Raw genomic sequence first — 144,179 nt, 5'->3', positions numbered from 1 at the left:
GTATTTATTTGCAACATTTTGCAGACTAGCCATTTTATGAGTCTCAGTTACAGCAAATGCCACTTTTTCCAAATAGGATATGAATACTACAAATAACTGGCAGTATCTTGGTGTTAATTTGCATGTGAATGACGTTAAGACAAATGAAGTTATTCCCTAAAGGCACATCTTTAAACTCTATCCACTTGTAGCATCAGGTTCTTGGTCTACAGGTCAATCGATTAATGTGTTTCTGAGACTTTGAAGCTGCTTGTAAATGTATGTTTTCATTCTGACACTCATTGCTCTGGGTTCCTGCTCTCATGATACAAAAACACTGGGGGGTGCTAATTAGAAGCATATAGTTCCTTGTTAATTAGCTTTTATTAATTATTCTACATAAACCTATTCTATAACACATTAGCTAATAAATAACCAAATTATTGCATATAACTGTAATCAGAAGATAATTTTGTGCATACTCTTTAGGCATCACCTTTTCAAGAAAATGTGTGTTTTTTTTCCATCTTTCTTTTGTTTTGTTATTCTTTTTAATTTACTCAAAAAGGCCCTGTATTAGTGAGTCAAGTTTATTTTGATAGATGGTCTTTGTTTTTTCCCTTATGTGCATGTTCAAAAGCACCTCTGAGTGATGGGGAATTCCTCAAAAATTTCCCCATAAACCTCAAACATGAACAATTGGCTACTCCTCCAGGTATAGGCAGTCAAATCACAAATCGGGCCCACTGCTCTTGACAGATCGCTCCAGTGGTATTGAAGGATGAATGGGTCAAATGCAGAAAAAATTTCCTATGGAGACGAAACACCTACCTAATGAATAAAAAGCGTTGCACTGGGAGGACATCCAACAAAACACAAATAACAGCGCTTATGTAGGCTGTCAAAGGGAAGGAAAATGCAATCAGCTATTCAGTTTTGCAAATACAACAAATAATAAATACAATCTTACACATTTGCAGTTACATTTCTGTGTTAAGGTCAGTTACCAAGGACTAGTTGTATTGAACAAGGAAGTCGGACCAGACCAAATTCCTTCTCCTGTTCCTCTACTGATGCTTGGAGAAGCAGTAATGATCCATGTATAATGCAAGGCTAATGCTGGTGTCTTTCACAGTGATTTTAGCCTGTTTCTGCTTAAAGGCCATCACTGCGGGCCATCAGCACAGCTCTGGCTCAATGTAAATGTCAGCAGTCTTTCACAGGGAGACAGTACATCCTCATATGTGTGTGTGTATACGTGCGTGTGCGTGTATGTGTGTGTGTCTGCTAGGGCCATAGGAAACAACTGTAGAACCATCACAGTTCAATGTTTGGACTGTAAATATTTATGTAAGCTTAGACCACTAAGATTGATTCCTTCTATCTCTGACTTCAATTTGCAGAGATCACTTACAGGCTCTGCCCCTTTTAGCAGAACCAACTATTAATTATTCATGTTTTAAGAGGCATCGCTGTAGATTTAACAGTTTTTAAATATTAATATGATGCGCTATTGTCTGAGTGTGTGACAATAAGAACATCACAGATAAATATGATGAATCTGAAACTGTGCAAGTTATGTTAAAAGCTTGACACCAACAAGAAATGCATACAAAGGTGGGACAAGACACAATTTCCACAAGACAAGAGGAGACACAAGATTAAGTCTATGAGAATGGGATAAGTAGAGATTTTGACATTATTTGTAAAAAAAATAAATAAATAAATAAATAGTGCAGTTTAGTTCGCAATTTTGGCGTAATTATTTTTTCTTAATTTTGTAACACAGATTTTTAGAACTACAGCCTCTCAAGAAATGTACGGTAGCTCGCCAGTATGTAACCTTTTTGTCCAATCCAACTGTAAACACACAAAACAAGAAATCTCACAAGATCATTTTTGAAATCCCACAAGATCATTTTTCTCATGTGTGACAATCTTGTGGCAATCTTGTCTCATTAGATCTTGTGGCATGAGATCTTGTCCCATCCCTAAATGTAGAGTCAGACAGTTTATTCATATTGTGATTTTTTTTATTTTATTTTATTTTATTTTTTTTATTTTTTTTATGTAAGACAAAATTGTGAGAGCTTGACCTGTTAAAGGTGGTTTCAGGGGTTTGCCAAGTTCATGTTTACATAAAAACGACACTCATATTAGAATCTTAAAATACATAGTTAAAATAGTACTCTAATGACAATATAGTTACATGATTTTTTGTGTAGTATTTGTGGAAAGTGCTCATTTCTTTGGGAAACATGGACTTGAGTTGATATTTCCAGCAGATACTAAAGCCATCCATCATTCATCACAGAGTGTTGGCACGTGTCATGAACCTTGAACATACAAATCAAATATTTACAAGTGTGTATGGCTCCAGTTTTGATTTTTCTACAAGGTCCTCTTACAAAATCCTCTCGCTGGCCTGCTCTCGGGAGCCTGTATATTTTATTTAAAACTTTATTCAGCAGTATACTCACGTATTAAATGCCGTATTTTCTGTCTAGCCCAGTGTTTTTTCATATGCATACTAATGTAGCATACTAGTGTAACTCTCATTCTATTCAGTATATGTAAAAATTACAATGTGCAATACATTATTCAAATGTGTAGAGACAAAACAAGCTTCCTGTTTCTTCCAGTTCCTGCTGTACTGACTATAAAAATCTGCCACTCCAAAGATATTCTTTTGCCACAGTGATCCACCTACTTCTCTATCCCCACTGATTTTAGTTGATGGTTTTGGGGATGAGATACTTTTGATTGGGCCTGAGAATTACTGGATACTGGTGCTGTGCATATAATATGAATAATAGTTGTATTTAGTTTGACACAGCATTTGTTCAGCTATAGAGCTAGGTTGAGGTTGTTTTAAAACATTTGGAAACTGCTTTTCCTATCCTGGGAGTGCATAGCATACATATATGGAGCCTGATGCAGTGTGTGGCATGCTGGGTAATTCCGCCTGACAATGGCTGTCTCTGGGCCTATAGAGGGTGAATAGGAATTAGAGTCTATTCAGCACCACGCCCAAAGGTCTGACCCCAGAGAGTGTCACGTTCCTCTGAGGCGGTTTTGTCCTGACTTCAATCACATTCTTCTGTTTGAGGCTCATATTATCTGTCTGTGAGCTGCTAAAGGAACACTGCAGCTCGCCTATCCGGCCCTCAAGACGTTTTAGGCTATTGTGTGGGGTTTTGTCTTTGGTTTTATTTCAATAAAACTAAATCTGAGATGTAGTAAGTAGTCAGTCAGATTTATTCATAAATTTCAAGTGAATACTGTATAGTTAAAGTTAAAACATTATTCCTTGAAAAACAACAACAATAACAAAAATACAAACAATTTTTATAATTATCAAAATCATTGATAATAAGAACAAGAAAGCATGCAACGTTCCGTGTACCACACATCCATACAGCCTTTTCAGACTCTGAGGAAGTTCCTCAAACATAAATGGGCTCATGTCTTTGGAGAGTTGAAGAAACAAAACAAGCCCAGCTATATCTTGTCCCCAGAGGAACAGTCAGCCCTAGAAGACATGGACCTAGACAAGAGTCCAACAATCGTGTGCAATATCAGGAAAGGTATGGAGGTAGATGGTATTCATGGCTAAACTGGCAAGCAGAGGCAGGTGCCAAAAACCTCAATGCCAACTGACCCAGTAATCCAAACAAAAGAACATACCAAGCCCAATGGAACAGGGTCCCAAATGAAAGAATGGACAGACATAGAAAAGCCACAGAAAAACGCCCTTCTGTGGACAAATGGTCCAAAGAGGCAACTAACAACCACTATCATAAGAATAACCTGCAAGGGACGTACCAACCTACCAATATTCATGAATCTCCAGTTTCTCCAGGCACAAAAACCTAGGCCTGAACCAATGGAAAACACACGGAAACCAAGACGTAATCTAACAAGAGCAGGTGACCGCTTTTGGTCTGAAATGCCAGATGACAAAACAGAGGACAAAAACTGGACTATTCCTCATTGGACCAGAACTCAACAAAAAATGCTAAAGACAGACTTTATTAAAATCATTACTAACATCCAATCCTGAGCCAGAGAAGGGGAGAGGACCTTTAGTGCAACCAACAAGGAAAGCAATGCATAAATCTGCAAAGACAGGAGTTTACTTTTGCTTTGAGATACTAAAGGAACCAGAATTTGAAATCCTCTTTGGAGATGTCACACGTCAAGTCTTTAAACAAGTCTTCAAAAGGCAAAACAAACAGTGACACAAATTCAACGTCAGACAAGAGAGTTTCTCAAGTTCACCATGAGTCAAACAATGTTCAGTTGCTTTTGAGCAAACTACTAACTCTACGCCAATGGACATGCGTAGACCTTTCTTGAAATAAAAAACAAGGAGACCAAAGGGTAAATCTACAAAGACAGGGGTCCACTTTTGCTTTGAGATGCCAGACAAACCAGAAATGGAGATATTTTTCACAAGTTTTCAGACACCTCTTAATTAGCAAGACCCAAATGGAAAACAAGAGGAGTCAAGTTTGTGCGCAGGTTCCTCCAGCAACCCAGGAACCAACCAAGAGAGCGTCAGCCAGAGGAGGAACCCCAAACTCCTAAAAGAAAAAATGCAGAAGAAAAAGGCAAGGTTTAAGATTGCAGCCCCAACTAATCCAGCTACAGTCACAGAGCATAAAACCAGACATGACAAAAGATGAAGTACCTCCAAAGTCTTTTGAATGGAGACCTGAACCAGAGGACATCAAAATAATGCTGTCAGTCTGGTGATTTTACTGCGATATTCCTGATGAACCAGAAAAGGCAGTCCTCACAAGACTGAAACATCAGTCTGAGAGTTCAAACCCAGCGGAGGCAAGTATATAAGGAGAGAAAAAGAGAGGAGCAACAAAAGCCACAGACCAATTTTGGTTTGAAATGCCTAATGATGAGACACATGAAGAAATCTACTTTGGACAAGTAATCTAGACTCCAGGACTCATGGCAACAAGATAGAGAGGGAACCTCAAGCCTACAAGCACTTTTTTTTTTTCTAATGAGAGAATTATCTTTCATCACTAGACTGACAGCATAAAGAATAATAATCAATTTTAATAAAGCTGTATATGTATTTTTGTTGTTGTAATTGAATAACTATGCAACTGTGAATAGCCCAATTGACAATAATTTGAACCATATGGAAAATGTTAAACCTATGTTTAGTCATAGATCATCATGTCTCCTACAACTCCAAGCTCTACATGAACTAAATGTTTAAAGGGTAAAATTAGACATAAACAGCTAAAATAGCTACCCTTGATGACCTCAAATAACATCTCAACCATTTTAAAAGCCCTGCTTGTGGAAAAGTACTAAGATGTGTATTGTGTTTTGGCACAGTCTAGGTAATTGATTGGGAAAATTACTGACATTTGTGCCAAAAGATTTAGATGGATGATTTTGACCCCTGCTTCAACTAAACACATGTTCAGTCAATGCCTCAAGCATCACAGCCCTTCTACCAAAACTAAGCTCATAGAACCCACCGAATATTAGATTGCAAAGCTACAAGATCTTTGCATTTTGGTCAATGTGATGTGATGATTTGCAGGTGCTGGATTGCTGATCATATAGTTTCAATGTTTGACCACAAGTGTTGAGAAAAATCATCAGCTTCCAAGGATTTCTGCAATGTAAATAAAACATAAAACACAAGCAGATAACTTAATCCTCTAGCTGGATAAATAACAGATCATGTAAAAAGATCTGGAGAAGGTTCCTCTCACCTGGGTCTCACAACATGTGGTTGGTTAAGGTGCCCCAGTGGCAGATACTAAATTCTCCAGAGTGAAAATATAATAATTAAATATGAATTTAATATACAAACTGTGGCAAACCCTCCATTATGCACAGTAAGTGTCAAAGTCCTATCCCACATATATAAACACTTACAAAGGTGGGACGATGCCAATTTGCTGCACCATGGTCCCCTCTCAGGAGACTGCAGAGGCGAGCAGCCGCGCCAACGCTGGCAGCCGGCCCACAAACATGCACTCACGGCACAGTGTTGTAGGCAATGGACCATCGCAGTAATGTGGTCTGAGCTGAACTTTATTAATCACTGAAGACAAGAAGAACCACAAGAAGAACTGTGACATACAAAAGCACTGCCTCCATGTCTGAGGTTTCAAGCGTGGAACCATTTTGACCATTGATTTAGGGGCTTGTGTTCCAGTGGCTGTCATTATGTAGATCAAAACGTCTTTGATAACTGTCAAAAATGTGACTGCACTGCAATATGAATGAGTTTATTGTATGATTAATAACACATTTGAAGGTACTTATAAACATATACTGTGTGAGTGAGGGCTCTCAGTGTGTTGAACTATATTCGGTCCTCATATCACCTGTTGTCTGTTCACCATAGATCAGTAAGACAGTTTTGACTAGCAACTGCTTGACAAGTAATGGGCATAAAAACACAACAACACAGGACGACAGACAAGACAAGACTGCACAGTCACTCCACATCCACATATAACATCAATCCAATAGTAGCAGTTACCATTGATACAATACAAATTTCTCAACCAATTCATCAATATTTTCCAGTCTGAGGAGCAATTTTTTTCCCATGACTGGGCACAATTTCGGAAAGAATCACAAAGCAAGACGCCTGGTCACAATGTTGTTAGGGTATGTTGTATATATTTTATCTGTACCCCATAAAATTGCTTTTTTTTTCTGTAGGGATGACAACTTGGCTTCATTGTCTAATCAGCACAGATACTTGGGGATCATTGTTGCCAGAACACAGCTGGTGGCTAACCTCTATGTTCAACTTGGGACATTTTCAACCTGCAGAATTAAATCTGCTGATCCAACAAGGTTTCTCAAAATTTAAAACAAAAAATGTGTGTATTTTCAGCCCAAGAATGTGCCACTGCTGTTCTTTGTATGGGCCTGTAATGTCATTGTCACTGTCTCTGGTCCAATTAGTCAGTTGTATTGTCTGACTGGATGGCATATTGTTTCGGTGCAGTGTGTCTGAATGTGTAGGTATTGTGTAACTTATTATGTGGGTGATGAGTATCAGTGTGGTGAAGGGGAGCACAGATTAAATGATACAGAGAGGGACTCCTGTCTTTGTGGCTTTCAGGGGCACAGTGTAGCTCTAATCAGCTCCACACAAGGCTGACTGCACTCATTTACTCTCTCATTAGTCAGCAGCAGTCAAGGCCACCAGAGCTATGCTGCCATTCAAATCCCAATCTTTGTCTTTGCATTGGTTTGTCGCCTGCTAGACATGCAGCTTTACAGTTTAACACTCAACACAATGCTAGTTCTCATTCATAAATGTACCACAATCATAGACACAACTGCCAAAATTAGGCAGCAATGTACATACATGCTGAATACATGCTTATTTATTCAGGCATGGGACTGGAACTGTAAGCATTTCATTCATGAAGGTAAGTTTATAGCCTTTAAGTTGGTCTATAAATATCATTTACATATGTGTTAACCTTGACTGCTGTGGTTGATTATTACATTTCCTTTGTTCCATGTCTAATATTATAGATCAGCATCAAACTATTCAAAACAATATTTCCAGACATGGCTTAAAGCAGAATGATTAACTCAGACAAAATCAATGCTGAAGGCTGTAAGGGAGCTGTATCACCCAACACTGCAGAGAATATTTATTGGATAAACAAACAAAAGACTATACATTTTAAGTTGGTCTGTATGGCAGGTGGGTTTTACTAGATGAATGTACTTGTACATGTTGTAAGTTTAAATATCTGTTTATTTTATTTGTTAGAGCAACATTAAAGGAGGTGTGCTTTTAACTACCTTATGGTTTCCCCTCATCATTATCTACTCAAAGTTGTATTTTAATTGATTAATGAACATTTTGCATTCAAGGGCTCAGTGCTCAGAAAAATCTTGTTTTTACCTAGACCCCTTTATCCACCCACATCCAGCTGTGATTATTTGAATTTAATTAAGGCTCCAAGTCGGGTTTGTAATTCCATGTAGTTTAGATCTATATTGTAGTTTACAATGAACAAAATGTAAGGGAGAAAAAGAGAAGGGAAAACCATTATAACATGATTAAAATCTCTCAAAAGGTGATTTTGCATAATATGTCTCTTTTAAAAAAAACACATCAGTTTACATTGAAAAAATGATTTGCATCTGTTGGAGTTGAGTTTTGTTAAAAAGCCCCTGTCCAAGCAAATTGAAATACCAGAACAACAGCATCTAATGATTAGCTGTCAGCATGTGCTTTTTTTGGCTTTCTCTCCATCTGCGTCTCTCTCGTGACTTTACCTGCGCAGCCTCAGCTCTCGGCTGTCAGACAGGTGCTCCCTAGTCTCTGCATGTGTGTGTGTGTTAATGAAACTGACAAATCCTCGCACACTGCTCCACCCACTCACCAACAAGTCCCGAAAAACAAATCAAATATGCATGCTCAGCAATTTGTTTCTTTTCGCCACTGGCCTTGTGCAAAAGATTTTTTTTTTTTTTTTTTTTAAATAAAGGAGTGGATTTTAGGCAAACAACTCCACCATCTTGTTTATTTAATCATTGTTCATAAAATAATTTTTATCTACAACTGCGATACCACTTGAAATACCAAAATATTGTCATGTTAGGTCAGGATTTCTGCCAATTAAAATGCAGATTTCTCTCTTATTAGTTCTCCAGGGAATAAAAATGCATAACCCTTTTGCTAATGACTACATCCCTGCACATCTCACACAGATGTTGATTTTTAGAAAATTCTTTCCTACTCTATTATTGCTGCCTTAAAAATGTATTTGTGCATTAATAAACAGAATTCCACTGGTAGTTTTGTAATTTAGGTCACATGCCTCCATGCACTTTATTTTGTATCAGACTTATCAAAGATTAATTAATATCCAAATCGATGACATTGTGAGTGCACGTATACATAGTGTGTGCAGCCCTATTGTGTCCAACTCCCTGGATACAAGTGTCAAATACCTGTGTGTGTTATACTGTAAGAGCGAGCTGCGGGTCGTGTGCAACCCCTGGGCACTTCATTAAAATTAAAATGCGTGTGTTTTGGGGCAAGTATGTGTGTGTTTGTTCCCACTGTTCATATAACTGTTTACATAATTGATGAATATGATAATGATGCAAGCTGGCACTGCGTTCATATGGCAGCCTGTTTGAGCGCCGGAGTGTGCAGGCTTTATGTTGAGGGCATTTTAACTCCTTGTCCTGTGTGACCATTGACTTTGTTGTGACAGACAGAAAGACATCCACGCTGACAACATATGGTAGTGGACTGAAGACCTGTGGACCCATGTGTGATTTAAAAAAAACATCTCCACCTCCTCCCCTCTCCCCCTTGCTGTTGGCATATGCTGTGTATGGTTGGCAGCACGCCACTTGCCGATCGGACGCCCTGGGCAGTGCAGGGCACGGTGCCACCTGTGCCACTGTCCCAGCCGCAGTTCCCTGAGCTCTCTCTGCACCTGTGTCCACAGGAGGCACTCAAATACACAAACACATTATTATTGTTATGTGTCATGGCCTACAAGACTAGACTAGGCACAAATGTTCTAATCAAGACTTGCAAATACCTTCTTTTCCTATTGTTTCCTAAATTTGATTATTAACAATATGCAATATTCAATATACATATAGCCTATCTAAAAAATGAGAAACAGATGGAGCTGGTGACACAGATGATATATATTTATTTATATTTATTAGATATACATGTTTAATCTATATCCTTGAATCCATTCATATTAGCAATATTGTATTCATCTGCTCAATATTTATTTATTTTGCGGCTATTTTACATTGCCAGTGGTAGTTTAAAAGAGAGATAACTAACAAAAAAGCAGTGCACTGCACTGTTGTATGTTTTGCGTGCGAAGTGGGCAGCGACACAGAGGAACAAACAGTGTTATCTCTATGGCTGTGGTCTGTCAGATCCACATGCACAGAGTGTCTGCAGGCTACAGCTTTGTTCACTGTGTATGAACAGAATATGCAGGGCCCTCATGTGGAGTCACGCAGCAGCCATCAACTCGCTCTATATGTGCCACAGAACATAGCAAACACATGGTCAAATGCTGCAGACTTGTCCAAACTAGTTAGATTTGTAAACTCTCTTTGTCTTTACTTTCTGGCAAAAAACTCTATAGAATGGGTATTAATCGTTCTATGGAGATTGTTCTATGGAGATCATTCTATGGAGATTTGTAGGAATGGTTTTGTGTCCCTGGCAATAGTTATACTGTAATGAATTACATTTTTTATACATATTTTCTTGCATTATCTTAGATCAGGATCAGAATGACCTTTGTGTATTTAACTGATAATTGGTAAGTTTTTTATTTAGTTTAATTTAATTGGAATGCATTTATTTGTCTTTGCTCAAATCCAGTTGTTTCTAAATGTGTTGAATACATCTGAATTCAACACATTTAAACTTTTTTTTTTAAATTGCCATTAAAATGCTAGACTACAGTTGTACCAAAACATTGATACTGTGAGTTTGTTGCTTTTGTGTTGTATAAGTGAGTCCTTAATTGCACACTGGTCAATCCCATCTGACCCCCACAGAAACATATGACACACCTGACTCCAAACCCTCCAAAGGTTGGTTCATTATGTGCACCTGACCTTCCTCATAAACAACATGTTCAATGAGGCGAATGCAAAAACTTAAACATAAACCCTCACCATACAATCTCGCCCTCACTACCATCAATCACTCTGAATAGATTGACATTATCTTATGTGGTCATTTGTCTCAAGCTCCTGCTTGTAGTCAACATTTTGAGGACATTTCAACATTCAGAAGATATATTTATTTTTTAACTGCTAATTGCTATGGCAACAGTGCAAATTTTCCATTACTCTGAAACCCATGGATAACTTCTAGTGAACCGTAAAAATGTAAAAACTATTACAGATACAGTGCTATCATAATATTCTAACATTGAGCAGAGCACTGTCAGCTGTTAATCTATAGATTTGCAGTACATAGTGAAATTATTTGGAAATATAAGTCAGTTTTGCCCATGGCTATATAATTTACACAGTCACAGCCTAAACACAAAGGTTAGTCCTGCACACCTGACACAGTGGACTCAGTTGGCTGCAGTTGTCTGTGGAGGCTCGGGATCAGCTGCAGGAGACCATGAGATGGATAAAAGCCAAATAAAGCGAGACATACACAGCAAAACAAATGAAAAAGTTCATTAACACTTTCAGGTGTGCCATCATGTATATAATATATATTAGTATAATGAAAGCAGATTCACCATTGGTGAAATAGTCTATTGAATTCATTTAATTTTAACACAAGTAACATTACCTCATCAGTAATGTAGTGTGACGTTTTAAAATTTTTTTCAATCGCTTTGACACTAAAGTCTAAATATGAGAGCCTTAACTCTCATATCAAAAACACTTTTTGCACAACCTAAAACACAATGGTCAACTACATAAACAGAGATTACAATTGTAAAGCTCTGTCTGCACATGATAGAGTACCGTAGCTAAATACTGCAGACTTAGCAAAGTCCTTAGACCATACACAATGTATTTCCACTTATTCTTTTCTTATGATGCCATCAATTTTATGAAGTGCACCAATCCCTCCTGCAGCAAAACAACCCCACAAGATGATGCTGCCACCCCCATATTTCACAGTTGGGGTGGTGTTCTCAGGCTTCCAAGCTTCCCCCTTTTTTCCTCCAAACGTAAAGATGCTCATTGTGGCCAGTTACATTTTTGTTTCATCAGACCGCAGGACATGTCTCCAAAAATTAAGGTCCTTGTTCTTGTGTGCATTTGCAAACTGTAATCTGTCTTTCTTTATGTTTCTTTTGTAGTAATGGTTTCTTCCTGGCAGAGTGGCCTTTCAGCCCACGTCGGTGCAATACTCGTTTCACTGTGGATATTGACACACTCTTACCAGCTTCAGCCAGCATCTTCACAAGGTCTTTTGCTTTTGTTCTTGGGTCGATATGCACATTTCGGACCAAAGCACGCTCATCTCTGGGACACAGAACCCGTCTCCTTCCTGAGCGGTGTGATGGCTGGACATTTCCATGGTGTTTATATTTGCGTATAATAGTTTGAACAGAAGAACGCGGCACCTTCAGGCAACTGGAAATTGCACCCAAGGATGAACCAGACTTGTGCAAGTCCACAATTTTCTTCCTGATATCTTGGCTGATTTCTTTTGACTTTCCCATGATGTTACACAAAGAAGCAGTGGCTCGTTCCGAATCCGTCACATTGGCCGCACCGCTCCGAGCTCAAGACAAACCCGGATGTGCGTCGCCGTGTGCCATGATGAGGACTGTCCGAATAGTCCGCTGAGTTAGGAAGGAGTTAGGAAAAGGAGCCTGTATGCCTCCTTTCATAGCTCCTTTAGCATAGGAACCTCGGGAGCTTCCTAACCAGCGGTAAGGAGCTATGTGGCATCCCACAATACAGTGCGCATTTTCACCGAAAGTTTCCGAACACGGCCGATCTCTGCACGAAGAGTTTGTAATGCAGTAAAAGTTTCATTGTCACAGACCTTATACAAAACAACTATCTGGGTAAACCCAACAGTATATAAGAATTAAATTAAAGGTTTTCGGCTCTTCACAGCTTCATGCGCTCTCTCTGTAGACTATGTAATGGCATAAGGGAAGATCTGTGCACATTGTTTACGTTTATATAAACGAAACTTCAAGCCACATGGCTCATTTACATAAACTCCGCTGATGGAGCTCTGAGCCCGGTGCACCGTCCATGCTCAGCCGCACACGGAGTAAAGGACACGACTCGGTAGAATATTTGCTGTGAGCAGGGCCGGGCCAAGCTTTCAGGGGGCCCTAAACTGAATTAGTCTCTGGAGCCCCCGTAGTGGATATACCCTGGCTCAGCTTAGCTTTAGATAAATTTAAGATCACAAACTTTTAATCTAACTGCTGACTCAGGCAGCAGGAGATATTTTGCTACTATAGATAAAAAAATAAATAATAATAAATTAAAAAGTAATCGTTTGAGAGGGATATTTAGGCGGGTATAAACACACAAGCTCTGTTTCCAATAAAACTATACATATTATTTTTATTTTCAATATAAATAATGGTCCCTGCTGCCTTAAGCAACTGCTTAGTCTGCTTTTAGACCAGCCCTGGCAACGGCAGCAGCACTGTAATGTTGAAATTTTCATTAAAATCAGTAGAGGAGTCTGAGGAGCGTTTATTGTAGTCTGTTTTGTGGGTGTTGTAGTTTTTTATTAAACAGCAGTAGGGTCACGTGACTTCTCGCTGCTCCCTGGTTAGGGCAATCGAATTCTCCCAACATAGTTGAAGCTTCTTCTCCTATCTGCCTACAACTCTTATGGCTGACCCTGTGACATAGCTCCAAAGGTAAAGGAGGGGCTTGGACTAGGAGCTAGGAGCTATGATCTGAACAATTCAATTCAGGTGTGCCTTCAAATACATCCACAGATGGGTCTCTGATTAATCAAATGTTGTCAATGAACCTATCAGATGTTTCCAAAGACATTACATCATTATCTGGGGTTTAAAGACATAGTAATCTTGCTGTATATAAACTTTGACTGACTGGAGAAACAAAAAAATCCTTCTCTCATTACTCTTGCATTTAGCAAATCTAAATAATTTTGGTAATCCTAATTGACCTAAAACAGGAAAAGGTTAGTCTGATTTCATGTCAGATAGTGATATTAAATCAGTCTTTTTATATATTGTGTATAAACTTCTGGTTGTATCTCAACAGGGGCACAGATGGTCAAATCATTTGGAACATTGCTCATCAGTTTACAGTTCTCAGGGTCTTTCTCAGGGCAAAACACACAGCTCTCATTCACAAACAAACATGATCTTTGAATTCATCTTGTTTTTTTCAATACTACAGGTCTACTTTCATATGGTTAAGGATGTTGGTCCAAATTCTGTGACTTTCAATATAGAGACTCAAACATAACAATAAAAAAAAGAAAAATTACAATTGGTGAGCACCTGAAATCTACCAACAAAGGATTTCACACTCAAACGGGGAGAAGAGCCTCAGGAGAGAGTACAGACTGTATGAATAGGCATATTTATAGAGACATCCTACAGTATACATCCAGTGAAATGTAAATGTCAAGTCTAATTGTACGTAAAGAGAACATGCATTACAAGAGGTACTGATGTATTTTATAATTTTTCCATTTTCTTTCTAATTTTTTCATCAAATACTGCAAAATGTATTCTGAAATGAGTAATGTGTGCATTTATTTACATTATATGTAAAATACTGTTTTAGACAAAAAAGAAAAAGCATCACATTTATATGTGTAAAGTGTGAAACCCAATGTCAGACTGCATTAAACCAGTGATTCTCTGTGGTCACTGAGAGCAGCTGCACTAAACCAGTGATTCTCTGTGGTCACTGAGAGCCGCATCTGAGCTGCCCTGTCAAAAGAATGAAAGGGCACAGAAAAACACATGAGCAAATTTGAGTTTTGGTGGTAACATTTGATTTTGGGAGATGATTTATCAGTTTTGAATGGAAAAACTGCCTTTTGCTCAGATCAAATTTTGTTTAGGAATGGTTTTGCAAATGTAAGTTTTTAATAGAGAAATGTGTCAAAATGAACGAAAAAACAAACAAACTGTAACTCTCAAAAGCATTTCATTTTTAACACATGATCTACATGTAGAAACCTGTCCTTTTGCATATGTGTTTTTATTGTACCTGTTTTCTTTATCCACCAATGCTGGACAGTATTATCGACCCTTCTCCGTTCACTGGTGCAAACTCAAATAAAGGTGGCCACGCATCAGCTAACACAGAGTTAAAAGACACTGTTCGAATCCAGTGAACCAGCAGCCAATTAAATCCTCCGACTCAGCGCCTGTGATTTATCAGACAATTATAAAAGTGGACAGGAAAAACATTACAGCCATAAATAAGCAGTGCACCACTATTACACTTAGTCAATATTAAAAAATGAAATTGTGACATTCATACACTGTAAAGGAAATTTATGGAAGAGGTTGAGAGACTGCAGCAGTGAGGAAAATCTAGCACTTTAGCTAGTATATTTTACAGAGGGTAAGAAGGACGCAGTACTTAAAATATCTGTGTAATCCCTCAGTGGTCCAGATCAAATCCATAGTAAAGGCCAAAGTTAAATTTGTCAGCTGGACAAAATGTTGTAGGAGTGAAGATGTTTTGCTGCTCATCCAAGTCGCTTCTTCAGTTCTGGTCAGATTGCTGGTGGACACTGCCTTATATCTATCTGAAGGGAGGAGCTAAGTACACTGAAACTGTAAACAGCTATTGTCTCCAGTTTCCGCCTTAATGGCCCTATTCAACCTTTAATGGCCCTACTGGTTTGCTCTGTTGTTCTTTGTTTCCTTTGTTTGCTTTGGGTCTGAAGATGGAGTTATATATTGGTGAGAGATTATGTCTCAGGCTCCCATTCCTGTTTAAGGAAGGATTTTCTTTCCTAAAAAAATAGCTTCTTTAATTTCCTCTCAAACCTTTTCTTTTCTCTGGCTGATTTGTACCTCACTATCTTCAAAGGAGTGGCAATGGCTTTGAAATGCAGATGTACGGCAGACTGGGATCCCAAGGAGCTCTTGCGACGATGTTGGCACATTCTCTTATGGAGTGTCTGTTTAGTTTCTCCAATGTAACGCTCACTGCACTCTTCACTACACTGAATGGAGTAGACCACATTACTTTGTTTATGGCTCGCTGTTTTGTCCTTTAGGTGAACCAGTTTCTGTCAGTGTTTGTAGGTTTGAAATAGACCGGAATCTCAAACTGTTTTTCAGACACAGATCTTGAATTTGGATTTTAGTCCAGTTGTCCTCCATTTATCGATACCAATGTGTGGGTTACTAACTACTTAAAATATGTATAAAAGTGCTATTGCAAGTCAGGTGTAAAATCTATCCATTACTGCCACAAGTACTTACTACGATTACATGTTTTGTAAGTATTACAACTGCAATTACTTTGATAACCTCAGTACTACTGTAGTAGCCACTTACTGTGCTTTACAGAATTACATTTTTGTTTGCTATGGAACATACCTGGAAGACTGAGGGATTACACAGCTACTTACTGAGCAGCTTTTACAAAAATTGTTACTATGAATGCTAAATATGTATTTGTACAGTGACTGGGTGAAAAGCACTCTAGTCTCATAGCAAGAAAGTCCCAATTATCATGACAGGTCAGGTCTTTCTCTGGGGAGTAGTTTACCTGCAGGTACCTCCTTTTCCTCTTTTCCTCCATCAACAGAAAACATGACCAATTTGGGCTAAACCTCCAGCTACTTCTGACCAATCTTTGTAACATGAAAAATAGTTGTGTACAGGTATCTTCTACAATAGCCATCTTTTAGTATTATCAACAAACACAACCGGAAATCTATATTATAAATGATGTTGCCATGTTTTGGTGGCTGTACATTTATTCTAAAAATGATACTACAACTTCAAACACTATGAGACACAAATAGCAGCCACATCAGCTCAGCACACAGCCAACATTTATTTAGAGAAGATATTATTTGTTCAATAGACAGTTTGTACAGAGCAGAGGACAAGGGAAGGCCCCAGAGGAGAGACGAGATTGATGACCTGGAGAAGCAATCAGGAGCAAAGAGCCACGAAAGAAATGTTTTTATGTTGTGTAGAGACACCAAGAACTGTGTGCGCTTCTGTTTGGTAAAACTGCTGAATCATTCAAAACACAGGGATCTGAGCTGAGCGATGACAGTCACCTCAGGAAGTGTGTGAGTACAAAAGAATATAAATAACTGCAGGCCCCAGAAGGATTTTAAACATTACCTGAAACATCCACATCCAAGTATTTTTTACATTTTTTCCACATTGTTCCTTAAACAATATGTAAAAAGCAGGTGTATGTGTAACAAATTTAAGACCTGGAGGACTAAATGATTTTTAAAAAGCATTTAGAGGAATACAAGAGGAATTGTTGCAAATGTAAATATTAAAATAATAGTAAATGCTAAAACATGTAAATTAACCTTCTCACTGTGTCACAAGCATGCACCAAATTATACTGTCTGAACCAGATTGCTATATCATACTTAGACTCTAAAGGTTTGTCAGCTCCCACACAATGAGTCTACCTACTGTATTTAAGGGTTTCAGTTTTCTGTTATGGTGCCATTTTGACTCATGGCATTTTGCTCTATCTATCTTACTTCGTTGGGTGGGAACATCACTGAGGTTTATGCACAACCCAACACATAAACACTGCCTGTCTGAGGGGAGCATTTGCAGGTGTCAAAGATAGTTAAAAAGTCAAAACTGGCTTTTGTTTTCAAACAATAGCATCATGCATACAGTGGTGTGAGTCTGTTGTGTTCTAGCTATGGAAAGATTATCTTTAATGTAGACTTTATAGTAACTTAATGCAATCATTATTGGCAAATTATTGACAAAAGGAATGTTGAATCGAACATTTTCTCCAGTAACCTCAGCACAATGGTTGGGAGATGCTTGAGCAATGTGCATTTATATATTATTGTTATATATTAATAGTGACCTCCATAAAGAGAAGAATATTTACATTACTGAAAAATAATATTATGTCTTCCAGTGCTCCTCAACATAAAGAGGAGCACTGGAAGACAGTGCTCCTCTTTAAAGAAGAAAGCGTCTCCACAGCCGATATGGCCCTCACATGTGAGTGTGAGGAGGGAGACGGCTCACTTTAGAGTTGAACATCAAAAACATAATTAATCATTTAATGAAATATATCTAGTAAATGAATTTGTTTTTAACATATAGTACAATATTTTAAAATATAACAAATTTTATTGTTTACTGAATAAATTTCAATTGCATTTATTACATTTTAAATAAATACAAATCTGAAATTTCATGTATGCTCTTTCTACAGAACTGGAAAGTAACATTCTTGCACCTCTAAATTGGAGCAGCTGGGTTAATGCATTAGACCAAGCACTTTTGATGTGATGTGAACTCTATTTTATGACAAGACACTGCTGTCACTCATGAACAGCACAGAGTGAGAAGGAGATTCAAACAGATGATTCTCTTTAACCTTGGTCTCAATGTCACTCAGCCCTCTCGCTCGTCCCTGGCCCCTCCCTCGTGGTGTGTTTGAGTGCCTCACCAGGGGGTTGCTGCCGTCGTGGGGGTGGTGTCTCTCAGTATGTTTTGTATATGTGGAAAGTGCTAATGTGATAATTGAGTGTTCCAAGTCCAACTGTGCCACCAAAAACAACTCAGCCCCTGCATTTCTCACTCCCTGATGACTATTATTAACAGCACAACACAGAAGGTTTGATGATGGTGGCAGCATAATATCAGGCTGTTGACTTTGACTGTTGACTACGCTGGATTTTTTTTCTTTCAAATATTTCAATTTTGAGTAAATTTAAGTTGACAGTGCACATTTTACCCAGCTGTATTCATGGTTTTCAGCTCCCTATTACTGATGTTATTTTGAGCAGTTTTCACCATTCAAAACATATGATAGTTTATGTTTAAATGTAAATTACCAAGCCAATGGTGCTAAGGATTTTAATCACTCTTAACATCTGAGAAAAGAGTGAATAGATAGACTAATAAATTATGCATTTCAGAACATGCAGAAGTTTTAACATGGTTAGCAGATTTTATGCAAAACATGCAGACAATTAATTAGATAGAGGACATCATTAGCTGTCAGCCTGTGCAATATGCTTATTGCTTTAATAAAAATAATAAAACAAACTTTAATACTATTGTGATTATTTTTGCAATGTATGACAAACATGTATTTTTTATTATTAGTTGGAATAGAGTTGTTGAAGTAGTTTTTTTTTTCTTTTATATCTTTCCATCTTGGAAAAAATATGGAAAGCCCATTGAGGAACATTTGATATTTGACTGAATCTGGGCTCAAACTGTGCATGTGCCATGTGCTCTACCAGCTGAGCTTCTCCTCTGAAGCTCTGCATTGAAAGATCCAGTGGGTCATAGCTGTCTTCAGGCGCGCTCTTCACACATACAGGCCGTCTCGCTCTGGCTTTTTCAATATTGATCAGTCTTAGCACATTCACAAAGACACGCATCAGATGGAGAAAAATCAATGCGTGCGTTTACTGCCAGCCATGTCAGCAGTTTGTATATTTGTGAGAGTTGAAAAGTTGAACCCAAAGTTTTTTACCAAACAACAATGGTGGGTGTGGCGAGGGCGTTGACGGAGGAAGGACACATGCGAGATTAGGGCAGTCCGATCATCATTGATACAACAGTGGCATTTGCCTAATCCGCTGGTAATGGGCGCTTATACACCCCAAGCCCCCGCCCCCTCAACACACCCACCCACAAGCGCCCCCCTCCTTGGTCCCTCTGCCTCTTCTCTTCTGGCCCTGTCATTTACATAACATTAGAAACATTAAGGCGGATCCAACAAGGCCCTATTATGTTGCGTGTTGGTTTTGAGTCCCAGTGCGTCAGACCTCTTAGTTTTGGAGGACATCAGTAAGACTTGTCCACTGTTTTGTCCACGAGAGACGTCTAAAGGACTGTGTGAATAGCAGTAGAGTGAATGGAGAGCTAGTGATCTGATACAGGCTTATAAAGTGACTGTTTGTTTATCTGAGAATGATGAAGTCTACGTATCACAGAGAGGAGCGTAGCATTGATACTTCATACATGCTTCACACCGCTAATATTGTTTTTATACACTTCAAGCATCAACGTGAAAGATACAGATTGGACTATGACAAACATAGATAATCTCCCGTGCAGGATTTTCAAAGATGCAACTTACACAATGTTCAATAAATAGCACTACAGAGCAAAATTATTGTTGAGGTATACAATTTGATTATTATTCAATTTTATATTCTGATCCACTGTTTATGACCAGAAAAGTTATAGGTCCTTTAAACTGACAATTTGTGTTCTTTCATTGTGTCATTTTTTTGTCTATCGTATGCTATAAAGATTTAGTAAAATTTAGTAAATTTATTTAACAAAACTTAAGTCAACCTTAACTTTTCAGATGTGTTGTTACTCTTAAATAATAAGCTATGTTTTTCCTCACATATTTAATATGTTTCAGTTGTGCACAAACATACCAACCATAACCATATCCTTGACATATACAGTATATTATACTATAACAAATGTCAATCAATCAAATAACTTTATTGATCCCCTAGGGGCAATTTAAAAATGCATATCACTTCAACCATGTAAAACATAAAATATATAGGCCACAGTAATGAAGCCAGAACTGAAAAATCACATTAGCTGCCTTGTGTATGTGCAGAAACATGCAAACCATAGACTGTATACAGTGTATGAGACAAACTTAAGAAGCAGAAGAAAATGTGCATGTATTCAAATGCCTCTCTTCTCTTTTCATAAGTTTCTTCTTTTTCATTTCTCAGGGAGTAAATCCGAGTTTTCAGGCGTGTTCAAAGCGCAGAGCCGGTCTCGGTTGGGGGCCTCAAAGCCTCAGTCTGTCGGCAGGTTTAGGCTCATACACAAAGATCCTTGTTCTTTAAGGATTTGGCAGAGCCCGGGCAGGGCAGCACCACACTCTGGGACAGGAGCAGGTTCATGCATTTTGGGCATCTTTTTATGGGACACTTCACCATCATGAGCGGTGAGTATCTTCTCATTACGTTTCTGGTATGGCTTGTTTTTGGTTTTGTGCTGCCTGCTATCCATGTCCTCGAAAGAGTGCCTGAAAAACCAATAAATGTATTTAAATTGTTGCCCAAATGTTAAACTTTATAAAAAATGCAGGAAATGGGGTGTCTCTGCTTTAGTGTTTATCTGGGCATGATTTAAAGGTAATTTTCAAATACATTCTCAATTTTTGTTGCAACTGCCCGTATGGACATGGTGCGTACGTAAAGGCCGAGCATCTCACTTTTAACTTGACAAATATTTTGTAATAAATCTATAATATGATTTCAGTTTGTGTATGCAATGTAAGTGTTTATATCGACATGCACGTAAATGGCAGCATGATGTTGTCTTTAATTATAACATGAAACTTACAACTTGTGTGTACAACTTGACATTATTCTAAAACCTTCCTATTACACCACATGTGTTTGTTATTCTATTTTATTGAACATTTTAAGTTTTTTATTACATGATTGTATCATTTAAATTTAGACAAAATAAACATGTAACACATTTTTAAAAAATGTATAATGGGGCCTTGTGCCTTTACTTATGTGGTATAGAAATGAGCTTTTAACACTAAAAATATGTTCCAAAGGAAAATCATGCAAAAATTGTTTTTCCTTTTTTGCTATATCATTATTTTCCCAAACAAAAATATGAGGCTTATATAATGACCATGCAAACCACAATTTGCTTTATATTGATAAAATGCAACCTGAAAGTCACTTGTAGTGCAATTCATGCACAGTATATAAATATCTTAAAATTGGACAATGGAATCATTGAAGGTAAATGTCATATCTTAAAAATATCAAATATCAAAACAAGGCTTTTCTCTAGATCCATATAAACAATGTATGTACAGCATACATACACATAAGCTAGTTGACCTTGAGCTGCTGTAACACTGACTATTTTATATAATAAAATAACCTTATCTTTTCTTCACTGACCAGTGCTGTATACTGGTATTGTGGAGATCAAGGTATTTCCACCACTCTAAAGATCAGAGGATTTTAACACTAGACTTTTTTTTGCCTCTGCTCTCATTGTTGCTCTCGGGGAGTCAGCTAAGCGCCCAGATTGTGATAGTAAATGTTGTCCGGCCCACATGTTAGCTCAGTAGTCAGGGCTTTCTTAAGAAACTGCAGCATGGATGAGATTCAAAGCGGCAGCCATTATAATCACTCATTCAGGCCTTTTCCATTGCGCTGGGCTTGTTCTAAATTTAAAGGGACCCTCTGTGACCTGCCGCCTTTCAGACCAGGCCTCAAAAACCACTTGAATTGCCTCTCCTCCCTCCTCCTCCGTCCCAGGACCTCTGTCTTATGTTGCATTCACTTCTTCAGTCTCAGCTCCTGTTCTCATCACATCTGCCTTTGTAAAACTGTCATTGTACAAAGTTAAATGTTATATATATGACGTTATGCCTGGTTGTTGCATCAGATATTTGGTATTGAGTGTTTCATAGTTGTTTTCAGAGAATATAAGAAATGCATTTTGGTTACTGTGTTCAAAATATGTCACTACATCTGTGGAGATAAACCAGTGATGTCTGATAATGCTTTTTTTTCTTTGGTAAACGTGACCCTGGTGCGGTGTGACACTCATTTGGCCTTATAGGTTACCCAAATTGGTTTATTTTATCTGTTATTACATCTCTAAACAGATTCTGTCATTTGGATAGAAACTTCAAGAATCAGAACATTGTAATATTTAATACAAGTAGATTACTGTTACATTAGGGCTCCAAACTGGGCAGAACAGGCCAATGCTACATCCCAGAAACACACACTCCCACTCAGGTACATCTTAGCTCCACGGCCCCTATAACCTGTGCACAGTGGTGCCTTTTAGTGTAAAACTAGGAGAGTGCTAACACGGCTAACGAGAAATGCTAACCGCAGGGCTGCTTTGCTCACCTGCCTATTACCGCCTTTTCTGTTTCGATGCACGCACAGTCGGGAATAAGGGCTTTGTGTGACTTCTCCTGGTAACCATCACTGTGTGCGATCTGCTAATCATATTTCCCATGGCAGCGCAAACAGAGAACAGGGAAGTGCAGGAATGCGGAGCCAGAGAGGATCATGGGAAGTAATTAGTTGTGTTATGAACAGACAGCATGTGGATAGATACCTGGGTGTCTCTGTGCCTTTAAATAATGCAGGGAGCGGGATGATTCGTACATGGAGATAGGTGTCAGAGCAACACAGTTATGGAAACATCAGCAGAGCCTCTGTCATCTCCAGGCCGCCAATATGAAGTAGATAATTAGAGGGTTTACACTGTCAGCGTATAGCATTAAGAGCTGGACACATAAAAACTGAGCTAATGCCTGGATTTACACACAAACACAGCTGCTGCCAAATTAATACGGGAATGACACAAAACAATAATACACCATTCACTAATGACTGCGTAAAATACTGATGACTGCCGGTTATTACTGCAGATTATGAATGTCCATCATACAATTATTTTTTGCTCACAATAATGGCAATTAGGTTGAATCTATTCTAAAATTAAGGGTTAAAATATTACCTTTACAATCAAACATTACAATTGCTTTTGCGGTTTTATCTTGATTAATATTGAATTAAGCTTTGTCTTCCAGCTTTTCTCTTGATGTTAATGCAGTCATTGGACGTCTATATAGTGCAGTAATCTGGGGTATATTCCAAGCCTGATGAACTTCCTGGAGTCTGAGAGAGGTGCAAAATGGAAAAAAATAAGAATACTTTCATGTTGGCCTATAGGCTTTAGGTTTACCCTAAAATTAAGGTTCTGGCATTTATTGTTTAAAAATGCTTCGAAAAAAAAAAATACATATGGGAGACACGTTATGAATTAGTTTCACAAATTTAGACAAATGCCAAAATGTGTCTGCAGAAGGCCATATTGTGCCCCATGTTCTCGGAGCCTTTCTGGGCCCTGCTGTTTTACTTCTTTTCCACGAAGCTGCTTTTGTCTCCATCCACATTTTGCCTGTCTGTCAACACCTGCTCTGGTGCTCCTTCTGTAATCTCTATGTTAGTATTCGGCAAATAGCTAATAATAGATCTGCTGTCGAAAGGTGGCGAGAAGCTATTGCCACACTATGGGATGGCTTTGACAGTCTCAAAAAGCTTTAATTTAAGGTTTAGTTTGCTGCTATGTGAAAAATGAATGTATATTGCTCCAGTTTGACCCCAGCACATTATGAATTATATAAACTCATTGAAATGTAATTATTTCCATTGTCGAGGTTACACACTTCTTGCTAATGCTCGCATGCTCTCATTAAGGTTGTGAATATAGCGTTTCATCATTTATGCTAATTCCTATAACACACTCACAATACACAATTATGTCCTTAATTAAATTTGTCAATAGTGTAATTTTGTGGCCATTGAGCGGAGCACACCTAACCAATCTCCATTTTGTACGAGACAATGCGGCGCACAATGAAGATGATTATAATATTAATACTAAAGCCATATATTTCATAGCCAGGGAGAGTATAGCCCTCAATTCTTTGTAGAACATTGAGGCAGGGCTGAGTCTATGCATAATTCATATTTCCATATCATCTCGGTGATCGCATGTTTGCTCCCTCAGCGGGGAGCGGGCTGGTGGCATGGTGAAGGGTGGGCCACAGAAAGTGTCAGAAGACAGAGAGGGAGGGAGGGGGAGAGGGAGCGAGAGAGCGCAGAGGAGAGAGAGTGACAGGTAAAACACTGGCGTTAATTATCATCTGTCTCAAAGCGGCCCATTTGCAGATTTCTCCACCTGCAGTTATTTTTACACAGCGGGATGGGGGACAGGCTGCAGCATAAATAGCAGAGAGACCAGCAAATAGTTTCTTTTTTCTGCCATGACATTTACTCATGAGAAGCAAATCAGCTTTTCAGGTAATAAGGGAAACGTAATTATAAAGAAATATAATTGAGAGTAGCTTTGAACAATATTACTTAGCCTGAGGACAGTAGATGCAGTTGTGATGCTTGGGCCTTGGTCCAATATGTAAAGATCTGTGCCACACAAGGCAACAAATGTCTAAGGTTATCAAAAGTGTCAAAAATATATTGAAACTTATTTAGATTATTTGAGCAAGTATCAATACTGGGGGGGAAAAAAATCCCATAATCGGAACAAACTTGGACCTTTCTTGACCAGTTTTAGATCTAGTATAAGATAAGATATAAGATAAGATATGCCTTTATTAGTCCCACAGTGGGGAAATTCCAGTATTGCAGTGCACAGTTCAAGAACAGCAGGAAAATGGTAACATGCAATAAAACAAGATAATAGATAATAGCTTAAAATTATTTAAAAATAGACTTAAAACATAAACTAAAAATAAACTCTAATGTAACACACTGTTTCGATGAGAACGCCTAGTATAATAAATAAGTACCATTATTTTATGTTGAAAATGAAAATGACAATTGTCTAAAATAAATCCTTTTTGTGGTATTAACATCAGAATTGAGTATCAAGCCTATTCCTTAGTATTGAATTTTTTGTATCATGACAACACTAATTGGTACACATCATGGACAACTATATAAACAACCTCACATGTAGGAGCTGCAACCATGTGACTCTTCTTACAAATATCACCAATATCCAATACCTCAGAATAGCCTTTGCGTAGTAGTAAGAGTGAATATTAGATGCTTCTTGTTGTTTTCACCTCTTCGCCCCTCTCCAGCTCTGTCCTGTGTGAACTTTAATCAATTCAGTTGAGTCAACTTGAGAGAGCCTCAACCACACACGCGCACACACACACACCCACACCCACACACACACACACACACACACAGCAGAGGCATCCACCGTCCCCCCATAGACACAAACAAGCAATACTTTCAATCTTGATATAGCCTTTTCTCCTCCCAGTGGACAAGATGGACGAGAATTAATTAGCCCCGCCCACCCATGGACACAACATAAAGCAAACAGCGAAAACATACACCCACCATATGTGTGAGTGTGCTTGGTTAATATTCCCCTGTCGTCCAAGGCAGAGATAGCGAGCTGTTTGTGGAGATTGGGCGCAGTATTGATTAAACCCAGCAGGGGGCCGGGCTGTGAGCGCGGCAGATAGCTCTTACCTGCCACACACCAGCTCTGCAGCCCCCAACATCAAACCGTCCACTGGAGTCATTAGAAAAGACCAGGCCTGGCTTCCGATATGATGGAGGAAACCAATCACGAATTTTAATTTGACTTTGAAGAGCTGCATAATGAGTTTTTATTTTAATAGTAAAAAAAAAAGAGTTAGTAGTGGCAGGCGTCCTTGCTAAATTGTTACATTTTTTAGCAATTAACTGAGGAAGAACATGTTAACTGTGGCAAACTGAATGCATTCATTAAGAATCTATTGTAACTGCAAATGGTAGAAAGTAATGAACGTGAACTTCAATCTACAGCAATAGGGCTTGGTGATGATATGAGGACAAAACTCAAATCGATTAGGGATGCACCGATCCGATACTCGTATGGGATATCAGCGCTGATATTGAATAGTTTGCTGGATCAGATATCATCTTTCAAATATCGGTTTCGATCGATATCCTGGGCATATGATGTAAAAAGAGGTAGTAGTTGGCCCATAAAGTCTCATAATGTTTTAACTTTTATTTATACAAAGTTGCTATGACATTATTTGAGGGATAAATAACAGCTGCATAACACATCCGTTTTGTCTTACTTTATTTATTGTTTAAAGGAAATAAATGCTGCTTTCAGTCTCTGCACTTGTATCAGTTGATATCGGGTCTCAGCAGATACTCATTAGGATTGAAATTGGTATTGGAATGAAAATGCAATTTATGATAGTGATAATAAACTATAGTATGGTTATAATGTCATTTAGTGGCTGCTTCTTTGTTAATGCAACTCTACGCTCAATCATCCTTTAAGTGAATAAAAGTTTTAGATTTAACCAAATGTGAAGTGAACTCTCAGAAGCAATAGTTACCTCCTAAAGGCATTTATAAAAAAACATTAAGCATTCATGAATCACAACAAACTTTAAAGCTTTAGTAGATTGTAGTACATTTTTGGTTTACGTATCAGCATATTGCCCACCACTAGTGAAAAGTATCTACATCTATATCTGCTATTTGTAAACTATTTTTAATACTTTCTTGGGCACTGCATTGTGACAGAGTGTACACAGTGAGATGCCTGTGTACAGCTAAAAACACATCTAAACACTGAGAATTGTTCAGCCCATTTTGGCTTTAAGCTCTTCATACAAACCCATATAAAGGGTCTCAAATCTATTATGTCACTTGAACCTCCCAACTACTATGGCCTTTGGAGGTACAGAGAAAAGTAACATGAAGCTGTATGAAAGCATTTAGGGGAAGTTAGTACCATGGAGACACTTATGAACGCAAATGAACAAGTTCCAGTCGTAAAACAATGCAAGAAAACAGAAAGATTTGAAGTGTTGTCGTGTTGTTTGCAAGTACCATGAGCACTGTTGCACTGACACCACTGGACAGCTGAGCAAGCCACTATTAGTGTAACTCAAATGGATAGGCTAAAATGGAAAGCTCCAGTTTGTAAAATCATCAGTAGAGAATGGCTGTTTTCGAAAGCTAAAAATACCTGGCTTGGAAGTGAAGCACCCCATTTTAACTTTTGTTTATCATCTTCCTCCAGTAAAATTTGGTTATTTATAATGTGTTACAATGACTATTATAATAATGATGGACAGAAGAATCTAGGCCTTTTAGTGAGCACCAGTTTCCTGCAGAGGTCTCCAGCTCCAGCCCCTCATAGTCTTAGATGAAATGGCCTTGAATGGATCGTAATGCTGAGAAAATGCACGGTGCTGTGGTCATTATCATAATCATGCATATTATGTATACTTACCATAATGATGATGGTATTTTGAAACTCATGCTCCCATGCCAGTTCTTTGAAACCCTGGCCTTGCATACCCACAATTACAACAGTGTGCTGTCTATGTCCTTGTCCGTCTGTCCATCCACAGTCTCCCTCTATCCTTCTCTATCTCCTCTCCCTACTGGGTTCTAATCACTGCAGTAATTGGCAACACCCCGCTGTGAGCTGCTGTGCACGCATACACAGTGATACGTGCTCAAGCAAATCCCCCTGGCTATGTATAAATATATGTGTGAGTGGAGGGTGGAGTGGGGGCAGGAGAGAGGAGAGGAGAGGAGAGAGAGATATGGACAGATAAGAATAATGAAAAGAAGCAAGAGTTTCAGAACTGCAGGCCAACTCCACAGTCTGTGAAGCACTCGGAGCAAGTGGAGCACCGCAGCCAAATTGTAATTACGAGAAAGAAAAAAGGACTCAAGATTGATTACACAAGCCAATATTGGGATGGAGTAAACACTGACAGCCTGTACTCAAGAATATTAATAATTAGCCTCAAAACATGAAAGTAGATCCTATTTCAGATACAGTGATTACCGTAAGCATCTAACAAGATATAATCAATTGTGCAAGAAGGGTTCTCAACAGACCATATAGTGATTTCCAAAGATTTACTCAATATAGGTACTTTAGTCAAGGTGAGGACAAGGACTAAGGATTGGCTGAGCTTGACTGGAATGTTATAAACAAAACTATACAATAAGTTAACAACTCCATCCTATTAGCAATTAATACACAAGTGCTTTGAATGTATGCATGTGTTTTATGTACAGTGGCCTCAAGCTGCTGATTAGGTGTAAGTAGTAAATCCAGAGTACATGATTGAGTGAGTGAATGCAATTTGACCAAGTTTAAATAGTAATTCTAAGAAATAAGATGTGTTTAATTAATATTTAATCATCCATGATTAAATAGGGCTGGGCAATATAGTGATTAAAACAGAATCGTGATCTCATTCCTGTGGCAATATGCAATTTTGGTAAAACTGTGATTCATTACTTGAATACAGCTCTATTCTCCAAACAAAGATGCCCACACTTCCTATTGGCCAGTCTCAACAACACTATGAGTGAGTGACAGGTGGATTTAACCAATTACAATGAAGTATGAACTATCAGAAAAGAAGGAGGAGATGACAAAAGTTACCTCTTCAAGGCAATATAAAGATATTACATGAATTTTGATAAATAATAATCAAAATTAGGATCTGTTTGTGATATTATTTTTTGGTATATTACCTACCTATAATTAAACATTACAGACACCAAATGTTACATAAAAATAGCAAAAATGTGTTTGTTATCTAGACAAAATGCACTTTATAGGTGTGAAGAATTTGCTGGATTTGTGCTGCATTTACTGGGGCTTATGGGAGCAGCTCGGGCCTAAACCCACCATTACTGCAGTGTGAGAACCCTGTGACAATGACCGTGCTGAACCAAACGCTCAACAATCCTGGCTCTATGGTTATCATGGCACATTGGCTGCAAAAGCACACTTCCATGCTTGTGTGTGTCTTTTATGTGGGTCATCCTACCATGGCTAATGGCCCCTCACTGCGCGCGGCGTCCCGAGCTGAGCTGCTCCCTGCTGTCCCCCAACACACACAGGCACCCCTACCCTCACAGTGGGGGAGATTCTGGGGTGTCCCGCGCCCTAATACCCTCTACAATACAGGACCTGGCATCTGTTGCTCCTCAAAGTTGAAAGTTGTGATCTAGTAGCATGTTGTCCTGCTCTGACTGCCATCCAATATTAGCTATGAGATGAGTGGTTGCTTTTTGAGATGTTTATTTATTTTTATAGATAAAATATTCAAATTAATTTTTCAGTACAATGTTTGGATTATGATGATTTCTTAAATTGCTTTGGGGTGATTGAAAGAGTGCAGCTTGGCCTTCTTTAGGCCTTGAGACAGACCTATCTTATCATCTCCTACTAACAGGTGAGTACTGCATCTACCCTATTCATCTTGCTGGCAACACATTCACAAGATTTTATTATTATATAAAATGAAAATATATGATAGATTTAATTGGTAATTAAGGGTACTGACATTTCATTTGGCAACTCAATAGTGATTTTTTTAAAGGATCGATCCACAACCATAAACCTGAATATGCTTTATGGCCTTTGATGGTCTAACTCCATTCTTGCTAGAGAAGCTAATTTGCTAAATTACCATGAACTGGTAAATTAACATTGACTAGTTGCACAAACAAGCGTCACAAAATAGAAAACAAGAAACATGTGAGAACAAGAATAACACTGTGATTCACCAACCAAGTAACTGCAGAATGCTATATGCTGCACTCAGATGACTAATTTATTACCAAGTAGAGGAATATTTTTTCAAGTTTTTAATAAAATAGTTGCATTGGGGCATTTTTAGGCAGTGTGCCTTTAAAACGTATGATGCTGAATCTTCAACATGTCTGACAGTGCCTCTGCGTTGCTACTTATGCATGCTACTGTACCATGCATGTTTCATTGTCTTCATCATTACCACTATTAGTCAAAACGAAAATATATGCAGTCATTCGCCTCTAAAATATTCTCAATGCTCCTAGACAGTAACCAGACAGACAGAGGGGGGAAAAGTCTATCATTAAAATTCTGGTGCTGAAATTTTTATTTACAACCCGCAACTGTGGAATAATCTGTAGAAGAGAGGGGAGAAGCGAGTATGGAGCTGTATAGAGGGGGATGGGTGAGGTACCAGAGAGGCGAGAGGGGGTGTGAACATGGAGATGCTGAGAATTTCGATTAGCACCGCAAGAACCCACCTATACACGCCGTTGTTACGAAAATATACTCATATCTACTTTCATATTGGTAATTAAAACAGCGGAAATACAATGTGAGAATGTTAGAGTAATGAACAGAACCAGCAGTGTGCACAAACTTTTCATTATTACTGTTGTATAAGTTACAGAATCTATGGCATTTAAACTCTAAGGAATGTTAAAGTGATCCTGTATTTAAAAGCTATAAAAATTACTATATAGAACTGCCGTAATTGTCAGCAAAAGGAAAAGTGTGGCTACGTCAGAATCTTTTGCACACTGCACTAGGGCTGGTGTCTCTTTGTCTGCCTGTCGAGCTGCAGCTGTATAAGATGGAGGCGAGAAATATGCTTTTACCAAATGCATCGCGAGAACCCAGACATCACTTTGTAATATCACTCCCTCCGAAATGCCATTGTTGAAATATTGATTCCTGTCATACATTTTTGGAGTGGGTATTCGTTGTTGCCCATGTAAAAAGATGTGCTGGGTGTAGCCATTATCTATGTATTATTGTTCGAATAAGCTAGAAAGTTGTTTGGGTTGAATTTGAGGACGGTAACCTTCTCAGCACCCGTCTTTCACTCTGATGGTGTTTGAGTGAACTGAAAAGCAAGCAGTGACTTTATTTTTTATTTCATTTGAAACTCAAGGCTAAGTTGCAGCATATTTTTTAAAAGGTGCTACCACCAATTCATTATTTTTCCTTTTCAGCATTCAAGAAGCAGCTTTTAGACAGATGAAAGCTAATAACATAAAGATAATGTTAAATGTGATATTATTTTCATGCCATACTTTGGCTCTTTGTAAAAACTGTAATCAACATAACGTAATGTATGATGTAAAGGATGTATTTTAGCAGAGGGAAAGAGTAATAACAGATTTCGGTTGCGTAGGTATAGCTGCTATTATTTGACTTTTAAAAGAATGTTGTTAGATTAAAACACATTTTAGGAGACATTGTATGAAGATAATGTTAAATGTGATATTATATTCATGTTGTGTTTTGTTAAGGATGTTTGTAAAATGTGGAATCAACATAACCTGCAAAGGACATATTTTGGAAAACAAAATAGTAATATATGATTTCTTTGTGGCATAAAAAATGTGACTGATTAAAATATATTTTGGGAGACATTGTATGAAAAAGCAGGAACAAGGTAATACACTGAAGAAAACAGATCATACTAAAATGTACTGAAGCCAGGTACATCCAAAGCATGCTTCAGATCTACCTGTACTTTTAAATCTTAGCCTTACAAATAGTAAAAACCTCTTTCCAACTTCCATAAATGCTGTTTACATTTCACATTTCGTTGCACCATTCTGTGATACTGTGCCTAAACATACGCCCTTTTCAAGAGCTGAAGCTTCGATGGATAACACACATGGACATAGAGAAAGAACTAAGGCCGAGCGTGTAGAAAAAGCAGATGATTTGCATGTATAGACGGCGGACAGAGCCGGTTCGCCATTGTACGATAAACAGAAACACAGATGCTTTGATTCTTGGTTGCTTTGGAGCATTCGCAGCGGGAGCACCCCTCACACGCACACATTATGGGCTGGACTGATAGGATTACTGCAGCTATAGTCTCCACACTTTTACTCTCTCACCCCCCTTCTCTCTATCAATCTCTGGCTGCCGACTCCTGATTATTCACAAGGTTAGCTTCTGATTGCCGTTAGCGCTAACATCAGACTATCATTATTTTGGTTGTGCTCATCTTTCCTGTTTTTTTATGCTGTGATTCAAAAAATGGCCATCGAAAATTGTACAACCTAAAAATCTACTGAAATGCACAGTGTTTGTATTGCAATGAGAGATTTCCCTGTCTCCTGTAATTCTTTACTTTCTTTGTTGTGATATTTGTGAATTTTACCTGGTTAGATATAGAAATCTTATAGAAATCTTAAGTGAATTCACGGCAAATTGCATACATTTTCCATACACTATTATAAAAATTGTGTGTGCATTTTGACGGTGATGTCAGCTGTCAATTCAATGGTAACAAATGGGGCCGAATTGGAGACATAGGCAGCCTTAGCAGAATACTGATGATGTGTGTGTTACTGCGGCAAGACTTCAAACGCACGGACAGGGCTGCTCCGAGTGTCACACTATAGAGATCCTGCCTACAGCTAAATATAATACGGTACAGCCAAGGGTTTCGTTAGAGTGAAAAATACACTAGTACTATCACTATAATTTAGATTTGTATATATATATATATAAAAAAAGAAATGTTGTAGAGTTAGATTTCTGTTTTTATAAGAATTTCTAAGGTATAATGACAAATATTAATTTCACGTGTTTCAAGTGTAGTAGTTTATTAACAATTTGCTGTCCAAAGTAGTGAGATACAGATACTACTAAAACAAGCATCAAAACTAGATACTCATTTGACATATTGGCAATAAAAAAAAAATCACACAGACTGGAAAGGCCTGGGTCTTTATAAGAGCTATGAGATCATATGGAAATATTAAAGAAACAACTGACTTTTGTGTTGATAATTATAGTCTTTTGTCTAAAAAAATGCTTTATATTGAGCATCCAGTCTTTTTCTTTGTATCGAAGTTTGAAATTTGAGTATTGTGATATTAAACACATATACACTAGATGAGAATTATGAATTATGTAATGTAAGGATTGTTTGGCTTAAAAGAAAAGAAGGAAAGTACAGTAAATTAGAAGATCTAGATTCGGTCAATATGCATTTTACATCACAAGACATCACTAGTGCCTTAGTGGAGGTCTGAGCTTTCCACTTGCTTTGTTGTGATTGGTGTATTGTCGATTTTTTTTTTTTTACTGACACATAATTTTGTTTTTTCATTCTTCCTTTAAGTTGTTTTTGCTTGCTGGCTGCAGCTTTTAAGGACAACTCAGAGTAGGAAATTGTAAAACAGTTCATACATATTGTGTATTTTCAAAAAACAAATTGTATGTGTTGTGTAGGATGTCAGGTGATGGAGAGAGTGTTAGTTTTACCATTCTGTCCTTTGCACAATGTGGCCCATTTGTAGCCGAGTGTTGACACATGTTAGTTCGGCCTGATTAGTCCCAACATAAAGACGAAGCACACAGCCCCTCCGTCACCATTCAGCCATTTTGTCTGTGTCTGTCACGCTGGTGGATGGGATGCGTGTGTGCGAGAGGCTTTTGTTAAGGTAATGCAAAAAACCAGAGGCGAGCCAGAGAAGACACCGTGCAAAATTAACCCCTCTGTCCCATTCGCTGACCCCTGGATGGTGGGTTATCTACAAACAGGACGGTCCCTCTTGTGTCACCTGCAGCGGCGCAGTGGCACAGGACCAGGTGAAATGTTAGCAATAAAATAGTGAGTGTGAGATGTGGGCTTTTGCCGCCTTTTGTGTCTGTAAGTGGATTAACATAGCGGTCAGTAGGACGCGCACCCAAAGTGGCAGCCATAGCCGTTGTTTACAAGCCGCTCTCGCCTTCGTCGCTTCACTTTTTTTGGCTGATTTTTTTCTCTCTCACAAAAACGTTAAAAGGGTGGGGCTTGAGTTGGAGCTGAGTTGTGTAATCTGGATTTTTTTATGATGCTCTGAGGTGGGAGAAGTCAGAAATTATGACGTTTTTTCATGTCAAAGGGGATGTGTGGATTTTAACTAATTGTATAAAACTACCTAAATATTACTGGGTCTATTATTATTCTTTTAATTATTGAAGCCTTTTCTGTGCCGTATATTTAAGGGAAACACATATGCATGCTGTATACGCTTTTGTGAAAAAATCTGCTTGGACCATTAAAGTTAAATTATGACTTGTAAATTATATAGTAAAAAATACTAACAAACATTACACTTTTCTAAAACAATTACATTTTTAGATTCTAAAAGTTCAAATTATTATATGTACACATTTAAAAAAAATCTTTTTGAAGCTTTGTGCTGTACACACATGTCCTAATCTTTATAATTATTCTATATGAGTTCACCATTTTTCTATTCATAATAAAAATCTGAAACATTAAAAATAAAGTTGAACACAGCATAGATTTACAGAGTGATTGTTTATGGCACTGCTGTAAAATTTAACAAACATGAAGACATTTAAATGTGTTGCAATATGATGATTAGTTCTAGTTACAGAGACAGTGTTCTCTAAAATAAAAAATAAAATTAAAAAAACTGCAAAGACACTAAAATAGTGAAAATAAATACAAAATGTTCAGGTTTATATTTTCTATAGTAGACTCTTTTGGTATTTTTACCCTGATGCTGTAGAAATGGCTTTATATATTTGTGTATTTGTGTATGTGTATGATGGCACAAGGTTTTTGTTTACTTTTCATTGTTGGCTATTATTATTATTATTAAAATCCTATAGCTTCAACCTCATCTCAGTTACAAAGCCTTTTACCTATACAATGGGAAATGTGCTTTTGCATCGATCAATGTGAAAGATATAAATTTGTTGTCTTCTTTTGTTGATAATGACATCTTCCTACCTTTGTATTATAAGTAATTTATCCATTTGTGATCAGCGTGTTTCTTATCAGTACAGGTAATGTACACATCTGTAACTGAACACTTGACCCAGACATATTGAACTAAGTCATGAGATTTCATCAGTGTGAGATATTAACAGCTTGAATCTATGATTAATCTTGGTTGGCCTTGACATACACTCTATAAGATAAATGTTTTAACTTGTAAACTACAGACAGGTTATTTTTGTGGATCTTGTGAGAGCAGTGAAATGAGAGTAATAGCCAGAGATATCATGACTCTCTAAAATTAAATACAATAAATTAAATTAACTTTGACATGAGAAAACTTTTTTTCTTTAATTATTGCTTGTTTAAAAATATCAGGATTTAGATTTTATGTTTGATCTTTCTAATAATTATGATAACTGTCTGTAGCTGAACACTAACCATAAACTGATATTACATTGAAACACTCTTTATTAGGCCCGAGCCCCTACAGGGCCTATTGCTTTTGTATGACGAGTGCATGAGAACAAAGTGACGTGGGGAATGTCAAAAACTTTCAAAAGACATATAATATGTTGTAGCGGTAACAATGGATATATGGTTTTTGCTAAAAAATATTCTTGCTATTATTATTTTTCCTATGCTCTTTAAGTGCTAATTTGTCCCGTAAGCATGTTCAAATAGTCACCAAAATAGTCACCATATATATATATATATATATATATATATATATATATATATATATATATATATATATATATATACACACATACACACACACACACATAAATAATAGAATGACAGCACCACCTGGAAAAGTGAAAATACATTATACCAATGGGAGTGGCCAGACTGAGACTGATTTCAAGTTTTAGGGTATGTTTACGGTTTTATGGAAATTTTCCAATTTCAAAATGTGTCCCTGTTCGCACATGAAAAGTTCAATTGGGGTCAAATCTGAATCAGTTCTAAAACTTTCTTGCCATGCCCCTGTAGAATAAGAAATAAATTGTATAGAGGGCTGAAAATTTTGTTTTCCAACAATATTTTACACAAAATTCCATTTTGGTCATCCCAATCAATATTTTTAACCGTGTTGCCATGGTGATGATCCTAATGGGAGTGATCCCAAAATTTCCCATTAATGAGATAAATATTAGTATCATGAAAGAATGTGAAATTTGGGACAAGGACTGTTCATCTGATCAAAAAAATCAATAGAAATTAAAATGTTATTTTTGACTGAATTGCCACAATGATGAGCTAAAGTGTTCATGTTATCCTAATGGCAAAATTTTCTAATTTTCTAAAATTTTGAAGTACTAGCGTAGTAGTAGTAGAATGTGAAATTTGGCACAGTGACTCTTCAGTTCATCCCAATCAAAAAAGTCCAGAGGTCAAAGTTGTATTTTGCACAGTGTTGCCATGGCGATGAAGCACGTCAATGCTTCCAATGAGTGCTAACTTTGTCTTTTTAGTAACAGTTGCAGCCCAAAGCCACAATAACACAGAGACAAGCAGCTTGTTAGCGCCATCCTTAGAGAGTGCTGGGTTTGCGAAATGCGACACGTAGCCCATGAGGGCCGTAGGATGCTGCTTGCAGCTTTAATTTTATATTTATTACAACATATTTACTACTTTAATAACGTCTATAATATTACTTATTTCCAATGCACCTCTGCTTTTAATCCTGCTAGTTAAGCTTAGTTATTTTTAAAAGATTCACACAAGCTATTGAAGCCCATATATCAAGCATCTACTTACCGGTACACATGCTCTATAGCCTTAGCATCTTCAGCATCTGCAAAGCTGTGCGGCCTGTATTTTTTTTACATCCATTCTTTTTAACTAAATGCACAGGATGATCTGTCATGCTTGGGGCCGCCCCTACATTGTTGCCCCATAAGCAGCTTTTAGTCCAACTTTAAAGTGCCTTTCCTGCTAAAATGGACTGTTCTTGTATTGTTATAGCTTTGTGGTAATATAGGGGGAGGGTTTGGCAATAGTTCTCGGTTCAACAAGCTACAATTGATTTGCTAATGATAGACTGGCAGCTCTTAATATGACGGCTGTAACAGGCTTGTCCGTGTCAGTGTTGGGAGGTTTGGAAGAAAAATTGGCTCAAGAAATTGATTAAACCACAGGTTGAACCGGAGCTAGCCGTGTACAATGTTTTTATTCACTGTAAAAGATGATTATTGATAAGAATAATACAGCTGGTAGTGTTTGGATGGAGGCTAAACAAATAAGAATTATTGTGGAAGAAATTTGCAGAAAATATGATATTTTCTTGGTTTACAAAGTAAATTTAGAGATTATTGGAAGCATAGAAAGAGCTACATTGTCTCTTCCCTGTGCTGTAAATTGCCCATAATTTTGTGTAATGGGTTGTTTTGACACAGTCGGTTCCCATTTAGTTTACAGTGATTATTAAAAATAAATTCTCCATGGTGATTGTTTAAATCTTTAAAGCAGTAAAAACAGAAAATGATACATTTGAATTACTGTGATACATACACATATTGATAGAATATAACATTTGGCTATACATATTGGACAATAAAAACTAATTTCATAGTTGATTTCTATGTCCTTACACTTGTCTTGCAGACCTATATTTCTTTTTTTCTAATTATTTCAGCTCGATTGAGGCCTATATCTGTATTTCTATAGTGTTCTACATTTTATATAACATATATGACATAATTTTGTATATAATTTCAGCCTCATGACAAATGGCATAATGTTGTAAATAAAGTAATAATTTTGTAATCAAGACAATATTTACATAACTCTTTATAACACTGTGTGACCCATTTTTGGATTTAGTCTTAGTGCAAATACAAAAATGTTAATTCTGCATTGAGCTGTGTTGTCTGCAAATGTCTCTATAAACTTTGCCCAGACAATCTGCATGATACATTTATGTAAAATTCCACATTTCCTTTCATTGACTGCATTTGTTTATACAGCACATTTTAGATCATAAATTTCAACACAGCATTTGACTTAAATGGTGTGTACCAACGCAGCCATGTTAAATTACTTTTAACATATTTATCACATTTGTGCCAAGAGCTAAGTATGATTCTGAGTCCTCTAATGATAATGATGGGTATGTCCCTGTGTCATACTGGTGTGAACTGCAGTGGTCCGAGCCTGCTGCGTGTGTGACATAAATGGCCCATAAATCCAGATGTGTCTGTCTTTAATGAGCAGCTGTTGACCATAATCCTGCCGATAAATGACTTTTAGCAGCTTTCCACTCGGCGTCCTAATGTGCAGTTTAATTTGAACATGACATCGAAAGCTGCGAATGAAAACACCAGGGAGTGACTCCAGCTTAAGCACCATCAGTTTGGAATCATGACATGTTTCTAAGAGAGACAAGCAGTTTAAAGTGAAGAAAGAGTCAAATGGTCAAGAAAGTGCAAACTGCAGGTGACCAGGATAAATCTGTGGTTAGAAAAGTCTTAACAGTGCTTTTCATTGTTTAGTGCTTTTATGTAACAATTTTGTCCTTTCTTTAAAATCATGCATGCTATTTAAATGTAAATGTAGAATATATTTACTACAACTAAATAATGGTGAGTTTGTCATGATGGACACTGCTGTGTAATTACTATACTATATATTGATTTGGAGTTATTGTGCGTAAAATGTTATTTTTATATATATATATATATATATATATATATATATATATATATATATATATATATATATATATATATATATATATATATATATATATATATATACACACACATATTGGTTAAAATTACATGGTAATATTATAGTATAAGGATCGAATGCATCAAGTTAATTGAAAAAAAAAAATTCTCTGTGTGATCAGCATAGGAGCGTAACAACAATATGCCGTTTATTTGCATTTGGCATTATTGTGACTCTGAATTTTATTTCAACAATCTTGTTAGTAACACATTTAAATTTATTAGACTCATGTGCATCTTAATCAGCTTCCATGCCCTAAATACAGTATGTACCTATACAACACTTATAGGGTGACTACCATTATAATGGGTCAATTCCTATCAATATCTTGGCAAAAAAGGTGTATAAGCAATACCTGCTTTTCAGATGAAGAATTTGAAAATCTTGGGGAAGTTCATATTGTCCATTCCCTGGAAAATAATATACAAAGGTTTGTTTATTTTTACAACAATAGCTTGCTTGAGAGCAGAAGGTTTATATTCTCTGCTGCCCTATCAAGAAATGTCCCTATGATTTTATTACTGAATACTTTTCTGTTGATATCGCTGGCTCTGTATGTCGCCTATCTCGATCAGACCCCCATCTCCTTTCCCTCTGCCGAAGTACTTTTACCATGGCAACCCCTAATGCAGTATAAATGCGGGTACGGCAACTCCTGCTGCAGCAACACACGATTCATAAAAGCAAAGGTGAAATGTCATTCGAGTAGTGGCTTTAAAAACAAGTGGCGCTTTTGATGTGTGCCACGGTCAACATTAAAATACTACTACACCAAATTAGGTTACTGCTTCATGTATCGCTGCATGGTTCCTGTCTGTGCAGTTTGTATCTGACAGAGTAACTCCACCTCAACATGGATCCCCGTGTTGCATTATTGTACCACTCGAGTTTAGGAGAGAGCTTGCCAATATTGTTTCTCCTATATGTCAGCTCCTGCGGTCTGAATCACATTGTTTCCTATATCGGCTTATACTGGACAATCCTGATAATCCCACTGTAGTATCTGGAGCCAGCAGTGTCCTCTTGCCTCCAACTCAAAATGGATTACAAGATGGCACCTATGTTATGACTTTAATACTTTACATTGCACTTCTATTTGGATATAAACCTGTCTGTGCATTTTAAGAACATACAAGGGGGTACTGGCAGATAACAAAGTTACAAGAAATATAGACACATTGAACATATACATAATACAGCATGATTAATGGGTTTTTCCCGTATGTTAATACATTAGCTGTTTTCTTTAGAGCATTTTATTGGGTTTGGTGGAGAGGCATCATTCCCTTGGAAAAGTTACTTTTTTTTCCTTCTCCAAATAAATGACATAGTATTTAATTCAGTATATCTTATTTGAATGACTTTGGTCTTGTGGCTTTCACTCATCATATAATAATAATAAATAATAACAATAAGAATAATGATGTATAATGAAACCATTTTATATTATATACTATTTGTATAGTCTAATGTAAAAAAATAAAATAAGATAAATCAATGGACAGGTTGATGTATACTGTGACTTTAAGACAGTCTCTTTGTAAATAACCATCTACTTTTGTCATTGAAAACATTGTATATTTGATAAAGTTATGTAATGATGCAATACTCTCCTGTGGTGTAAACAGAAAACCCCAGGTATAGTGCAACACGAAGCAACACAACTTTGTATAAAATATCAAGTGAAAGGTGTATAATTTATAGCATCATGTTTTGTGAAGAAAACATGAATTGAGGGCCATAAGTCGCAGCCCTCCACATGAGGATGTTAGTTCTATGCAAACATTACCACACTGGTGACCTGAGAGTCTATGCGGCAGTTCAGGGGGCTGTTTGTTTAGTCTGCCCCGTCTACAGCTCTGTCCTGCCCTGTTCTTTCACACTGAGAGAAAGAAACCACACCTCTTTAGGCCCAGGCCCATAGTGAGGGGGGGATTTGAGTCTTTGTCACGAGCGGCAGTTTTGGTTTTGACATTGGACGGTGTGTAAAAATCATCCTCAAGGCCAAGAAGATTTTTGGTGATTCCCTGGGCTCCCTCAATTCACTCTTTCATCTATTTTTGTAAAGGAGGAGTTTTCTAACTTTTTACGGATATACATAGACGAATGTACAACTATCACTCATATCACACTATTAGCTTTGGCCCTTCTTAGCTGCAACCATGCTACACAATTATAATATAGTACTGAGAATTTCACAATTTTTACATACAGAGCAACAGATAATAATTCATTCTGTAACCATATTTTCACTTTGTCTAAAAACAAAATACTGTAAGTAAATAAATGGCTTAGGGTGTAACATAGTAATTTAAATATGTCCCAAAAATGAAAAAAATGAGATATACATTTTGTTTCTGTAAGAAATAGGTAAACAACAATGCTGGGAATGAGGGTTTGGTTGGCATAATTTGACATATGAACCAATGCATCCCTACATATTCAACATTGTATGCTTATCCTTGAATCAAGTGCTACAAAAAGAAATGTTTCAAACTATGGGACAATTTAATTTACTAGGCATAAATGTCAAAATGATTGCAAAATATAATAATTGAACATAGTAAAAATTATGAATTATAGTTTCTGGCATTTTTAAATAGCAATGCTCACTCCGCTATATAATACCTTAGAGAAGAAAAGTACCTCAAAAGCACAAACAAAATCCACAGGGGATGAGGAAGTGCACATAATTTAAAGGCTCCACGCCTCGGCATGCGTACATACACATCCCTCTCTGAACCTATCGAGCGAATTTCAGCCAATCAGAATTGAGCACGGGTCTGACCTGTGCTTTCCTTATGAATTTCCACCCCCAGGGAAAGTAAAAGCCTCCAGTTTTTATGTGCATTGTGTGGCTGGTATTATCACACGCCCCTCCCTAGCACATGCAGAGCAGAGGACACATACAGGGTCCTCATAGTTGTGCAAAATGTTACACGAGTGCAACAGTCTCACTACATGTTTGTTTTGACAAATGTGAGCGGTGCAAGGTACAACAACGCAGCGGGTGTGCAGTTAGTGCCTGTGTGAGGGATTTTGTGGCTTTAAAATGCTGTTCTTCCACACAGACACTGTATTTAGTTTATGTTTTACTGTGGATACAATGTGGTGAAAAGTGAGAGTAATTGCTACTGCCAATAAATCATTCAGAAGTACAATGAATGGGTTTTTTCAAACAAACAAAAGTTCACACCGTTGTCAAAACCAATGATGTTGGCCAGAACAATCTAAAAAGAGTACTGCAAAGAGACAGAGAAAGAGACAGAGAAAGGATGGCTAACAAGATGTTAAATGATTAAAATGTACTGATATATATATATATATATATATATATATATATATATATATATATATATATATATATATATATATATATATATATATATATATATATATATATATATATATATATATATATATATATATATATATGGGGGGGGGGGGGGTGCGTGCATGCGTGTGTGTGTGTGTGAGAGAGAGAGATAAAAATATGATATTATAATTCTCATTTTTACCTCAATTTTCTGTAAGGTGACTTCCACAATAAGATGTCATAGACAGCTACTTCTTTGTCCAGTTTAGGTCACTCCAGACACCAAATATGACCTATTCCTAAAACAAACCACAGCATATTTTACTTCAAATGATTAATTACTGTTTATGAATACATTTACAAATTAAATTTGTGTTTGGGAATGTTGTTACTCTGAAATGTAGCCCAAAATAGCCGAGTGGTATGATTTGAGCATGAGAGAGCAGTATATTAACAGATACTATACATCATCAAAATATAACTTGCTAAATATAACACTGTAGTTAAGTTTTGCTGTATGTACTAAAATGTGTCATTCCACTAACAAACCTTTTTTTTTTATCTCTAAATTGCAGGTGCGTGTTCCGAGACCATGGTGCAGATGAAAGGCCTCTCCAGCTGCAGGAACAGGAGCTGTGTGGGCTCCACTGTGGGTCATCACTGAGCACACTCCACTCTGAGCTATTTCAGACAGGACTGGTGCATCATGGGTAAATTCACAGGGATTGTGAATAAAGATCTTCCTTGGAACAAACTAACGTGAAAAATAAAACTATGAGATATTGTCATGAAATAAGAAAGGATTGAATATAATAATGCACAAATATTAACAATTATATTATCAGTAATGTATATTTATTATACCAAGACAGGGTCTACATACATCGTGTAATGCAGCTACAGGCACAGCACTGTAGACACTGTTTAATCCATGTTTATATGTTGTCAAAACTGAATTTATTAACTGTTAAAAGTGATTTAACACAGATATTAACTGATAAGTTGATAGGTAGTGTTTTTTCATTGTTGATCATGTAAAGTAAATATTATAAAGTGTTTGTGTATGAAGCTGAAATTATTAAAAAGAAACTCTAAATGTAATCAAGTGTGCAGTGTACTTTGTGATTGTATCTTACCTTTTCCTTGAACCAATGAGTATTTCCTGAAAATGTAAATAGAGAAAACTGCATTAACATTACGCTGTCCTATACACCATGAAGTAATATTCTCACACCTCATGCTGAAAACAGAAACTTCCAATGTGGTTTAAAACCAAATCATTACTTTTAATTACTGTCATTTTCAATGTGACAACACTATGACACAGGCTTCACTCATACTGGCACTCATTATTATTGCGTACACTATGTAGTAAATTCTTTCACAGAGGGATTGGAATTTGCTTTGGGAAGTAACACTCCATCTGCACATTGTAAACTGAGTAAAACTATTTGGCAAAGGTTTTATACAGCATCAAGGGTCTCTGTACCTGTGGAGCCAGATAACTAATGCAGAAACATTTAGGTGTTTTAGGCTTTAGTGACACTACTAAAGCTGGGTGCTTTCTAAAACATAGCCTATAATGTAGCTTTTTTTATATGGTTCTTTGAGCATTGACTTAATACAGAGCCAAATATTTCATTTGAAAATTAACAGCCAGCACTGTGTGATCTGAGAATAAAGGCCAGCTAGATCACACTATTCACTTAAAGGACCTTGCTTTGCCCATGGATCAGTGTAATTTTAATGACTGAATCTGGCTCGTAATTGGGTAAGAAAGAATGATTAATCCTACAGTGAAATATTTAGCATGATCTTATAAAAGAAAAAGTAAATAATTATCAAATTAATGGCTCAAAAGAAAGGGCAACATAGTCAAATCTACAAATGATTATTTTAAATGATAAAAAACAAACAAAACAATTAACACAAGGTATTTAGGTTGTCTAACAGCAGTTTTACCTGAGTGATCTAGTAGGAAGTGTGTTGGTGCAGTAATGCTATGCTGATAAGACTAAATAATACATCGTCAGTAGAAATTTATAACCAAAAACTTGCAATCTAAAAGTTGGGGTAAACAGGTTGGATTTTCCCCCTTATCGTTTGCCGGAACTCGTTTCATTTGTGTATTCATACACATAGTATGGTGGTCAATTTAATCATCGTCATGGTATCACAACAACTTCACTGAGACATATTTATTATAAAAAGCAACATAGATACATTACTATGTGGAGTAACTATTTTAATATATTTGTGATGCGTTTTCAGATTCTATTTTATTCACCTACACGGCAGGATACGTGGCCACAGGAGGTGTGCTGCGGTCTATATAAATGCGCCGCCATCTTACATTTTCAGTCTCAGCTCCTTCAGACGATCTCAGACCGGCGCTGCGAAGGGGGTGCACCGGACTCCCGCTGCCGTTCTCCCCAATTTTATCTCCAGTTTCTTCTAATTTGGGGTGTTTTTACTTTTGAGGACCCGATTGAGCGGACTTGCTGAATTGACAAGGGTAGGCATCGCCATTCAGAGTTTGGGCTTTATGATTTTGTCCCTCTTTTACGGGACTCATACGGGAATGGAGACCGCTGTTGTGTGCGGCTCGACCGGGGATGATGATGATGATGATGCTGCTGCGGCGGCGGCGGCGGCGGCTTATCCAGCTGCTTCCCTCGGCTTTATTTTGGATTTGTCCGCCACCACCCAATGGAAACGTGCTTCTTTAACGTCTGCTTTCATTAGTGTTTCGTTACGGCATAATGTGTGTGCTCGTTATATGTGTTTTCTAGCTGTTTTATTGCGGTCAGATTGTTTTTCCATTTGGAAATCTACGATAGTTTATTAACCTGGACGCCATGGTTGTTGTGTGAGCTTATGATTGTTTGGCTCATGTTGATGCACTAACTCGACAACTATTAGGCCACTTTTGCTCCTGGCCACATTCCTCTATTGTGACTCATGTTTGCTCGACGGTAGTTTCACCTTTTGCCGTATTGTTGAAACTTTTCCTGCAAAGCATTAGTCATAGTTTTAAAGTCACGCTAGTTTTGTTTTTTAAAAACAAATCTTGCGACGCGTCCAATTTTAATTCACTGTTGTTAGCTTGTTAGCTTCACGTAACCCTTCGTCGAAAGTTGTATCGGAACTTTTATGAAATACAATGAAGACAAGTTAGTTGACATAACGTCGGCGTTAAACATAATCTGATATTTGGATACATTTGTTTAAGTTGATCAGTTTGTTTCACTGTCATGTTTTTTTTTTTTTGAGACTCGCGTGGGCATTTTGCCTTTCAAACAAAGCCCGACAAATTCCTCGGAGCTGTGGAGGTTTTGGAGGAAGACGAGGAGGAGCCTGGATTGAAATTTGATTCAGTGTTGAGGAGAGTCCGGGCAGCCAGCAGCTGTGGGAGGGGGCAGACGGGGCTATTATTTGGCTCACTTTGTGCGCTTTGGATTTGCGGTATATTTGTCTTTATTCAGTGATGAAGATTCATATAGTCTTTGTTGTTGACTGGTCTTAATAAAATTACTATCCACAAAATTGATCTGCTCACTTCAGCCGTTGACCATCACGAGGAGTGTGTACAGCAAAGTGTTGATTTGGTCAAAGCAACTTGAATCTGCCATTTGAACAATACACGAACTAATTGCGTATATTTTTGTGTGAAATACGTTTTCGCATGGCTTTTGAACTTTATGTTCAACGGATAAAATGGTGAAATCTTCAGTTCTCAGCATACATTTTCTTCAGGTGTTTAGAGACGGAAGTGTGGGTGTAGGCTCCGCCGACACCGGTAGTGGTCTGAGGTTGTCCACGGAATTGCGGATAAAATCGTGTGCTTTTCCGTTCTTTTGTAATTGGGTTTGTGCACTAATAATTCTGATAAACCAGATTATAGTCTTTGACATTACTTGTAATTTGCTGCTGCTAAGTCGCATAGACATGTCCCTCGAAATGTATATCCAGGGCAGTACAGTCAAGTTTTAGATTCTGATTACAGCTCTTCGACATAAATTTGTGGTGGTCGTGTGATTGCATTTTGCCGTAAGCATCTTGCAGGCTCTCGGCTCATTGTGTTGTTGGCAGCAGTGGGGCTGCTGACCCTGCACATTACACTGCCAGCACTGGATCTGGGCGCAGCTATTGCCTCTGCTCCTGCTGATAATAAGAGCCTATTGGGGTCAGTTATGGATGTGCTGTACTGAGGCTGGTAGCAGCAAAAGGGAGGTTTGGCTTGATTCTAGACGGCAAAGTCAACTTGCTGTGTTGAGCATTCAGATTACTGGATCCTGGCACACGTTTCTGTAGTATGGATTCATACAGACTGAAATTTGGCAAGTTGTGGTTGGATTACTATATTTGAATGGAGAAGTACAAAAGCTCACTTCAACCAAAATACTTGTTTTGTTGCCAATTTTTGGTTCTGAAAATATTAAAGTTGCATTAATGTCTATTTGTTTACCAATCTACGTAAACTCTCACTGCCTTTATTATAGGATCCAGATGTAGAGAAGTAACTTTCCACTGCAGCAGTCTGTTGTGAGGGCTTTGATGGCGTTTTAACGTCTGAAGGGGCATCTGGCTTCCATTAGGGCTGGGTTATACAAGGGTAGACTGCAGAGCCCAGGCGTAGCGTGTGAACGGTGAATTTGAGTCTGTGCTTGTGGTTAGAAGCAGCAGTCTCTGGGCCTGACTTAAGAGCGAGTTTTAATGACACTGCTTCGGTCAGGCTGCTGAGACTAGTGGTCCCTCTGTGTGTGCTTGCTATTAAGCTCTAATGCTTGAGCATCTGAAGGCCTAAGAAATTTGTAAGGGTTGACGTGGGAAATTTACACTGCCATGATACAAATTCAGTTATATTTTTTGTATGGCTTTTATGCCTTTTCATGTTAGTGATGTATTGGACAAATCGTCCTGGTATATTGTAGATTAATTGTAAGAACACCATCAAACATGTCGTGAAAGGGCTCAAAGGATCATCAGTTGCACTTGAACTCACGAGTTTCTTCTGAACATGTCAAAACTGGTCTGCTGTAATTGAAAAGGATTTGCTTTACTTTTAAAAGTTTGCTTATCCTGCAATAATCAGCACTTTGAAATGGTTTGTCGAATCTCTGACCTACTGGGTCTTATCTGTTTATCCTCCATTTTCCACGAAGGCCTCACACATTTTTTGTTTTTGTGCATTACTGTCAAAACATTTTCTTTGGGTTGCATTGGCCTTATTTAAACGTTGTGAATAATTTCCCGTGCAGACCTGCTCTCTGCTGCCATTGCTACTGTTTACTTCTCCTGCAGAGTTCAAAGCCGTAGCAGGAATGTGTGCGCCCTCCTCCCTGCTCCTCCACCCTGCGCTACACTTCCTCTGTCCGTCCGCACCTAAATGGCTGCCTAATGGAGCCTTTGTACAAGCCTCTGCTCAACTGTGTGGAGTTAAAAAAAAAACAAAAAAAAAAAACACTAAAGTTTCCAACCTTTCTAAGTTTGTGGCTCTGAGTACAGCCAACTGCCACAGGTGACTGCGGCATAAAGGTGCAGACTTGAGGGAGGCCATGATTAAAAATGCATTTTAACTTCCTAAATTTACTGTGTAAATTGGACTAAATGTTTGTTTCTTGCAGATCAGGAAGCTGTGCAGGCCGTGGTTTGAGAACGTAACATGGCTTCCCAGGGTGAGTTCAGACCTTAACATGAAAGTTTCTAGTTTCTTTATTTGAGCACAATTGTTTTTGTTTTTTTAGTTGTAAATTTGTGAATTTTGAAATGGTGTCTTGTTTTGTCAGTCTAGTCTCTCCAATGAGCTTTTACTACAGACACATGTTTGGCTGTGTTAATTGAGCAAAATCCCAAACTGATCATTGTCAGTGATGATTTCAAATGATTGCTTTTGATTAGGACAGGCCCAGTTTGGCAGTGGCGCCAATGTGCACACATTTTGTATGTGCTTTATTGTAAATGCCTGTCTGTGTGCAGCTGATCTGATGGAGCTGGACATGGCCATGGAGCCTGACCGTAAAGCTGCAGTCAGTCACTGGCAGCAGCAATCTTACCTGGACTCAGGCATCCACTCAGGAGCCACCACAACAGCGCCCTCTCTCAGCGGGAAGGGAAACCCAGATGAGGAGGATGTGGACAACCAGGTCATGTACGAGTGGGAGCAGGGCTTCAACCAGAACTTCTCCCAGGATCAAGTTCAAGGTAAGTCATTTGCCAAAGATTTGGGTTTACTAGGTACTGTTAAAGGAGACATTTGACTGGCTTTCTTTTTACAGACATTGACGGTCAATATGCCATGACACGGGCTCAGAGGGTGCGTGCAGCCATGTTCCCAGAGACTCTGGAGGAGGGCATGCAGATCCCCTCTACACAATATGACACAGCCAACCCCACCAACGTCCAGAGGCTGGCAGAGCCCTCACAGATGTTAAAGCACGCCGTGGTCAATCTGATCAACTACCAGGATGATGCAGAGCTGGCCACCAGGGCCATCCCAGAGCTCACCAAACTGCTCAACGATGAGGACCAGGTAGGTGCTCACTATACTGTTAATCATTGTATCTTTGATCCAGAATTGACTTTTGTGTGGCCTGTCCCAGGTGGTTGTAAACAAGGCAGCAGTAATGGTCCACCAGCTTTCAAAGAAAGAGGCTTCGCGACATGCCATCATGCGCTCCCCTCAGATGGTCTCTGCCATTGTCAGGACCATGCAGAACACAAATGATGTGGAGACTGCTCGCTGCACTGCAGGAACTCTCCACAACCTGTCCCACCACAGAGAGGGGCTGCTGGCAATCTTCAAATCTGGAGGAATTCCAGCGCTAGTTAAGATGCTGGGGTATGTAACAGCAGAGAAAAGGCTGCATGAGACATGGTTAAAATTGCATGTGGTGCATATAACAAGCTTTATTCAGTTCTGGGTCACTATTGTATTAAGACTGTCTATGTTTACTGCAGCTCCCCAGTGGATTCTGTCCTGTTCTATGCCATTACTACCCTTCACAACCTCCTCTTGCACCAAGAGGGAGCCAAGATGGCTGTTCGACTAGCTGGAGGGCTCCAGAAAATGGTGGCTCTGCTCAACAAAACAAATGTCAAGTTCTTGGCCATTACCACAGACTGTCTGCAGATTCTGGCATATGGAAACCAGGAAAGCAAGGTAACTTAGTGGTACACTGTTGTAGCAGGCTGTGTAAATGTCATGTCTTACACTTGTTGCTTTATGCTGTAGTTGATAATCCTGGCCAGCGGCGGCCCCCAGGCACTGGTAAACATCATGAGGACTTACACCTACGAGAAGCTGCTGTGGACCACCAGCCGAGTGCTGAAAGTGCTGTCTGTATGCTCCAGTAACAAACCGGCCATTGTAGAAGCTGGTAAATGACTACACAGATGCAAGTTGTTTTTTTTGTTTTTTTTTTTTAATTAAGCATGTGACAATGTATTTAACTGCTGTACACAGGAGGCATGCAGGCTCTGGGCCTGCACCTGACAGACCCCAGCCAGAGACTGGTCCAGAACTGTCTCTGGACTCTCAGGAACTTGTCTGACGCTGCCACAAAACAAGTGAGTGCTTTGTTTGAGACCCTATATAATTTTTCTTTTAACTGGACATTAATGTCACCTTTGCATGTTCATAGGAGGGAATGGAGGGTCTCCTCGGGACTCTGGTCCAGCTACTCGGAAGTGATGACATCAACGTAGTGACCTGTGCTGCTGGTATTCTGTCCAATTTGACCTGCAACAACTACAAAAACAAGATGATGGTCTGCCAGGTACAATCTTTTATCCTTATTTGTTTTTTTGAAAGGAGTTGATTATCAAGTAAAATATTACCCCTATTATGTGTAGGTTGGAGGAATTGAAGCGTTGGTTCGCACAGTGCTTCGGGCTGGTGACAGGGAGGACATCACAGAGCCAGCCATTTGTGCACTGCGTCACCTGACGTCACGACACCAGGAAGCAGAGATGGCCCAGAACGCTGTGAGACTGCACTATGGTCTGCCTGTAGTTGTCAAACTGCTACACCCTCCATCACACTGGCCTCTCATTAAGGTGCAGATTAAAATGCACAATCCCACTCTGCAACATGAAACAGTGTACTGTGAACAGGATGTTTAACTTGTCTATTCTTGCACAGGCCACAGTTGGATTGATTCGTAATCTGGCCCTATGTCCTGCTAATCATGCTCCTCTGAGGGAGCAGGGCGCCATCCCCAGACTGGTGCAGCTACTGGTGCGTGCTCACCAGGACACGCAGAGGCGTACCAGCATGGGAGGCACACAGCAGCAGTTTGTGGTGAGGCCTGAACCTGAGGCTTGTGGGTCTGAGGGGGTCACTATTGGGCAATGTTTAATAACTCTATCTGAACAGGAGGGGGTTCGGATGGAGGAGATTGTGGAAGGTTGCACAGGGGCTCTGCACATCCTGGCCCGGGATGTCCACAACAGAATAGTCATCAGAGGGCTCAACACTATCCCCCTCTTTGTTCAGGTAAAGCAAAAACGGGCTCATTTTATGTTTCTATGGTACTAAATATGGACAGTAAAGTGGTTGCTTGGTCAATAATTTTCAATATTAACATCTGTGTGCTCGCAGCTCTTGTACTCTCCCATTGAGAACATCCAGCGTGTGGCTGCTGGGGTGCTGTGTGAGCTGGCCCAGGACAAAGAAGCAGCTGAGGCCATTGAAGCTGAGGGAGCTACTGCCCCACTGACAGAGCTGCTGCACAGCCGCAACGAGGGAGTTGGTGTGTACAAACTATGGACTAAAGCTTCTTGATGCATTTTAAAGAAGATATTAACTTGAGCGATTAATGTCTCCACAGCCACATACGCAGCTGCTGTACTCTTCCGTATGTCTGAGGACAAACCCCAGGACTACAAGAAGCGTCTTTCAGTAGAACTCACAAGTTCACTTTTCAGGACGGAGCCAATGGCCTGGAATGAGGTGTTTGTTTGCATCAACACTTATTAAAGCTTTATTGGTGTTGACACATGAATTATGCTGGCTCTAAATCCTTTGTGCTGTGCTCTGCAGACTGGAGACCTGGGCCTGGACATCGGTGCTCAGGGAGAGCCTCTGGGCTACAGACCTGAAGGTAAGTCACCTCTTCACCTCCCGCTTCAAGGCTCCCAGGAGAAACACATGAGCAGCTGAGGGCAGAGGGATCAGATAAACAAGTCTGCCGCTCCTCATGAAGCTGTCCCATTGTTTCTGTATGTGGAGTCTTATAGCCCTCAATCTGTCCACTGTTGCTGTTGGAGCTAGTTTTAAACAGTAACCTGAGATGGCTGTGAGATGTCCTAATCCAATCTGTCAGTGTAGATCACTGCAGCTGCCTCTAGTTAACTGGACCATCTCAGAGCATCTTGGACAGACCTATTCTGTTTGGATGTGCACAGCTCCTCTTCCACAGCTCATGTCAGTGTAATTGGCTCATAGTAGTTGCTTGGTCACTCAGCCTACAGATTATTTGGTTTGCTGTTGAGATTAATTGTCAATGGAAATGTGCTAATCTGAGATATGCTCCAGAGGATGGACAGTGTGGCGTGTTGTGGTGATAAGTGATCGTACTACTGTTTGACGCTTGGGTTTTTAACATGCTCTAACCACTGCTCTGCTTCCCCTGCCTCTCCTCACTCCTCCCCACATCAGACCCAGGCTACCGCGCTTTCCATGCGGGGGGTTACGGCGGGGACACTATGGGCCTGGAGCCTATGATGGACCATGACTTGGGACACCACCCTGGCCAGGACTACCCTCCTGTTGAGGGCCTTCCTGACCTGGGACATGCCCAAGAACTGATTGAAGGCCTCCCTCCCGGTGACTCCAACCAACTGGCCTGGTTCGATACAGACCTGTAAATACCAAGAGCAACTTTACACTACACTTTCTACTAGGTAAGGACCAAGCACCCTGCTAACAATTGTGCTAACGAAATGTCTAAAATGGGCAGTTGTTGGATTTAAGACATGATGGCGTCTGCATGTTGAGACTGCTTCTAATTACAAAGTGTGCTGTGGATTTTGTGATGTTGGTGGTACTTTGATCTAAGTGTGCGGCCTGTTGCCAGCATATTTCCAACGCCTTTGTTCTGTTGCAGCTGTATCATGTGATCTGGATGAACCTGCATCGTGATTTGCCCATGAGGAGGAGGCGGGGTTTCAGAAAGTGCCTGAAGACGACTCATAACGGCTGTTTCCTGTCTATGGAAACTCCATTGGGACAAAAGTATTAAAAGTGCGGTTCTGCTCTCAGCCTGACTATGGGCTGACTCTGATTCTGAGGAGAGAAGTTCAACATTTGTTTTGATTTTGCATTATCCTTTTATGTACTTCTGTTTTTTACCATTGGTTTTACTTTTTATCCAGTTTTCTGTAAGGTACATGTTTTTAGCTTGCTTTTCCTTTTAATCCGTTTCTGCTTGTCATTTTGTTTTTGCAGTCCATGTCATTTTTTTTTTATGCTCCATCCAAGTAAATCTGAACACATTTTGAATGGTGTCAAACACAAGTTAATCATTTGAATTGTATTCTGATGAAGTGTAACATTGTGTAGCTTTTGTATAAAAAAAAAAAACATGAATTGGAAATCATGGTCCAAATATGAAGCTATTTTCTTGCTTTAAGGTGGACACTAATGTGTCTCTGCTGTTCCAAAGGGGTGTGGCCGACAGTGCTGTTACTGTGGGAGGGTTTGGGAGGAGCTGGTTGCTGTAGCCTGCTGTGTTAAACAATAAAATGGACTGTCATTTCACACCGGTGCCTCTGTCTCATTTAACCCAAACGCAGGACACAGCACTTAAGTCTGTTCAGGCTGAGGTTAGATTCCATGTTCAATTATTCCAGGTTGTGCAAATGTAATTTCCCACTATTGGACAGACCTGGAGGGGCCTGTTCACACTGCAGTTGTCTGTATCAGGTTATAAGAAAGTAAATGAGTTTGTTCATTTGGACAGCTGTTTGCTGTGGCTTTACTCAGATTTACATATGAAATTAAAACCAGGAGAAACTGTTTTGGAAGAACAGCTGTGGTGGGTTTTAAAGGACTAGTCTCACTGTACATAACTACTAACGTCCAGACTTGCTAATCAAACCAGTTCAATCTGCTGCACTACATCCAAATCTTAAATGAGTGCATTAAACCATTGTCTAAAATGCCAATTTGGTATGTTTGACATGGCTCATATTTTACTTTTCACTTGTATGACAACCATTAAATGTTTTCCCAAATCCACTGTAGTGCTTTAGAGACAAACCTACTCAGTAGTGGTGTATGGCAATGGTTCAGACGAGGCTGTGACAGAGTTGAACTGTAATCCTGCTAAAGAGGTGTCAGATTATTCCACAGACAATTTAATGTAATTTCACAACTTCCTAATTTTCTTATACATGACCAGCTATTTATAGTCACAAGGTGTCAAGGTGAAATCTTTAATGCTGCTTTTGGCCATCAAATTCATATCCACATATAAATTAAATCTGGCAATGATTAGTATCCAATTACACATGTCAGATATAGTGACAGCAAAGAGCCCATAATATTTCTTAAAACCTTTTGAGGCATTTTAATTTTAGAAAAAACTCAGACATTTACCGAACAAGTAACATTACACAAGAACAAAATAATTATAAAATCAGTCAGATTAAACTGCTAAAATGTCCAGTTAAGTTTTTAGAAGTATATTTTATCTGGTAATCTGATTGAGGATTTCAGCAGCCAGGGACACCACCTCCTCATGGCACCTGAAAGAAAGACACCGTTATTCATCCTAAAGAGCCACAGGATAAAGTCATATAAAACATACATTCTCACTATCTAAACAGTCCATCTAAAGAAGTGAAACTGTTCGGCTGCAGCTTTGATGAGATTCACAGTGGGATTGTTTTTTCGAGGGATAGCTCACAGACTGACAGTGACAATGTATTTTGGAGGCAGGTCGCGTATTTGAAGGGTGAAAATTTCTACCTCACTTTTAAAATAAATTAATTGCCTCTTATGAAGCCAAGTTTCCAGAATTCACCTAAAATAATGTGTTAGTTACTATATCCATTAAAACAGAAAACACATACATTGTAAAAAAATAAGTGCAAATTAGAACCACAAATTATTGACATTGTAAAAAAAAAGGAACACAAAAAGACATTAACAATATATCTTCATTTACATTTCATTGTTTAGAGTTTTTATTATTATTACTCTGATTTGTTGACATTGTATTTTAAAGTACCTTCTGCGTTTTAATGGCTGTCATTCCTTTACTCCCCATATTGAGTACATTTCTTCCTGCTTTATTCTCTTGTTGGGTTCGTGGCCGCAGGTGTCTGTGGGGCAGCCTCTGAGTCAGGCCAGCAGAAACCCTCCCACTGCCTTAGTTAATTAAAAATCCACATAATTAACCTAATTAACACTTTTCCCACAGGCTTTGAAAATCCTTGAGAGTCTGTGTGGATTTAGAAAACATAATTTGAATCTGTTAAAAGTTTCCCCACAAAGTTTGGGAAGTCATTAAATCCATCACCTCCATCACTGTTTCAACCAGCTCAAGAAGACAGAGGAAAATCCAAATTTTATTTATTTGTTATAAGTTTTATGAGTATTTTACTCATGAACTGTAATGTACAATACTGTGTTGTTGAAATGATATTTCCTCAACAAGTAAATTTCACTCTGTGTTGATGAAACCTATGTTTAAAATGCTGACTTGATAATATCATTTCACATGGCTGGAGGATGGAAAGAAGTATAATGTAACATAAAACTGATCTGAAAGAATCTTACTCTTTACTCTTCTTCCTTTAACCCCAGTAACAACATGATCAATCTGCTGTCTCCAACATTGTCCAAATAACACATGGGTACTTCTTCTGTCAGATGCCCTTCTCTGCATCCCACTCCATTTATTTCAGCTTGTGACTGAAAGGCTCCATGCTCCCAAGGAGTTGTACCTGGGACCTTCTTGCTGAGCGGCACGGTGTATTCGCCACTGCACCAGTTGTTAGATTTCCACTAGTTGCCTTCTCTGTGTTTTCCAAATGGGAATGTATTTTTCGCTCAGCTGCGTCTGTTGTGTTTTTGACTGCTCTATACGGCCTGGGCCTCTGTTTTTGTACAGGGGTGAGTGAAGCCCCTCCCCCTTCTGTCTGCACCTCACTTTTGAAAAAGGCATTCCTCAGGTTGTCATGGCAAACACTGAATGACATCATGCTTCATCCACTCAATTAAAAAACCCTCCCCCTCTCATCTCCTAAAACCTCTGCTCCTACCTCCTCCTCCTCCTCCCTTCTTCCACCCTTTTTCCACCGCGGCTGCACCACTATGGAGTGTGCCACTTCAAAGGCCACATCTGAGTGCAGAGCAGAGAGGAGAGGGCCGGAGAGCCAGTGAGGAGGAACAGGCAAATAGAAAGAAAAAAAAAAAAACTCACTCTAGGGGGAGGAAGAGGGTGCAAAGGGTAACAAAAAGCGGGTGAGAGTTAGAGAGGTCTATGTAGCTGCACAACAATACACCTTTATTATCGATCTGACAGGGCTGTGTGATTGAGAGGAGACTTTCAGACTATTCTCCATGTTTGTGTGCGTGAGAATGGGTGACAGGTCGCCAGTCTCGTACATCACAAGATCAAAGAGAAGCACTGTCGCTACGGCAACAAAACCCTTGGCTCATACACACAAAAGCAAAGAGAGGGAGAGATGCAGAGATACAGGTGTTCATGGGGCTCTTCACACAAGAAATATCAGACGTGACAAATACAAAGTTGGCTCTCACGGACGAAAACTTTGAAAAGAAGAGGTTTGGTGCGACCCTGTACCTGTCTGCAAGATACAACTAGCTATTTTACAATTCTTTACACCATGATAGTGTAGTGTATTAATACTTTTTGAATCCACTGCCTCAAAAAGTTTCTTCAAATAACAGTTTTAAATCAATAGTTTGAAATGCCTGACTTTGAATATTGTCCAAACACATTTAAAAAATACTGTTAATAGTATTTAGCAATAGTTCAGGATGGATTCAGTTTCACAATAACTTCATAACATTCTTTGTCATGTAGCTAGATGATTTGTTAACAGTGCATTATGTAACTTTTCTGGTGGAGGGTCCAGCACATGCTTGTCTAATTAGAGGTTTTATTTCTTTCCCTGGAATATTTCACAGTAGAGCAATAAACCTATCTATCATCTCCATGGAGACAGTTGATGCTACCAGGCTGAATTACAGGTCAGAAAAAATTATCTATTAACATAAATTATCAAAACACCAAATGTACTTCATTGGATTAGGTCAGATCTGTGGAGAAGTGAGCGCCCTCACTGCATGTTTGTCATTAATAACACTTGTCACTGAATGCATGCATAGACATGCTTAATGCCATACTGTGAAACATTAATGGCAAATCAATAATATCCCCATGGAGACTAGCAGGTTTCCAGATCCTCTCCAAAAAAGTTACATAGTGCACCTTTAAGAAGGTGATAGACTTCTCTAACCAAATACATGTCTACCTTTGACATATTTCTTATCTGATTTTTGTGATATAAGATGATCCTATGCAGATCCCCAACCAACCACCTAACATTCAGCATTAATTAAGGTTGACATTACTTGCCGTCATTCATTAATTGAAAGTAATTGCCGACATTTTGTGCCAGCGTAGGAGGAAGCAGCGGTGATCATAATATTTGGTCCTTTTGGTCTGGAAAAGCACTCACCTGTCAGACCGGGCCATTTCCTGGATAACAGTGAGCAGCTCGCCCCCTTCAGAACTGTCAACCCACTCAGATTTATCAGTATCTATGGTCTGCATCTGCAACAGAATGGACAGACAAAAGATAAGATAGTAAAAGAAAATGTTACCACACTAGCCACATAAAATAGGTTGGGTTCACGCGGCATCGCAATTTTCTTGAATGCCTATAGTTTAAAATTGAGCAAGAGGACAGGTCAGAGTTCTATAGTGGAATTTGCTGCAGATGTTTAAGCTGATTTATGCTTAATATTTCTGTAATTAGGTCTAACTGGCTCTATTCACATGAAACTGAAACTGGCACAAAGTTCAGTGTCTTCTCTGTCAGTATTAATAAACAAAAAAGAAAATGTTTTGTCATAATAAACATTATTCAACCCGTGATTCAAGCCATACGATTAATATGAGTTTGTGGAGCCAATAGCTAACAAATAATGATAAGAAAAAAATATTTGTAGATCAAGTTTGGATTTCTCCAAAAAAACAACAACAAAAAAAACAAAAAAACAACAAGTTTCCTGGAGTTATATATCTGGGAAACTATAACACTATATTCTAAAACAAGAATGCAACCTAAGCATGGGTTTCAGCTTCCTATTTATAGGTGACGTTTTGAGGACTTTTGACCATTTAAAAAATTATTAAAGATGGTTCTGAATCGTTAATTGCTATGGCAAAGGGGCTAAATTTTCATCACTCTGAAACCCATTAATACGTTTATTTTGGATGTTTATTATTATTTTGTCTAATATTATCAGCTAAAATTATTTTGTCAGTGGTTGAGAGGAGACTTTTTTTTAAATCAAAGCCTTTTCAAAACCAAATTCATTTATTCAGTTTGATGTCTGTTTTATTAACTTTGGATCTTAACTTGTCGCTTCTTGACTACTTGTTGATGAGTTCAAACATCTGTATGATTGTTGGACTAGAGTTGGAGCGTTGTGCCTCTAAACTGACTGAACTTTTTGTCTGTTATTTGATGTATTCTTGTCTCAACACGTCTCCTCTCACACGCCCTTGAACACCTGTTATTGTACTGCTGCGTGTGTACTTGCTTGTCACAAATTCATGTTTAATATTAGATCTTCAGCATGGCCAAAGGTCCAACTTGTGTAACGAACATGTTTTAATAAATAATGACTGCTGTTTGCTGCCCGCCTCTCCCTGTCCTGCTGCGTATTCGGTGAGTGTGTTGTCTCTGATCTGTGGTGACATCATCACCTCTGTCTCCGCGGCGACATGGCATGGCTGTTGCTAGGAGACGGGGTGAGGAGGAGACAAAAATACCCCCCTCTCCTCAAACAACGCGCACAGGAAGAGTTTTGAATGTGTCAGGGGACATGGAGGTGCACAGGTGGAAGAAGATATCCTGCTAATGCTATAATGTACACCTCCATCAAACTCTAGGAAACATACAACATTTTATAGTCACTGGACCTTACTTTTGCACTAAAAATTGATCGTCTCCATTGCAAGTTTTTAGCTATACTAGATTTATTTAGCTCCCTGTAGTATACTTTAACTACAAGGGGTCAAAGGAGTGAATGGGCTTATTATGATGCTCTAGCAGAGGTATGTACTCACCATAGTCTATATCCATCAGAATTATGAAAATTTTGGATTGCTGCCATAGCGATTAACAATTAAAAATGTAAAAATATGATATCCTTTGAATGGTGAAAAATTCTCAAAATGTGGCATAACAAGAAGCTGAAACCAATGAATCACACAAAGTCTGTGTGATTACCGGTTGCTAAGTAAGGATGTCTTTATGTCAAATTTTGGTGAGTACTGTGAAAAGAGACATCACAATTTTTACGATGAACCTTTCATTTTCTTTTATTCTATAATACGTTTCCATTCCTCAAGTATGTGACCAGCTTTATGAAAAGTTGATAACAGATAAAGATCCAGATAAAAAAACAAAACAAAAAAAACATTTATTTATTTAGTCTTTGTACAGATTGATATGTGGAAAATTTAGTTTTGCTTCCAAAATTGTCATGATTATTACTGTTAACTCTTATGATTATACTGTTACCTGAATAATACGATTACTGATTAACCCTCTTGATATCCCTAGCCCTTAGTTTCTGTAATTTGTATCTTGGTTCCCTTTTCAGCCAAATCATCGTTGAGAACTGCTTTGATGGGTCAAATGTAAGAGGGGGTTAAAATTTAAACTGTCGACACATTTAGAAATGTTTTGCAGAATGATTTGGAGTTAAATGTTTTGGAATTCACTGAGGTATTTCAGCGACTGTAGATGACACTGTGTTAGGATTACAGTCATTAACAAACAATACAGATAAAGCCAAGACGACAACACTGAATATCTTAGCAGCTCATGGAGGTTTCTTTATAAACATAATCAGTGCATAATTACTGCAAACCCACCCAATATAATATGTGAAATAAATGCACATAAGACTTAAGACGGCAGAAACTGAGCAGATTAAAAGTCGTGTTGCTAAGTTACACATTGACTAAATAAACATGTGGAAATTATTTTAAGCATTTATGAATCCCATTTCCTTTAAGGATTTAAGTTGGGAGAATTTTTGACTTAATTTATTCTCCGTTTCTCCTCCTTCGCAGTTTCGAAACCATTAGTGGGATCTTTGATTGAGATTAGCTGAGGCCTGAAATCAATGAAAGATAATTAAAAAGCCTTTGTTGAAGGGCAGGCTCTTGTCGGAGTGTGGAGGTGTGTGTTGTGCATAATGTGTGTCTGATGTACTTGTTCAAAGCTGCACGCTGCTCCCTGCGCACTGATTGGCTGATAGATAATGAGATTTTGGAAAATTCATTCGTCTTTTGACAACACAACTTATAAAATGTGATGGCTTTGTGATTTGATAGTCTTTTTAAATTTGAGGAAAGAGGCTAGTACAAAAGCAGATTAAAATGTGACCATATATTTATCAAGCCTTAAATCGTATTGAAAAGTTAATGATCGGGGTAGCTAAATGAGCAGAAAGGTAGATTGATGTAAATTTGTTTAGCTCCTGGCGCTAAGCTGCATTAATGAGTCATCCAGTGGCTACAAGGCTGTGGTCAGGACTAAAGTGCTCTAGCCTTCAGAGTGCAGGGGAGGAAAGGTAAGTCTGATCCTGTGTATAGTTCAGGTGCCACAAACTCATTAGAGAGAGGATTTGAAACGTGCACGCAAATTTAATAGTTTCTCGCTATCCCTGATTCTCTCACTTAGGGAAGAGGAAATCCAGCCGCTCGAAGGCAGGCCCTTTAGTCAGTGCCGCAGTATGATCTCGGGGTGACAGCTGACCTTGCGTCCCGAGTGCGCACAACCATTGCACGACCCTGCAGCCAAGCCAAAACATTAGCATTGCATTTTAAATTATTCATAAACGTCCACAGCAAAAGCAGCCAATTTTTCAAACTCAGCCATGTAGACTTAAAGCAATTCTGCACAGAATCTAATCTCTTTAGAACGACTATCTATTTTTCAAATATATTCCAACTGGGTTTGTGTGATTACAACTTATAAAAAACAAGTTGGTTACAAAGTTTTTATTAGCACCACATAAGACTTAAGTGTCAGAATGTATGTTTAAAAGTAATTTCTAAAAATATGACACTAGAAACTCTTGTACACTTGCACCTACTGTACCAGACCACTGGACCTATCTCGACATTGCCTGGCCAATGAAAACCACACACTTTTATAATAACAGAAATTAAGAGGCACTGGCTGGTCAGGCATATCTGACAAAGGTTGCAACCACAAATCACCATATCTTATAATGTACAGAGTCATGCAATCATCATTCAGTCCACTCAGGCAAAAATAGATCTTATTCAGTGGAGGAAGAAAAAAACATGAACAAAATACTTTTATATTACACGTTATGTTCAAACATTTGCTACCAAGAAGTCAATGTATTTCGATTTCACGCAGCAGCCGGATACAGGAAATGCAGACCAAATCAGATGGACTTACAGTTATTGTTGCCAGCCCAGTAATAGCTCACCTCCTCTAAATTTTTAACGGAATGAGTGAGTAGTTACAGCATCCTCATTATTGCTGTGTGTCGATCAGGGTGATACCTGCCAACTTGCCTAAGAACTAATGCTGCTTCGTGTCAGGAGCAGTTGCCTCAGTTTTCCCCATGTTCCCAGATGGAGCTGGTATTATTTATTAAGGTTGGCTTGAGCAGAAGCCCCACTATATCTCCTCCTGCTTTACCGCGGCGCGCTCTCTTACAAGTCAGCCGTTTTTTTGGCCTGTACTACAAATCATTTTGACTATCAGACAAAATTGGACAGACACTCGAACAGAGAGTGACAGGCAGATACAAACTAACACTTTTTCAGCGCATCTGTCTTGCTCTTTCTGTCAGTCTGCAGCCGGCAAAGAAACTCTCTATTTTGAGAGCAGCAGCAGAGCGAACCTGACGTGTGTACATTTTTATTTTTGTTTATTCCAATAGTTTTAGCCAGCTGTGGTGATTTCAACCCACAAAAACAAGAAACTTTGAGACCTGAGCATTGCACTGGCATGTATGTGTAAATGAGCAGTGGAAGCCTGTGGACAACAACATAGATAGATATTGTGCATGTGTAACAAACTCACCAGCCTCTTAATAATCCTCAGAGCTGTGCGCAGGGCCCGTGGGTGCTCACTGTTCATGTGGGAGTGGAGGAAATGTTGGAAACTGCGGAGACAGGACGCAGAGAGACAGTCCTGGCCCTCGCCTCCATACAGCTGGACCAAGATGGAAAGGCACTGAAGAGAGTCCTCCCACACCTCCTGATGCTCCATGGACAACTAAAGACACATAATTAAATATTCATTCAATTAGTGCAAGATTAATCACTTCAAACATGAACAAGGAGCGTTTTATATCTCCCAAGATTAATTATAAAAGATTAAAAACTCCCAAGGCTATCATTTATGTCACTCCGTGCGTACTATGGAAATGAAGGTGATGGTGCGATTACTAGACTCAATGTAAACATCAAGTGAAACTCAAGAAGTGCAAGTGACAAGTGTGCCAAAGCATTAATATAATTTATTTAATATCAGTTCACTTTACACCTGAGCTGTTTCAATAAACCCACCACCCAGTGATAATCAGTAAAGACAAACTCATACGTGAGAGCTGTCAAAGTACCTTCATTTTATAATATGGATTAAAGGTGCCCTATGTAACTTTCCTGTTGGAATATCTGCCACGTGCTTGTTGTTTTGCCAGTAATGTTCCACAATATGGCATTTAACTTATCTATCTACATGGAGACAAGCATGTGACACCACAGGCCAAATTTACAGGTCAAATCTGTGGACTCCTGCGACCCCGTTCATACTTTTAAAGGTATTTTAGTAATAGAAACACATGTGACGTGAATAGTTGCAAGATAGATACATCTAATGCCATACTGTGACAGTTCCAGCCAAAGAAATAACATCTCCATAGGGACAAGCAGTTGGCAGGCCCATCAGAAAAGTTCCATATTGCACCTTTAATTAAAAGGGATATCTCATTTTGATTCTTATAATGCAACTGTAAATGTATAGTACTTAAAAGGGAAAATGATGAAGTATTTACAAGTAATATATGCCGAGTGTTGTATTTAAGAATAATGTTGACATATCCTGCCCTCTATCCCGCTAATGTCCCATGGGGCTGTGGGGCAGAGCAGAGGCCAGGGGTGTGTCAGTTCTCCCCTCACAGCGCAGACACACTAGACGCCCACCCAACACTTCATGTGTCAAGTAGAAGTAAAAAGCTTTATTGTTTCCCTGGAGACCTCTCTCTGCCCTCCCACTTCAGCTCAACCCTTCGCCTTCCCAGAATTCATATGGATTCAGCCCATCTGTAAAACCATTTATCCAGAGAAACTTATTTCACAGGTCCTGGTCTGCCCCAAGATAATGTGGATTTTATGGATTAATTTGAAACTTTCTATGGTCGACGTCACATTAACTATTCCAAAGCCTCTGAGTCCAAAATGCTAATTTAGATAAGCTGCCTTGGGTTTTATTTAAACCATGATTTTTCTTCGAATGTGATAAAAAGTTGTACACATAATAGCTGAAACATAACTTTAGAAGAAGCTTAAATTATGTATTGTTGACCATATCTTAAATTAAATTATTATAATCTGATAGATGAAACCCATCCCTTTTAATTAACATGTAAAAACTCACCAGATATGATAGTAAAATGCAGTCCAGAATAATGTATGTAACTGAACATTGTAGAAATCAAATTTTTGTTGTGTTGGTAGTCCAAACCCTGTGTGATGGTGAGTGCATGCAGAGCACTTAGAGCCCAGCACAGACAGAATGAGTGAGTTGGCCTCACCATGTGGATGAGGGGAGTGCTGACTTGGCTCAGGGGTCTGTTGGCCAGGAGCAGCTTCTCTGCTGCCTCCGTCTCCACCGCTGGACAAGATAGCCTCTGGCTCTACACACAGACGCACAGACACACACATGACTTAAATCATTTATAGAGATTTGACAGTCAATAATGATGGATCCAGAGACCTGCCAAGACACATTCTGACAGACTGAGGCAGATGGAGAGAGACACTCAGGTACATTTCCTGCATAGGCTGTTTTTCAAACACCTCTGCACCAACAAGTCTTCAACTTCACTAAGTGTCTGTGTCACTTCAATTTATTTTAGTGACTCATTTATTACACTCACCTGCGCCTGTCGTCACTTCATTAGCACCTCAGTCCCTGACTCTCACTTGTTGCGGCGTCTACAGTGAAACCTACTCACAATTAGATTTGGAATAAAATCATATTATGAAGACTGCCACATATTTTACCCTTCCCCAAAGTCACACCATCCCCGCACCTCTCTCTCACTGTCTGTGTTTTTAGACTGTATTATCTCAACTTGACTCTCGTGACCAACAGAGCGATAGTTTGGAAAAAGTGGCCTAATCACGCCCTCTCTGCTTATCAGACCTTATTACCCAAATGATTTTGGTTCAGGCTGAAGTTTTTCTTTATAATGAGCTTTGCATTTCTGGCAGAATTGATTTCCGCTACAAATTGTGCTTCCTGCTTTCCTCCATTTCTGCTTTCTCTCCATCCTTTCCTCTCTGCTCTCTTCATCCCAGCCTTTTACCCAGAACCCCCTTGCAGCCCCCCACCATGTCCGGCCATTAATATGTATGCACTGGGCTGGGGTGCACACAGTGGGGAGGTGGGGGCTGGTGCGCGTGGAGCAGAGCAGGGAGGCGAGCTGAGGACAAAGCCAGTGCTGATAATGAGGCCGCAGGGACATTGCCAGACAGGGCCCTGTGTGTATTTCCATGTGTGTGTTTGTGTACTTTATATTGTATGTGTGTGCGTATGTGTGTGTGCCCCAGGAACTCAGGACATGATCCACTTTCTCCTGAGTCCACAACTTCAATACTACCATTGCTTAAACCTGCTGGCTCCCACTACACACATCAGTGGTCACGCAAACAGGCCCAAACGCACACACATTTGCAGGGAGGCCTTTGGGACCTGCCAGGGCAACATTTGGAGGGAGTGGACTTTGTGTTCCTGTTGGTGGTTTGTGCTCAGTGGAGAAAAAAAAATGGTAAAAAGTGACAAATCAATGTCTAAAGGCAACACATGATACTGCAAAACCATTTTATTACAGGTGACCAAATACTTTAATTATAACTCCTTACTCTCAACTATTAACTCTGCAAGATTCATATTATACCTATAAAATTGTTACACAGCTCAATATAAAATAATTGGACTGATAGAAGTTCCAGTTTTCAAACCCATTTTCAGTCTTTTATGTCTGTGCAGTTTTCAATAGCACAAATAAGTAGAATGGTCACAATTACTATTTAGTTATTTTTCTAAGTTCAAGACACTAAAAGGAAGCGACTACAAAGCCACTTACCTATACACACACACACACACACATTCATACAACACTGTGTGCAGACCCTAGAGTCAAAGTGGGATAAGTGTCTTGATAAAGGACACAACAACAGTATTCACTTGTGGGAGCGTGAGTCAAACTTCATATCAGAGGACAAATACTCTAAACTACAAACTGCACTACGCCCTGTCCTGTACTGTGTATATTTTACCTGTAGTGCTGAGCGGACGACTGAGGACGTCTGTTTGATGATGTTGTGCAGTAGCTCCAGCAGGGTGGGGAGGGTGGGCAGGATGGGCTGGCTGACCCTCCTCCGGTCATTGAGCCCCCCGTCCAGATGGAGCAACACAGCTTCAGTCAGAGTCCTCACCACCACCTCTGTAAGACCTGAAGAGGAAGAGCCAGTGTTACACAGAGGGTGCTGCAACTGCTGCTCCTAAATGACTGAATTCTTATTATTCATGTCTATGGGTTTGCCATGCAACTGTGCTGAGGATGTCACCTCTTTAGCTACTGTAACAGTATTCAGCAATGTGTGACCTCAATTCATGGGTTTCAAAATGAGAAATTAGGCTAATCCCATAGCAATTAACAATTTCAAACAAATCATATATATATATATATATATATATATATATATATATATATATATATATATATATATATATATATATATATATAATGGGAAAAAGGAAATGTTGCATTAAATTGGAACTTTAAATCCATGAACAAGGAAATATATAGTGTTCTTTTTAAATCACTGTGTGCAAAACATATCTTTTGCCCAAACTCAAGTTTATACTGCTTATCCCTTTTCACCCTCAGTCAAGAAAACGACCCAACATGTTGTAAAGCTGCACAGCGATGAATAAAAGACCATTCTCCAAAGTAAAAACCCATGTTCTGTTCTCATTAAAATTAACATGACATCCAGGATACTTTGCATTTTGCGGCATGTTCTGCGCATCACCGATCGAAGACAACTGCCCCCGAGGTCCGCGCTTAAGTGAAGGGTGGATGCCAGCCTCGGACAACTTTTGAACTTCATCTATAATTCAGCCCAGGCTTTTCCAAACATTGTTACTGTTTTATGAGCTGCACTGGGTTAAAAATGATCACATTTACAGGTTGTGCATTTATGTGGATGTTTACAATTTGATCTGTTCTATCAAAACTACATAATGGAAAATCAATTCTTTATGACTTTGTGCAGTGCAGTTTGTAATCAACTGAATACTGGACAATGAAATAAAGTGTGAAATATACTGCACTGTAATGTTTTCTTTGTTATCATTTAATGTCAGTTTTTAATTTTCACAAATAATATATATCTTATCTTAATATATGTATCTTTTCTGTTTAATGGAGCCTTCTTAATATAGAAAATAATGCAGCTAAGTCAGCAGAGTACACAAATACACTGAAAAACAATGATCTATTCCTTCGAGTCGAAACCACTTGAGCTGTTCTTTTCTCAAAAGCGTCTTTATTTAGAAAGTTAATGCTCTTGTTTATTTTGGGGAGTGAAAGTGCAGGAGTCTGTGTGCATGCTGTAGAGGAGCTAGCCTGCTGTCAGCGAGACGAGGCACAACTTTGTCAGACTGCCACATAATTAAATAAACAGGCTGCTCCTTTGGACACACAAAGACCTATCTCTGCTGGTAATGTAATGTGACAATTCCCTCCTGCTCTGGCCCCGATAGTTGTTCACGGATATGTTAATAATGTTTTTATGCTCAGCTGAGAATGGCTACAGAGTCTGTAGGAGGATTACATGTATAGGGGGCAAAAAAATCTGTCTATTTTTACAATAACTCCTAAAATACATTTGACTCTGATGATACGTGTTCAATTAAATGCTGCAGAAAATGATTTTGTCACTTGGGAAAAACGAAATGAAATGATAAACAACTCAATGTATATAATAATTCCATTCTATATGTGCAACTCTATGTCACAGCGCTGCTGGCTATTGAGTCCCAGGCATCATCACAAGAGCCAAGTAGTACCATAGAAAATTGTGTAAGCAGGTCATGGTTACTCATTTTGTCTGTAAAATAAATTGTGGAAAATTTGAGTTTTTAAATGTTACCATTTCCCAGAGTACTATATATGCAAAACGTTTTAGAAAAAAAAAAGTATCCAGATATTTATTGATAGTGTCTTACCCATGTAAAAGCACAGTGAATAATATTTTAATCATATTTTATTTTGTAATATATTTTCTATGACTTGAATGGTTGATGTCAGCAGTGCTAGGTCATGGGTTTCAGCAAACAGCAGTATACACCTTGTTTGTTTACTTGTATGTGTTCTTATTAGCGCCACCCAACACAAAACTGTGCCTCACCTTACTAATTAGATTCTGGAGACCGCTGCTAGCTAATGAACTATGGTTGTTTGTCCCGCATGGGTATATTTCATTTGAAACCTTTTGTGTATTTGATAATATGGCAGCATTGTATGCACCAAGACCAATCTTTGTGGTATAAATTGCCTGGGGTCATTTCTCATTGATTGGGCACATATGGGTACGCGCTTTAGCCACCAATTGGGGAAAGTAAACCAATTCAAAATGGCAATTTATTGATGTGGGTTCCAGTGAAACTCGCTAACAATGGCACGAAGGCAATTACCTAAAATACTCCTTTGAGCTCTACACAGAAGGTCAGGACAAATAACAAGGACTGGTGAAGTCTTAAACCCTGAGATGGAGCAAAAAGTCCTTCAAGGATTTTCCAGATGCCCACAGTCCCCTGTGCATTCCTAATTAATTAAACCACAAGAGTCATGCAATTAAAATAGCACCTCATCTGTACCCAAGGCCATAGCCTCGGTGCTCCAAACCACTCTGTTCTGGATTAAGAATAAGAACTTTTTAAAAATACCTTTTTGTTTGGCACCTATGTCAACATTTCCATCTCTTTTAGGACTAAAGCTGTCTGATTATCATTATGTCTACAAAACGAGTCTCCAGTAACCTGTCAACAGTGAGGCGCTGTGCTTTGCTTATCTTTACCAACTTTGTTTTGGGAGATTCTCCTCTAGGTTTTTCATGTGCTTCCACCCCACTGTATCTCTGCAATCAAAATGTCATTCACTTCAACCTCCAATTTTCTCCTGCTATCATCTCGACGCTGCTCCCAATAGTCTCCGCACGCACCACCCTCAGCCTCTTTGTACCTCCGTCTTCCCACTGTCACCTCTGTACAACCTCTTTACCTCGCGTTTTGCTCCATTTCTGCCTTTATCGTCTCTCCTCTCTATATATCTTACCATTTCCTCATTCAGATACTCTTTTTCCATCTTTTCCCCTCCCCTGTTGTTATTCCCAGGGGGGCATTATCGCAGTCGGAGGCAAATCTGCCCAATTATAAACCTCATCTCCGCTGTGTGCGCCTCTGCCACTCTAGACTGGGAGTTCCTGCATCCACTTTCCACCCACAAACATTTCATTTCAGTCTTTCACAAATAGACACAAGCACAAATATTTCACACCAGCACTGCTTATTTAGTCTTTTCTATTGCATCGAAACACATAGAGCCACAAGCATGCACACCTCACCACCTTCCCCTACTCTGTCACACCAATTATACACACTGCCACCCTCCTCCATGTGTTTTGCTATCGTCACACCAATCTGGGATGAACCACAACTAAAAGAGTAGATAGATTTCCAAAATAGTGCAGAGGGCATAAACTAGAGCAAAAGACACACATACGAAGCCAACATAAGCAAAAATAAATGTTGTGTGAAACGTGGGGGTTAGAAAGCAAAATGTAAAGAAGGAGAATGACATAAAGTGGCAAAGGAACAAGAGAAGATAGTGTTAATTGCCAGGGCAGTATTAGTGCTGGGTTGACAGTTTCTTGTTGAGAGAACAAGAGAGCTGATTGGGTGATAATGATGCTGACTACTCAAACTGAAGCACTGCTGACCCAATGGAAATACTGGGAGAGAGGCCCATAGTATGTGTTTGGGGAAAGTGGGGTGTGGCTGATAAAGAAGAGAAAGTTAGAGATGCAATACCTAGCATTATGTGGCTTCTGCATTGAGAGTCGAAATTAAGTCCCTGACAATTGTTTGCACTGGATACATAAGGATTTTACGTTTTCATACATAGCTCTCTGTTAAGGTCAAGGATCCCCAAATTTGTCTTCTGCATTAGACCCATTCTTTAATGCCACTAGGGCAACCTAGCAGTGGGGAATCACAGTGCAGTATCAAACCCAGGGACTCATCTCCAGATTTTGAGACAGTAGTCTGGACTACCTTTACTACAGGATTTTGCCTATTGTGCATGTTTTTAATGAAACTGAACCAACTGAAACTGAAACCTGACCTCACAATGGTAAAATGTATAAAGTTGTACTAAGACCTTATCTTAAAACAGCAATTTTCAAGTTTAATGATAAAGACTTTGTCAAAGACACAAGACTATTAAAGAATGAAGTAATAATCAATTGCTGCTAGTTGAAGCTAATAGAATACTGCACAGTCAAGTGGGCTTCTGTAATGGGTTCAAGGGTTTATGTTTACAAAATTAAAGCGATAGAAGATACTTATTTGTCTCACATCAAGGACAGTAAACTCTAGCTTTTAGTGGGAACAAACATAAATTACAGAGAAAGTGAGTTGCAATGACAAAGAAACACATTTTAGTGTAGCACCTGAATCAAGCACAGACAGGAGTGTTGCCCTCAGTAAAATTGTACTGCAGCCAAAACAAGGTGTCAAAAAGTGACAGGAAAATTTTGTCTAATTCCAGAGTAGATAGATTTGTTGTGGTATCCGTGACAACAACATGTTTCAAGGATGCACTTAACTTCACTTTGTGCAGTGAAAACCTCTACTAACAATGTCAGGAGGAGACAATTCATAGTGATTTGTCCAAAAGTGGGTCCTGTCAGCACGTACCTTGTTGCTGCACAGGTTGCAGGTCCAAAATGGTCTCTCTACTCAGGTTACAGAGCAGAGCAACTGCGTTTTGAACCACTGCACTGGTCACATTATTACTGCAGGCCTAGAAATAGAATAGAGACATTCTGTGTTCAATGTGTTGTGGATAGACATAGTGCCTATTATAGAGTGAAATGATTATGGGTCACATTGTGACCATTGAAAAGTGCAGAGAGTACAACAGGTCACATCGTCCTGGCAGTTGTCAGTAGGTGGCCAATTGAACAACTGAGTGGGTCATAATGGTATGCCTGATAAGTGTATACTGTGTCCTAATTATGAATTTGAGGTTGTTTGAAAGGTTATCAAGTGTCAAATATACAATTAGTGTGCCCCTTACGTATATTAGAGTTACAAAACTCAAGTTTACAAAGGTAGATCCATAATGAACATCTATAAAATATTGAACAATATAAAATATGTGACCTTTTAAGTGAAATGGTTTTGAAAAGAAACAACAGTCAAACAGTACATTTTGTCTGCCTCTCATAACATTCCTCTATAATTAGTTGTATTCATAGCCCCTAATTTCACATTCCTTTTCACTTATTTCCTCTGTTTGATCCTCGATGTATGCCATGTGCCTGGAGGGCAGTGTGCAGTGGTCTGATCTGTGCAGGGCACTAAGCTTGGCTCACACTCATCATGTGCTTTAGCCTCAGGGTGAAGACTATGACATCAAATCTACACAGGACGACGTGACTGCCACCAACAACAAAAGATGGACCCAAATTTTCTTGATCTTTGCCAGGCACTGAGCTACTGAGCTTTAATCCTATGTGCAGTGTAAAGGGGTAAAGCTGCATCATAGATGTGAAACCTATTGTTTTGTTTCAAATGTATTAATGCTCACATTAAAGTCTAACTTGAGTAAAAGAGCATCAGACATAGCAGTGCCTCCAGTTAGCTCCCCTGCCAATGCACCAACATTCTATTTTTTAACTAATGCACATGATGATTTATATGATTTTGAAACTCATCTCTTCACAAAGTGGATTGCATAGCTGGATGATGAGATTGTTGACTCTTGTTGGACTGAACATCAATGTTCACTGTTACTAAGAAACTAACTAAATTAGCATGTAGTCTATTTTTGACATTAAAAGCTATTGCTCACTTTCAATGTAGCTACATTTAACATTTGGATCTTTGTGTACTAATTCATTACTTGGTAGTCAAAATTAAATAATGCATATTGCTGATCATAAATGTGTACTATATTTTCTTTTATTCTGTGGCAGGTACACACATATATTTTATATTCTGCCATAACACCCAACAAGAAAGAGGAAGCACTGAAGTTCCCTGCAAAACAAAACAAGTAACAAAACCCAGGCGTCCATGGTTGAAGTCCATTCACGTCTAGTAGAAGTACTTCATCATTTAGACAAATACGATTAGGTGAGGCTGTGGCGTCTGTGATCACCAGTGACAGGTGTAATCACTGCAGATCTGAGCCAAACCAGGACGAATAAATCAATCTAAAAGTGAACCATGCAGACTGCTCTAATGGGGCCCGACATGACCAGTTCAGACAGCAGTAAACAATGAGAAACAAAGTCAATCAGGGGGCCAGCTAAGTGTTTAACATTGTGCATAGGAGGTGGACAAGCAGCCAGGCAAAACGCTTATTATTTAGTGCAAGTAATGTTTGCATATATTATCATAAATTGTTGTGCGTTTTGGGTCACTGCACAGATTACACTATGTGCTTGTTGAAAAGGGTCAAGTGAATTAAGTTGTTTATTGGAGACAAGCTTCAGCGATAACAGTGGATTGTGAAACAGTGTGTCTGTGTGCGATCTACATCTCCAACCTCTAAATTAACCCTTCGTCGTCTTTACGGCCGACCTGCCAGTCAATTACACCGGCACTGCAATAGGTCAACACCATTCAGGTTGATTTACATAATGCAATTGTAAGTGCTAGATCGAGTGAGAGAGGGAAGCATTTGAGAAAAGTGCACCAAGCAGGCGTAGAGTTTAGCGGAAATTCATTCAAAAATGCACACTGTGATTAATGTGCTTGATTGTGTGATTGAAAGTCTATTCAACAAAGTGACATTGTGATTTACTCAGTAGCTAAATGAAAATGATTTAATTAATTGATTGATTGGTTTCTTACCGTAATGAGCTGAAAGACCAGTCGTAGGATCGTGCTGTATTTTATTAACCTAGAGAACAGAAACAGAGAAAGAGCAGGGACTGAAGGAGCAGGAATTAATTTAATTTTTAAAGCACAGTTCACATGCACACACTCACATACAGGACATTTTCATCTTCATTAAGTTTGGGGTTTCTCTATAATGACTTCATCCGCGTTCTGGAGGAATTGGAAACGGAAAGAAGAGGGAGGAGGTGAAAAGATGAAAGTTTTAGACGGGCGGAAGAGAAGATTGCAAATGACAAGTGAAGGAAAGGGCACTATGAAAAATGTGGACAAAGAGAATGAACCTCGATGAATTTGTAAAGAAAGATGGTGGTCTAAATTAGAAATGACTATTGATTAACTAGTCTTACTTCATGAGCAATTAAGGATGTACGAGGATGATAAAGGGCAGTGAAAGTCAGAGAGGTCATAAGGGTTCCTGCAAGATCAATAAACTTTAGATCTAATCAAATCACCTTAACTAATTGCTGTACACGCCAACTGTAATGAACCTATTTACAAATCAAGAATATTGATAGACATGCCATGGTAATTTGGGTGGTGAGTACTCTTGTTTTTGGCTTAAAATTCTTGTTGCTGTTAGTTTCTTTTAAGCGTTGGTGACATCTTACATTTGCATACTTGAACTTTTTTTTTACTTGTATCACAGTCACAAAGGATTTTCTGAATGATAGTATAGAAGAGAAATGGCTCAGTTGATCAAAAATGTCTTCCTGTAGGAATAACACCTTAATAGTATTTATGCAATTCATACAACATAGGAAAATAAGAATATTTGAAAAAGTTTGCAATTTTGCAGTGATCAAATACTGCATATCCATGGAGCTTCTTGCTTACTGGCTTCTATGATCCATATTACTCAACACGTGTGTTTGTAATTGTACTGTACTGTGTTGTGATGGATAGACTCCCCTTAAAAAGTGACAGGCTGAGAGATGGGAGGACAGGCTGGCCAGCACAACATTATAAACTAGACCACCTCTCAACTACAGGCCATGCATCAACAAGCAATACACAGCAAACAAACAGGAAGAGAGCAGAGCAGCAGGTACAAGTGTAAGGCCCTATTTATTATGTGTCATAATAAATCTGTAAGTCAGACCGATGAACAACACCATTTAACACAGTTAAATCTTTTCTCAGAATGCCGGTGCGCAATGTAAATCATATACATTTTGTTTGGCATAGGATTTTTACTGGATGCTCTTTCTAATGTAATCCTCTTCATAGAGTATAAAGCCTGATAATCCACCATCTTGTTTCTCTATCCACTGTCATGTAAGGGAGTCACAGGCAGATTTAACCAATCAGGGCAAACTGTGAACTCTCAGATGTCTTAAAAGGTATAAATATGTAAGTTTTATGGTGGGGGGTCTGCCACGTGCTTGTTCCCATGGAGATGTTGTTGCTTTGCTTAGAAGGTTCTATAGTATGGCATTAATCCATGGAGGCATCAGGCCACATTATAGATCAAATCGGTGGAGAGATGAATCTGGTCGCAGTAAGAATGCATGTTTTCCAAGGTAAGTTTTAGTATTTACCAACACCAGGAATTGAATAAATGCCAAATATAAGTTCAGTGCCATATTGTGGAATATTCCAGGCAAAGAAATAACATCTACATGAACACGAGCAGATGGATGGTGTAGCAGAAAAGTTACCTAGTGTACATAATTACCCATAGCAATACAAAGCTAGAGAACAAGAACTGCAATAAAATCTAAATTGTCATGTGATTTATTCAACCATTCCTACATGGAAAGGCCAAATTCTATAAAATACAATCCCAAATGCAAAAAAACCCTCATAGATTTCCAGAAAAGATGAAATTCTCATTAAATTAAAAACCAATCCAAAAGTTTAGTTTCTGCATGTATGGAAGGGACAGAGAGTAGACACCCCGGTAAAGGCCGTAAATCTCCCTTGGACACGCATACGGGCTGCACTGGGGCTCTTTTTGCTTAAAGGTCAAACTAAATGTAGTTGATTGAAGGTGTCTGAGCTGTGATAATGCTGGGAGAGACAGCGGGCTGCCTACCCAACGCTAATGTCCCCAATTTACCATCTAATTACTGCCGGGCCCGCTTCATAGCCACACTTATCTAACCAAGACCCAGGCAATTTAATTTCTGATTGTACAACCACAGCGATGGAGGCAGAGTTTACGAAGAGGGCAGCCGAAGAGAGACTTGTGCGCTAATGTTAATAAATTAGAGATTGTGAAAAAGGGGAAATGAATGAAAGACTAGAAAAATGTTAATAATGTCATAAGAAAATGAGTGGTAGAGAGGCGGGTGCTGACACCAATTTGAAAAGTTCATGTCACTCTACTTGTGCCATGGAGCGATGGGTGAACGGAAAGAAGAAGAGAGGGAGAGAAGGAAAGGAGGAGAGAGAAAAAGAGAGGGAATGGAGGGTAAAATAACTGATAAGAGAAGTAGGGGTGCTTGCTGCTATAAGTGCGAACTGTGAACTTTACAGGTTGATGGATTGGGGTCAGAAGAGGCTAGAATATTTGTGATAAGAAGTGCTTTATTATATACAGTGGGAGCGCACGTGGGAATAGGTGTGAAGGACTAATCACAAATTTGGGAAAAATTACTAGATGCTGCAGAAAATCTCCAATAAAATAGGTGACCCATTTTGACACAGAATCTTGAAAACTGGTATTCAAAATACACAATATTATCACAGTCAGATTCTGTGTTCTGGATGAAAGCTCTTTCTGTCATACTATTTTCTCATACATAAGTATTAAACAATTTAATGGCTTTTCCTTCCATTGTTTAGAACTGTGCTTGAATTTAGCAGTTATGGTGTGGAAATAAACCAAAAAACAACTTGTAGTGCAAATAGCTGTGGGGCATTTGTGCTGACTTTGCAATTATATTTTCTCTCTCATGAAAGCACAATATCAGTGCTTTAACAAACAATAACAGCTATTAGTAATGAGTATTTCTGTTGATGCGGCATAAATAGCAGACTTTAGTGATTCAGAGAACTGGAAGAAAAACAGGCCTTAGAAACAGGCCTTAGATGAATACACTGGACCCTTTCATCTACCCATTGGATATATATCCTTAGTTTATACACTATCTACTCAAGTTTTGGTGTGTACACCATTTTCTGTCTGTATGTGTCTACCTGCAGATCTGAGTACTGTATTCAGTCATTGACAACAGCAGTTTGAGGGCGTAAAGTGGGACAGGCTCTGTCGCTCGAAGAAGGGTCTCATACCTGTGAACATAAGAACATGTGAAAAAAATCTTTCAAGATGTTTAGTGATCTTTAACCTTAACCTTAAAATAACTCAATGGAAACACATTCATAATGGTAATATCTGAAACTAGAATAAACAAAATTGATTATTGTATTATTATTATTATCTTTCATGTGCCATAAGCAGGGTAATCATTTACAGACATGTTTGGGACTGAGGAATTGAATAGTGTGACTGACAGTATTGAGAATGAACTGTTACTTCAGCAAACCTGCACGTTATATTTGAGCAACATTAAACCCACCTTGGAAGCAGAGAATTTGAAATGAGAGCTACAAATTGAGCTGTGGACTCCCCTCTGACACAGCCTAGTTCCACTGGATTTTTTTGTTTGTCTTTCTGTGTATTTTCCTCTTCAGTGACATCGGGGTCTTGAACCAGCAGGACCAGACTGAGCTCTGAAAGTAACTGTAGCACAAACACACACCACTCCACTGCACAAACACACACACACATACACACATACATACATACACACACCCACACACACACACACACACGTGTTATGTGTTTATCATCGCTATGGCAACAAAACTTCAATAATATGGTTGCTTCTTATGCAAAACTATGACCAGACCTATCATTTTAACCTTTGATTGAGCCTTGGTTTTGTCTATATTTAATTTATTAAAAATATTCAAAGCAGTAACTATTTATTTCTTAATAACTTGTTATTGCTTTGAAGCAAAAACTAGTTATTAAGAAAAAAACTAGTTATTTTAATCTTATTGAAAATATCAAATATTCTCAGTAAATTATTAACCTGAATTTCCCCTCTTTAGGGGATGACAAAAGTAATCATCTATCCATCTACTGCTTAACTAGATATTGCATATTACAGTGTTAATATCATAAAACACAGTTAATGTTAATGTAAATAAGGAAATTGCCAAATACCATTTTTGCTGAAGGCCAGACTCAACAGTGGAGGGAGGATATTAGCCACCACCTTTAGGAACAAAATATAGACACAAATATGATTCAGTGATGGTATACATAAAATAGGCTGCACCATTTTACATGCAGAAAACAACAGGCTGTACTATATTAGGATGCTGGGCTTTGACAGCAGACCACTACCAGAAGGATCAAATTACCATGGAAATGCACTGTTGACTGAATTCTTTGATCAAACACAAAACAAAAGTGCGCCGGCAATTGTCGGGACCCTTATTTAGCCATGGGTTTGTATTGGACAAATTTGCATGATTACCAATATTACCATAGAAACAATACTAATGCTGAGTGTGGCTGTTACAATAGGAGCGGGAAAGAGCAAACTACAAAGGATGTTGTTGGGCTAAATGGGATGTGTATTAATATCACAACCATCAAAAGACTGAATGGAGTGTTTTTAACAATGTGTCTATCTCGTATGCATCTGCTTGTGTCTGTGTGTGCCCAATTTCCCTAAAACGTGAACTCGAAATGGCATGTCTCCTCACTCGGAAACCCTTCTGAAGACAGTTTTTCTTTTTATCTTAGGGGACAGAATCTGATGCCAAATTGGATCAAAGTAGTAGTAGTTAAATATAAACAAGTTATATTTTAAATAACTGTATAAGATAAGTGCGCAAAGAATTTCCTAAATAAGTAGTTGACTGGATTTGGGTCAGTTTAAGTTCAACCTCTGTTTATCTTTAAAAGGGACTGTGTTTCACAGGCTTTTGAAATTTTGTTCTTGGACACCATCTTCTATATATACAGCTTCTAGTTCTTCTAACCCAATCTTGGAAACAATACAATACACATAACATGACAGGGGGCAATATCTTGATCAAAATATTGGTTTATAATGACTTAAAAATATCACTGCAAAAAGTTCCAAACTTGTTGTTGAACTGAAACTTAGCAAGAAAAGTTTGTACCTTCACTCAAACTGAATTGCAGTCAGCACACTAGATAACATAATCTGAGTTGGCTGGAGGTAATTAAACTGTCTTCCTGTGTTATTGAGTATCAGGCTCCTGTTTGCTGCAGTCCTGTATTCCTCGTCTGTTCTCCCTAGTTTCCATCTATCCTCACTACTTCCTGCTGCTCTCTGCTTCTCCATGTCAATAGTCATTAAACACATCTGATTGTGCCCTCCCACGATTACATGCACATGAATATACAGGTAAAGACACTGGTCTGATGAGCTGCTGCTGGTTCAATAGTTGATTAGTGTCTTGTCTCATAGCACACAGATTGACCCTTCATCCTCATCTCTAATGGATGGGTTTAGGGATCTGGATAATACATGCCCTGTGTGTAGACAGCAGAGCTGCATGATTTTGGATTTTTATTTATTGTATGTATTGTGTTGTATTATTATTGCATTGCGATTTGATTCATGAGGTCTTAACTACAGGTACAACAAGACTTTTCTAAGGCAGTACATTTTGGTCTTTGCAGAGGACAAGATATTACCTAAATAATTGCAGTTTTTGCCTTTTGATATTTGCTCCAACTCAAATGAAGGTTAAGGTACACTTTATTGTCCACATAGGGAAATTTGTCCTCTGCATTCATCCCATCCTTCAATGTCGCTGGAATCTTCTTGCTGTGAGTGCTAGCTACTTAGCCACTGTGTCACCAAATTGCGATTTCAATTTGCTATATATTGTGCAGCCCTAGTGGAGATCATGTCACACGGTCTTTTGACTCACAGAAGCATATGAAACATTTCTATAAAGCTGAAGATAGCAGTAGTTTGTAAATACACTTACAATGCAACGGTGAGGTGAGATGAGGGCATGGTGTTGGCTCAGAACTTCCACAATAGACAGAGATGTACGTATCAATGCATCACAAATGACCGCACCTGTTGAGCAAATCTCACATGATTCCCGAATGCAAAACTGTATTCTGCAAAATCAGTAGGTAGTCTGCACTAGGAAGTTACAGTGTTTTATTGTTTCATTATGCAAATGACTTAGGGTAGAGAAAATGCTTGTGTTTGCAGATTGATGTAAGCAATTTAAAAATTTACCCACAGCACTAGCTAGATTAGTTTCATTAGAGTCAATAGAAATGATATGGTCCTAAACAGAAGAGAAACAAAACATTAATAACCTCAAATCAGCACAGTTTGGTATTAGCATTTGGAACCAATTTGGATTTTTCCAAATAGTTCTAAATAAAACTCACCAGAAGTCGTCCAACATTAACAAGGAACTTTTCTGTCACAATCTGAGACCTGAAGACCTGTAGAAAACAATTTATTTTCATCAACAGGTTTTGTCATGATCTTCCTATTTTAAATCCCCCTAGATGCCAGAAAATAATGCCTATTTTAAGGTTTTAATGAAGAGATGAGATAATATAATGATGTATCAGACTTAGCCTTCAGCACTATAATTTTGCAAATATATGTAGTAAAATCTAATTACAAAACTAGACAAATGACAAAGTACCTGAGAGGACAGAAGTTCTAACACAATGGACAAATTTGGTAATATTTGTTTGAGTTGTCTGCTCTGAGCTGTCGATGGATGCCTTCTCCCAGTCACACCTTTTAGTGTACATAACACTTCATCTGAAAAAAAGACGGGTGATACCTTTTTGAAAACATGGGAGCATGTGAATGGTTAAAACAAAACAACGTTAATTAAAGCAAAGCATTAGGGTGAAACAAATGGTGAATCATAGGCCTGATTTTGTCTGTACCTAGTATCTGTGGTGCAGTGTTACTCAAATATGCAGTCACCACTTCCAGACACTGGGACAGGTATCCAGATTGGACTGTGTTCTCCCTCAGAGCTGTGGCTTTGCGGAAGTCTCGTTCCAGATACATCACCAGTCTAGACCCAGAAAAGAATCTCAGTATAATCTGATTCAGCTTATTATACATTTTTAAAAATCCTGTTGAGAGAGTAAATATATGTGAATAAAATAGAAGCCTCTTGCCTCTTTTACCTCTCATTACTACTACTGGGTATTCATTTTTTGGTACTAGTACTTAAAAAAATATTTTTATTATATCCATAACTCAGGAATAGTTTGACTAAAACGGAGCAGACAAGTGTAGAATAGATTCATCCATATTAAGTCAGTGAGCTATAAGATGCCAATAAGGGTAGATGCAGACAGACCCTGAGATTGAGAAAATTTTTATTCTCGTCAGCCAGAGTGTATTGAACAGTAATCAATATTATCCTATTCACAAATTCAGAGTGTTGTGGAGAGGTTACCAGCACTAACTGATATTCATTACACTTAGAAGGCACTCCCACACTAGTGCGAAGAGACACATGAGCCAACACAGACAGGGAGACAGGGAGGTCATGTTAGTTAACAAATATTGATTTCATGTTTCAGAACGATGATGCTGAAGGGGATGGACCATTACAAATTCAGTGCGTTTGCTCATAATCTCATACTTAACCGCAAGGGCTTCTGCATGGCTACTGTAAATGTATTATCTAGAGAAACCATGGAAATGTCTTTTTAATTCAAAATTCATCATCTGTGCTATGTATCTACCCAAAATGTGTTGTTTGCTCTAGTGGGCATAACCTTGTAAAACGGGGCCATATTAGAAGGTCGCATTATAAGTGTGTCCTTGAGAGGAGCGCACACCAAACCAATATTACTATTTTAGATGTAATTTTGAATTTATTTAACATCAACCTCTCAAAGCAACTTGCAAAAAAGTAAAAATACATTCGCTGATACACCCAGACTATGCCTGCTTTTCTGTTAACAAAGATTTTCAATATCTGATTTGAATCACATATTACATCACCTTGTTTTGGAACATTAGAACTAACCACTCTGCCACTGGGCACACCATTAAAAGAAATATTTTACAAAGGGGTGTACCAAAAATATATACATATCATGGATTTTTTTGGAACCAGATCATGATTTCAACTTTAATGCAATTGATGCAAACTTAATAATTTTCTAGTCTTGAAGAGGTAACTAAAGTAATCTGCTTCTTCTGAAAGTTCACACTTCATTGCAATTTGTTACATCCACCTGTCACTCGCTCAAAGCATTGTTGATCATCACAGGAAGGAGACCACGATTCAGTTTTTATCAGCATATTGCCCAGACCTGGTATTAAGGGTATGCACAAAGTAGAAAATGTAATGTTCTGGATATCAAAGTAGTTTTGATGGTTGATTTCTGAGCAGAATAGTGGACCAAATAACCAGGAGACATGGTAGAATGACAAGCTCCATCAGTGTTAATATTGTATCCAGCCAACTTGCTCGGTCACTGCAGGAACCATGTGCAAAATGACCTGAGTGGCTGATTGTGTGCGGCCCAGGCGAATTTCTATCACAAACGCACGCACATTTGACAGCTAATATGCTCAGTTTTCTCGCCGCTGAGGAGCTAATTACACACAAGACATAGGGGTGAGAGACGGACTGAGAGAGAGGCGCTGGTCTATGGGAGCTCTGTGGGAGAGGAACAGGCAGGTCAACACTGACAGCTCCAACTCTGCCAACAGACGCACAGCAAGACAACAGAGGGAAGACAGTGTGAGTGCAATGTGCTATCTCAGTTAGGAGAATGTTAATGTTAGAAGGATATGGGCCAAAATTAGTTCCTCTATTGTTTGTTTATACTGTACTATAACGCTCACAAGCTAGTGAATATTTTTGTATCTGTGCCTACTCAAATAAACCACTATTATTATACTTAACACATTGCGCTAGTCCAAAACCTGGGTAAATAAAGTGATTTGGCTAAGGATGGGCACCAAAAAGGCGTATGTCAAATCAATGTGTAAATAATTCTTGAAGCAAACCCAGACTCAAAACTAAAGAGGAAGTCTAGGATAAGATAAACCTTGGTTTGTCCCAGAATGGGGAAAGTACAGTGTTGCAATGCAAAGGTCAAGAACAGCAGTTAAATAAGAACATGCAATCAAAATCAAGATCAAGATAAATACATTATTTTTTGGTACTTGACAGTATTTGGACATATATAAATGGGCAATGCATTTTTTATGCTAAAAAGCAAGTATTAAAACATTCAGTCATCTGTGTACTGACAAACACTGAAAGAGTTTTGTTGCCATAGTCAGTGAACAAAATTGACAAACTAGAAAAGTGCTACAACAAAAAACACTTGAACTGATTTATTGCACCCTTATTTTTAGGATGTATGTCAAACATTTAGAGGCTAATGTTGGAAAAGACTGGGCAAGGTTAGTTATAGACTAGGGCTGCGAGCTTTGCTTTGTAACTATACTGACTGCATTGTCCCAATCCAATAAATAAATACAATCAAGATCTAGTTGGAGGGAACATTCAGTACTACAGTGAGAAAATATAGACTCCAATAGATATAATATATGAATATACTATGATGCACATAAATACAAGGGTTAGAGATGTTCAACTAAACCACCATGTGTTTTTATGTTCATCTATGTGGGATCAAATACGTTTGAATAAACTCTTATGGTAAAACCAATTCACAAGATCAAAACAGAAGTGCAATCAAAAATGTAAACACTATTTGTACCAAATGATCAACGCAGAGTCACAAATAAGAAATAATTAATTAATTTAAGCCACTTCAAAATGTAAGAGGTCACTGAGAGTGGCATTTGAATAAAAAAGCAGAAGAAGAAAGACGGCAAATGAGAAAGAAGGCATCAAGGGAGAAGAGGCTGTAAAGATCCATATGTCAGTAATGTAGGGCATCATTTTGCGCTGGAAAATCAACTGGATAAAACCACCAGGGACCAGAGCGTATATAAATATATCTATCATGTATATGTATATGATCTTATGGACTGTGTAGATTTGCAAAGGTCAGGGGTGAACCAAAGGACAAGCAGCTAATGAAGCATTTGAAGTTACGTGTGAAGTTTTGCCATGCACTAGCACAAACTCAAGTGTCCAGGGCTAAAGCTATATTCATATTCTCAATCTCACTGCTACAGCGCTAGTTAACATAAAGGTTACTCAGAGTACAGCTGCTCTGCCAGTTTCACTAAGCTGCATTTTTAGAAAGTTGTCCCTGGTCTCTTCTTCCTTTCTCCGAAAACAGTCTTGAATGTATAATGCCTTGTGCAAAACCGTCCCTGACTATGAACTAAATTTGGCCCATAAAGTTGGTTAAAACATGCACAGTGCATTTAGGCCAAAGCTGGAGTTTATTGTTGTCTCATTTTGCATTATTTTTTTCCAATACAACCAGGCTAACCTACTCCTATATCATCTCCCAATAGAAAACCATATTCAGTAATGTTGGGAGCAGAGTAAACAGTTAGAGGACATTTAGTTTTTACTACGGTGCAGCTCTGTGTTTGAGTAGACTCCGAGTGCTGCAGCTAAATAATTTAAAAGGGACTCACAAATGTTATTTTTTGTTCTTGACAGTTGCGAGTGTGTGTGAACATGAACCACTACATTCCACAGAAACTAATTAGCCCGTGGTCTGACAGAGTTGCAAGCCAAAGTTATGAGCAGGCTTCATTGGTCTCTGTGCAGTCAAACAGTGGAGAGAGCTTTGTGCTTTGTGGTAGAACTAACGGACACATCAAATATTCAGTTGTCTTGTTTGGTTTATTATGCTCGCTAAATGAAAAAATACACTTGTGTTTACCTGTAGGGCCTAAAATGTTTGGGGATATTGTGGATGTGTGGTACCCACCTGTGTTGACAGCAGTACAACAGTGTTTGTGTACTTTCTTGGAGTAACACCAGCAGGAGCAGTGACGCTTTGGCTCGGGTCACTGTGGATGGACTCTCGAGACAGCGGAGAGCCTTCAGTACCAGGTACTAGAGAAAACAAACACAGAACAGTAAAAATATATATTGTGGTCCTGCCAAAGAGGAAAGCAAGACATTCTTCAAAAAAGACATGCCCTGTACATTAACTAATCAAATCGAAGGAGGAGAGCAAGCAAAAGCTCTTAAAATCTCCAGTATCTTGAGCAAAATAAAACTATGTATACAGAGAAGTACTAGTAAACTGTATCAACTGAAAAAGCAGATTAAAATGTCCAGTTATTAAATAAAATTCAAGCTAACTTAATAAAACTCTCACTCTTTACTGTGATACATCTAAATTGTTATAATACTAATAAATGTTTGTTAACTAATAAAAAATGTGTTCAACTAAGACATCGCTGACCGATTAATAGTTTAAAGCACTACAGCCCTACTCAATAAGTCCTACTGTATTATAGAAGATTTTCAAGCTAATCTTGGAACATGTTTAATTAAACTGTCACATCCAGGTCAGCCACTGATGTCTGTAAACCTCTATTCTTTTATTTTAAGAAAGTGACGTGTAACTCAAGAGTAAACATTGATATTTCAACTCAATAATTAGGGATTAATATGAGGCATTATAGAATTAGGGATTAATATTTACCACTAACTTCTATCCATCCACGGGGGCATAAAGAAAGGTTTTATTTCTGCCCCCATCAACTCATTGTGGCATATGTTTAGCACGTCTTTCTGTGATTCTAGCAATAGTTGATACACTATTATATGTTTAACAATATCCACACCTATATAAATTCTGTTTATTAGTTTGTCATAAAAATCTTAGGTGCACATTTCCTTACTGGTGTTTGCAAAGTGCTGCTAGTGCTAGTGGTATTGTACTGCAGGTGCAAAGAGAAATCAAATCTTAAAACGGTTCAGAGTAAAACTTAATTAGCTCAGACAGCACGAGGACGGGCTGCACACACAGGAACACACTGTTGGATTTATAAGCCTACAGCAATTTTAGACATCCACTCACTCAGCAGTAACTGGTTATAAAATGTTTGGACTGGCCAGCATTCATTACCATTGTCATTATCACCAACTGCAGCGGTAGCAAACTCCACTGATGGTGTGCATGTGTATCGAAGGGGGAGAGCGAGTGTGCGGGAATGTGAAAATGTGTGTTTATGAAGCAACACACCAAGTTAATTAATTTCAAAGCCCAGTAGTGTGTGTCTAGCTGATAAGTCCCTCCCCACTACCCATAATGCTTTGCTAAAATAGAAGGCTGCAGCGTGTTGATTTAGCCAATTAGCCCAGATACTGACACAGTATACAAATTAGCACGGGTGCATGTACACAGACACACATGCACGCTAGGAGACACGCGCTAACAGACTGAGTTTTGTGTAAACAAACTCTCGCACAGTCTGTCTTTGTGCCAGGGGAGGGGGGGGGGGTACATATCAGTGTATAATTAGAGCAGAGTTGAAGTACTAAGTTTGTATTCTGGTGTTAAATTGGAAATGCTCAATGCAAATAAATTCAGTTCAGAGTCAATTACCAATGCTAGACTCCCAGTTAAAAGCCCTTAAATCAATTTCAACCCCACTGCATTTCTAAGATTAGCAGCTTTCCACAGGCTCAAAATGGACAAACTGGTAAAACATATAAATTAAAAATCAGTTTGACAAATTAGCCAAGGCAAGGTTCACCAATAGTTAATGAGTTGTGCTGGAAAAACACACATAACCTAAACACTCAGTGATGATGGAGAGATGACGAGTACAGTGCAGTCTGCTTTGTATGTTGTTTTCATTAAAAGTTTGTTGGTGTGTCTCAGTTGTTGAAAAACTATCCTTATTATTAGTGAAATTTTCTCTACTAAAAATATTGCAAGCAAAAGCCTAACTGACAGACAATAAAGACAGACAAATTTGAATTTCATTGTAGACTCAGATTAGGGCAGATGCTGGAGCTGTGCTTTTCATGAATCTAAATGGAATAGTAGGTCATAGCCCCAGGATTACATTTTCCATTACAGTTTGGAGCAGATGAGTTCAGTTTTTCTCCATTTTTGTAATACGCTGAGATGGGTCATTTAATTAAATTACTTGAGCTGCTCCTCTGTCAGACTGGTACCTGGGTCTGAGTGATGTGGTGGGTGTGTGTTTTGGAGGTTATCAGAGCTGTGGCCAGAGCAGTGAGGAGGTGCTGCTGGACCCTGGCTCCTGCCCCACCCACAGCCTCCAATATGACTGCAGGGCCACACACGTCAATCACTGCACAGAAGACTGCTGGGGCTACCCGCGTTAGCCGGCACAGGGCCTGGAGATACACAGATGTACATCAGGAAAAGCCTGCACCAGGGCAAGGGGCTGTGTCAAAGTTAAAATGCCAAAACTGAAATAAAAAACAAACCTTTATCAAGTCAATAATAATAATAATAATAATAATAATAATAATAATAATAATAATAATAATAATAATAATAATAATAGTGCAATGTAGTGCAAAAAAAAAACAAAACTCTTGACAAAATGTAGTTGTTTACCATTTGGAATACCTTTAGAAAATATAGTAAATATTTTCAATTCATTGTAGTTAGTATGATGATGCTCTATGTAACGTTTTTGGTACAGAGTTCACCACATGTTGGTCTTCATGGACATGTTGTCTAATGTTCCACGGTATTAAACTTTTCTATGCAGCTTATATTTATTAGAGGTGTTTTTATTCTTAAGGTCCTTCATCTCTATGATATAGGTTTAATGCCCTACTATGAAGCATTCCAGATACAATACAGTCCCCATGGAGACAAGCAGGTGGTGGACCAAGTTACATAGTGCATCTTGAAAAAAATTAAAGGAAAAACAATGAACGCCTAAACCTGTTTGTCTTGTTTGTGTCTTTTGTACTTACAGATATTGCAGTGACCCGCACTGCCTCCACTGTGGAGTGAGTGAACAGGTACCACAGAGCAGGGCCTGTGTCTGAGGTCACCAGGCTGTGGGCAGGACCAGAGACCATGGTGGCAATGTTTTCAACTGCTTTGGCAGCCATATGATGAACTACTGAATCATCCTGTGAGAAAACAAACAAAATCAACTTTACATGCAAACAGGCTTTACACACACGGATATCCTTCAAGTTTGAACAGTTTTAGGTGATGTGGCAATATTGAATTTTAAGGTTAATGACAATTATTGACATCATAACCAAAGAGGGACATTTTTTTTTTTTTCACATTGTCTCATAGATCACCAGGTCTCTAGCATGTGGCCAATTTTATAAGATCAAACTTTCTGAATGTTAAAGTAAAGTTACATAAACATGCTGATTGTGGTTTGTTTGTGTTTTCTTCTAAAATTCATGGTAAGTATTTTTCATTTTTTACACATATATTGCGCAACAATATAAATACAACAGTTTGTTTTGTATGTGAAAGCATAAACAAAAGTCATTTTACTTGTACAACTGTTATGCCTTTATTGTTACACTGCATAGACTATAAAAATGGCCCTACCGCAAATGGCAGCAATGAACAAAACCCTAATACAATTACAGAGCTGACAATTAGATTAGCTTTAACACATCACATCAATACATACAGGAGAGAAATAATGGGTGCACGGTTGTATCAATTAGTGCGTATGTTTGTGCGCGTGGCTGGGTGTATACTGTACGACCCTCACTGTACGGGTTGAGTAGAGAATAGTTTGTGTTCAGACAATAGATGCAGCTAATGAAATCTCTGTGGCTGAGGAAATGAGTTTTTCCAGGAACGCCATTGTGGAGAAAGACAGGAAGTGGAAGAGCCGTGATTGCCTCTGTCAGGTTATTATTGTGTTTCACCATGTTACATCACTTCAACACTGTTCTGCCTAGGAATAACACACAATGGAGTCTATTCAAGAGTTAACTACATTTTGGAAAGGTTCATTATAAGACAAAGTTGGTTTATGCAGTGGTTATGCAGGCGCAGGATAACAAAACAAACATACTAGCAAAATGTCACATAGGTGTTGGTTAAGTAGGCATCCCATCTCCTTCTTGGTATAATGCCAATACACAACCGACTTGTAGTTCAAAATACACTGACAAGTTGGAATGCACTCTCGGTTAAATGGAATGAAACGTTTTTAGCTGGTCTTGGCAAGTTGGACTCCACTTGAAACTTTATTTCAGCTATTTTAAAACATACAATGTTATGGGAAAATTTGGGTAACTGTTTTTCTTGACTTTAGAGTTTAAAGAATGACATTAAAAAGTCAGTATCTCTGCTCAATAAGTAAAGACTAGGTGAAACTTTAAAATAGTTATTTAATCCTCTTATCCTAGTGATAGTATGAAAGTCTATCCTGCTCGAACCCTTGGGAACACTAATCAGCACTCATATCTTAAATAACCAACCATTAATCCAATATAGGACATCACATTGTATATTCAGCACTTGGGGACTGCGTAGTAAGACGACATAATGAATCCTCTGGCACCCCTCCGGGAACGGCTAGAATGGTGTGTTCCTGCTTTCCCCGGGCCACGCGGGCTAGTTCACTAATGAGCCCACGGGGGAGCACCCTCTGTCTGTGTGTTTAATAGACTGTAGCCCTGCCAGGAACTACACAGAGTTGAGAGAGAGGAGGAGAGAGAGGCAGTGATAGATGGGGGTGGGGTATGAGCCTTACATGTGGTGGGAAACAAGTAGCTCATGCAAGAAACTCCGTCATTACGATGCAGAGAGAGAGGGGAACCAGGAGACAGAGGAGGAAGTTATTCTCATTATAATTTCTCCCAGTAAGAGAAACAAGTTCATCCCAGAAACACACTCATTATACTATTGTCAGTGTCCTACTTAAACCTCGTCTCCAGAAAGTCAACGGGAAAATGGGAATTGGCTGAAATTTTACTACGGTTAAAACTGCCACAGAAGGATTCAGGTCACATTCAATTTGTTAGATGATTTTGCTATGAATTATTGAACAAATGTTCAAAAATATACTACCCTGAGTCTTTTGGCCTGTCCTTTTCAAAATTACCACAGTAAATCATATCATAGTGTGCAATCATCGGCATATTAGTTTATGCCAGGTGTTCTATAGTAGCTTTCCACCACAAAGTATGAATAATGCACAAAACTGTAAAGCGACTTTGCGTGTCTGTAAAAGCATTATATAAGACTAATGCATAATAATTATTATTACAGTGTATGGTTCTATCCAGGCAAATGGAGACAATCCCCTCCATTTATTCTGGTTTGAGACAAAGTACACTGGCTTGTTATCTTATGACATGAGAAGCTGACCCGAGCAGTATTATAGATTAACATATACATATATGGAAACATATACAGAGATAGGGCTTTTTAAAGATCTAAACTGACAGTTATACTCACAAGTACAAGTATAAAATCTGGCATGCAATTTCCTCTGAGATTTCTTTGCTCATATCCACATTTTGCATTTGCAATACTGAATACTGTATATCCCAGGATTCTAGGTTGGTAAGCTTTTCTACAATGGGAAATGTATCATAAAAACACAAACATTAGACTAAGCTTTTCATCAGGATTGAGCAGTTTTTTGCATATTACAATACCAGGAGTACAACTAGGTAAAATGAATAAACGGCTTTCTACAATTCAGAGATTAGTTGAGGCTCATTCCCTTTAACCCCTGGGCTAAGAGCTGGAAAAACCTGTCCCGAGATGAAAAGAGTGAAAAGACTTTACAGATATTCAACTGTATGAAAAAGGGGATGTGGACTTGTCTGATGTGGTATAGCGTGTAATTACAGTTCACAGAAGTTAAAACACCTGGATGTGAATGAGCAGCCACAGCGACGCCATCTATCACTCTCACTGCACTTCTAACACTACCATTAGCTGCAGACAGAGACCGGAAGCAGACAGGGAGGCTTTAAGGGCAAACAGGGGAGAGGTGGAAAATGAGGTGAAGCCAAAAGCATATAAAAAGCGATAGAAATAAAGAGGCAAAACATTTCCAGTATAATATAGAAATACTAGTCTCAGAGTCTCTGAGTCATGTTTTTTCATCATTGCAATTACAGGAACTGCTATTGTGATCTACATTGCATTGTATGTCCTGCAATTTAATATATAAAAATTGCCAATCCCACTCCAGTCTAACATCAGTAAAACATCCAAAATTATTCTCTTACATTTTTTTTACTTAAGCTCAACAGGTGACAGGAGAGCTATAGTGATGTAACAATAATATACATTTATATAGAACTTATTTATATAACTTCATGTTGACTTGAGTTCAAATTAAAACTGCACAAATGTGAAATGGTCATCCTGTGGTAAAGTGTTAAAGGCTTGCACCCATAACGGCCTTATGGAGTTTCCCTGAGTTCTGCCTCCTTCAGGGAAGTCACTGATAAATCATGAATACACTGTTTTGTGCATGTTGCTGTGTGCCTCTGCATGTGGCTGACCGAGGAGGGGATTTCACCTTGTGGCCGCTGGCTCCTCACTGTATTACAGTTCAGCTTTACCCCCAGCTGCACATGCACACACACAGTTTTCATCATAGGCAGCAGTAGCATCATCGTGTTCAGCCTCATAAATAATTTCCTGCAGCTCAAGTCTGGCCTGGAAACCTGCCTTTCACTCCGTGCCATCCGCTCGGCCTCTTCCCCAGCAGCACTGGGGCTGTGTCTGTCTCTGCCATCCCCGTGCTGCCACACACCTGCTCCTCTCTGCTCCTCTGTCACTCACACCATTCCCCAATAACCATCACTGCACAAACACAACCTCCATCATGTCTTTGGCTCTGTGCCCTTTCAGCTGACCCCATCCTGTTGTACAACAATGTCTATGCTTCTCTCTGGTGGTTAACTTGTAAATCAGGAAAACTCTCAACAGCAGCAGAGGGGGCTGGGGTGAACCTGCAGGTCAAAAAATGCATCAAACCCACACTGCCTGGAGCGTAATAGACAGGCTCTATCTCAATACTGTCATTCAGTAAACAATGTGTGGCACTTGATTTACATTTAGCACAATTCTAGACAAATCATCTCCTTATGTCAAGACATCCAAACACAGCATAAAAAATGCATCAGTGAATATGTAGCCACCAGAGAGAAATCGATAGCAATGCAACTGGACATTAATGAATGCACCAAATGCACAGTATTATTTATGCTCACAACACAGCAAATATGGAATCTTTATACACCACTTGATGTTCTGAAATGAATTTTCAGGATGTACTTGGATAATTGCACAGATTAATTTAAACTCTGAGCAGATTTAGCTATAGCACCAAGATAGCACTAAAAAGCACTAAAACTACCTTGCAATTATGACTCTTATTAAGCATAACTTTGTCACACTTTGAGGCAAAGTTGTTAATTTTAAACAACTCTATGTAATGTCCTATGAATGGGAGACACAGGCATCCGGAAAAAGGCCCAGGGAGCAGTGGGGCAGGAGGCAGAGGAGGGAGAGAAGTTGGGCTGAAGATGAGTGTCTGGTCCCTAAGGCTGTATTGTGTATTGTGCGTGTGTCATAGTGTGTGTCTTTCCGTCTGTGCACTCTCACAGCTCAATAATGATAAATAAGTCAACCTCCCCTCTCCTCTCCCGAACCTCTCTCCTGTCACGCACCCCGCTTGCCCCCCCCACTGCACTCCCAGTGGTAATGAAGCAACAGTAGGTACTAGCTGACAACTGTGGAGACCAGTTTCATCTATATTCATTCGGCTATAGTGGGCCCCCTCTCTGGGACCTCGTCTACCTCCCAGACACACAAAACATCCATCCAGTGCTTTTCTGTCTGTTTACTGTCCATCTCACGGTCCTCAAAATCTGTCTGCAATAGTTATGGGATTATTGCATTATTTATCTATTAGCCATTGAGAAACTTGGAGGCTGCATGGGTCATAAGCATTGTCATCCCAGTACTCAGCATATCATTTTCTAATTTTAGTAGGAGATTATCATAGTTATATAGGTGCACCAACGGGTCTGACTTTACTTATTAGGCTAATAAATAATATAATCATCAGCCTTCCTACATTCGCTAATTAACAGATATTGGTTACAAATCAATGTCTGTTAAGCCAACCACAACCATATACCCCTGACCATATTATATAATATCAAGTAATTACATAGGGAAACAGTACTAAACAAAAATGAGCCATTGGAGAGAGCTGCCACGGTGTCGGAGCTGTACCTACAGTAAGTGGAGGGTCCTAATTGCTGGGGTCAGGCTGTGGAGCACTAAAGGGCTGTGTTTGATGCAGGTAAGAGAGAGAGTATGTGTGTGAGACTGCTCTGCATGCCCTTGACTTGCAGCTGGCAAACAACGCTTTAGGCCCCCACAGCTGCCTCATCATTACCGTTCACAGGGATCCCCCGCCACACACACAGGCGTACACACACAGAGTGAGAGAGACTTAGTCACTGCTACACAAAAACAGACATACAGAGACACTCACCCCTTCCCGCAGGCTCCTCATTAAGCCGGTGTAGGCGGCAGCGGGAACGAACCACAGTCCCTCTGGGGAGCCTCTCTTCTCCTGCTGATAGAGAGGCATGGAAAAGCAGGAGAGGGGTGAGAGCGGGAGGAGGACACAGGGGGGCAAGGGGGGCAGGGGCAGTGGAGGTACAGAGCAGGAGGCAACAGCAGCCAGATAGCATGGACCAGATCCAAGAGCACCGATAAGGAAACGAAATGGCCCGGGAAGGGATTGGGAGCAATGAACAAGAGGAGTTATGAGTTTTAATTACTTGATTACCATCCCAGTTATACAAGACGGTATAATAAGATGCCTTATCTTCATGTGAAAAGAGAGGAACTGGTAATTATAGTTCTACAAGGATAAAAGTCATACACTGTAATTGTGTGCAATAGAACACTAACAGTAATGGGGATACTTGACCACTAACATTTTCTAATTTGAATGGTCAGATTCTCAGAAAACTTACAAAAATGGTTATACCCATGTGGCAACATACCCAGGTGGCAACATACTAACACCATTTTATATTCCAAAATTAGGTTTAATATTCTCTAGTATAATACAAAATATGCTGAATCACACAACTAATCTAAATACACAAAATAAACATCTATGAAGACGTTTACAACTAAACCAATAGGCTCATATTGCAAACAATTGTTATGAGGCATGCTCTGCTCCATTGCTGTAGTGCTGAGCTTTAGGCTATACCTAACCTTGAGGACGGAGACAGCACTGGAGGCTATAGTTAATCGTTGTCATTGACTGCTGCTGCACAAGAGGCAAAGCAGGTGATTTTACCTGGGGACAATTAAAGGACCCATTCACAGTACTTAGATACACCTGCATCGTGTCACTTTGTGTGTGTTCAGGAGAAATACCTGGATGAACTAAAAAAACAAAAAAACTTTTCTGTATTCATATCCAAAATGCAAGCAGTTTATAAACAGTTTGTCCATCAAATTATTTATAGTTAATTTGTGCACAATGGAGTCTTCAGTCACATTTAATTAGTAGTTTTATTCAATAATATTTATTTCAGGGAATAAAATTCTCCATGGTGTCAAGAGAAGCTGAGCTATCTGCTACAGATTGATTTTTGAAGGCTATCCATCAGCCTTGTAAACAAAAAGACAATAAATTAGATGCATATTAGATTGAGATGAAGCACCTTTTCTAATGAAGCCTTGGTCTTTACCAGACATCAATCTTCTGTGACTTTTCAGGGTTAGAGTCAATTAGTTTTTCTAAAATCTCTTTAGTAAATTAAATAATTCATCAGTACACTCATATAATTTTAAAAGCTGTAGTGGGGGGGTCGTCAAAAATAGAACATAAATTTTACAATTGTGGATAAAGGGATTTTGCTCTTATTTGCATGAATGATCCAATCCTATAGAGACACTGATTATGCCACCTCTAATGGGCATGTTGACATTGAGATGGTACCTGTGAAGTGATGAGGAGGAGAAACTCCCCGAGTGGTGGCAGCAGGAAGTGCTTGACTTTGCTGTTTCTCAAGTTCTCCCTGAGAAGGTCTGTCAGTGTTGTTACCACCTGCGACAACAGAGGGACCATCTCAGTAAACAAGCTTAGAGACTCATGCAAATTAAAACCACTGTAATGAAAAAAAAACCCTGGTCAGACGGTATGCGAGTTTGACAACTTTGTCTAAACTCATTGCAGCAAAACCACACTGTTTTTGAAATAAACTAGCAGGAGCGGAGGCAGGTGAGACAGCGGTTTGAGTAGAGGCACACAAACACCTTCTCTGGCACCTGTATTCAGAGCAATAAGTATATGCATAAACAACTTGGTTCACTAAATCATGCAATCTGATGCAGTTGTAATACGTGCTCCACACATAGACTTAAGTGTATGCAGACAGCCTTCCTGCCTGGCTGCTTCCTGGCATTAGCATTACTGCCAGCTTCCACCCTCTGTGATCCAATGCGAGTTTCCACACTGCTCTCTCTCTCTCTCTAACTTGTTTTTGCATATATCTTATTTCTGCTGATATTGTTTCAAACTATACCCTTAGACTTAAATGCATGCATAAACAAACAATGTGCATCAGTTTAAATCACTGTCCTCACACATGTGTTATTGGCTGTTCTCCCTTTTTAATCCTATTTTTATAATCTGAAATGCCCAACTGTGTATTGCTATCTAATAGTGCAACTTCTGACAAAAGCAATGCCACTACACACCAAACTTATAATTGTTTCTCCTTAAAAAACAATTTATTTCTGCCATGATATTAAAAACCCACATCGACACATACTGCTGTGCTGCTTACCCAGTATGCTGTCACTCTTCCTCCCTCTATCACCCAGAGCCAAATGCACTAATAACATGAATGGCTGAGTGGTTTGGTGAGATTCTGGGATGTGTTTGAAAACCAGTCACGCAGCTGCTATCAAGAAGAAAGTGCTGAAAGGCACCGCTGTGCAACGAGCCACAGTGAAAACCCGAGCATCAACACATATACACAAAATTACTTTTCTCCAAACACATCATCATTATTTTAACATTAGATCAATTCAAACCAAGTAAATTGAAAATTAAACAACATGGGCAGAGGATTGTCAAAAGCATATGAGATACTGAGCTGAAACTTTTTCTTACAGTTTGGCAGAGTGTTGAAGCATTTCATATAAACATGAAGGCTAACAAATTGACAGTAAATAGCTACATTAGTTCACTGACTTGCCTCTCAGTTGGGAGTTAATAGGTACCACTGAATCTCATGCTTGAGATAGAAGCATCATCATAAACTGCCAAATGACCAGCTAATAGGGTCACTTCTGTGTCAGCTTCAAATACTATACAACAGCAAATTTCTTTTGGCAGGGCGTCTAGTACAAAAAAAAAAAAGTAGTTTAACAGGTTTAAACTTATTAGGTACAAATAATAAATCATACAAAAATTGTATGTTCATGGTTAAGTTAAGTTGACATAGCCTCTGTATGAGAAGAACAAAAGCAAAAGAAAGGACTGTTAGAGAAAGTTAGTCACAACTAGGCACAACAGAGCTAGGTGTATGTGTGTGTGTCTCGGAGTGAACGAGTGAAGCATATAGCAGTTACCATGGTGACTAAGCCCAGCCCTGACACTCCAATCAGTGGGACTGCAGCAGGAGCATCCCTGCTGAGAGGCGCACACACGGCTGCGCCAAACAGCTTTGTGAGGACATCATCTCTGTTGTTTATCATTATATAATGTGAGACTATAACCTTAGGATTTCACCTATAAGGTCCCAGAATGGTCAAAATACACCTAATTTTGCCATATAAGTATCTACTAGCATAGTCATCTTACAAAATTTTTTAAAAGAGATAGGCTCGGTACTGATTTCAAAACCTCAGTGATATTTTTTTTTTAGACAATAAAATTAAATTTTCAAAACACAATAATAGCCATTGCTTTATGTTCCCGCACTAGGTCAAGTAAAGTTCAAAACTACTACAGGATGGGTCAGATTTTGTCTTGTTTATGTGATTACTTTTATTTCCTTTAATTTTTTTCAAATGAGTATCTCATTTTGATTCTAGTTTTAGTATATGATTAGTATCTGATTTTCATTACTTTTGACAACCCTAGTATCTATACAAATATAGTCATGTAAAATTACAAACACACATTTTCACTAGCGTATACCATTAGCAAAAGTGCACAAATTACTTACTAGTACTTACTAAGTAACAGGACCCCTACTGAGAGCACAAACAAATCTGTCCCAGAAATGGCCTACACACAGCCTACGTCAAGGGAGTTTGTAAACATACTAAAAACTACTGTCAACATTATGTCATATGCTAAAATGTGAGGAAGAACACAGAACTGTTTGACTTTGTCTAAATATCTCACTGGTTCAATCAAGGTTTCAACAACTTTCAAGCGTCCATCTAGCCATTTTGTTGTTGTTTTGTTGAACAACTAAACTAAAAAAAATATTGAGAAGAAGAAGAAGAGAAATTGGATAAAGGAAATACTAAGAGAAATTAAGTGTGAAAGTCAAATGTAAAAAACCAACATCGCAAAGTATCCTATTTGAATTACTATTCAATTGTGACTGTAATGTTTTGTAATGTATTTTATATTATTAATAAAGCATCAAACAATTAAAACCTTGATGAAATTACATTAAGTACTTACATGCAAGATTTAAAATATATATGAACTACATTTCCAAAACCTAGGAGATACACTGTCACTGTGTGTATGTCATAGTGCTATCTAGTTTAATTACTGAAATGCTAATCCTACCTCAAGTTTTTAATGCCCCCTGCTGGTCACCATTTGTCAAGCGTTCTATATAGTAACTCGTGGTTAAAAAAATAATAATAAAAAGAAAAGAAAAAAAATAAGATATTGTTAAAAAACCTTATTAGCAAAAGACATCAAATGCATTTAAAGACATTGTGATTATTTACAGCCATATCTCAATTACCTCAGCGTAGAGGGTGGGTAGTTATAACATTATGGGGACTAGACACAGTAATATGCATGGTCACCATGAGGTAAATCCTTTATTAGTAAATCAAAATAGTTGAAGTTGAAGTTAAGATTTGTTTTAAAATAAGGTTAAGATTAGGATTTAGGTTAGGCATGTAATGACTATGATTAAGGTTAGACCAGTAAATTCCTGTTCCTGAAAGGTATTGGAAACACAACATGTCTGTGTTTTAACAAGGAGGATGTACACTGAGAGTAAATTTAATTGATTGCTGGAAGTGCAACAATAAATATTGAGTAATATAATTTATATCTCAATTCATTTATAGCAAACATATGCAAAAGATGTTATGTGGTGTCTACCGCCACCTTATGGATAACAACATTACTGCATGATAATTGCATTATTTGTACAATATTGTATAGTGGATATACAGTTTTGGATTTAAGAGTAAATGCAGTATTATCCATATCAATAATAAAGAACTAAAAATGTATGCTTTCATGATAGAAATTCTACATGAAAATATCATAGAAATATCTTGAGTTTGTATAAAAAGGTTACTAACCTCAGAGACAGGACTATCCTCGCCAAGTTCAGTACAGTGCAGTGCCAAAAGTCCCAAGACTCTGAGAACTTTGCTTCTCCTGAAAAAAACCCACATTGAGCACTGAACATTGAGAATTTGCATGCTTTTAAACATATCAAGACCAATTTGGGCAAATTTCACAGCTGTTATAAGTATAAGCTTACTCACACATCCCAGTTAGGAGCATGTCGTATCTGCTGTGTCAATACAGGAAGCTAAATGCAGTGATATTTCATATAATTACTAAATATTTGTATACTTTTCATTACTACTATTAACTATTGTAATCTAAATTTGTAATATGTTGTGAATACTATTTACCAGACTGGAATTCAAAATCTTGTTGGCAATGTCTTGATGTCCAACCACACAGCAGAGGTAGCAGAGCAGATTTAGTTTTGAGCGGGCTGTTGTTGAAGTGGTTGCACTCGGAGTAGCAGGACTGGCGATGACAGAAGTGGAGTGCTCCTCTTCAAAGATTGAACAGAGTTGCTCAAGGAAAATACTCCAACCATCTTCATTTAAAGACAACAGCTTTTCCACTAAAAAACAAAAAACAACAAAAAAACACAACAAATCAAAAAGTAATCTGTGATCTATTCACAGATAAAATATTTGATGCATAAATGCAATACCTGAATACGCTGGAACACCAAGAGTTTTGGCATCAAACCGCACAGGAATACTCTTTAAAATCTACAGATCCATTCATAGAGTTACAGTTAAGAAGTAGGACTCATACACATCATGGCAAGTATATTTTCTTGGTTATAGGTTTTCTACACAAAATTGTATGCTGCACAATTTGGAGGAAAAAAAATCTAATTGCTCAGACTGTCTCTCAGTGAAAGGAGCTAAACTTTGGAACTCTTTACCTGCTCACATAAAGACTATCACTGGGCAGTCCTAGCTCCTGCAACAGCAGCAGTGTCACCATGTGTAAACTGTGTGAGTGTCATTCTCTGCTAAATTCACTGTATTTATTGCTTTTCAACAAATAATCCCACTGCTTTTTAGTGAAATTTGAACCGTTTTAAAATCCCTGTTACCCACATCAGATTACTGAATTGTTAATCTGTTTGTTGTGTCTTTCCCTATTAAAATAAACAATAGAAAAACTTTTTTTTTTTAAATTCCAGTTTTTGCAATTTGCTAATTACGTCCATTCAAATTGCAATTGCAATTCAGTTTAATCTTGCAGTCCTACCTTGGGGTTGTCCATGATTGGTGTAACAGTAAGGTCTGAGTCAGTGAAGAGAAGAGCTTTTATAGTTGACATGATGTCAGTGCCAGCAGTGGGCTATGGGAAGGTTTGGGGAAGTGAATCATTAAAAATATGAAATTATGAATTTGACACAAATATGACTCATATAGACCATTTGATAAACAAGAAGTATAAAGTGTAAAGTATAATGTGAACAAAAGGCAACGATGACAACCTGAAGCCCAGATGTTGGGTTGCATTCGGAGAGACTGAGGTTATTTATGGAGTTGATACAAGAACTACAAGAGAATGCATACTATATTATTGTACACATTAATAAAAGCTTCTTTCTCAACAGAAGAAAACTGAATACCTGAGCAGAAATATAGCTTCGGCATTATCCTCATCCCCACCTTTTTTCGGCCTGAAATCTGATAAACTTTCTGATCCAGTGAAAAAAACACAGTGTAGTATAATTATGCAAAAAAATACAGTCTTTAAATTGGCATATGCAGGGATGAGTAGTTACCTAATGTCATTGATTTATTTGAGTGCTGACTTTCTACCAACTTGTTGACTTTTCTTTCACCATATACATTTTTACTTATTTGCTGAGCATTAATTGGCAGGCTATTAATGCATTCATTGCGTTGGTCCACTTTTGCTGTGGAATGTGGTTCCATATATTTCCTAGAATCCCTGCATCCCGGTGCAAATGTTGTTGAGTGAACGGGATTTTTTATTATGTGTTCATCAGGGCAGAGTGACACAGTGGGACTTCTATGAAAATAATATGGAAACAAACTTTTTTTTTTAAATCACACTGACAGAACATGATATAGTATGGTAAGCAGTAAGTGACAAAAACATACTGTTTACTTGCTGAACAATCTTCTCTGCAGTCAGCAATTTCATTTGCAACCTCATCTTCCTCTGCATCTGTCTCAACCTCTTCTTGATCATAAAAGACCTCTTCTTCCTTTCGAGCTTTAACCCAGAAAGAATGTTGCAACAAGTCGGGCCAGTTCATCCTAAAAAAAAAAATCCACTGTGAAAATAATAATTGATTCAAAAAGTGGTTACAAGATGTGTTATGAGGTAACGTACCGTTTGTATGGATTTTTAACAAGCAAGCTCTTAATAAGAGTTAAGAAATTCTCACTTGGAGGTATAGAAGTATCTAACACCACAAAATAAAGTAACAACAAAAAGTGTCAAATATAATAAATGTAAATGCAACATTTGTCAGCAATACCTGGTTGTATGAGTGGTGCTGGTTCTTTGTATAAGATCATATCTGTTAATTCATCACAGTCATCACAATAAAATGGAGGTTTACCTGAAATACAAAGACAACCATATGTGCAGACGTGTAATTTAAATTGTAAGCATCTGCTTACAAGTGTATGAAGCTGGTTGAATACCAGTGTACATGTAGTGGAGTATACAGCCCAGGGCCCAAATGTCAGTACTGATGTTGGTTTCTGATCCCAGCAAAACCTCAGGGGCTTTATAAAGTAAGGAACCTATAAACATAATGTTTAGAGTTGACTTTAATTGTGTGGTATTAACAGGTTTGCTTTACTAAAATAATAGGAGGCATTACAAAAGACATAGTCTATTTACACTGACCTTTTAATTTAGTTCTCATTAAGTCAAGCTGCTCCAGGACATCTCCCTGTTTTGATATTTCAGTGGTAGAGAGCAAAGACATAAAATCTTCCATGGTCTCTCCCTCTGCTTTGGAGTGGCAGAAATTATTAAATTTTAAAATTCCACTATTATCCAACAGAATCTAAAAAACACAAGGAAGGTTAATCGACAACAGAAAGTAGGTGCCAACAAAAGACAAAAAAAAAGCTGTTTTTGAAAGACCTTAGCTGGTGTCAGGTCAGACAATACCACGCCCATTTCATGGATATAATGCAATCCTTGGACAAGACCCCATCCAAAACTTCTTACTACATCTTCTGGCAAATATCCATCTTGAGTAACAATAGACTCCAAAGAGCCACCTGAAACAATGATGATAGTTTATACATGCACTAGGCAAAACAACAAGGTGTGTGTGTGTGTGTGTGTGTGTGTGTGTGGGTGTGTGTGTGTGTGTGTGTGTGTGTGTGTGTGTGTGCGCGCGCGCGCGCGCGCGGCTCGAGTGCGTACGTGTATAAAGAAAAGTGTCTAACCTGTACAGAGTTCTACCACCAACCACAGGTGGTTGCTGGTTTCATACCACTCATAAAATGATACAATATTGGGATGCTCAAAATCATGACAAAGGCGGACCTAATTTGGAAAAGACAAAAAGGAGGATTACTTTATAAACGACAAAGATTTTGAAGATAAAATATGCTGAAAGTGTACATGATTGATGATCTCAGGTCTTTTGACTTTGTCAGAACACACAATTGCCACATAGTTGAGGCTGCCTTTCAGTCGTCCTTTGTGGACAACAGACCTGCTGCCTGATCCCAGCTTCTCGTACAAAATGAAGTTCTCCATCTAGAGAGAGAGGTTTTTAGAGTGAAAGTGTTATTAAATTGTAATGCGAAGTAAAGTTGTAGATAGTAGACAGTTAATTACAAACACTTCCTCGACACAGAACTGTAGCATTGTTTTATCAACACTATGGAAATCTAAAACATACAGGCAAACGTTTACAAAACATGGTTTTAAATAATTTACCTCAGACACAACTTCACATTTTGCAGCCTGCTGCTTGTTACCGGAAGCGTAATGGGTTTCCTACAGTAATAGGGGTGTAATAAATTAAGGCACTAAGACTAGACTTGAAGATAATTAGTTGTACGTTAGATGATGTGAGAAATGTTATCCTTTAAATAGCATAGTTACTCACAGGTGAAAGTAATGCATTTACATAAAAACATGTGCGTAGAAATCTTACCTGTGTAACCACCCCTCTGTTGAATGGACTAGTCCGTAGTTGCTAAGATACAAGAGCGCAACAAAAAGTGCACGAGTTCAACTTCACGTCAATTTTCACACACAAACTGTATGATCGCAATAATGAATGTAGACTGCGTCGAAGTTTTTTTGTTTTGTTTTGGGGGTTGTTGTTTTTTTTAGAGAAATGCAAGTTGTTTTTTGTTTTTTGTTTTTTTATTTTTTAATTATTTTTTTGTACTGACAGTAATGTAAAGGCTTCTACTTCCGGTAACGTTCCATAAAATAAAACACATAAGCCTTTACGTCGGTCATATCAAATGAATTAGTTAATATTTTCCTAATGCATGATTATTTTTTATTTATATGACTCAAGAATTCTATCTTACATAAAAGAGGATAGACTACTCAAATTTACTTTATTTTGAAGGTTCCCGGATTAGAGTTTCTTGTGTAACTTGCCTAAGCATGGCTTTGTTTGAGTGCTCGCTTCACACAAAACACAAGTGCTCAAGCCCCATATGAACAAATGCAAGACTATTCAAATTTACCAATCTGGTTGTCTGTGTTCACAGTTTTAAGTTTTTCAAAGTTTATCGTCTGCGGCTGCCCTTACCCCGCACACAGGTGAAGTTGGAGTCTTTATCATCGACCCCCAAAAGAGAAAGTGGAATTAATCTAAACGCTCCGCTTGAGGGAATTGCACCATTTTCTTCATGGTGAGTTTTTTTCTCTCACATGTATGCCTTGTAGTTTGCTGTTGTTAACCTGTTATTATTAAATTCATTCAAACTGATCAAGCGTTTCCCAATGGTATGAGCACACTGAAAAGTTATTTATTATTTAAAGCAGTATAATAATCGGTATAAAACATATGGATTGTTTTTCACATGTTAATAAAGGTTAACATTCTGTAACCTAATTAAAGCATTGATTTAATATGTTCAACGGGTTCAGCATTTGTGCATTTACCACTTGGCAAAGTAAAAGCCCCCATCAGGGACATCATCACATTTTAGAATCTGAAAACCTCCAGTTCTTACAGGGTCTAACTTTTTATTCATATTTTGTACTGACGTTAGGTTTGCGGTGTACCCAATATTGTTTTGCTTTTCCAACTAACCGTACATGATTTCTCTTGACACTGTTTCACAGAGGCTTCTTCCCTCTTTACACAGGCACTGTTGAGAAATGTCCACAGAATCAAATTTGGGATATTTCCAGTAATAGATTGAGTAACCAATGGAGATTGGTCTTATCTTGTTCCTCACCTGCACACAACACGCAGTAAAATGACGTTTGAACAAATTTGTAGGCTTCAAGGATCTAGAGCGTAGGGGTTTCAAAAGCAGCCACTAAATTCCAAAGCTTTTAACTATTTGCGATAGTTATGGAATACTTGCATGCATTTATGTTGTTTTTAGTCCCTGCTTGCGCATACATTTTTATGGGTAACAGTGGTCTTGGATGTTTTAAGAGAGGTCTGCAAATGCCAAAGGTTGTTTTTATGGTTTCCAGCTGCTCAGTGGGCCTACATTTGCTGTAGAAAAAATACAAATAAATAAATAAATAAAATAATAAAATTATATATATATATATATATATATATATATATATATATATATATATATATATATATATGTAAGATTATACATTAAGGCTGCCATACATTTGCTAAATACGTTTGTAGTTAAAGTAGCATGAACACACCTGTTAAATAAGTGTAAGGAATTTAGTTAAACTTTTCACTAATTTGCAGGCAATGGGTTGATGGTTAGAAGGGAAAGTAACCTTTGACTGCTTCCTTTTGAATAAACAGGAAGATTGAGTTGTGACCAATACAGGATACCGAGTTATTGATCGTTTAGCAATCACAAATAGTGGAAACGCATTACATGCAAATGTAAGACTAATATGCATTCTGATAACATTTTAGATCAAATTATTTTGCCACTGTATTTACAATAGGATTATGGATGTCTTGTGTAATATCTTGTCATTCTCCTAAGAATCCTTACAATGTCCCTTATTACTGGGTCATTTGTGTTGCATATTATTCTGTCCACATGTCCAAATACTGTATTATATGTTTTTGTTTTTTTTATTTCCATATGTTTTGTTCTACAAACTCATGGTAAAAGTCATATTAAGCAGAATTCCCTAAAGCAAGGACAAAGCATTGAGCTTCTAAAACCAGGACAATCATGTATTGTTAATCCATTTATTGACTGTTTGAGTAGTCTGCAGCAGATGGGCTAAAGGCTTTTAGGACACTTGGGCCCAATGGTTGAAAACATCTGCCAAATGTGTGTCTGCATAAGGGGTTTATGTGGCACACAAAATAAAATCCTTAACAACTCTAATAATATAAGATTGCATTAACTTGTTAGGACAGATAATATTTCATTAGGGAACTTTGAACTTGCATCACAAATGCCTGTCAATGTCTCCATAAGATAAGAGGCTCATATGGCAATCCTAATTTTGAAAAAGAGCTGTTAAGGTTTGGGTGGAGCTGTTGTTTGCTAATAAGCTGACTAAACGTATTGTTTTAGTGGAGCCTTTCCTACCTACTATTATCATGATGTTGATAAACAACAGCTGTTTTTATAAAATACATTTTTACATCTCATAACATTTTTATTGAACACAATTTGAATTATGATCATAAAAAGGATCCGAAATTTCCATTCACAATTCCCGTTTGAGTTTTGATGTTGATGCTTTTATTTTATTATACTCCACATTTATGTTTATACTCCACATTTATGTTTATACTCCACATTTACGAGCCATAAATGAAATAATAAAAACTTTTCCAATTACATTCTAAGTAAATTGAACTATGTACTATGTGGAAAAATGAAATCCATTCCTCTGAGGTTTGGATGGTGTCCTCCTTTTCATCTCCTCTATATATTTTTACTGTTTGGTTGCTATTAGCGACAGTGTTTAGTCATTACAGATGTGCTGTCCTCCTCCACTATGGAAACTCTCTGACCTAAGTACTTCCCATAAAGGGCTCACTCAGCTTGTTTAAAATTAAGTTAAATAAACATACAAAACATAAGAAAAAGGCCACAACTTTGACTGCGTAATGTGATGAAACAAGGGTATGTGGAGAACCAATTTATAAAGCAAATCTCAAACAGGGTCTGGTTCAAGTTGTGCATGTGTGCGGAAGTCGTTATTAATGGAACAAGTTCCTGTTCAGAACTGGGCCGGAAGCTTACACATTATGTGTATTTGGCATGCAATAAAGTTACATTAGTGACCAGGGTTGTCACAATATTGTAAGAAGAAACATTCTTGACTCCATGACCAAATATGTGCAATAGATGACAACTCCACTAGTATGTTATCAGCTGAAATGAAACTTTCTGAATGATAAGTTTATGTGACAAACAGCCACATAAAAATAACTTTGCATTTAGGGTTACAATTTACAATCAAAATGACCTATTTGCCTCTAAAAGTGTCACGATATTTTTGTTTAGTTCTCACAATTATATTATCACCTGAATAATATTGATTAACCAAATACTGATATCTGTACTGGTGGCATTTTTGTTGTATCAGCAGGTTAGCTTGTCATTGTAAAATAATCATTTTTTCTGTCTGTTCCAGGTTTGATGTGACTGACCTCTGTACTGTGGCTGTGTGAAGATGACCTCTCTTGTTTTAAACAAAATGCTGTTTGTGGTTCGGGATGTTTAACCTCACGGTGCCAAGCTGGCCTCTTCCTGGACGGTGCCTCCCCACACCTGCTCCTGTGCCTTGCCCCATTCTCACCAAACCCAGCCCTACAGCCCTGGACCTCAGCTGACCAGCACAGTGGGGCAAGAGGAGGAGGAATTTATCAGTGAGGCAGGACTGGAAGCTCTGCTCCAGGACTGCACCATTACACACAGAGATGCTGAGACCATCACTGGTTAAGTTTGTTTGTATTTGCATAATAGATCTGCCCTTGTTGATTCAGCATTCAAAACACAGCCACATTAAGAAATATGTCCATGCTAATGGCTTCAATAGATAGTATGCAACAATACTTTTTAATGTTAATGGTAATTAGTATAATATACATTACTTCCTACTGTATTAAAAAAACATTCATGTTACAATTGAATACAAAAATCCATTCCAAATGAGATACATGTTTCCACTTGGAACTTCATGTCTTTCTTGTTAAAATGTGGGTAGGTGAGAACCTGCACCAAAACCTTCTCTCTTAAATAGCTTGTGACTGGAATTGGTTTTGGAAAATATTCTGTGGGAGGTGCTGTGAAGCTGTGAGAAAGGGTCCCTGTTAATGCCCTTTAAAAGTCACTTCCTGTCAGTGTTGGCTCCAAGGGACCTCAGCTCTGAAGCAGAAACAGCCAAAGAGAAGCTCCCAGTGGACTCATCCCAGCCTGTCTGAGGGCCTAAACAGTAGTGCTCTGTCTCCAATGAACAGACTTTAACAGACTGTTGTGTTGATACAGTTAAAGGTGCTTAACAAACATCTGAATTATAAATATTTTTTCTAAATAATATCGGAGTGATTTTAGTTAAGACTGTTGCAGCATGTTAGCATTATTGCACTGAATCACAAACCAGATTAAACTGTTAAATGTATGCCTTCTGTCTGATGTTGACATGGGTAGCTTCTCATGAATTGGTCATTTTGATGTCTTGGGGAACACTGCTCTTAAAATTACTTTAATCAACCTTCAACCAATGTGAGTTTTCAGTATTTAGACTTGAGCATTTTTTAGTATTATTGAGTTAGTGAACATGGGAACAGAAAAAAATGGCAATATCTGAATTCATAAACCGAAAATGGCTAATTGAAATTAAGACAAAATTAAGAAATATATGCCAGTTTATTGTTTATTGGACACTAACACCCTTGTCATTGTCCTTGCATGTTGTTGAGTAGGCACATCTTTGAAACCTACTCACTACTTACTCATATGAAAGTGAGTTTATCTTATCTCTGTACTGATAAGTGTGTGTTCCTATTGTTATTACATTGTTAAATTACCCTAATAAGAATGCCCTGAAGAAAGGAAAGAGTACTTTGTCAGCAAGTCAGTTCCTTTAATTCAAACTCAGTGTAGGAAATGTTCCACCCAAACAGCCTTCTCTCAAAAGAATGGATAGCAGCAGGGAGTGTCTGAAAAGGGGTGGCTCTTGTATTCTGAGTCTGAGATTCCGACAATACCAGCATTAACAATTAAAATGTTACAACAGAAACTAATATCACATAAATCACCGTTAAATTAAATAAGTCATTGAACTGTTTACAGAAACTACATACAGCTAAGTGTTCCATATGAGTGAAATTGCTTGTCTTAATACTGCCATCTGCTGGTTTTTTGCTAACAAAGCCATTTGAAATATATCATATTTGTCCTCTGCTCAAGTACAACCATGTGTATCTTGTTTCTTAAATTGTTCTAGCCTGCTAAATGCTTTTGCATAGTGAGCAGTGGCCGTGTTGGTGGGGTGTATCTGTGTATAATGGCATTAATCTGCAGGATGAATGAGCACAAAGGGGTGAATTGAAAGGCTGTTGCCATCAGGAAGTTCCTAGCTGTAAGGCTAATTCTCTGTGGTTACCAGCAGTGGTGATGTAAAGGCCTGGCTAACACAGTGCTGTGATTGTAATTTGGATGAGAATAAGATAAAGTTAACAAACAAAGTAAATAGCTCAAATAGCTAAAAAATGCCCCTAAATAGACTTTTTATATGAAAATCTCTTGGTCTGGGGCTACTCTGCACTGGCCATTATTAATGATTGTGAAAAATACAAAGCATGCTGCTGGTCCAGTGATCTTTCCCATCTGAGTGGACTCTCTTCCTCCCACCCACCTTTATTTCCACTGCCCCACATCTTTGATGTGTATTCTAGGTTTAATGATGCTTGTTTAAAAAAGCTCATAATTACCGGTAGTACTTTCACCTTGACATTTCTTTCATACTCTTATAGGCAAGGCCCTGCTCTCATGTAGTAGTACTCAGGAATAGTGTTGTAGGTGTCATTTGAAGACTTGGTTTGACCCTTGTCATGAACCCTTACTAAGTGTACATGCTCTTTGCCAGAAGCTGCCATGGTGCTGCCAACACTGCTGGACTTTTATCTCTCTGATCCGATTCTTCTCATACACATCTGTTTGCTGATTTAAAGTTTGCTGATTTCAAGTTTAGTTTTAAACTAGTAGTAAAGTAAAGTTGTCACAATACTTTATTCTGATTCTAAAAGGAAAGGTTTTCCTTTTACGCAAACAGATTAGCATTAAATCTCAGGAACTTGCACAAAATAAATTAAATGCTTTACTGTAACTGTTAAAATATAAAAACTTACTTCTAGAGAAAGTGTTATATTGTAAGTTTTATGATAAATCTGCCACTCAATTTTAAGCACAGATTGTTGTCTTCAGTGAGGCAATGCTGATTTGTACATTAACTTCCAAACAGAAAGTCAAACTGTATGATGCAGTGCACCTTTTGAAAATTGTTATAATAACAACTTATTCACCAGGCCCAATGAGCACTCTAGAGTCCTGCTGGTTTTGTTTCTAGTCCGAGGAGTGTTGGAGAAGGGGAGGCGTTCAGGGGGCTGCACACTTGGGGCGGTCCGAGGGTGTACCGTCATTGGCATGTGAAGCATGATGAACCAGTTTGGCTCGGGTCTCCTCTGTGCTCTCTCCCTCCAGCCCTCTCTCTCTTTTTCTCTGTCCTTGGGAAGTTTTTTCCTACAACATGTCTGTTCTTCCTGTTTCTGGACTTCTTAGGTGGTATTTTATGTCTCTTGGACCAGTTGAAAATGTGACTGAAGCGAAGAAACACTAGTGGTTTTGGGCACCATGAGTAAGTAAACTATACCATAGTCTGATAAGTAATCTTCTGTGCCTTTGCTGTTGTCTAAGCTAACACAGCTAATGACTAGCTTTGTATATAATAGTAGGACTGGGCTTGTGTCATTCTTGTCACATTAAGTCACTTGTTTTGTGCCTTTTGTTGTTAACAGATTACAACTGATCTGAAACTATAAAGAGGTGGCTGTAAACATACTTCTTCTAGTAGTAGGAGTAGGAGTCTTGAACATGTTTAAAACTTTATCTCACAAAGTTACATTCTCTATATTACAATATTCAGTTTTAAATGCATTGTAATTGGGTTTAGCAAATGTAATGACTGTGGATATGGTTTATTATACTGTGTCTAAAAGTTGAGTCCATGTGATTCAGCAGCATGACACACATACTGTGAGGGGGTGGTTTGTATCCACCCTATGGGATGATTTACCCACGTCTCCATTGACCTAATTTTAACATTTGTCCACAAGTGAATGGGAGCAGTGATGTTTGTCTTTTAAATCTGTCCTTTAATATGCAGCAGTTAACAACTAACATAATAGATGAAAATGTTCCATGCATGTCTTTAATAATTGTAACAGTATTTTGTGTCTGCATATGTCCATGTGTTTATTGCTTACACTGACATTGTGACCAACTTGACTATTATTACTTTGAACCTGAACTTTATTTTCATGGCGTCTGTGTCTGTTGCTAATCTTAGCATGTCATGCAGCTTCTTGTAAGTTCCTCTTCATGTTGGTTTATAGCTGAAGTGCAGGCATTTGGGAAACATTTAGGTCAGAGAAATTTTTGTAATCACAAGCTTAAACCTAAATATGCACAATATCCACAAAGCTAGAAAGTTTCAAGAAAGCACCTACTCTTTTTGGGGATTCATGATTTCCTGTCTGGGCTGTATTTTGGGCATGGTACTACAACATCTTGCCAAACATTTCTTTCCACTTTGACTGTTTGTTTTGTGTAAATGCCTAGAGAACCACAGATGTTATATATCGTCATTTCTCATTGTTTTTTTTGTTTTTTTTTGGCTGTATATTTGAACTTTATTTGGTTTTCTGTTGCTTTTCCCCCAGTTATTGTGCATGTGTTATTTTTCCAGCACAGTCAGTCATTCTGTCTAGATTAGCACACAGTGACAGAGAGCTTTGTTCACAAACATTGACATCCAGAGGGAGAGGCAGACAGGACACCAACAAGGCATTTCTGTCCTGTTTGCTGCTGTAGACTGTATATCTGTTCTGTTAATTTTTTGTGATTGTGGGTGTTGTTGTCTACTGCTCTCGTTCATGACTGACTTAAGCCTGGCTCCTCCATGTTACACAGAGGTAAGGCATTGTATTTTGGTCCCAAGTGGATGGAGCTCTAAATAGCAAATAAAAATAGATGTGTGAACAACACTCAGTTGAAAGCTTTAGTGATACCTTTTGATTGTGTATAAAACCTATTAGGCCTGCCTGCGATTTGGGAAAAATGTCTAATTGCATTTTGTTCTGGCAAGCATTGCGATTACCAAATGCAAATTTAAATGCATCCAGAAGAACTACTAATACAAGAATAACATTTTAAATCCTAAACTACAGAGTTTGCCGTTTTTACACAGAATAAGATGTTTTATTGTTTGTGGAAGAAAATAAGAGTACTTCAAAAAAATTGCTTCCATTTAAATTGTGATTTTCAATTTGATTGTGATTTATCTTGTAACCCTAAAACCTATTAAACAAACAAATGTTGATAGACATTATTTTATAGATGTTAACTTTAGAAGAAGTCTTATTTTTCATGAGTAGTCTGCCTGTCTGTACTGTATGGATTATATTGTATAAAAGGGACACAAGAGGGCGCCACAGACCTAAAACACACGTACAAAGCGTTGTACTTGGTATTTTATGTATTGTCCTACACCTACTGTCACTTGAATGATAACCACATATTAATATGAGATCTTTATACTAATTTAAGTAATTTACATGACATGTCTTCCCATTGTTTTGCAGATGTGTGTAACAATACTGACTTGCCGGAGCTTGAGATTATCAGTTTATTGGAGGAACAGTTGCCTGTGTACAAGTTGAGGGCTGATACCATCTTCGGGTATGACCAAGATGACTGGCTGCACACTCCACTGGTGGACCCCAGCTCTCCCCTCGACCTGACCACTGAACAGATAGAGGAGACTCTCAAATATTTCTGTAAGTACATTAGTGTTTTTCAATTTATTTATTTTGTAACAGTAGCTTTTAACAAACTAAGAATAATTTTATGTAAATCTTAAGTACTAAAGAACTAAAAAAAAAAAAACGTAAAACGGAACTGAAAATGGGACTGAACCAGGTTTTAATCCAAACTGATGGTCTTGGTTCATATTTGGGATTCAGGATTAAATCAGAAGATTTCACCTGACTTGATACCAGGGCTAAGAACAGCGACCAGGTCTCACAGGACATTGTGTCAGAAGAAATGTTTCATTAAATGAAAATAATAATACCATGAGAACTATTTTCCTCTCTTATTAATAATTTTATGTGGCAGTTTGAGAGTCATGCCCATCTCATTGCGGACACAGCTGTTGAGGTTGCCACAACAAATACATCTGATCCATCCCTCTAGTGCTGCCTCTCGCTTTCCAATATTGTGCATCTATTCTGGGCTTATCACATTAAACTGTCTACCTTGGATCCAGCTGGTCTGTGAATGACCACTAAAACTTACAGTGCATGTGCACAGGCCACTTAAGGCAAGCCAGGGAGTAGTGTATTTCCCATTATGAATAATTGAGTTTCTTTGGTTCACATCTTCACAGATGGTGAGTCATGGTAAAACCGTAGCTAAAAATACATTTCATTTAAAAATAGTGACTACGCAAGACTGTAATGTAACCTCAGTCCCCCATGCCAACACTGACTGCGACATTGGACTAGCCAAGGGCATAAGCTAAGGTCATGCTTCCTTTTATTAATCATAAAATACAATATACTGTATTTGAAAATATACATGATAAGCATACTATCAGTACTAGTTATGCATAATTAATTTTGTATATGGAAAGAAGCATGTTAAATATGAATCTCTGACAAGTTGACAACATGCATATTTTTGCTTCCGGGTAGCTTTTAAATATGAATTTTCCTCACGTGATATAGGCTATTGTTCACATGCGCTCTAGATTATTTATTCACACAGCGAAACAGGACAAAGCATAATGGAGAGGTCAGCAGGTGTCTACACTGCCACATGACTGTATAGTGTCACAGAGTCACATGACTGGTGGATCTTACCTTACGAGCCGTGTTGGGAGAAGAGTGTGAAGCATTTTACCCCTAAAAAAGCACAAACTTTTTTATACTCACATCAAAGCTGAGAGGGGCACGATAACATAGCTAGTCAAATAGAGCTACTATTTTATATACAAAATCAAAATAGAGTAAAATAAAACATATCTGTCCACACATAGACAACAGAGATTAAATTAATTAACCAATCAAGGTTATTTGTAGTATTTGTCAAACATAGTGGAATATACTTACAACACAAAAAATCATCACAATATTTGAATGTTGAAGTCAAAACTAAATGGACTAGTTTCTGCAAAGAATGGGTGATGCAACACTGTTACACAAGTCCCAAGTGCATGTAGCCCCTTATTTTAGCTAGGCTTTATTTTTCTTAAAGATTGTATAACAGCTTGTGTGATGCATTCTGTTTTTTACTAGCACCTGTCCTGTGTGTCATTGACTTCCACCCAGTCATTATTTCATTATTGTGCCATTTCTTCTCAGTCAAAATAGGACTGTCCCATTGTTTCTTGTTTTTTTTTTTTTCACTTTGTTCATTCATTTGGTGTTAGCCACGTCACTTCTGCCAACGCTACACAGCCAACACACCATTTCCAGCTTTTAGGATTTCACAGGCCTTGAGCTAGTTACTATAGCAACCACAGAGGAGGACTATGTAAGAGGAGGGAGAGAGATGCTGACAGGGAAGTAGTGGGTGGAGACAAGATGCTGATATGAGGGATGCTTGAAGAATCTGATTGGTTGTTTGAGTCTTTTAGGCCCACCTACTCCACTGTGTCATGAGACTCATCATTTCTGCTGCAAAACCCGTGACTGCTGCTACTGCTGGTGATACTGGCTACTCTCTAGATTACCTCTATATTTTTTGTAGCTTTGTGAGAGATGTTGTAGCCCATGTGAGGAGCTAGGACTGCCCCTAAATGATGATAGTGCAGAATCGGGAGATGTATTTTTAAGAGGATTTTTAAGAGGATACGATACAGACAGAGGACAAGCGAGGAGGATGGAGTGACAAGAACGTAAACATTCGTAACAGACAGGGACTTGTATTTAAGATGTTAACAGATTGTTGTAAGGATTGGCAAGATTGGAGAATGGATGTCAAGAGAATTAGAACATCTTAAAGGAAACGTGACCTTATTGAAGCATAGACAACACAAAAATGGATACGTTATATATCTGATGGCGTAGTAGCTGCTCTCTGCATCCCAACAATATGAAGACTGTTTGGTGCTAATGAGCCTGGGACAGAGAGGATATATGATGACACTGGACCTTCACCAACAATTACTGCGGGACTGCTGGCAGTCACTTGTCATGCTGGGATATGGGAACTGACTGACACTACTACGATCAGTGGCGTTTTGTTGTTTCTAAGCATATCAGGACTTTGGATTTGAGGGGATATATTGTTGAAGTTGAGAATGCCAAGGATAAGTTGCTCTCCAGCCATCTGTTTCCCAAAGCAGTGAGGATGAAGAGGCGAGGCCAGGCCAAAGGGCAGAAATTTGTCAAAGCAGACTACTACGAGCTGGACTGGTACTATGAAGAGTGTACAGATGGTAAGTTGGGTCTACCATAGAGTAAGCCTCTACTTTGCGGAAGCCAAGTTGTCCAAAGTTGTTTATATTCTTATTCTACCAATATAAAATGAGCTAATAAAACATGTGATTTATTTTATTGATTAGTTATCTTATCGTTCTAAATCCAGTATGTCTCAGTGACTTAGCAAGCAGACAACAGCTGCTCTTGGTGGGCGTTGTAACAGGTGCTATTCTTTGTGACCAGATTCTAAAATAGGGAGAAGTGGTGAAAGTGCCAGTGCAGCAGGCTGGAAACTAAGGAATTACTTTTGTTGCCTTTTGATGATTGGAAAATTCTTGCTGGTTGTTTATTAGCTTTGTGGCTACTGCAGCTGCTTACTGTGGTCATTTGGGAAGCCAGATCTCTCCAGGGAAAATGTATGAGACACAGGTGTGAAAAACAAGAAGTGTCAGAGGATTTGATAACTATAGGCTGTGCTAATAGATCATTACATTAGGTTAGGGAATTAGGTATAAACCATAAACATGTGGGATGCAGTGATTATATAATATACTGTAGTCCCATTTTAAATATGGAGTGTTCCAATGTTATTTTAACACTTGTTTTGGGTGTTAGTTGTTATAAAGTCCCAACATTATTGAGGTCATTATGTGGCATCATAAGTGAGTTGTTTAGAAAAAAAATGACCCTTTTGCTATTCCAAAAGCTGGACCACTCTGTACTCTCACCCTTTTGTGAATCTTATACTATATTCCAGTTGGATCTATGAAGCATTACCAGCTAAATGTTATACTCCAGTCTGTGAGAATGAGGTCTAATGAGAACAATATTATGCATGTGTGTGTAGGGGATGCTCTCAAATGTTACATAATCTTCCAGACCACTCTGCGCTAACAAATCTGTACCATTTTCAACATCTGCAGTGTTGTTGTTAAACCCACAGCATTTTAGGGTTTTTTCCCCTTTGTGTGTAGTCATGACAAAACATGTGTTTTTATGTACATTGTTATATTTTATATAGAAACAATTATTGTTATTAAATGATGATGGCAAGGAATGGAAAGCTGGTTGTGTTATTCTGAGCTGAGAAAGAGAATTGGAAAGTAGGTTGGTTTATTATTAGATCAATGATTTGTCTTGTTCATACTCACCATTGGATTGTTGCTGGCTTCATGTTAGTTTCTCTGCAACTTTGGCTCTTAAGAAAATGTAGTAAATTAACCAAATAAATAGGGGAGAATTCAAAGGTTAACACTGCAAAGTCAGAATATTTACTTTACAATTTTATGTTATAAATGAAGACTATTTTATTGTATTTATTATATATTAGTTTTGTTCCATTTATGCCTTTTTCTTTCCCAAGATTTTTAACCCATCTTTCTACCCAACTTTCTTTAACATTTGCTGTAGCTAACTACATGTTTTGAATGTTTTAGTGAAAAGAGGTCATGCTGAAAACGTGACCAGAAAACTAATTTTATTTCACAGTGGTGCCCGTCTCAAACTCTCTGTGGCTTGGACTGTTGCATGTATGGGACCATTGAACAAACTTATTCATGTGTAAAGCTCTGTCTAATTTGGCAGCACTTTCTAGACCAATTACTGTAATTGCAACACTTGAATGGCACCTACTGAGCAGAAAATTTGAAATGCTTCATGTGTTGGTTGTAACAGTAACTGAGGGGCAAAATAAAGGTTACTGGGTTTGTTTATCATGGTGCTTGTATTTTAATTTTGCAAACAGTTGGCGAGAAATGCTTTGAAATCTTATCCAGATCGGGCGTTCAGGTTTAACTCTAATCTATCTAAAGCAGAGGTGAACACTACACTTACCTGGAAGTTTCCTTTGCCCCACCCAACACACAGGAGGCTGGAGTGTGGTAAGACTATACCATGTTGCTTATCGAAAGGGGGGTGTTTTTTGTCTTTCCTTTTGTCCATAGCTTTGCCATATTAAATCTCTCTAGTTTTTGTTTATGATAATAGCCCACAAATTAAGCGTGATTTGTGCATTTTTAGCAGTCTACATTTAGATATTCCACCTCACTACATTTATTGGCCCATCATTTTACAATTACATTTTTTGTAATTTATTTATTATTATGTATTTATTTATTTTTTGAACCAAATTAAGTTGTGTTGTTTTCTTATTTAAACTATACTTTAAAATAGTAATGGGAAAAAGTGCAATTTTCCCAACAGCTGTGAATTATAACTGACTGAAATGAATATTACAGATTAATCCTAATCCCCTTTTATTTTACATTGACCTCAATTGAAAGATATAGTAGCAGCCTTGTCATTGGACATGTGTTTTCACCCCTCCATTTGAAGGAAAGTAAAGTAAACCACTTTCAACCAACCAGGATGAGGGGGAGGAGTTATCTTGTCATCCAGTTGATATGTCACAAGAGACAAATGATACACTCACAATAAAGACTGGCTTGCTGAACTAGACATTAACTGAGACAACACACCTCATTCAAATGGATTACTGTTGGGGACCTTTTGTTAACATAATATGTGCCTGAGATGCTTATTGGATATCATTTACACATAATGCATTCAGGTTACATACTGACTGAAAACACTCCTTGGATGCAAACAGTGCAGGTAGGAGCCATGGCGTTGCACCTGCTGGCTTTGCATATTTGCCTTTGGACTTGAGAACACTGGAGTATGGCATTGCTCAAAACTGAGGTCTATGAGGGCCTAAACCAGTCAGAGGAGGATGACGACTGTTTTGGTGTTCCCATTTGTGAAAGCACCAAACTGGAGGAAGAGGAGGAAGAGCAAGTGGAATATTTTTGTGGGACAAGTGTTGGAGGTTCAGAACAGGACGAGGAGAAGGATGAGGAGCAGCAGCTTCTGTTGGAAGGTCTGTGCTATGTACTTTTGCCTTATGTTAAGGTGGAAGTGGCATCCACATGACCTCAGTAACAACATGATCTTGAGATATGTTGCTACAATAAAGTTCTAAAGATAAAGCTGGATAAAGCCATAGCTTGCGTACACAGGAAAGCACAGGTTGCTTTTTGAACAGTTTGTTATGAAATAATTTAGAAGTAATTTTCTGCCACCACTGTAATAATATAATAATAATATAATATAAAGTAAAAGCAAAATTATTTTCTTGTCTAAGGTGTGTATATCACCAAATACAAGGCCCACACCATTTTTTTTCCATTTCACTTGTGTGTTTATAGTTGTCATAAGCCAAGAAATCTATTGTTTGTTGTCTTGGTTTGCGTCTGTTGTCACTAACCTTTGACAGGCTGTTGCCCAGAGTAGCAATGACTATAAAGTCACAACTTTCCCTTACCCTGACAGCTTTCCAATACGATAAGAGCCTTCTCCAGTCCATAACCTCAACATTAAAAAGGTTAAAATATATATATTTGTAGGTAAATTGCAATGACAGACATTGGGAACCGGCGCATAATGCTACATTAGGTCTCTTCTTACTTTTGCTCCCTGTCACTGTAAAGGGACACAAGGGGAGAGTGATCAGGTTTGTCTTGAATTACTCATTCTGTGTCACTCTGTGTAGAAAAGATCACGAAAAACATACAGATCACCTATCACCAATATTGGGTTACAGCACCTTCACCTACACAGTACCAGCATCAACCACTCCCCCCACTAAGAAAAATGGATATGGACTAGAAAAACTAACCTCACAATTTCAACATGTTTGTATTGGTTATAATAGAACTAATGCATAAATATTTTTTTTCAACTACATTAGAAATAGTAATTATTAATTTTCTAAAACCTTGCATCAAACTTTGAATCAATTAATCACATACTTCCATGAATTACATGATCTAAACTAAAATGGTGTTAACTAAATATGGCACTGGTTTATTGCTGAGATGTAAATTTACATGTAAAATTTATAGGTCTACATTTTACAACATTGTATTGGTGGTTGCCATGGAGTTAACTGCATGTTTTGTTTACCAGGAAGTAATGATAGGTAAATGGGGTTCTTATCAAACACCAGGTCTCATAGTTGGGTCGATAATATTAAAATTGATAACTCTTTATATGTGCAGCATATGCATTATTTTCATTGAACGCCATTACAGTTTCTTTGGTAACTAAGATTACCTTAACAGCTATTCCCCAAAAGCGTAAAACCAAAAGCCTTATGTGTGTCCCATTGGAAAAAAGTTTATGGAAATATTGTATTTTGTCCATACTGTTCCATACTCTGGTGCCAAATGTAAATATACTCTTTGCATGAGCTGACTGTGTTTTTGCAACCACACAAAACAGGATTAATTATGTGTTTAGAAATAAAGTTTACAACTGAAGTGTAAAACATCCAGAAAATATATTAACTTTATATTCCTTCACAACGAATCAGTCTTGGACTGGACTCTTGTGAAAGGTGTGAGGTGTGGTGCTTTAGTGACCACTTTTGCTGATAACGAAAGTATTTGATTTATAAAGAGTTGGGTGGATATTTGTTTGAGACTGAACATAATATCACAACCTAGTGTGTAGTGTGATTTATGGCATAAGTTTAGTAGAAAGTAAAGTATGATTATTTTTACCTATGTATATAAGTAAGTAGTTCTAAAGATGAGTGTATTACTATAACCACAATCTTAACACAGCACAATACTATTTATTAGTTAACTCATTTGGACGATTTATAGTTTATTATATCATAATTTCACTTATTTGTTTTTATTGTCTTTGCAGTGCTGTGTGCAGACAGAGTGGGCCAGATGACGAAAACATACAGTGACATTGACGCTGTCACTCGACTTTTGGAGGAGGTAAATGTCAATAATAATAATAATAATAATAATAATAATTAATGATAATCTTTCCTGCTGCTTGCTACTGCTGACTAAAACTTCATGTTATTGAACAAGTGGCTTGTATGTTAATGTCTCATTCAAGCAGACTTGGATTTGAACTGCCAAACTTTATGGTTTTAATGGGCAACAGGTCTAAAGCAGACTGTAATGTACTTTGGTCAGATGTAGTTATGCTCTATGACTGAGAGACTATACATCTCACCTGATGAACTTCATAACATATTATTAGTATTATTAAAATATATTCCAATCTGATCTGATCTAACTACTTCACAAAACATTACACAACTCACTGCACCATGAAACAGGAGAGATGAATAGACCACGCAGATAAAAAAATGTCAGCTTAGACTTTCAAATTTGAAAAATATCACCTCAGAAAACAAGCTTTTTGCAAACCCTTCAGATAGTTGCATTGTTTTATTGCACATATAGTTATGTTGACAATAAGACTACTTTGACTTTGACAATTTGGCTTTGATTTGTTGTTTCTTTGCAGAAAGAGCGTGACTTGGAACTTGCCGCCCGCATTGGGCAGTCGCTGCTGAAGAAAAACAAAGCCTTGAGTGAGAGGAATGAGCTGCTGGAAGAGCAAGTCGAGCACATCCGAGAGGAAGTATGAACAAAAGCACCTCCTCTGGCTTTATAATTTATTGTCTTCATTTAGTTTAATTATTGTCCTCTTTTCTCCAGGTGTCACAGCTGCGTCATGACTTGTCCATGAAAGACGAGCTGCTGCAGTTTTACACCAGTGCTGCTGAAGAGAGTGAGGGAGAGTCCACCACCTCCACACCGTAAGACCCCCTACAGTACAGCACAGTTATGCAACCACAATTCAAATGCAACAACGTTTCATTAGTTACAAAGGCAGACTTCCTGGCTATAAGCTCTGTGAGGCACTAGTTCATGCAGAAAGTCATTTTATAAAATGCTGCTTAAACCTTTTAATAAAAGCAGCTATTGTATAATTCAGTAAGTGAACATGTATAATTACTACCCATTGTCTCAGTGATCTGGGTTCAAGTCTTACCTTTGCGACTTTTCCTGCTCTATAATGTTTTGTTGTTGCTCCAATACAAAATGTAATAATATTGATAATATAATTAATCACAAAAGCTTAAAAGACTGTTTGACTTTTGTATGTTTGACAGTGTCCGCCCACCTGAAACTAGTGTCTCACCGCCAACATTTTTCCCGTTGGATTCACTCCAAAAGAAACTCAAAGATCTGGAGGAAGAAAACAAATCATTGCGATCTGAGGTACAAAAATAGTAATTACAATTCAGTGTAATGTAGGAACAGAATAACTTCTGATGCTTCTAACTGATGCATTGTAATATATAGGCAAGCCATTTGGAAACAGAAACTATTTCCTATGAAGAAAAAGAGCAGCAGTTGGTCAATGACTGTGTCAAGGAACTTCGTGAGTATTTACACACACCTTACACACCATGATGGCTGTATTAGCATGTTAATGCTACGGCTAGCAGGTGGCTTGAAAACATATTAACAACATATTCTTGATCACAAAACTTATTTTTTGCAACACATCATCAGGTGATGCAAACCGCCAGATTGGGTCACTCGCCGAAGAACTGGCCAAAAAGACGGAAGATGCCACCAGACAGCAAGAAGAAATCACACACCTCCTTTCACAGATTGTGGACCTTCAGAAAAAAGCCAAAGTGGTAAAAAACATTGACAGTGATTAAAAATATAAAATCAAGGTTTTATAGATGGTGCAGTATTTCACTTGTCGGTATTTTGTTTATTTTCCAGTACGCAGTGGAGAACGAGGAACTGACTCAACACTTAGGAGCAGCCAAAGATGCCCAACGGCAACTCACTGCTGAGGTAAAGTTGTCAAAAATGTATTTAATAGATATTTTATTGTTTTAGTGTTATCTATAGGTCAGTAAAAACTAACACCTCAATATTTTCTGTCTATCAAAGATGATTCAATGCAATTTTCTTATTATCTTTTATTCAATATATCAACTTTTTTTATTATACACTAAATACATTTCAAAAACTGTCAAATGTAGTTTATTCCAAATCCAATACAAATTCTGAACACCATGGATGGACAATAGAGTTAATTTATAATATTAGTGCTTTTAACTTTATTATTCTTAATTTATATTATGTTCCAGTACATGTGCACTTTTGTAACACTATGACCTTCTATTTCACAGCTGCAAGAGTTACAGGACAAGTACGCGGAGGGTATGGAGATGCTGCATGAGGCTCAAGAGGAACTCAAAAACTTCAGAAATAAAACATTACCTCTGAGCACACCCAGGCGCTTCCACTCACTCGGACTCTTCCCACTGGTGAGTAAATGACAAAAAAATGTACAAAAAATAAGTGACTTCTTATATATTAATTTTATTGTTATTATCTTTCTTTTTCACTTTTGTACAGGACTCTTTAGCAGCAGAAATAGAGGGCACTATGAGAAAAGAGCTTCAGAACGATGACCCAGATGTAGAAGAACAACGGTAAAACTTCACAGATGATTTTCTTTCTTTTTTGTTGCAATTTCATACTAACAAGAGCCACTAAATTAACACAAATATAACAACAATGGACAACAATGCCATTCATGTTTTATTATTACATACTGTTGACACCAGAACTTTACATACACTACTGCTATATACACATACTATAAAAAGATGCTTTATTGTCTCTCTGTCTGACATGAAATCAGACTAAACTTTTCCCTTTTTTGGTCAGTTAGGATTACCAAAATTATTTCTATTTGCTAAATGCCAGAATAATGAGAGACAGACTTTTAGAGACCATTTTTCATTACTTTCTTCAAAGTCAGAAGTTTACATACCAGTAAGATTACTATGCCTTAAACAATTTGGGAAAACCCAGATGATGATGTCATGTCTTTGAAAGTTTCTGTGTATTGACAACATTTGAATTAATAAGAGACACACCTGTGAATGTATTTGAAGGCACACCTGAAACACGCTGCTTATTTGTGTAACATTATGGGAAAGTCAAAAGAATTCAGCCAAGATATCAGGTAGAGAATTGTGGACTTGGACAAGTCTAGTTCATTCTTGGATACAATTTCCACATCCCTGAAGGTGCCACTTTCATCTGTTCGAATGATGATACGCAAGTATAAACGCCATGGAAATGTTCAGCCATCATACCATTTGGTCTGAAATGTGCATATCAACCCAAGAATAAAAGCAAAAGACCTAACCCTAACCCTAGTTAAGAATAACAAGGTAAATGTTTTGGAGTGGCCATTACAAAGCCCTGATCTCATTCCTATTGAAAATGTATGGGCAGATCTGAAAAGGCATGTGTGAGCAAGGCGGCCTACAAACTTGGTTCAGTTACACCAGTTCTGTCGGGAGAAATGGGCCAAAATTCCTGCCAATTATTGTGAGAAGCTTATGGAAGGATATCCAAAATGTTTGACCCAAGTCATACAATTTAAAGGCAATGGTACCAAATACTAAATGAAATGTATGTAAACTTTTGACTTGAAAAATGTACTAAAAAATCCTTCTCTTCATTATTTAGGCAATTAGTAAATAGAAATAATTTTGGTAATCCTGATTGACCTAAAACAGGTAAAATGTAGTCTGATTTCATGTCAGGCAGTAAGAAAAAAGCCTATATGTCTTTTTATATAGTGTATGTCATTGTGCTTATTTTTACTCGGTGGTTATTTATGGCGTTTATGGGATGCATCTTTTTATTGCACTTCATTACTGTGCAGTGTTTGATGCTTCAATAAATTGTGTTATTTTCTTATGAATAAGGTATTGAATCTTTGAACCATGAAAATACCATGAAGTAACAACATATAATTTTTTTCCAGGCTGCAGCCAAAACGAGTATTTCAGACCGTGAAGAACCTGAATTTGATGCGTCAGCAGCGGGCTTCATTGGCTCCATCCCCCCTGAACATCCCTGGCTCCAACCAGACATCCAGTTTGAACTCAGGCCGATCCAGCAGAGAAGGCACGCCGCGCTGTAACTCTGTTTTAGGCAGTGACACAGGAAGTGGCATTATCCTGGACAACAGAACCAGCAGTTTTCTGGAGGCCTCAGACAATGGGTAGCTCCCTTTCAAATAATAAACTCAAAATTTGTGATTTCTACTGGCACCGTCTCTTATCTTCTGTTCTTTTCCAGATCAGAGGACTCAAACAAGCGTCCACCAGGGACCCCAGGGACTCCGGGCAGCAAGGACCTTGAAGCAGCTCTGCGACGTTTGTCTCTCCGACGTGACAACTACCTCTCTGAAAAACGTTTCTTCGAGGATGAAAGGGAGAGAAAATTGGCTTACCTGGCTAAAGAAGAAGAGAAGGGGGATGGAGAAGGTAGTGGAGATCCCGGGACCCCCACGGAGAGCCTGTTCTCACTCTGTACACATCCGTCCATTGGGAGCATCTGGTCGGGATACTCGTTCACAGCGAGGTCTTACCTTCCCGAGAAGCTGCAGATTGTAAAGCCACTAGAAGGTGATTATTTGGCACAGAGCAATGAGGTGCTGATTGTGGTGAAAGAAAATAAAGATTTTAATGATAAACAGAATCAGAAGATTGGGCATACTCACCAGACTTTTACACAGAGAGATTTACAAAATCAAACTTTTCCAAGATGCCAACAACATTGTTACCTAATTTACAACTGTGGTGAATCCAACATCTCAGTGAAAACCTCCCAGTTTCCCAGCCCTATGAAGAAATCCTCCAGTCTGTTTGATATTAGCCACTCCCTGAGGTCACAGCCACAGCTCAGAATTCCTTTTGCTTTGGTCACTGGGCTGCTACAAGTGTTAGAACCACCAGAGGGCACTCTAAGCCCCCAGCATTCATTCTACTTTAGAAATACACAACCACGCTGCTGGTTTGAATTATGACAGTAAAGTAATGTAGCATGTCATGATGGTTTAGTGTTTAACTGTATTGCACAATACCTTTACACAGGTCAAACGTTGTCACTCAGACTAAGCACTTTATTTTACACATATCCGTGATAAGTTTTCCCCTATTATTTCTTCTTTGCAAAGACAATGCTAGCCAGCCCAGTCATATGAATGTAGTTATGTGAATGCAGTTTTATGGCGCCATCTACTGTTAAAAGTGTGACCCTCTCACTGTTGGGTGTACTGTGCGTTTCATTGATCACAGTTTCCCTCATTTATTTTTTTTCTCCATTTTGTTTCTGTTGAACCTTTTTTCTTTGATATCAATAAAAATCATAGTAATTTCTGCTCTTCTCCTTTTCTTTTTTCTTCTTTCTCCTTTTGTCTTCACCACATTTATCTCCAAGTACTCTTTCTGTTATACATTTATTTACATACAATTGTACTCCTTTAACTTTTAATTTGTAAGTGCAAGATTCTTGTTAAAATTCCTTCTAATGAACAACTATTACTGAAATATGCACTGTCCAGCTTCACTGTAGTAGAAGCTCTCACAGTGAAAACAAAAGAATACCCTTTCCCTTCTCAAACACCATAGTTGACTTTGCTGTGCTTGCAATGGCAAATGACATCTCCTGTTTCCCTTTAGGCTCTGCTACTCTCCATGCCTGGCAGCAGCTGGCCCAGCCTCACTTGGGTGGCCTGTTGGACCACCGTCCCGGAGTGGTCACAAAGGGCTTCTGCACTTTAGATCATGAGCAGGAGCAGGACAGCTGGCAACTCGATCAGCCCGAGGAGGATGAAGTTTGTTGTGACTCGTTTAACAACTCTGTCATGGATCTGGCACACACTACCTCCTCATCATCTGCCTGCTGCAACCAAAATGGCAACATTAAAGACAATTTAGAAATATTACAAGACAAACAAGCTGTGCACATGCCCCCTTCCTTCTCTAACTCCTCGTCTTCCTCTGAAGTGAATGGACACTTGGACCTGATGGAGCTCCAGACCCTACAGCCCGGTGCAGTGGGCCGCCTGCCTGGTGAGGGAACATCTTAGCTGGGCTCAAACACTGCACCTCCCCCTTCCCCTCACTGTAGCCCTGCAGCATGGCAATAGAGGGGCGGGAGGGAGGTTATGGGAAAAGCTATATGGATATCCTACCCACCCTAACTGTGACGTCCTGTCATGATCCCATCCCAGCAGCATCCTGTGCAGTCATCGCATCCATCGAAACTGAGTACTTTTATGATTTTAATCTTCTGTCATTTACTCAGCTTTCTTTCTCTATTTCCACCTTGCTTTAAACCTCATTTACTGACCTGCACATCCAGTAATCTTGCTCTAGTACAGTAATAGCACTCATAAACCAGTGCACATTGACATGTCAGTGCTGAAGTTCACACAGTAGTCATGTGCAAATATCAGGTTTGGTGCAGCTGTCCAACTCACATGACCATGTGACTTCAGTCAGACTGGCGCAGGTTGTGTCTGCTCTAGAGAAATCTTTACAAACTCTGCTTTTTCAGAAATATGGATGTGTTTCTGCTCTGGGTCTCCTGCCTCATTTCCCTTCATATTTGTATTTTTCTGTATACGTCTGTATATAATGATGTAGATAATAAGTTTAAACATTATGTCCTTTTGTTTTCTCCCTTTTCTTCCCTGTAGTTAATTTTCCAGGGAAGTGTATGTCCCACACAAGCTCCACATACACCTTCACCACCTGTAGGATCCTGCACCCCTCTGATCAGCTGACCTCGGTGTCACCCAGGTAAAATACTGTTTCATAAGATTTAATACATACGAGTGAATATTACATGTTTTCTTAAACCCCTGCCTTATGATTAGCCCCAGTAGGTCCAGTGAGGATGAGGAGGAAGTTGAGTTGTATCATATGACAGATGTAGAGCACTGAGAGCTCCCAATGGGGTGCAAGTGGGTGAGGAAATGCATGAGAGTGTGGTTCTGTTATGATAGGTGTATGTAACTCAAAATGTAGGCACTAATTTAAATTTGTTACTGACTGATGTTTTCTGGAACTAACTTGTCATGGACTGTGGTACTAGTCAAGATAATCAAAACTAAAAGGGAAGCATATTCTATACTATAGTGGTATCAGTTTCAACTGAAGAAATAGCATTTTTGTAACACTGTTATTTTAAAGTCGCCCACCTTTTATTAGCACAAAATAATGTACTTTATACTTTTCATTGTTTTATTAACACTTTTCCCTCTCTTTTTGTGTTGTTTCTAGCCCATCCATAGCGTCATGTCAGAGCAGTACTTGTCTTGGTACACCCACCCACACTCCATCCTCTGTTCCTTTCTCTGCCCCAGCCACACCCTCCTACACACCTAGCTGCACCCCACGCCGTCTGTCTCTCTCCCTGTCTTTGGCTGAATCATCTACAAACCTGCGGGACTCAACCAGGACCACCAGCACCTCTTTGGGCCTGGTGCGCCTCCTACAGGAGCGGGGAATATCTGCATCAGTGTATGACCCTCACAGCTGGGACAGAGGCATGGATACTAGCACAGCATCCACCCCCCTAGTTGACAGGACACCCTTAAAACCTGAAGAAAGACCAACCACACAGCGTCCCACCAGTTTGTTTCTAATGCTCCCCAACACACCACCAAACTCTCCCCGTTCTTGCTTGAAATCTGCCTCTTCGCTCGACACTAGACCCGTATTTCAGTTCAGCCCATGTCAGGAAGAACCACCATACTATGACATCTTCCTTGCTTCAAAACCAGCTCGTACCATTTTAAGGGAAATTCTGGGGGAGTCTGAGAGAGAGCGTGGGGCACAGGCAGACGATGATAGCCAGATGGAGACTTCAAACTTGAGACTCGTCGACAAACTGAAACGTTTTCGCACCCTCTCACCCCTGTCCACTTCATCTGGGAGTGCTGCTTTGCTAGTCCCGTTCAGTTCAACCAGCTTAGCTAACGGTGCCCTGGGTGGGGGTCTTACAGGGCTCAATGCTGGACTGAGGAGGAACCGGAGCTATCCTGCTTTGGTCGGGGCCAGTATGGCAATGAAAGACCCAGGAGGTACAAATATATTAATACCGCAAACTACGCAATCGACAGAATTACAGGACGCAAGCAAAAATCACACAAATTCAACCCTGTTCTCATCACAAGCAAGAGAACATGCCCCAATAGAGCCAGCAACACGCAGAAAAACTAGTCCAAAACTCATAATCCAAGATTCAATAGATAGCGAGGATGAATTTGGGGCATAAAGTTTTGCACAGGAAACCAAATGGAAAGAAAATGCCAGTGCTCTCAAGTCAATTATTATGCACAGCTGTTATTGATTTTAGGTAAACCCTCTTTGTTGCTTGATAAAACTGAACTCTGTTACACTGTGGTAATTTCTAATAGTGCTTGACCAGGCGGAGTATGTTGCCTTCTATTTGTCCATTTTATACATGGCTGGTATATTCATATGCACTATGCGATATATGGCATTATGAATTGAAGGCCTGATCCAGATTTTTAAAATACTTGCATTAAGTGCTCTTTCTCTTCAGCATATATTATTATATAATCAAATTTTAACTTTATACCACACCGTAGTTGTTATTCTGAATTGTGGCAGAGTGGTTTGAGTGTTGTGGTGTGTCTGCTTGTCACCCCTGCACCTAACTCGTCATTCTGCCTCATAGTTGTTGTAATGTTCAAATGTATGACATTGCATTACTAAAAAATAAATAAATCTGCACTGTAGTAATTGATGGTAAAAAAGGGCATACGCAGTAACTTTTTAATTGACTAATTTATTGCATTAGTTTATTTTTATACCTGGAATCAAAGTTTTGTTTGTTTTAAGATAAAAAGTGAATTTGTATTTTTACCTACAGTGGCAGTACTACCAGAAATATTTTGTGCTTGTCATAACAGTACATAATCTGGATTGGGCCTTTAATGTGCTTCGTGATTGAATGTTCATAATGTGCCTAAATCATCCTAAATCAGATCAGAGTACAGGTCTATTATTTCAAAGAGCCTCCAGTGGAAATGTAAGCAGTAGTACATTTGAATGAATTTTGCATTTTACAAACACACTTGGCAAATCTGCTCTAGTACCTGCTTCCACAGTTCAAGGCGTTAAGGAGGTACCTGTCCAAGCACTGTGACTGTGGGACGCAATGGGAGATTCTGTTATTCTCAAGTGTTATTGTTCAACTCATGCAATAGTCTTTTGTTTTTTGTTTGTTTTTTGTCTGTAGGTCACTGGGAAAAGAGCCAGATGTTTAACAAAATTACAGTTCAAATTATACTATGACAGTAAGTCATTTTGTAGTTTATTTCATATATACAGATAAAGGATTAGATATTCCAAGCATATAATGTAAAGATAATCTGAATTTAACCTCTCAATTGAATTTATTTGGCTCGTGACTACTTTTATATGGATTTAAATGATTTTAATGAGTGCAGTTCACTGCTCCAGTACTGCTTTTTCCCAAACATCTATGGTAATTTATGTGTGTGGCAATACATAATGGGTTATAGTGCTAGACATGATTGTCTAGCCTTGAAGCTGGCAGAGCTGATGAAATCCTTAATGATTAAGGGGTAACTTTTTAGAATGAGATTATTCTATATTTAATAAATGAATACTGAAGATTTAAGTTAATGAAGTTAATGTTGAGGAAGATATTGTTTGAATGTTCATAATGTAATTTTAAGCCTTTTGTTCTATTGCCTAATAACATTTATGTGGCACTTGAAGTTGACATTTCCATAATTGATTATTTATTTGGTTTGCTGTGGTCCTGCCTATACTATGTAATGAAAAGCACTGTTAAGACATACAGTATTCATATTCTAAGTGCCAAGTTTGAAGCAGGGAGCAGTCTGCGTGCCCTTGTTATTTGTGTGTCACTTGAATCATTTGAATGTAAGTTATTAAATGCATCCATTCTTCTGTAGGGCCATATATTTGTGTATATATGTTCATTTGCATTGTAAATGTACGCAGCATTCAGAGTAGTAAAGATACCTTTTGTAAAGAAAAGTATAAAACAAAAATACAGGGATTATAAGAGGGAAAGAAACTATTTTGTGCAGGGACTGAACAGATTGTATTGTCAATATCAATAAAAAAATATAAACAACCTTCTGCTTCGGATTTGAGTTATACAACAATGAGAGTGCCAGACAAGAGTGCATGTCTGTGTTTGTATGAGACAGCAAAGCAGCTACACTATGTTGGGAAAAAAAGTTCATTCTAAAAATATCTTGACAGTGTGATTCAACTAAAGTTCATATTGTTGGCATTCTGGTTTTGTTCAATTTCAGACCTTTTCCACTGTGAGGCGCTGTGTTTCCATCTGTTACTGCTGAACAAAATGATACAGTAGAACATGATGAACTTCTATTGCCTGTAAATGCCTGTGAATGTCTCTCCCAAACTCTAATCGTCGATGCTACTCTGGATTTTTACTCGCATATCAAACTTCTCCAAACATTTCCAAAAACTTGCTCAGTACCCTAAACACACTTCTTATTTGTTAAAAAGCATGCAAACACATATAATTTATTATACGACTACCTTCCAATTCACTCTTTAAAGCAGCAAACAACTCATCTCGATTCAGCCGAGGACCTGGACGCACGGCCGCGCGCTCTTGGCCCGATGAGCGGGGATGAGGAGCGGGTGCCAGATGGATGGGCAGGATTGGATGCTTGTGAGCCTCTATCTGAAGCTCTGTGGAGCACTAGCAGGTGTGTGAAGTCCCGCTGGGGAAACGGGGACAGTCTGGAGATTTGAGTAAGCCAGCGCCGAAGTTAATACATTCAACATCTAAACAGCCTAACATGGAGAAGAATCCAAACGAGTATTATTTGACAACAACAACGACTGGGAATTGGCTTGGTTTAAAAATGAAACTATTATTTTTTTATACGTTATAGGATATGGGAAACTGCCCTTAATATGAATGTTAATAGATGTCTGTTGAACTGACAGCTCCCTCTGACTGGATGGGTTGGTTCGATCACATTAGTGATCTAAATAATAAATAATTCTCATTTCCACCCAGGTAGGTAGGCAAATGTCCAAATGTACTGCATGGGGTAACCTTGGATATAACATGGCTTTCATAGGAATCATCTGGACAACAGTGGCACATATAGGCCTAAGCGGATGCCCTGCAGCGTGAGGCTGTAGTTGTTGTCTCCCTGGGCAAGACACTTCACTTTCCTAATGTCTTTATGTGATGGCCAAAGGTTTTTAGGCTATATAATTTATCTTTATGACACAATCTAGCTGAGGAAGTTATCAGCTTGCTTTCTTTGTCCATAATATTTTTTGCCTCAGGTAAGGTAAGTAGTGTAGTAGTAATGTTTGGATTTGAGGTATCCACAGTGCACTGAGGTGCACTATGTAACGTTTTTATGGAAGAGGGTATGCTGCTGGTCTTTTTAGCTACAGATAAGTTTCATGCTATAATGTGGAACATTCCTGACAAAGCAATAAATCAAGCAGGTTTTGGTTCCTCCACCATGAAAGTTATACTGCAGTTTTAACATTCCACTGATTTACTGATCTTATAGTCTGACTTCTTAATCATTATCTGTATCTCATATATCCTCAGAAGGCCTGACCTACTCGCTCCTCCTAGGAAATATCCACATGGCCATGCTTCCGAAGATGGTGGACCCTCGAAGCTGAGAGCTTGTTCAGCACGAATTAATTAAAAGCAACATAAAGAGGTCCACTTCAGCTCTGTGAGATCTGCAGTCATTTTCTGAAGGATGGGACATGGCAGGCTTCACCGTCATCCTTACTGAAGCCACCCTCCACTCATTGACCAGAAGAGATCTGGGAAGGTACTTATACTGGTATATCTGCTTAATATAAAGAGAATGCAATGAATCACCTGGCTACATGCCATTGGTCACACAGGTAGATATATATAAATAGGTTCAGGTTTTGCATGTAAATCTGTAACCACTTCATCACTAAGACAGGAGTATTCAAACTTTTTCTTCGCGCATCACATATATGAAACTGTGAATCATTCAACAACTTAACTTTTATCTTTGATTTTTTTTTAAAGTGCCACACACCTTAAGTCAGTCTGGAACCTTAAAATCTGGTCTGTCTCACATCAAATTTTGTTATTGATGTTATAATTATTGATGGGGATGATGGGGATGCTTGAGGTCACAGGAAAAGCACCAACAGCATATTACAGCTAAACACACTCTAATAAATTAGTATAGGTACTCATCCAGGCCAACCTGAAAGTGGTCCAGTTGTATTCCACACCTTGGAATCATAATTTGCAATATGTTTCCTTGCTTAGTATCTAATGACTGATACAATGTCTAACTCAGATGTGTATGATGACTGCATTTTGAATGAGAAGTGAATGGGTCTGTCGTTTTGCCAGGGAGAGCTAAGGCACCCTGCCATTCTTTAGCTCAGAGCAGAGACAGAAGCACACAGTGATCTTTGCACAGCCGGAGTCAATGTTGATCTATGACTTCACAGATTTAACTTCAAAACACCAAATGACTCACTGGACCCCATTATGCAGAGGAAATCTCCCCAACTTTAAATGTAGCTGTAATCCTCTTCCCTGGTGTGGACTTGCATATCATAGCTGATAATTAAGATGTGATTTCTATTAATAGAAGTGAGGTGAGGTCTTAGTGAGGTAATGAGACGCTCATTCATATTTATATTTTTCACTGCCAACATGAATATTGCATGGTGCCTTGCCTTATTTTGTAAGTATGCCAACACAAATTGATATCTGCATAAAATAACCAGGGGTCTTGTTAAGATTATGGTGAATATCTAATTGTTATATGCATCCTCACATTAAAATATAGTATTTTTATTTTGTTGGTCATGGTCATGGTTACATTTTTATATAGGGATTTTTCACTGTCAAGGCAGTCAGCCATTCACACACCTATTCATACACCAGTAAATGCAGACACTGGGATGAGGTGGGTTAAGTGTCTTGTTCAAGGACACAACGACAGCCTTCATCTGTGGGAGTGGTCAGTGGACCTGACCTCTCAACCAATGATTTGTATGTCGAGAGCAGGATTTAAACCACCAACCTTTAGATCACTGGACAAAAACTACCAACTGAGCTACCGTCTCCCTGTTCTTCCTTTTTACCATTTCTTTTCTCTCGCTACAGTAAATTTTCAAGTGCCTCTCTGCATGCTGTGATTTGCATATTGATTTTTCATAGCTTTGTTAGTAAACATCTATCCTTATATCTTTATTTATCGGGGCTTACAAGTGGCAAAAAGTACACTTATGAGACATTTGCTTGACCATAATATAACAGTATTCCTGTGTTTGAGATGAGATATATTTTGTTGTCCACATATATAGTGAGGTTATAGTTTATTGGCTAAAGAAGCGTTGATAGAATAAAGTAAAGTACTGTATTCAAATAGCTTTAGTGCTTTAATTATCTAGTCGGAGCAGACAGTGGGACATTTATCTGCCCAGCTTATGGCTTTCTTCAACGCTTGCAAAAAATAATGTGTTTGTCTACAAGCGGTCTCTGCAGCTCCTGTTCACTCATGCAGGGGTTATGACTGCTTTAAATCCCATTAGCAACTTTTATTACCATTAAGTGTGACTTTACAATATGTAGTCAGGTCAATGTGAAAGAGGGCCCCTCATATTCACGGGCTATTGTCAGTCTTTTGTGCTAGTATGATGTCATGAGAAGTTTGCTTATGATAACCTACCAAGGATTAAAGCTTGAAACTCGACAGTCCTGCCCATCTCTCATGTTCCTGAAGTAAAAATTTGTTTTCTTTTTTTCCCATAGACCTTTTGAAGAAAAAATAAATAAAATTATACCTTGCCAACTTTTATGTTTTATTTTAAATATGTTCAGCATGGGCATGACACAACATAAATGCTGCATAAATTGTTTACCTTTGCAATGCCTTAGTTCAGCCTCTTAATATTGTAATTTTTGTTATGTTTATGAGGAGATTCATCGAAATTTACTACCCATACATAGAGCAGAAAGCACTAAGTCAGTCCAAAACCTATAGAAGTGGAATTAATAACAGTTTAGGCAGCCCTTGGTTTGTTCTTGCACTCCGCTGCAATCATTACAATTTGACTGTGACATTTTTACTCAAACAATATTCGGATGTGATTAACAGAATTAGCCTGCTGCTTAATTCAATCTGGTCAAATTGCATGTCTGTAATTTGCCTGGGATATTACCATGCTGACATCACACTGCATTTCCTCTTCATGAATGAATGACAAAAATAACAACAATGACACTGCAATAACATTAAATTATGTGCTATTTACTAAATTACTCACAACAAAAACCATAGGAATTTACTTGATGCAGTTCTCCATTCAAAAACTGGGTAAATACTCATGCATAATTATGTAAAAAATATGTGGAGCTCTGTAAGAACCTACAAAAATATTCATTTAATATAATACAAACCTTAGTACGACTGGATACTAACTGCAAAATATTTCATGATGGTGTAGTGCTCTAAGCTACATGACATTCTGGGCCCTATGCCTGCATCAAATGTTGTGAGATTCCTATTTTTGATATTTTGTGCAATGTCTGTCCCCACTTTTCAACCTCTTTCTTTCTTACATCAGCCCTGTCCAAAAAAACATGTAGTTTCAAAATGGATTAAAGCATCTACAGTCATTAACATTACAATGTGTACTGGATTTAGTCATTCCTTCTGCTCTGACGTCAGCTGTCTGTGGGGTTAAAGCCCATGTTTTGACCCAGCAACAATTGAGTAAATATGCCTAAAGACTTCTCTATAGCGTATGATTTGTTATTTCCTCCCAGTGACTCAAAAAGTCTAGATCTATTAAGTCATTTATTCTCATGGTCTGGTTGGCATCATTTGTATTACTGCTTTGTGCTGACTTTTACCCAAGTTGTTTTTACAGGTTATTGCACAGTTCCCAATAAAAGTATAACCCAGGGAGACAACCAGCGTGATTATGGGGTTATCCACAGCGGATGTAGGGTAGGTTCCCAATGTTTCTAAAACTCATATTTGCAAAAAGAGTTGGATTTGGGAATATCATTGTAAGGTGACATTTTTATATATAGCAGCTTGTATCATTCCTGTCAGTGTAGGACAAGATAGCATGAGGATGGAGATAGGAGATGCAGTTGGTTGTGTGCATATGCTGTGATTGTCATATAAAGATATCTAGATAACCAGAAACGTTGTGGCCTAGTGTGGACCCAAACATCATTCACTTAGTCTATTTGTGTTTATGCTCAAGTGAAAGCAAAGACGCAGCCCTAAGCAGTGCACATGTTGGCATGTCATTTGTGTTTTGTGTTAAATTTTCATGATAGGTGTAAAACATTTAGAGCGAATGATGGGTGAAGCTGACAGAACGGCATTATCGGTGGCGCTAACATAATAAAAACATTAACATAAAACTAATCTAACGAGCATGACTCACGAGGAGAGGTGGAGGATGCCATTATAGCTTGTTCAAAGGAATAGATTTGTTTTCAAAGCAGAAGGGGGGTATGCATACAAAATACTTCATAGAATACAAATAGTGGACACTTTTAGGGTATAATAAAAGTAAATTGTATTTTTGTCCATTGAATTAATAATATAAACAACAACAGAACTATTATTTTACAACATTTATACAATATTTATAAAAAATAAAACAAATAAAAGACACAGAGGAGTACTCAACTCCCACAGTGCTAAAAGCTAGAGAATAAAAGTGAGTATCACGAGCTGGAGCTGGCCCTCAGATCTCAATGTGCAGTAGTTTGTGCGTAAATGATTCTCAGAGGAAACATCTTGACATTAAAGGAGGAGTTATTAATGGTACCATGATTTATTGTATAGAATATTTACTGATCACATCATTATTGCGTGTTCTAATGATGGCTTTTCCTTATCGGCCTCTTGACAGCTACCTCCTGACTGTGTACTTTATGAAGCATTAGGATCCTTCTGTGTATGTTTATGGCCCATTTCACTTGTGTCCAGGTCATAACGACATTGTCTAGTTGTTTCTAATTGTCACAAATTTTTATCTGTTCTTCCTGTAATATAGGTTTACCACCCTGAAGCTGAACCCCCCCCCCCCCCCCACCCCACCCCCCACACACACACACATTTTTGTGTCAAAGTGCAACTAACTCACTCTGTGTCAAGCTCAACATATTCTCCATGAGTTTGAAGTAATTATGATATTGCTTTTTTCATATATTGTTTTTTTAAATTACTGGTGGTCTTTCAAGATACCACAAGAATCTGGCACTGTGCTTTTCCCACTTGTCTCTTATCTAAACTGACACAATACCTCACTATTGAGCATGGCCAAAACAAAGTAGCTCGTTCAAAGCCATAGGCTCTCCCAATGGAACAGGAACATCTTGTGACACAAAGAGTGGGCGTTTTAAGCACCTGTTCAGTGATGTATCCAACTTAAAGGTGGTTTGTGTTCTGTTTTAAAGATGTTGACGTCAATGGCTTCATCAAAAAATATCTGCTCTATTTAGACAGACACACACATATATACAGACTCACTACAAATAACCTGATACAGTTTGAAATAAAAATGACCATTTTATTACAGAGACGAATCTTGCATCCCACTGAATTACAGAAATTGTTCAAGCAAGAAAACCTTTCTTTCTGTACTGGATTATGAAGATACAATATACATACTTCAGCCTCTGCTTTGAAACCTTTAGTTACACTTTTTCACTCACCTCTCTGTTTCATAACAGGTGATGAATTTAAAAGCCATCATTGTACACTCATGAAAAAGTAGGTTGGCCACCTGTCTGTCAGAAGAAAACGACACTGTATAAAAGTGTATTTATAAGGGCCTACTTGAAAATAATAAACTACCTGAATATCTCACTTGTAGAGGAATACAAGATCTTATGATTGTCTAAGTTTAAAAAAACAGCTGCACTAGAAGTGAAATGGGATAAAAAGCTTTTGGTTATTTTTCTTCCTAAAATGGGATATATTTCAAGGACATAACTGCAAAACTGGACCTTGGTGCCACTAATGCACTTTGATAATCTGGTGATAGACATTTTTAATCACACCTGCACCCCCCCCCCCCCCCCCCCCCCCCCCCCCCCACCTACACACACACACACACCTACACACACATACATTGGGGGACCGTTACTTCATTGTTCACTTTACCTGTGTGGAACTCATTAAACCCTTCTGACTTTATGTTTCAATCTCTTGTTCCTATTTGACACTTATACCAGAAATGAACATTCTTACAGTAGTTATTTGTTTTGTTTGTATGGTACTGTATTTTAACAGAGCTCATGAAAAAGAGAGTCTGGTACCCGCATTGAGCTCTCCCTTTATAAATAAAGATAAATGAAAAAATAAAATCATAAATAAAATAAATCAGTTTTCATTCATCTTTATTTATACAGGGAGAGCCCAATGAGAGTACCAGACTCTATTTTTCATGAGCATCCTGCCAATACAAACAAAACACCAAAACAAATAATTGCATAGTATGCACCGACCGTAGACTCTGTATATGAATTATATTCCTAATACAGTCTATGGCACAGACACAAAATATAGAGAGGGATATTTTGTTGTCCATATTTCCAAGTGAAGCAGGGTGTGTCCATCTACACTAACTATGAAGTAGTTAGTTGTGCAAATTTTTAAAGGTGAACTTTTAAAACTTTAAAAAAGTTTTTTTTTATTTTATTTTACATACATCACTCTAATTGTCCCTTAATCTGAGATAATAAAAAAAAAATGTTTTAATTGATCCAATACAAGTACAGCCCACATAGTAAACATTATTATTATGCTTTAGCAGTCAAAATAATATGTAAAACATGCAACCTCAAGCACAGGTTTTCTGAACTTGTACTTATAAGACTTCAAATCACTTTTTCTTTCACCACTTTTTCATCATCAGCCCACAAATAGCAACATATTGATTGATCTAAGCCTCACCCAGAAACATTATAATTCTATTGATGATCTTTTGTTCATATTGAGTATGAATCTGTGCTTTTTGAGGGGATAAAGCCATCTACTTCTCAAGTGATGCAAAAAACATTGCAACCCCAAATCTGTAATATGTATTTCCAATGTATGACCTTTTCCTGTGTTCATTTCCATCTGTTATCTATTATTTACTGTGGCCTGAATCACATGGACGAGCTGCTTTTGGCATTGGGCTTGAGTTTATTATTAATGAAAAGTTCACAGGTGTTAAACATGATTTATACCTGTGCCTTTAATGATCTTGTCGTGACAGTGAGCTCAGCACTCTTCGAGGAAGCCATTATGGTAATAGCCATTGGAAACAGTAGGTCATATGTGGAGTCCCGTTCCATAAGCTGCATTGGGCTCACGTTTTGACAGCTACAGATTATAGATAGCACTCATTATTTATATGCACATGCAAAGAGCCAAAGATACAGATATGCCTTTTAAATAGGCATTAATAATCATTCATTTGGAGTGAGAAGCCAAACCAGATGCAATATTTAGTAGATTTTGCAGCTTCAGTATCATATTGTTCAATGAATTTTAATGTGATTTGAAATTAAACCTGCTGGTGAGAAAATCAATACTGTCATACTGTCGAGTCTGAAACTCTAATCCATATATAGGTTTAGTCATTTAATAAATGAGGGGAAATAAATGTGTTTTGGCATATAAAGACTTTTTTAAAAGACGTTATAAGTATGCCTGTGTTATGGTATATTTGTGTATACCAATACCAATTAAATGTTTAGTATATATTTTTAACAATTTCCATAAACTCAATTCATAATATGTGTAATAAATACCTTGTTATTGCTTCCACTGACCTTCTCAATGATTTTCAACCTCATTATATAAACCTCATTATATAAACCCTTATCTAGTATTTTGCACAGTTTATTGTTCCATTTAATGAGGGTAGAATGAGATCAGTACATTTAAACTATATTAATTATTGTAGATTATTATTATGTTATAGTTGCTGCTTTTCTTCAGTAAATCCCCAACCTCCAGAGAGTGAACAGCGATGTAATCTGAGTTAAATTCAAGATTTAAACATTAATTTGTCCATAGGTGCAAAAAGAGACAGCTCAGAGTCCCTTTTGGATGTTTTCAACATGAACTGTCTTCATAAGAGGTTATTTTTAAGTGGAATGTAAATTATATGTAAAAAATATTTATTATAGGTATGCACTATGCAATTACATGTTCTTTAAATTAAATTGCATATTAGATTCTGCTGTATGGACTTTTAGTTTCATACAGAGATGAATATCTTTCTGAATTGTTTACTTAATAAGGTATTATCTTATCTTAACTTAAGACTGGCCATTTTCTTTTTTTAGGACATTATTTTATTTTCTGTTTATATGCTAACAAAGCTTCAATAGCAACACTTAACTTTCAAAAGGGAACGATAGCTGACAGCCCAAGAGGGAGGTGTGATGGATGGCTACTTAGTGGGCAAGCCTCCTATCGACTATTGACCTCTCTGAGAAAAAGTTTACATGGTGACAAAGCAGACAGTTGGCCGCTAATGCTAAATCATAATCTATCAGCCACAGCGGCAGGCTCCGTGGGTGAACTACTCTGACAGGCAAAGAATAGACAAGTCCGGTATCATCTGTGTAAATTGTAAATTGACTTTCTTTTCCATCATGACGTCATATTGATTATCGCCCTCACCTTAGACAATACAGTAACACAATAGTTTTGGTGTGTTCATAGATGCAATATTTTGATGAAACATACTGTTTTAACGTTAGCTTTTGTATCTTTTTGGTTATTCATGATAACAATAAACTCCAATTGTAAAATTTACCAAAAATGTTTCACAAAACCAACCTCTGTGACCAAGGTAATTGTTTGATGCGAGCCATCCTAGCAGTCACCCCTGATCCACAAAAATCCTTAGCTGGTTCCAAAATTAATACACATGGGACCCTAAAGTACAGCCACATCCTGTCAACATACTGTTAAACATACACATTTATAGCCAACACTGTTATGCTATGCTACAGTGTGTATTCCACATCTCTATCACTGTCCATGTCGCCACCACATAAGACAATTTGTTTTGTTCTTAATGATGAAAGTCAAGTGTACCAGGGAGCTCTGCCGTACCAATTAGGCATCTCCGCTCACTCTGGTCCATTCCCCTGTGCCGTGCCTGCAGTCAATGACGAGAACACACCATCAATCTTCCACAAAATCATGATTCTCAGTGATAACATGCCAATTGTATGCTTAAGATTAAATAGAAGTCTTAATGTATATTTTCTGTTATATTCATCACTTATAAGACCAGTGTTGGTCTGGATGTTTAAAAGCTTATAGTTTTTGAGTCGTGACAGAAATATGTAAATGTGTTTTGTTCCCTAGACACTCGGGTGGCGACAATCCTTTGAAGTGAAAACACTCGACTTAGCTCTAGTATTTAAAGTTACTAAAAAATGGGGCCGTCCTTGAACATGTTTGAGCTGCTTCACTAAGTTAGACATGCACTATGCACTATGTAACTTTTCTCGTGAAGTGTCCACCAATTACTCTCTATGGAGATCTATACTATCAAACTTGTCTATGTCCATGGAGACAAGATGCTTTCAGGCCAAGGCACATGTCAATTCTGTAGAGAGATGGGCATGTTATTTGAGGTATTTTTTTGCAATTTAAACACCTGTAATGGAATAAATGAAACCCAGATAGGTTTGATGCCATACTGTGGAACATTCTAGGCTAGAAGAGGTTTCTCTCCATGGAGAAAAGCAGATGGTGGACTTACATAGTGCACCCAATTATACATTATGTCTTTTATGTCACTGGCACTACCCAAAGACCACCATGCCTCCATTATGTATTACTTAATAGCCTTTTTAGTACTTTGCATGTACTCTGTATCCCTTACCTGATATTTGCATTACATTCAATAACTGCCATATAACTATAAATATTCAATAAACGTGCTGACATTATAAACAAATCCATCACGATAGAGCATGGCAACAAACATTCAGCTGCTCTCCATCAAAAACACAGTCATAGGTAACAATGAGGGCTGTTGATCCAGTGATTCACTCTCATTGAAATGAACATTCACTACTGACCGCAGATGTTTGAGCGCCCTGTTTAACCCGGTATATAAAATAATAGATGTGAGTTTGTGGACATACATCTTTGCGTGTTTTGCTTGTAGGCCTATGACTAATACTCTACATTAATGTGTGTATCTTGATCACAGAGGTCAGTGAGACTGAGCGTGGGTGCTATTGTGAAGGTAAAACAGGAAATGTACTTGACAGTGGCTAATGCTATCTGTCAATGCTGTGTCAATGTTAGGTAGGAGACATGGCAACAAATGGGAGAGGCTACAAAACAAGGTGTGTAGTCAACATCACAATTATCAGAAATACGCTGTTTCTATGGGGCTTTTATTCGGTGTAAGCTTATATTATCAAGACACAAAATGCATGTGGTTTATTGTGTTCTGTATGTTGGAGCAAAATAAGACATCAGGGCTCATTGTTTTCCCAGCCAAATAAGCAAAGTCTAGCAAGGACTTAATTCAGCTATTGTAAAGAGTATATCTCACTCACTCCATTCACAAAAGCTTCATTTTCTAACTCATGGCTTCAAATTAAAGTTTCAATTTTTTGTAAAATAGCCTAATTTCTGCTTAACTTTCTGCTTAACAGAAATGTACTATAACTGTAAATATATAGTTTTACTCTTGCAGATTCAACAGAAGCTAAATATTTGTCTGTATTAGCTCATTGAGATGTTATTGCTTTGCCTGAAATGTCTCACAGTGTGGCATTAAACATCTTCATGGAGATAGATGAGTTTAATGCCATTTCACCTGCCCTGCAAAGCGCCGCCAGGTCTCCAGGTGGGATCTCCACAGACAGACTCAATAAGAACAACGGAATTCTTAGGGCTGTCTCCTAAACACTCAGAAGACAATGATAACGGATAGCTCAGATTGTTACAACAACCTTGGAAAACTTGGAAAACAGTTAAATCTCTGACTCATGCACACACAACCTCAACTCTTCCTGAGCAAATTATTGTTGGTTCAGAAGAAGTTAACGGTAAAAAGTCATGGTTAATCTGTTTAGTGGACCTTTTATTTTGGCTGTCTATATCTGAAAGCCAAACTCCCATATCTGCTCCAGTGGATATCGATGTGTTTGATTTTAAGCCTATTCCTGTTCAAGTTCACAACGCTCTGTCAGAAATTGATCACAAGTAATCTGCAGTCCCGGAACAACCTGACCCACATCACTTAAAAGTTGCTGCAGATATCATAGTGGAGCCTACATTTTTAACTTGAGTCTCTTTTCAAATGAGTCTCTTTTGAGTCTCTTTGAGTCTCTTTTCCTGAAGACCGGAAAACAGTACACGTTCTCCCTTTATTTAAAGGACGAGTCCCAACAAATATGTCACTATCAACCATTCAAAGCTTTCAACCCTGGCAAAGATCTTTGAGTCGTGTATTAATGCACAGATAAAACATTTTCTTGCTGAAGACCATATTCTAAGTAAGCTTGCAACCGCACTGACATTACTGACAATTACCAGAAAACAGCATTGGTTCATATTTATCTACACAGTCATTCACTGGGGAATCTCCTTAATATCAGCTCAGGTAGTGACCGGCTGTGCTCCTTTTCCCAGTTACTTTTCAATGTTTCACTGAGCTGGGAAAATCAACATGGTCTTTGTATAACAGAAAGACCTTAAACTAGAATCTATGGAATCAATTAACAAGTTTAAGAAAACTGTAAAGTGTAATGACCGAGACATGTGTCACAATGCAAGATGCTTTTAAGGATATAATGTGGACCATTCCAGGTAAAGCAATAACATCCCCATGGCGACAACCAGGTAGTGGACCGTCCATCAGAAAGGTTACATAGTGCACCTGTCCACCTTGGTTGATTATTTGTGCAATTTGTCATTGCTCGGGTCATGAACCATTAGGTCAAGTCTTAGTTGTTTTTCTGTGTCACATGACCAAACCATTCTGCCTTATTACAGGATGATGTCTGACCTCTGAACCTTTATATTGAAGTGTAAAGCTCAGCAGATGTGTCTCTAGCAGACGCAAGTAATAACAGCACTTACAGAGTACTACAATAAACTTTCTCTAGACGTACATGCCCTGCAGCTGCTGTCCGCCATGATATCTTTATTCCTACCATACAAGTCCGTCTTTTCAATGGCGCATCTCTGTCACCTTTTTATTGGTGCAATGCCGCCTGAGGCACAGAGAGAGCCAGACAGAGACACAGCAGCACCCACACGGCGTGACACTGAACTCCCTGTGGGTGCTACACAATACAACTGCTCCTCACTGGTTAATCACAAAACTGAGCGCTGCCTTTTGGTGGTAAGATATTGATTTTTGGAAAGAGAACCAAAAAGAAAATATAAAAAAGCTGTTAATACTGTATATGATGTAACTGTATGCATGGTGGTAGTTACTGCATTTCATTACCCATCTGGTTATATGGTGCTGTGATGCTAGTGGTCGTCCTATAGTCATCTCTTTTGTGACCATCAGTTTTTTCCAATTTAGCACAAAGAAAGTGACGGCAATATCTGTTTTAGCGTTGAAAAGTAAGTCTGTGCTAAGGGTTGGGTTGCAGAACAAACGGAATAAATGGAAGAAGCCATTTAAAAATCAACAATCAATTTCTTCTTCTACTATGATATAGGAAACTTTATTTCTCCTCATATTGATCAATCGAGATTTTTAATTTGATTATATTCGCAAAAGTTTATATAGAAATAAATATAGCTTTAAATAACAGGGGGCATATTAATATAGAATCAATGAGCCTTAGTTTTAATAGTAATTGTATATACTTGTTCCCTTTTCTCTCATATCAAAAGATTCCTGTAAAACGCTGGGTTCTTTTTTTTCTCTCAACAGGAAGTGCTCCAGGACTAACCACAGGAGCCAGTTTATGACCTTCTTGTAACCACTCATAAAAGATGCATTATCCAGATCCCATTCTTATAATGAAACAACAGAAGTGATGACCTCAAGGGAAATAAATACCTAAAATAATGAAATTAATAGACACCTCTCTGGGCAACAATCTTCACCATTAAGGCCATAAGACATGAATATGTTATCACAAAAAGAAAGGTCTTCAAATAATAGTAGGTCACTGGACAATCCCACTGTCAATATTTACAGCTGCTAATTGATGCTAAAAATCAATATGTTAGCCTGAAAACATGTTCCAATAGCCCTTTATTATTTTACAATGTAAACCATGTCTTTGCTGGCCAAGTTCTAAAAAAACATCTTCTCCATTGCAGCAGGAAAACTCATCTATTCCTTGCAAGTGACAGATCGCTCGGGGCTCGTAATAAAGCTGTCTAAACTGACTGTCAAAATAAGAGCGAGCAGAGGATCCCAAAGCATCAAGAGGGTCCTGCGTCACCACTGTCCCACCTCTGTGCGTTACATAGGTAAGTTATATATGTTCAGGCTACAAACACACACTATTAGATTATAGAATTCCTTATTTAATGTAAAGAATGTGTTGATTTGTAATTACAGGAGTATTTTAATCTTATTATTATTGTTTTTTTATTGAGAAAGAAGTTTTGATCTACAATGGAAAACACATTGATCTTTTGTTGTTGTCTTATTTAATTATCTATATTTATGCTCCATAAATATATATATGTAGGATATGCGGTGTGTGTCCATTGGTGGCATCATAAGTAGAGCGACCTGGATTTGATCCCCTACTTGGAGTCTGTTAGTCCCATTGCTTTTACTTGTTGTTTCAATACAATATCCCTTAATTGTTTGGTTTCTTGTTAACATTATACCTATATTACTTATATACATTTTGTTGTTCATTGTTTGTTAAGCTTTTCTTATGGTTCACAGAGAAGCATTAGCACCGATGAAAGTGTCAATTGGGGAGAAGTGTTGTGGCCATATGTTATTTCCCCAGAGAAAAACAGTCTTAAAACTTATCTTTCATAGCCATGATTTTAAAACAAACACCTTTGAATGGATGATTCCAAAAGAGCTAGACTTTGTTGCTGTTTATCTTATTTATATTTTGTTTAATGCAGCAAGTATTACCTGGAAATAAAATAGTTCACCTATATTTAAAAGTCTGATCCTCTTCAGACCATAAAGTCAGACCAGCATCAAACTTTGACCATTAAAAAAACCCCAACAATAATCTGTTTTCTGATGCACTGTGGCAACTGACAGGGTAAAGACCCTCACAGTAATGTTCTTGGCTACATGAGGAGGACATGTTAAGGACAGGTTAAGATCTACTTACTTATGGATTATAAAGATTTATTTGGGTCATAACTGATAGGGGAAGTCTTGGAGTAAGTTTGAGATTTGGAAGTGAATTATGAGTTTAATCTGCTTTTTTACAAATAAATAAACAGTTTATCGGTACTTCTCTGTATAAATATTTGTAATTCTGTGAACACATCCGATCTTCTTAAAAGGTGTAGTATTTTGGATGTCATAAGTCCAAATTGTCTATGCCCAAAAGTGAAGTACTCTTCTTTGTGATGCCCTTGTACAATATCAATATTGAAAAGCCTAAAGGAATAATTCTTTCTCATATCATGTGTTCCTTTTAAATAGATTTTGATACCACTTCCCACAGACCTTCTGTCACTTTGCGGTAAGAACTATAAAGGGAAAGGTGGTTGGTGACCCACATGATGACTCAACACACTGCAATTAAGTCAAGAGCTCAGCTGACTGACAAGAGAACATCGTTAAAACTCAGCACAGTGTTTTCTGACATAAAGGGTCCAACCATTCACGACCGAGAAGTAGGTCTAAATATAATAATAATGTTTAATCTATGACAATATATAAACAATTGTGCTTGCTCAGATGTAGTCAGCAGCATTTTTGATTTCCATCATTAGCAGTGCATGTATCTTTTATGTTTCTTTTGCACATAGTAACAGTAAACAAAATCTTATGTCTAAAACTTATTGAGGGAAATGTGATTGAGAATATTGCACAGATTGCAGTATCTTGCAGATACAGGAGGTAATAAAAATTGTGCTAGTGTGCCAGGCTGGAGTTAGACAGGTGTCAGTGGCAGGGAGAGAGGAGCATGCCCATCCAACTCATCTGTCACCTGCAGTGGTAGGATACAGGCTAATGTTAGGCTCATTAGCATGCTGGAGTATAGGGCTAAAAACACACACGACAGGTCACTGACACACATCACAAATACATATACAGTCCGTGCAGTGAGGACAGTTCAAGAAAACAAGTTGTATTAGTAAGGATTATTTACAGATTTTGATTTTTGATTTTTTGATAGAAAATGTAACTTGTTTTTATTGTGCAATATGGGCTGTATAATTTATTTTATTGATCGCACTTGTGAGGGTCGGAAGATTAGCAAAGCATGGATTCTGTGTCAAATATTCTGATTTAAATTCCGCTCAAAGTACTGAAATACATGCACATGCACACACACGCACCCCCTCCCCCCCCAAACACACACACACACACATGTAGAATAGGACTGTTACTATAAAAAACACCTAATAGTGTTTAATGGGTAATCAACAAATCAACAACCCTTGAGCCAATAGTGAAATAAAGCTGCTTTATCACAGGTGAATGGTATCGCATCAATACCATTCATCTTAAGAAGATGACTTTGATATGTTTTTACATTGACTGGAATCGAAAACCATAACTCTCTGAATAAAAGTTCAGTGACCTTAGATTTACAAGTACATTCTTGGATTTTTGTGCAATGTAAGTTTGAAGATTTGTTAGATTGAAATATATTATGTCATACTTTTGAATCAGTTAACTCTGAATATCTTAGGCATTTATCGTAATGAACATTGAATACTGACATATATGAAAAAATAAGACTGCCAGTTACTTAATAATAAATAATGTTTTGAATTCAATAATTGTCTTCGTGTGTTAGATGTGTGTGAATCAATTACCAAAATATGATCAACTTCAGCCATTGTGGTTGAGTTTTGTGTCGACCTCAGTATTGAGCGGATGATTTCCAGGTAAACTGTTTGTGTTCACATTGCCCTGGTTTGGTCCTGGTCTGAAACCAATTTGGTCCTGACTGAGATTCGGTTTGATCTTGTGATAGTCTTTATACAGACCAAAAAATCTTTTGTTTTTCTGTAAATTCAACATTTCTGGATTATCTTTTTGAATATTTAATTTCATGTTTCCACATTTTAAAAAAGAGCTTCGCTGTGCATCAGATCAGAGATTCTCCCTCAGCAAGATATCAGATTATGCCACAGCTTGGCTCTTGTTGGCTGCAAAGACAGATGCAAATATGAAGAGAAAATGTCAATATTGTATCTCCCCATGAGCCAGTGTGAGAGCCTCACTTAAACCTGTTTTAAAATTCAAAGTTCTATTGCACATTGATTTAACTGACATGGATTATTGGAAAAACAATAGGAGTTC

General features: G+C 38.2%; 3 protein-coding genes across 11 annotated transcripts; 2 read left to right on the top strand and 1 right to left on the bottom strand.

Moving 5' to 3' along the window:
• The first annotated feature begins 44,220 nt into the window (after positions 1-44,220).
• ctnnb1 (catenin (cadherin-associated protein), beta 1) lies at positions 44,221-52,628 on the top strand. Of its 2 annotated transcripts, none has more exons than XM_055227542.1 (17): positions 44,221-44,381; positions 47,499-47,544; positions 47,846-48,070; positions 48,145-48,398; positions 48,469-48,707; positions 48,827-49,028; positions 49,101-49,245; positions 49,332-49,435; positions 49,510-49,644; positions 49,721-49,924; positions 50,010-50,168; positions 50,244-50,363; positions 50,469-50,619; positions 50,698-50,819; positions 50,910-50,970; positions 51,528-51,772; positions 51,976-52,628. In XM_055227542.1, the coding sequence occupies exons 2-16, from the start codon at positions 47,532-47,534 to the stop codon at positions 51,734-51,736; spliced, it is 2,343 nt and encodes a 780-aa protein (XP_055083517.1). In that variant the 5' UTR covers positions 44,221-44,381; positions 47,499-47,531; the 3' UTR covers positions 51,737-51,772; positions 51,976-52,628. The 2 variants fall into 2 exon arrangements, with proteins under 2 accessions (XP_055083517.1, XP_033837258.1); XM_033981367.2 differs by having other exon boundaries at positions 47,494-47,544.
• An 803-nt stretch (positions 52,629-53,431) lies between these two features.
• On the bottom strand, positions 53,432-100,038 carry ulk4 (unc-51 like kinase 4). 3 transcript variants are annotated; one of them, XM_033981483.2, is made up of 37 exons: positions 99,997-100,038; positions 99,676-99,813; positions 99,498-99,597; positions 99,187-99,326; positions 98,944-99,106; positions 98,736-98,837; positions 98,567-98,650; positions 98,419-98,491; positions 98,184-98,342; positions 97,841-98,091; positions 97,685-97,754; positions 97,547-97,610; positions 97,315-97,407; positions 96,743-96,803; positions 96,429-96,649; positions 96,276-96,322; positions 96,087-96,165; positions 92,509-92,616; positions 91,036-91,119; positions 85,490-85,651; positions 84,710-84,895; positions 82,500-82,627; positions 78,546-78,679; positions 78,293-78,414; positions 78,027-78,083; positions 77,869-77,920; positions 77,606-77,700; positions 75,795-75,846; positions 75,142-75,331; positions 74,762-74,854; positions 71,573-71,621; positions 69,407-69,512; positions 64,699-64,874; positions 62,949-63,050; positions 61,214-61,408; positions 56,585-56,679; positions 53,432-53,617 (listed from the first exon to the last, which is right to left on the bottom strand). In XM_033981483.2, the coding sequence occupies exons 2-37, from the start codon at positions 99,811-99,813 to the stop codon at positions 53,560-53,562; spliced, it is 4,089 nt and encodes a 1,362-aa protein (XP_033837374.1). In that variant the 5' UTR covers positions 99,997-100,038; the 3' UTR covers positions 53,432-53,559. The 3 variants fall into 3 exon arrangements, with proteins under 3 accessions (XP_033837374.1, XP_055083515.1, XP_055083516.1); XM_055227540.1 differs by having other exon boundaries at positions 53,531-53,617; positions 91,036-91,116; XM_055227541.1 differs by lacking the exons at positions 53,432-53,617; positions 56,585-56,679; positions 61,214-61,408; ... (2 more) ...; positions 69,407-69,512; positions 71,573-71,621 and adding an exon at positions 71,715-71,770.
• A 3,908-nt stretch (positions 100,039-103,946) lies between these two features.
• trak1a (trafficking protein, kinesin binding 1a) lies at positions 103,947-126,787 on the top strand. Of its 6 annotated transcripts, XM_055227912.1 has the most exons (17): positions 106,898-107,067; positions 109,073-109,267; positions 116,630-116,706; positions 117,251-117,367; positions 117,445-117,545; positions 117,903-118,011; positions 118,096-118,174; positions 118,309-118,439; positions 118,531-118,605; positions 118,947-119,084; positions 119,176-119,252; positions 120,605-120,844; positions 120,922-121,250; positions 122,307-122,699; positions 123,329-123,431; positions 123,509-123,599; positions 123,915-123,985. In XM_055227912.1, exons 1-16 carry the CDS (start codon positions 107,064-107,066, stop codon positions 123,573-123,575), a joined length of 2,235 nt encoding a protein of 744 aa, XP_055083887.1. In that variant the 5' UTR covers positions 106,898-107,063; the 3' UTR covers positions 123,576-123,599; positions 123,915-123,985. The 6 variants fall into 6 exon arrangements, with proteins under 6 accessions (XP_033836451.1, XP_055083888.1, XP_033836448.1 ...); XM_033980560.2 differs by lacking the exons at positions 106,898-107,067; positions 123,509-123,599 and adding an exon at positions 103,947-104,146 and having other exon boundaries at positions 123,915-126,787; XM_033980557.2 differs by lacking the exon at positions 123,509-123,599 and having other exon boundaries at positions 106,897-107,067; positions 123,915-126,787.
• Positions 126,788-144,179: the final 17,392 nt, after the last annotated feature.

This window comes from Periophthalmus magnuspinnatus, chromosome 16, assembly GCF_009829125.3.
Source record: "Periophthalmus magnuspinnatus isolate fPerMag1 chromosome 16, fPerMag1.2.pri, whole genome shotgun sequence".
Classification (NCBI taxonomy): domain Eukaryota; kingdom Metazoa; phylum Chordata; class Actinopteri; order Gobiiformes; family Gobiidae; genus Periophthalmus; species Periophthalmus magnuspinnatus.
Note: the sequence above shows the minus strand (reverse complement) of the source record. Positions and strands in the feature narration are given on the sequence as shown.

Coding starts and splice junctions, on each gene's coding strand:
- trak1a (XM_033980557.2), top strand. Junction 119,253..120,604: donor CCAGATGTAGAAGAACAACG/GTAAAACTTCAC, acceptor ATTTTTTTCCAG/GCTGCAGCCAAAACGAGTAT. Junction 123,432..123,914: donor CTGACCTCGGTGTCACCCAG/GTAAAATACTGT, acceptor TGTTGTTTCTAG/CCCATCCATAGCGTCATGTC.
- ulk4 (XM_033981483.2), bottom strand. CDS start 99,813: ATGGAGAACTTCATTTTGTACGAGAAGCTGGGATCAGGCAGCAGGTCT. Junction 96,323..96,428: donor AGATTTTGAATTCCAGTCTG/GTAAATAGTATT, acceptor CACTGCATTTAG/CTTCCTGTATTGACACAGCA. Junction 53,618..56,584: donor GAAATGGCCCGGTCTGACAG/GTGAGTGCTTTT, acceptor TCTTTCTTTCAG/GTGCCATGAGGAGGTGGTGT.
- ctnnb1 (XM_055227542.1), top strand. Junction 49,029..49,100: donor ATGGAAACCAGGAAAGCAAG/GTAACTTAGTGG, acceptor TTTATGCTGTAG/TTGATAATCCTGGCCAGCGG. Junction 50,820..50,909: donor AGCCAATGGCCTGGAATGAG/GTGTTTGTTTGC, acceptor TGTGCTCTGCAG/ACTGGAGACCTGGGCCTGGA.